The 144,179-nt window shown below is 43.3% G+C and overlaps 1 protein-coding gene across 2 annotated transcripts; it reads right to left on the minus strand.

The window, feature by feature from the left end:
- Nucleotides 1-39,947: 39,947 nt before the first annotated feature.
- On the minus strand, nucleotides 39,948-116,015 carry SDR16C5 (short chain dehydrogenase/reductase family 16C member 5). Of its 2 annotated transcripts, none has more exons than XM_077492724.1 (7): nucleotides 115,881-116,015; nucleotides 101,177-101,526; nucleotides 68,428-68,559; nucleotides 57,930-58,029; nucleotides 48,607-48,751; nucleotides 45,620-45,745; nucleotides 39,948-43,847 (listed from the first exon to the last, which is right to left on the minus strand). In XM_077492724.1, the coding sequence occupies exons 2-7, from the start codon at nucleotides 101,495-101,497 to the stop codon at nucleotides 43,754-43,756; spliced, it is 918 nt and encodes a 305-aa protein (XP_077348850.1). In that variant the 5' UTR covers nucleotides 101,498-101,526; nucleotides 115,881-116,015; the 3' UTR covers nucleotides 39,948-43,753. The 2 variants fall into 2 exon arrangements, with proteins under 2 accessions (XP_077348850.1, XP_077348851.1); XM_077492725.1 differs by lacking the exon at nucleotides 115,881-116,015 and adding an exon at nucleotides 107,312-107,416.
- Nucleotides 116,016-144,179: the final 28,164 nt, after the last annotated feature.

The following is a 144,179-nucleotide window of genomic DNA, read 5'->3' on the forward strand; positions in this document are numbered from 1 at the left end:
GTGAAACACCTTCCTCAGGTGCGAGTAGGTGACAGAGCTTGCAGCGGTATTTGGTTGGGCCTAATGTGGCTCTACAAATGTTGAGGCCAGGACAAGTACAGGCGATAGTAGATTGGGTTGCTGACAGTGCCTCCAGTTCCTTCACATTGTCTCCCACCCAGTCTCCTGCTGAAAGATCAGAGTTGGCACCTGCAGCCGATGTCCATCAGTCTTTCACCTCACCCCCTTTTAAATCATCCAAGCAGTCTGAGCCCCAAATCATACAGCAGTCTCTTCTGCTTTTTGATGACTCTGTTAGCAGGGTTTCCCAGGGCCATCCACCTAGCCATGCCCCAGAAGTGGAAGAGATTGAGTGCACTGATGCCCAACCACTTATGTTTGAAGATGAGTACATGGGAGGACCATTGCAGCATGTCTCAGATGATGATGAAACACGGGTGCCAACTGTCGCTGCTTTCGCAATTGTGCAGACCGACAAGGAGGGCAGGGGTGAAGACTGGGTGGAAGATGATGTGGAGGACGATGAGGTCCTCGACCCCACATGGAATCAACGTCATGCAGGTGACCTGTGTTGTTCGGAGGAAGAGGCGGTGGTCGCACAGAGCCACCAGCACAGCAGAAGAGGTGCAAAAGCAGAGCGTCCGTCCCCTAAACAGTATGCCTGCTACTGCCCAACGCAGCAAGGGACCAAGGACACCAAAGCCAGGTCCAAGGAGTTCCCTAGCGTGACAGTTCTTCAGACAATGTGCTGATGACAATTGGCTGTCCCACAGTACGTGTCCAGCCACCACTACTTTTACGGGCAAGCCATCCCTTCCTTGCACAGCCAAGTGGGGGACAAAATCAGGTGTGCACTGCGCAACGCCATCTGTGGCAAGGTTCACCTAACTACGGATACGTGGACCAATAAGCACGGTCAGGGACATTATATCTCCCTAACAGCACACTGGGTAAATGCAGTGGTGGCTGGGCTTGAGGCGGATAGCAGTTTGGCGCATGTCCTTCCACCACCGAGGATTGCAGGAGCGCTTCAGTTTGCCTCCTGTTGCTAACTCCTCCTACTCCGCTTCCTCATCCTCTACCACCTCCTCATCCGGTCAGCGTAACACCTTCACCACCAACTTCAGCACAGCCAGGGGTAAACGACAGCAGGCAGTTTTAAAACTTTCCTTGTCTGGTGCATTTGGCTATATGTATTGGTTTGGAGTAGTGGCCTTGAAGCCTAATATAGGCTTTAGGATTTGAATAAAGAGCTCGGATTAGGCCCATAAACTTGTTGCTAAAGTCCCAACGTTCAAGGATTGTAGAGATGTATGGCCTGGAGACCTAATCAAAGGCCTTTTGAAGGTCCAGTAATAAAAGCATGCCTGATTGTTTTGGACCTCCTGGCCAGTTTGTCTGGAGGATCGAGACTATGTCTATGGCTCTTCTGATCTGATCAGGGCCCTGTCTGCCTGGGATGAACCCCACTTGATCCTTATGAACATAGTAGTTAATGAAGGAAGCTAGACGTTTTGCAAGGAGTTTGGTAAGGATTTTTAAGTCGTTATTGATGAGGGAGATGGGTCTATAATTACTGACTTCTTCCAGGTTTTTATCCGGTTTCAGTATTACTGCAATGTAGGCTGTGTTTAGGTGAGGATCAAGTGGGGTTCCCTGTGTCTTTGCGTTAAAATGTTTTGTCAAATGTGGAGTCAGGGTGGTGGTAAATGTCTTGTAATAGAGGTTAGGGAGACCATCGGGGCCTGGAGCAGAACCTGATTTGAGGTTCTTAATGACTTTCTGTACCTCTTCTTCTGAGAAGGGGGCCTCCAGCATATTATTTTTTATTTTATGTATTTTATGTTACTTTAAGTTATTTCCCTATCCACATTTATTTGCAGGGCACTTGCCATGCTCTTAACAACATTTTGCTGCCATTTGCAGCCCTGTAGCCCTTTCCATTACTTTTTTAGAGCCATTTTAGTCTTCAAAAGTTCGGGTCCCCATTGACTTCAATGAGGTTCGGGGTCAAGTTCGGGTCAAGTTTGGGTCCCGAACTCAATCTTTTTTGCGAAGTTCGGCTGAACCCATCGAACCCGAACATCCAGGTGTCCGCTAAACTCTAGTGGTAAGTATACCATTTATAGGCGAATGTCTACACTGTAAGTATCTATGATATTTCTACATTTGTTGGTTACCGCATTTATAAATTTTTCAGGGTTTATTTAGCATATCCAGGCCCATGAATGTATGAAATAGTCTGCAGGCTTCAAAAATTGCTGTAAGAGACATTATTATTATGGTACAGTGCTCGCACAGGAAGATTCAATAAGGCATTTTCTGGCGTTATATGTAGTCGGAAGCATGTCGCAAAATTTATGGAAACCATGCAACATTTTCTATGTTAGTACTGACACAAAATCAAGTAGTTCGTATTTGCAACACTTTTACTGTACAACGTTATTGTTGCCACACATGTTTTAAAGAAATTTCGCCATATTGGTGATCAGGAAAGTGGAGGTAAATAAGATCTCTTTCATGTTGGAGTAAATAGTTGATTTTGTTGCATGTGCAATTATTGTGTTGCATCTTTAAAGTGTAAATCCACCCTAACATTAAAATTCCTGCATCTACAGGCATCCACGATCTTACACTAACCTATCTAGCCATGTAAAGAAGAAATCAGTATACGTACCTTTTTTTGAAGACAATCTGATCCAGTCTCCATTGGTGGAAGCTCTGCAGAGGAGAAAGGCGACAACAGCTGTGAAATAAATGGGAAGTGATGTCACCCATAGACTTACTATGGGGCTTTCATTGTCGGATGAGTCCTCTGCACCCGCCCCTACAGTAAAGCCGTGACTGACAGCTCAGCATGGGATCGGGTCGGATCGCCTTTTGATCTCTTATTTACAGGGCTAGATAGGTTAGTACAGGGAGATCAGTCCTTTTCACAAAATCGATGAAACCTTCCTGGCTTTGCCACTATTGCTTCCAGACTGGGGAGAAAAAAAGGTTTGACTCTTACCGCAATGGATGGACTCCAAATCAACGGAGTCGTTAGCGCTGGCAGACAGCCCTCTGCAGGGTTTGTTTGTTTGTAGTCCGTACCCACACACTACTGAGGTACGAATGAATACGTGCAGATCATTCGAAGGTCATGGCCCCAGTCGAAGAGTTCCAGAACTCGCCGAAGGTCCTGCTTTTCCTATTGATCACCATGGGGAAGAGACAAGGTGGTCGACCAATCACTCTGAATTCCTAAGGTTATCTAGAGCTCTCCAATGAATCGTAAAGTACAAAGGTTTTTCAATGCGCAAACCTGCAGTGAAACACAAAACACTCGGGCCTCCCAGCCACGAGCGAAGGGAGGGGGAAACAAAAATGGACTCCGATCGTGAAGGTACCGTTAAACAATCGACAAATTTATTAACTAAAAATAGATACACAGCAGGCCAAAGGTATAACCCAAAAAGGCCGAATTATAACTAATAAAAAAGTATCATAAAAAAACGGTTTAAATTAAAAGTAAATATACACCCGTGCTAGGGAATATTCTAAGCGTGGTGGTATCAGCACAAACAGCCCAACATGTTTCGTAAAAACTTACATCCTCTTGGGGCACAGGTGATATGCTGATCCATCACATTAAATAGCAACACAGCTTAACCAAGCCTCACTTTCATTCGGAAATGGTCGAGGTCGACATTACGGCCGAACCACGACTCCCCTCCATTCAGCTACCATTTTTTCGAAGACCAAGGAAGTGAATCGAATCTCTAACGGGTCGACATTATGACCGAACCACGACTCACTTCCGTTCAGCTACCATTTTTTCGAAGACCAAGGAAGTGAATCGAATCTCTAATAGGTCAGACCAGACCCCGGTCACATCCCGCCGCCATTCGCATGGGGACCGAACGTGATCTGGGTTCAAAACATAACCTCGACACAAATCAAACTCCATTTTTTTGTGGACTGAACCTACATCGGAAACTGTGCGGCTATACACATTCGAATGCCACGCAGTATCCGATCCCCACTCCAAGACCGACCTTCTTAAAAACTAAATTTAAACGGTGGGGAATAATCTATCCTCATTTGATTAATTGAGAGGAAACAAAAATTACCACCCCCTAAAAAGATACGTATTTATGTTAATATCACAGATGTAAATTAAATCCACAAATCAAGAGGGGGGACTCCTAAACAGTTATGTTATAGGGGTACAAAAACAAATTCAATCGTAAAAATAAAAAACCAACAAATAATAATAACTAAAAGAATAACAATAAAATTCAACTAATTTAAAAAAAAAGGGTTATGCAACCAAAATACACTAGGAAATGAACTTTGAGCGTTTCATACACCTCTCATGCATTGTCTATAAAAGCATTAATCTCTATATCTACGTTGAGTCCGAAGGGTTTAAGGCTTTTAATTTTGTATATCCAACTCATTTCGAGTTGTGAGATCGCCCTCTTTTTAGGGCCTCCTCTCCAAGGCAACTGTAATTTATCAATTCCTAAAAGGGAAGTTCCCCGGGGATTACGATCATGTACCTCCAGATAATGTTTTGAGACTGGATGTCCTTTAAACCCCCTTCTGATATTTCCCAGATGTTCTCCTAGTCTCACTTGGAGAGGGCGCAAAGTGCTGCCCACATAGTGGAGCCCGCAGGGACAGGTTAAGAGGTACACTACTCCCTTTGTTGAACAAGTTATAAATGATTTAATGGGGAAAGTCTGTTTAGTGTTTCCTGAACAAAATTCTGTAGTTTTCTTTTTCTTTATATTATTAGTGGAACATACACTACACTTATTACACTTAAAGAACCCTATTAGATTCTGAAAGAACATGGGTTTAATTGTCGGAGGGTTGCACACATTGGGTGCGATTTTATGTCTAATTGATGGTACACCCCTAAATACCACTTGTGGTTTCTCAGGGAGGGACGAGCCCAAAACCTGATCATTTTTGATTATGTGCCAATGTTTTTGTATGATCTTTTTAACTGGAAAATGTTGTTGGGAGAATCTAGTGATGAATGGACATTGAAAATTGTTGTTCATATTATTATTCCTCTCAACCTCCATTTTTTCTTTAAGTAAAAGGTTACGATCAATCTCTCGTACTTCCCTCAGTTTTTCCTCAAAATTTTGTTCATCATAGCCTCTTGCAAGCAATCTCTCCACGAGGACACCAGCCTGCGCATCAAAGTCTCCTTCACGGGAACAGTTGCGTCTCATTCTGATAAACTGGCTCTTCGGAACCGATTGCAACCACGCCTTATGGTGGCAACTGTCCCTTCGGATAAATGCATTACGGTCAGTGTCTTTAAAGAAGGTGGTTGTCAATAGGGTATCACCCTCCCTCCAGATCTTAAGATCTAAAAAGTTAATGGTGTGTTGACTTGCTTCATACTTGAATTCAATCCCTCTATCATTCTTATTAAGCTCCATCATGAATCCCTTCAGGGACTCAAAAGATCCGTTCCACAGGAGGAGGACGTCATCTATATACCTTGCCCAAAGGACCAGTTCTGATCTCCTATCCAAGTAGATGATGTCCTCCTCCCATTTCCCTATAAAGAGGTTTGCCAGGCTGGGGGCAAATTTAGCCCCCATGGCTACTACTCTCTTCTGGAGAAAAAAGCCACCCGCATGCCAGAAAAAATTGTGCGTAGTGGCATATTCTAGAAGTTCCATAATAAAACCCTTCTGTCTATCTGCCAGACCTGAATTTTTATCCAAGAAGTATTTTACTGACCTAAGACCCCAATAGTGTGGGATCACCATATACAAGGATGTCACATCAGCTGTGACCATCCAAAAACCTTCCTGATATTGACAATCCTTAAGGATATTGATAATATGGCGGGTATCCTTAATGTAGGCCAGTAAAAGTTTAACTAATGGTTGTAGGTACCCGTCAATGTACTTTCCTGCTCTTGATGTTAGCGAATCTATCCCGCTGATAATAGGTCTACCTGGCGGATGAACCGGGTCTTTGTGTATCTTAGGCAGGTAGTACATGACGGGTATCCTAGAAGAGACAGGGACTAAGAAGGACTTCTCCTTCTTATTCAAAATTCCTGTCTCAAAACCATGTTTAACAATATCTTCCAATTCCTTTTTAAATTTGAACCTGATCTCCCTGTTCGTTGTTTTTTAGTTGGAACCAGGATTTCTTAATTATAAGGACTTTCTTTTCTTTGATTGAATTTTGTATATGGTGCTTGTTTGATTTCTTTTGTTTTTTTATATATAATTTACACTGAGTTTTATTACTCTTTTCACTTTAGTTTTCACGCATATTTAGTGCAACTTTATGTATAACTTTTTTGATTTGATCCATAATTTGATATTTGATGGTTTATAGTTGCAGCTTTTAGGTTTTGCCCTAAGCGCGATATTTTTGGTTTGTTTATTATTTAGATAGGTTAGTGTTAGAATGTGGGTGTCTATAGATAGGATTTTAGTGTTGAACTTGTACTGTAAGACAATTCTGCAACACAGGTTGTTTTTTAAAGTGTTACTAAACCCAGGCCACTACATTCACTATATCTGGTCTCCCACAGTACAAAGAACATGGAAATGCAATTATTATAGTAAATATAAACTGCTAAATGCCTTTTCTCATCAGCAGTATAGCAGTCTTGTGACTTCTATCAGTGTCTGGTAAAGCTTGTAGGAGGAGTTTTCATTCTACTCAGACTGTCCTATGAGGCTGCAGGACCCCTGACCCTCTGTCTGGACAGTGCTGATTGGCCCTGTGCTGATCACATGCACCCTCCCCCCAAAAAATACTCTCTAGCAATACACCCCAAACTGAGCATGTGTAGAGTGACTCCAAAGGCTCTGTACTAACAGGAGATGGATTGGGGACAGTGGAAGAAAGGGGGGATCAGAAAAGACAGGATCAAACAGCCTTTTTACACAATGTGCAGGATTAACCCCTTAGGTTCCATAGTGAGTATAATAAGCATGCTTTACTGCATATACAGACTGATTTTACTGTTGTGTGTTTAGCAGCACTTTAAGTTACTATGGAATCGATATTTGATATGTTTCTATTCTCTCCAGGATTCTCCAAATAGATTTTTTCGCAGGAGAGATACTTACAATATCCCACTCAGAGTTGAAACAGATTCATATACACTTTACCAACACATATCATGATCTGTCCTAAGTTCCACCATTCTCCGCTCAACCACAGGATAGATTTCTATAGAGTATCTATGACACTCTTCCTGGATTCCATGGCAGTGTATTTTACCATCTCTGTAAAATGTATGACCAAGATGCTGTCTTAGTAGCTTTTATGACCATGGCTCCATCTTGTGGATTATTATAAGTATGACAGCACATCAAAGTTTCATCACTGATCTTTATATTAATGCATTTTGTAAAAAAAAATTTGATGAACAAATAAGTACACAGTGCAGTGCACATTGTGAGTTTTATTTTGCAAGCATAAGCACTCTCCCATCCCATGTGTGACAAGGCAATTCTCTGTGTATATGTAACATGAGAGATCTAGGTTATGAAATGTGGGGTGGAAGTGTATCGTCTCTAACTCTAAGATGATATGTAATTACTAAATTCAGGGGTAAACATTTTTTTAGTGTGAGAGTGAAGAAATAGAGATAGATCTTGGTACCCTGCAGTGCTTGTAGTTATAGCTTCACACCAGTGCATGATTTGCATACAATAGTATAATGCATGCCCTCCACTTAAACCTTAACCTTCCTAGCGGTAATCCCGAGTCTGGCTCGGGTTGGGATTTTAATTACAGGAGCGGTAACCCCGAGCCAGACTCGGGATCGCATCGCTCGATTCAGGGGAGGACACAGGGAGAGTTACTCACCTTGTCCCCTGGATCCAGCGATGTCCGCCGCGCTGTGTGATCGAGCTGTCCTCCGCTCGATTCACAGTGCCGAATGCCGCCGAGCTCCGTTCCCTGCGACGTTACGACGCGCGGGAGCGGAGAACGGCGGCAAATTCAAAAAAGTAAAAACACACAAAACACACACAGCACTGTAATCTTACAGATTACAGTGCTGTATTAAAAAATACACACCCCCTTTTTCCCTAGTGGTCTGTGCAATGCCCTGCATGCACTTTTATATTATAAATACTGTTTTTTCTGCCTGGAATTTGGAGATTGTCCATAGCAACCAAAACATGTCCCTTTTTCAGTTTTTTTTGGATTTGATTACATTATTGAATCATTTTTATTATTCTTTATTATATTATAAACTTTATCATACCCGGGATGTCCGCTAGACTCTGGTTTGAAGAGATTTCAGAGCGTTATTCCTAAGAATTACAGGACTACAAAATAAAAGCCAGATTTCCATGCAAAATAATTGTACCGCTTTCAGCACCTTATTCCAGACTGAATCATACCGCCAGGGAGGTTAATGACTAATGTAACCCTTTCCTCTGTGGCCTACTAAGAAACAGAGTGGCATAATTCCAGTTAGTCATAAACAGTGCTGCACACCTCATACTCTTTCTTCTTACTCCTCAGTTGCTTAAAGTGTTACTTATCCCAGGACCCTGCATTCACTGTGTCTGTTCTCCCACAGTACACAGAACATGGAAAAGCAATTGTTTTAGTAAATATAAACTGCTAAATACCTTTTCTCATCAGCAGTATATAGCAGTCTTGTTACTTCTAGCAGTATCTTGTTAAAGCTTGTAGGATGAGTTTTCATTCTCCCCTTGATTGTCCTATGGGGATGCAGGACCCCTGACCCTCTGTCAGAATAGTGTTGATTGGCCCTGTGTTGATCTAATCACATGCACTCTGCCAAGAAAAAAAAAACTCTCTAGCAATACACACCAAACTGAGCAAAAATCCAAGTTACCTGGAAGTCACTGACTTCTGTATTTTCTTAGTCACTTGGAATAAAAGAGAAGGTCAGACTAAAGTTAAAACACCTGATATGTGTACCTAGTTTCATAGTTTCATAGTTAGTAAGGTTGAATAAAGACACCAGTCCATCCAGTTCAACCTAAATGAGTGTCTACAATTGCCCCTATCCCTGTACATTGAACACTCAAATCGGTCCCTACCCTCAAGGAGCCCACAGTTTGAGCTGTTTGAGGTCAGAGTTTTCAAAAGTGTTAAAATCAATGGATCAACATGACAGCCAGGCAACTTGCATTTTAAGAAGGAGAGGTCAGCATTTTTAGCTTGCGTATACCAACTGGTCTCTTTAATGTGCTTATATCCCCCCAAAGCCCATGGCATTAACTGCTTCTACCAGTTACTGTAGATAAACACCAGTAGAAGTTTCCAGTGAAAATAACATTAACATCCATAGCATTTTTCTTATTCTGTAGGGTTCAATTTTGAGTTGGCCCACCATTTGTAGCTATAACAGCTTCAACTCTTCAGAGAAGGCTGTCCACAAGTATTAGGAGTGTGTCTATGAGAATCTTTGACCATTCTTCAAGAAGTGCATTTGTGAGATCAGGCACTGATGTAGGAGAAGAAAGCCTGGCTTGCAGTCTCCACTCTAATTCATCCCGAAGGTGGTCTATTGGGTTGAGGTCAGGACTCTGTGCAGGCCAGTCAAGTTCCCCCACCCCAAGTCATGTTGGAATAGGAAGGGGCAATCCCCAAAATGTTCCCACAAAGTTTGGAGCATGAAATGTCCAAAATGGCTTGGTATGCTGACGCCATAAGAGTTCTCTTCAGTGGAACTAAGGGGCCAGGCCCAACCCCTGATACATGGATGAGCGAGTTTGGGGTGGAGGAACTTGGCTGTCCTGCACCTCAACCCAATATAACACCTTTAGGATGAATTAGAGTGGAGATTGCAAGCCAGGCTTTCTTGTCCTACATCAGTGCCTGATCTCACAAATGTGCTTCTTGAAGAATGGTCAAAGATTCCCATAGACACACTCCAAATACTTGTGGACAGCCTTCTCGGAACAGTTGGAGCTGTTATAGCTGCAAAGGGTGGGCCAACTCAATATTGAACCCTACAGAATAAGAAAAATGCTATGAAGCCTGCCTTCTGATCCACAGAGGAGCTGAGAGATGGTATTCCAGGAGTCAGAGCCAGTACAAGAATCACATCTTGAAAGCAGCAAGGTACCATGGGATATGTAGTTCTTAGAAATTGAAAGTAAATAGCTAAGGAAATGCTGCAAAGCATGCAGTGAATCCAGGAAGTTGTGGAAAGAGATGGCAAGCAGACAGGCAGCACTCACAACATGAAAGACGATTTTTCAAGTAAGCTTTTATTGGCTTGTCAAATATAACTATTGTTTGTGTTGTTATTACAATGCTGATGTTAGAAAATTAAAGTGTATGCTGTGACCACAGAGCACCTTTAAATATACCCACTGGCATTTTTGCATCTAGAGCTATCTAGGAAATAAGGATTTAAAAAATTTAAGTAGCAGTGCATCTAACTGCGCAAGAAGAATGCCACAATGAAGATTAAATCAGTTTAGTGGGTGTTCGCAGAATCAGCGTTCATGCAAAATGCTCATGTGTACCCAAGCTCAAAAAGTGAAGATTCTATCTCATAGAAAAGTCCCATTACCATAAAAATCTACCTGTTGTCTTGAATTCCTCTAAAAATTGGCAATGCATTTCCTGTGCCTGTAGCCACTGACTTCTAATTCACATTATTTGGAGTGAGATTTGGTGACACCATTACTCTGTTGCTCACTGTTCTCCTTGCTGGAAAGAAAGCTATATTTAAAGGACCTACAGTGCAAAAATATACCTTCCACTGCTTTATTCATTCTGTGGATCTGCCCTTCCACTTCCTTTTTCTGCTACAACTTGACCATTACTCAACCAGTCCTGCTCCTTTACCAAGATGGGCCTCCTCCACACAGAAAACAGTGTAGAACGAAGCATGGGAAGACAGTAACAGGAAAAGATAAGCTGCAGAGATTCTATAGGTTATACTGGTGTCAGGTCATCTGAGGCCAGGTGACAGATGCTCACCGTTGGGGTTAGAAGCGCACCGCTAAGGTTGTGGACCCTTGGTCTCCCAACTCCTGTTCACGGCTGGCTACTGGTGGATAGAGAGGAAGCAGCAGTCCAGGACAACAAGGAGTAGTCAGGAGGACAAGCCAAGGGTAGGGGCAACAAGCAGACAGGGGTAGACAGGAGAGCACACCAAAGGCCGGGGTATGAAGTGGACATGGATAGTCAAGAGAACAAGCCAAGCTCGGTATACAGAATCAGACGAAGAGCACACAGCAAGAACCACACAGGAAGCCTAACACACTAATGTTGAAAAGCTGGCTTGCCATGCTCAGGGTTAAATTCGCTGGGGTGGAGCCATGCTGAGAGAAGATTACTTAATCACAAAGGTGAAAAGCGCAAGGTCTCTAAGCTGAACACAAGTAGAGAGGTAAGCAGATAGGGTATGAAAAATTACTGCAGATTCATGACAACTGGAGAGAGTCTTTTGCTTTTTGCCTGTTTTAAAGTTTTAGTAGGTCACAGCTTAAAAAAAAATCCTCTGCAAGGCAATGTCATCGTATACTAACACATTATGCAAGACTTACCTTAAAATGAAGCCCACCCTCTTCACCCGGTCTTCGTTCTGGGTTCATGGCCTCTGGCTACATGAGTGGCTAAAGCTGCAATGATGTCACTTACACACAGGAGCTCTCCTTTTTTGGCACAAGCTCTGAAGGTCCAGCACGGTACGCAGGCCTTCAGAGTGCAGACGCCAGTGATGTCACCGGTTGCATGCAGTGTGAATATTCACTAAACACTGCACGCTTAGGAAATATTCACTGTACCTACAGGTAGGCTTTATTATAGGTTATAAGTCATAAAAGTGAGTTCACTACCACTTTAACCACTACAGATCCGCGCTATTGCCAAATGACGGCATTAGCGCGGACCTACATTTCCGGGACTACGTCTATTGACGTCGTCCCGGTTACGAGCGGCCAGCGTGCCCCCTGAGGGGCGCGCGCGGCACGCTCTGTGATCGGCGAGTCCGTGAGACTCGCCTGATCACCGACCCCTTATCACGTGATCAGCTGTCAGCCAATGACAGCTGATCATGTGATAGAACGGAGCCGGTAATCGGCTATTATTCCTCCTCGCGCTGACAGCGCGAGGAGAGAAAAAAAAAGCCGATCACCGGCGGCCGTGATCAGGCCATCAATACAAGGGACCACCTGCCACCTGCCTGTGCCCACCTGCCTCCCGCAGTGCCATCCTGAAGTAAAATAAAAGCAAAAGTAAGTGCCCCCCGTCAGTGCCCCCCGTCAGTGCCCATAGTGCCCACAGTGCCACCCACAGTGCCACCCACAGTGCCACCCCACAGTGCCACCCACAGTGCCACCCACAGTGCCACCCAATCTGCCTCAAAGGTGCTGCACCCCAGTGCCGCCCATCAGTGCCCAGCAGTGCCGCCCATCTGTGCCCAGCAGTGCCGCCCATCAGTGCCCAGCAGTGCCACCTATCAGAGCCACCTATCAGTGCCACCTATCAGTGCCCATCAGTCCCATCTATCTGTGGTACCTATCAGTGCCCATCCGTGCCACCCATCCGTGCCACTTATCCGTGCCACCCATCCGTGCCATCTTATCTGTGCCCATCTTTGCCCATCAGTGCCGCCTTATCTGTGCCCATCGGTGCCGCCTTATCTGTGCCTATTAGTGCCGCCTTAACTATGCCTATCAGTGCCCACCGGTGCAGCCTATCAGTGCCCACCAATGCAGCCCATCAGTGCCCACCAATGCAGCCCATCAGTGCCCACCAATGCAGCCTATCAGTGCCGCCTAATCAGCGCACTTCAATGAAGGAGAAAAATGACCCGTTTGCAAAATTTTATAACAAACTATTAAAACATGATTTTTTTTTTTTTTTTTTTTGCATCTTTTTTTGTTTGTTTAGCAAAAAATAAAACTCCGAGCTGTAACTAAATACCACCAAAAGAAAGCTCTATTTGTGGGAAAAAAATGATAAAAATTTCATTTGGGTACAGTGTTGTATGACCGCGTAATTGTCACTCAAAGTGCATCAGCGCTGAAAGCTGAAAATTGGTCTGGGACTGAGGGGGGTTTAAGTGCCCAGTAAGCAAGTGGTTAAACACTGCTTCCACAGTTCAGGTCTTGATGATATACGTATAATTTGGGATTAAAAGTATCATTTGCAGATGACAGCAAGCTATGTAGTGGAAAGATGCCCTTACAGGATGTCTCCAATTTACAAGCCTACCTCAATGCTTGTGTAATTGAGCAACTAGGTGGCTTAATGATGATAAATGTAAAATTATGCACTTGGGGGTTAAGATTATGCAGGGGTCATACATACTACGAGGAGAACAGCTGGGTAGTCAATGGTGAAGAAGGATCTGGGAGTTTTAGTAGATCATAAGCTTAATAGTGGCATGCAATGCCAAGCTGTGGTTTCTAAAGCAAGCAAAATCCTTTCTTGTATTAAAATAGGTATAGACTTTAGAGCGATAAATATAATGTTACCCCTGTAAACATAATTAGTAAGAGCTCATCTAGAATATGCAGTTCAATTTTGGGCACCAGTTCTCAAAAAGAATATTGGGGAACTGGAGAAAGTTCAGAGAAGAGCAACCAAACTGATAAGAGGCATGGAAGAGCTCAGCTATCAGGAAAGGTTAGAGGGACTGCATCTATTCTCTCTTGAGAAGAGGAGATTAAAGGAAATATTATCACCATGCAGAAATACATACAATAAGTAGATCATATAGTAAACTTGGTGTTGAGTTATTCACTTCCAGGTCATTACAGAGGAATCAGATTCAGAATACTTTATTTATCCCAAAGAGAAATTATTAAAGAGGAGTTCTGCCCCCCCACAAAAAAAATGAAAGGTCAGCAGCTACAAGTACTGTAGCTGCTGACTTTTAATATTAGGACACATTCCTGTCCAGGGTTCCCACAATGTCAGCACCCAAAACCAATTTCCGGATCAGCTCTCTGGTGCTGCCACCTCAAGGTAAGGGAAACTGGCAGTGAAGCCTTTCAGCTTCACAGCTAGTTCTCTACTGCGCATGCGCGAAGCACGCTGCACTTTCTAATCGGCCCGGCGGGGGAGCAGCGGGGCTGAACTTCCAAGGGACTGCACCACACTGCTCTCTCTCGGAAGTGGGGAAGGGTATCCGTCAAAAATACTTTTGGGTGGAAATCTGCTTTCAGATACAATTCTACTCAACGAAGAACAAAGAAAAACACAACAACAAGCATAACAAATTACCAATAACAACAAATTAATGTATACAATACCATGAATTGAAATTGAAATAAAAGGACAGAGGACAAGTGGGCACTCTACATCTGGAGGAAAATAGAATAGACTCCCTGAAGAACTAGTTCTTATCAGCTAAGTAAATCGTTTAAACAAAATAACCAGATACAGTGGGGTAAAAAAGTATTTAGTCAGCCACCAATTGTGCAAGTTCTCCCACTTAGAAAGATGAGAGAGGCCTGTAATTGTCATCATAGGTATACCTCAACTATGAGAGACAAAATGTGGAAACAAATCCCGACAATCACATTGTCTGATTTTTGAAAGAATTTACTTGCAAATTATGGTGGAAAATAAGTATTTGGTCAATATCAAAAGTTCATCTCAATACTTTGTTATATATCCTTTGTTGGCAATGACAGAGGTCAAATGTTTTCTGTAAGTCTTCACAAGGTTGCCACACATGGTTGCTGGTATGTTGGCCCATTCCTCCATGTAGATCTCCTCTAGAGCAGTGATGTTTTGGGGCTGTCCCTGGGCAACACGGACTTTCAACTCCCTCCAAAGACCCAGCCATGTTTCATCTTCAATGCCCTTGCTGATGGGAGGAGGTTTACACTCAAAATCTCACAATACATGGCCCCATTCATTCTTTCACGTACACGGATCAGTTGTCCTGTTTCCTTTGCAGAGAAACAGCCCCAAAGCATGATGTTGCCACCCCCATGCTTCACAGTTGGTATGGTGTTCTTTGGTTGCAACTCAGCATTCTCTCTCCTCCAAACATGACGAGTTGTGTTTCTACCAAACAGTTCTACTTTGGTTTCATCTGACCATATCACATTCTCCCAATCCTCTTCTGGATCATCCAAATGGTCTCTAGCAAACCTCAGATGGGCCATGAGACGTGTACTGGCTTAAGCAGGGGGACACGTCTGTCACTGCAGGAGTCCCTGGCAAAGTAGTGTGTTACTGATGGTAGCCTTTGTTACGTTGGTCCCAGCTCTCTGCAGGTCATTCACTAGGTCCCCCCATGTGGTTCTGGGATTTTTACTCACCGTTCTTGTGATCATTTTGACCCCACAGGGTGAGATCTTGCGTGGAGCCCCAGATCGAGGGAGATTATCAGTGGCCTTGTATGTCTTCCCTTTTCTAATTATTGCTCCCACAGTTGATTTCTTCTCACCAAGCTGCTTGCCTATTGCAGATTCAGTCTTCCCAGCCGCAGGTCTACAATTTTATTTCTGGTGTCCTTCGACAGCTCTTTGGTCTTCACCATAGTGGAATTTGGAGTCTGACTATTTAAGGTTGTGGACAGGTGTCTTTTATACTGATAACAAGTTCAAACAGGTGCCATTAATACAGGTAATAAGTGGAGGACAGAGGGGCCTCTTAAAGAAGAAGATACAGGTCTGTAAGAGCCAGAAATCTTGCTTGTTTGTAGGTGACCAAATACTTATATTCCACCATAATTTGCAAATAAATTCTTTAAAAAATCAGACAATGTGATTGTCTGGATTTGTTTCCACATTTTGTCTTTCATAGTTGAGGCATACCTATGATGATAATTACAGGCTCTCAGCTTTTTAAAGCTGTAGTAAACCCGCTAATTTTTTATTTTTTTTTAACACCTGCAAAGCAAAAGGCATACTAGCTCATTTTGAAATACTCACCTTAGAACGAGGCCCCGACATCTGGCCCGATCCACGCCGAGGGAGCTGACATGCTCCCTCAGCGTTTCTTCCGGGTATCGCGGCTCCGGCGCTGTGAGTGGCCGGAGCCGCGATATCGTCACTCCCCCGCATGCGCGCGGGAGATTTCATTCCGGCCGGTCGGCCACTGCCGGATTTTCAGACCGAGAATCCCCTTGTGCGCATGCGCCACTGCAGTCAGCAGCGCATACCGAGGGGAATATCTCCTAAACCGTACAGGTTTAGGAGATATTTTTTTTACCTACAGGTAAGCCTTATTATAGGCTTTCCTGTAGGTAAAAGTTAAAAAAATGAGTATACAACCACTTTAAGTGGGAGAACTTGCACAATTGGTGGCTGACTAAATACTTTTTGCCCCACTGTATATGGCATTCCTCTCTTTTATGATACTTGATGCATGATGGAAGTCTTTTAACATAATGTGGATGGGAAAACCCCTAAGTGCTCACAGTGGCATATACTGTGAAAGCCTCAGACCCCAGGAGGGGGTGAATTTTCCGGTGAGTGTAAGCACATTGGGGGCACGGATAAAGCACACGTTTGCTGTGATCACCTTGGGAAGTGAATAATACCAACGTGACTGCTTCTTCTTTTTCACAGGCACAAGAGCACTTTATGGACTTTGTCATTTATTTATTCATATTTTGTATTTTTTATTTATTTATTTTTTAGACTGACAATTGTAGGATTGATCAATTTAAATACAATATTGTGGAATAACTAGGGGCAGTCTAATATTTATATATTCATTCACAGACCTTCTTAGGGGGTCTGTGGATCACATTGTATTAATCACATTATTTAATTATTAAGTATTATGCGTGTATCGGTGTAGTCCACCTTTTTTCTTATTGATGTTAGCATTTGATGAACACACTTTTATATAGGATACAGTTAATGAACCCTAATATTTCTAATTTTATTTTCATTTTCTTTATCACTACTGTCACGATTTTTATACATTTTTATTTATCACTTTTTTTATATTTATATATTTTTTTTCACTAAAGTTTTCTGAACAGCACCTATTTCTACTTCCCTATCTATGTACTCTACCTAGGTGGAAGTAACAAGTAGAGGCAGCAGTTCCCCTTTACCTAATTAGTATATGGTTTCTTACTTTTAACCTGTCCTCTACTGGTATTTAGTCTTTTGCGCGGAATCATTTTATTTTTACTTTATATTCCAGATGAGGTCTTACGAATGATTTGTACAGGGGCAAAATTATATCTCTTTCTCTGCTGTCCATACCTCTCTTAATACAAGAAAGGACTTTGCTCACTTAGAAAACCACAGCTTGGCATTGCATGCTATTATTGAGCTTATGATCTACCAAACCCCCCAGATCCTTCTCCACTACAGATCCCCCAGTTGTACCCCCCCCCCCCCAGTATGTATGATGCATGCATATTCTTAGCCCCCAAGTGCATAACGTTGCATTTATCAACATTAAACTTCATCTGCCACATAGTCGCCCTGTTAGCCCTTGTACACACGGTCGGAGAATCCGTCGGAATGTGTCCTATCGGACCGTGTTGTCGGATAATCCGACTGTGTGTGTGGTATGCATCGGACTGATTCCGTCCGAATATCCATCAGACCCAATTTTCCAACTTGTTGGAAATATTTCCCGACCAACTGGGCTGGTCGGACATACTCCGATCATGTGTAGAGAATTTTGATCGGACCAAGTGCCACGCATGCTCAGATCAAATTCCTACATCAAAGCTTTTGGCTATTAGCCTGAATGTAGTCCCATCGTAACGAAATTACGTCATCACGTTCTGAAAGATCGGATTTTTCGACAACTTTGTCCGACCGTGTGTATGCAACAGTTTCGGACAAGATCCGACGGACAAAATCCGATGGATTTGGTTGTCGAAATCTCCGACCGTGTGTACAGGGGCTTAGACAGTGCATTGAAGTTGGCTTGTAAATTGGAGGCATCCTGTAAGGACGTTAATCAAAGGCATAGCTTGGTGTCATCTGCAGACTGAAATGGTACTTTTAATCCCAGACCCTATATCATTTATAAAGATATTAAAAAGAAAGGGTCCCAGCACTGAACCTTGGGGTACACCACTCAGAGTAAGAATCATTAACCACTACTACTCGACGACTTACATCTCAGTCGTATGTGGGGAACTGTATCGAACACTTTTGCAAAATCCAAGTATACCACGTCCACAGCCACCCCTCTGTCCAAGGTTTTACTTTACCCTTCGTAAAAAGAATTCAAACTTTTTTTGTTTGAAAACTGTCTTTCATGAATCCATGCTGTGTTTTGCTTAACTGTTTGCTGACCAGCCGCCGTCATTATACTGCAGCAGGTCAGCACGATCCCTTGAACCGTCGTAGCTATACGTTGGCTCGCAGGATCGGGATAGCAGGCACGCACATGCCGCCAGAGGCTCCTGGCTGATGGTCGCGATAAATGCTGGCCATGAGCGATCGCCAGCACGAGGGACAGAACACAGAAGTGTGTGTGTAAACACACAAATCCATGTTCTGCTCTGAGAGGAATGACAGATGGTGTGTTCATATTAGCTAGGAACCACGATCTGTCACTTCCTCTAGTCAGTCTCCTCCCCCTTCATTTAATATCACCTCCCAGGGAACACAATTAAGAGAGCTGCGCTGCCCAGCGCCACCAGAGAGAGTGCCATGCTGCCCAGCACCACCAAAAAGAGTCCACGCTGCCCAGTGCCACCAGAGAGAGCGCCACACTGCCCAGCACCACCAGAGAGAGTGCTACACAACACAGGTTGAGCGAACATCCAGCTGGAGAGATCATTGCTGCTGTTTTGCTGGGTATGGTAAGAGGGCCTGTTGCCCATTATGCATTACTAATCCTAGGGACTGAGGGGGGGTTGACACCATGTTTTACCACACCAGGTGACATCCAATCTCCCCATAGAGGAGAGCGGGTCTCTGACAGGTCCATCTCAGCACATTGAGTCGGATCTGTCATCTGCATGCTCAGTGGGGATCAATGGAGCGATCCCCGCTGAGCTAGTGGAGTCCGTCAAAACAGATCGACCCCGTGCGAAAGAGGCCTTACAGTGTCATCTCATGAGATAATTTACGAGAGCGTGTATAGGGGCGGGGCAGAGTAGGGGTTGGGTGGTGAGTAACTCTTAAGGCCTGGCTAGTGACTCAGGACTTGAAATTTTGAGGCCTGCATTGTACATTCACACCAGTCCCTGCCCCCAAGGAGCTTACAAGTAGGCACTTGGTACCCACTTCTAATGTACAGAGAGGAAGAGGTGAAGCTCTTTGAGGAAGAGGTGAGGCCTAAAGAGGAAGGGGTGTGGTTTACAGATGACTGGGTGGGTCTTAAACAGAAAGGGGTGTAGCCTTGACAGGAATGGGTGGGTCATATTTAATATAGGGGTGCACAAGTTTTTTTTTGCTAAATAAAGTTAAAAAAAAATGTTTTCCTTAGGTTCTTTTATAAAATTTTGAAAATAAGTAATTTTCACTGATTAGTTTGAGCTTCTGCAGCCAGGGGCTGGATTTTTTAAAATAGGAAGCATAATAGAGGGATAATTTGACCTGAAGAAGACAGTTTTTTACTTTCATAATTATTTTTAGAAATCATTTTTTAATGCATGTACCAGGGAATTGTCTTATATCTTGTGATTCTGCAGTATGCTGCACAATATAGAAACTCTTGACTACTAAAGTGCACCTGCAGTTTTTATGAGAATTATATACGGCTGTAAAGGAGTTAGAAAGGAAAGGCGCCTCTACTTTCTAAACCGGTTCATATCTGGTAAGCTCACCTTCTTTCATAAGTGGGTTTGAAGATTTGACATTTTATTATTTCTTTGTTTGTTCAATGTGGACATTACCGCTGGCTGTCCAGTTAGCCATGTGACTCAGGAACTACTGATTTACACCTGGTCATTCATATAGGACAACTTTTCACTGACCAACACTTTGGTGAAGGAGAGGGCAACCTCAATTTTTAAAAAACGTTGATTTAAAATGTGTAACTGGGTGACAAGCATGTTAAAGCGGAGGTCTACCCACCCTACACCCTACAAAAATAAAAGTCAGCAGCTACAAATACGGCAGCTGCTGACTTTTAATATTAGGACACTTACCTGTCCAGGGAGCTCACCATGTCAGCACCTTCGGATCGGCTGTCGGGTGCAGCCGCCACCATTGCCGGCTTCACAGCCGTTTCCCAACTGTGCCTGCACAAAGCGCGCTGTGCTTTCTAATTGGCCTGGCGGCAGAGGAGAGGGTCAAACTTTTGAGATACGGCGCCGTGGCCCCATGGGAAGGTTCCTGTCCCCCCCCCCCCGAAAGGTGCCAAATGTGGCACCGGAGGGGGGGGGGAGAGATGAACAAGCGGAAGTTCCACTTTTGCGTGTAACTCTGTTTTAAGTAGATTAAGACTAAAATTGAGTTCCCCTCTGTTTGTGTTTGTTACCCCAACACTCCATATTTCTGATATGTGCCTGCTGTACCACGTATACTTGTATGAAAAAGTATCCTGTTCTTTGTATTGCTTCCTTTATGTGAAATCCCTGTTGTTCCTGCCAGTCCCTCTGCTTTCTCAATAAAAACTGACCACACGAAGCAGGAGAACACGTTGTGGTCAGTTCTCTAGCTATGCTAGTTTGCTCTCTTCCAATGATCAGACGTGTCATGGGACACCCCTGCTGCACAGCCATTCACTGGGAAGTCAGTGTATCAGAGTACTCCTCTTCCCCCCCCCCCCCCCCCCAGCTCGTGTGCAAATGAGAACAGAGGGAATGTGATCACTTATAAAAAAAGGCATTTTTATCTTTATCTCTTACATATTTTTTTTTTATATCTGTACAAAAATGTTTTAACTTTCATTTCTATTTTAAACTGAAGGGGTTGTTTTACAATGTGATCATTTGCAACCACTTTAATGCAAAGAGCTTGTTTAATTCCCAGAATCAGCTTAGCCAAGAAGCAAGTCTAGGCCTTTTTTCCCTAACCTTCCTAAGGTACCATTGTGAACATCAGCAGTCCACCATCAACCTAAAGTAGTTTTAGCCGATTTAGTAATCATTCATTATCAGAAGGCACATTAGGACTATATTCAGATTATATACTTCAGTAATTGGCCTGCATATGCGCACTGTTCATCTCTGGGTAAAAGGTTATTGTACCTATAATGAAGAATTATGGCAAGACAATTTAAGCAGACAAATGAGCAAAGGCAGACACCAAATCAGTGACACTTTGGAAAACCTGGCACTTATTATATAAGACTCCAAACACTACATCTTTTACACAGGTATTTAAGCAGGAAATGTAAACTGTTTTAAGGAAAATAAGAACTCTTTAATAGCAGCAATTATTCTAAAATGAAAATGTGCACAAGTTCAGTCTGCATCACTTTCACACTTGGATTTTCTCCACATGTGGAACATTTTGTTGTAAGAGTCATTCTCCTCATAGTGTCTTGGGCCATGCTTCAAAGTGTAAGTTTACCAGCAATACATTACGTTTTTTTCTTTTTTTTTCTTGTATGGACATCAAATTGCAGAGTTTATCTTCGGTTGACTAAACATACACATTCCACTGGCTGCTCCATCATTTCCTGTGACTGGGGCTGAAACAAAACCTTTCTGTTCTCCCCACATTGTTCTGATTAACGAGTCTCTTTGATATTGAATAATTCTGAATGTAGAGAGATGTAACAAATAAATATATGGTATTTTCAATAATTGGCTTTATACATTTAATGTTAAAACTCCTTTTATGCTTATCATTAACAGCACCGTTTTAGCTACACATCTGGTTTGGATAAAGCCTACTCTACGTTCTAGGTGGAATTCTGGTCTTTTTCTTGCTAGGTTCCCTAAGTAATTTCCTTGACTCATTCATAAAATCTGAGCCTGTGTGCTGTGTGATTCCTCCAGGATTGACGGGGTACTTAGAAGTAGTGATAGGATATACATGTTTAAACACAATAAACAAGGGATTGAATGGTGCATAGTGCTAGTCAAAAATCCCCCCAGGTACCTTTGAACAATGTTCTGTATGGTTTGGAGCATAAATGTGCTGCTTTGTTTTTTCATTTTGTTTATAACGAGACCCTGTCGCCAGACATTTTTTAACAAAAGTCTTCCTAAAAGTTTATATGTGCATTTATACTTGTTATTTATCTGTAAGCCCTTATACACACGGTCGGAGATTCCGACGAAATGTTTCCTATCAGAACGTTTTGTCGGATATTCCGACTGTGTGTGTGGTCTGCATCGGACTGTTTCCGTCGGAATATCCGACGGGCCAAGTCCGACCGTGTGTATGCAACATCATTTCCGGACCTCTTCCGGAATTAATCAGTCGGAATAACTCTGAATCTCTGACCGTGTGTACGGGGGCTAAAAGTCTCTCTTGCGTAGACATTAAAAATACCTCAGACCGCTGGTGGGAGACATCAGATCTTGTATGTGATGTCCCAAGACCCAGAATCACTCAAGGGACAATATTATCCTCCCCCCCCCGGGAGCTACATAAAATGTTGTTGGGAGGTGAAGGGAGGGGCGAAGTAGCTGAACTAGCTTATTAGATTGTAAGCTCTTCTGAGCAGGGCCCTCTTAATCCTCTTGTATTTTATTGTATTGTAACTGTATAGTCTCCTTTTATATTGTAAAACGCTGCGTAAACTGTTGGCGCTATATAAATCCTGTATAATAATAATAGCATAGAGACCAAAAGGACATTACCAGTAGAGGGGAGGGCTTTGACATGTTTTCCACTAAAGGTTTTGGACCAAAATTATTTGGCCCTTAAAGGGTAGGGAAACATTCCTCCAAAGTTTTCTTACCCTTTTGCCCCCACCCACCTAAGTGGGTCTAGACCTCATCCTCAATATCCATACTTACCTAGATCTTGCCCTGAGCCCTCTGGCAGTTTACATCCCTCTGCTGTTTTGATCTGACATTCTAACTGCATAGCTTGGCATAATAGTCTTCTGTGGGGCTGGTAGATGGATAGAAACCATTATGTTTACTTGCATCACAGAAACAAGATGTACAAGTGCCGGATATCTGAATGCAAAGAATGAAAACCTCCAGACCTTGGAGCGCGATCTAGTATAAGTAAGTATAGTCATTTGGAAGGGGTCGATGGGCTAAACCTACTTAAGGGACAAAACAGTAAAGAAACTTCTAAAGAGTTTCAATCAATGTAGCCTGCAGGCAGACAAGTTTTACTGTGTAAATAACCTTATGTTAAATAATTATTTCTACCTATGATGGAAAAAAATGTGACCAAGAATTATATAGGGAAAACAGTATGTTGGTCTCTATAGGAATGTGTCCAATGTGCCCTGCACTTACATTTACTTTTAGGTATTTAAGATAGAACTCTAAAATACACAAATCAATTCAACACTGTAATCATTAATATGTAATTAAATGTTTTTGTTTTTGGAATGCAAGCAGTGTATATACCTGAATTTTCCCTGTCATCAGTTTGCTGCAAACCATGTACAGCAGAGTTGGCAGAGTTATGCCCCATACACAGGGTCGGACATTCCGACCACAAAATCCATCAGATTTTGGCCTAAACTTATCTTGCATACACAAAGTTGTTGGAATTTCCAATAGTTATGAACGAAGTGACGTCAAACACATACGTCGGGACTATAAACGGGCCAGTAGCCAATAGCTTTCGTCTCTTAGTTTATTCTGAGCATGCGCGGCACTTTGTCCATCCGAATTGTCTACACACGATCGGAATTTACGCCAACGGATTTTGTTGTCGGAAAATTTATATCTTGCTCTCAAACTTTGTGCGTTGGAAAATCAGACGAAAAAGCCAGATGGAGCCCACACACGGTCGGATTTTGCGACAACATGATCCGTTTGCACATTTTCTGTCTGAAAATCCGACCGTGTGTATAGGGCATAAGAAGAGGAAGACAGTCATTTCATGTGATCACAAGAAGGCAGATAGAAAGAGAGAGCAGAGTGACTAGATTAGAACTTTAAGGCTGGTTTCACACTAGTGCGAATTGGATGCGTCTTCACTGCATCCAATTCGCAATAGCAGGAGATTGTGACTGCCTTTTTATGGCGCTGTTCCCATCTGTGGCTCCAGTGCAATTTTGCACTTGGTTGTGTGCGTCTTTTGGTCCATTTCAGGTCTGAATTCAACCTGAAATCAGACCTGAAACGCACCAAATCCCTGCTGTGAGCCGCATATGGCTTAGATGTTAACCCAGCCTTAAAGCCTTATGTTTTAAAGACAGGAGTACATTAGCCTGGTTTTACAGGGGCAGACTCCATAATGCACATCTGCATGCTCAGTAGGGGATCTCTCTGCTGATCCCCACTGAGCAAGTGGATGACGGGAGACATGTTCTCTATGGGGCTGTCAGATGGAAATGGACCACATGTCCATTTTCATCCGACTGTCATCCGATCCGCCGGACAAATGGGGAATGGATCTCCCATCCGTCTGTTTTTGACGGACAGGATCAGATTGGATGCTGGCAGAGGACAAATGTCCGCTGGCATCTGCCGCTCCATAGAGAGCAATGGCAGGTCCCATCAGGTCCACTGAGAAAAACTGACAGGCGGACCTGATTGGACTGCCATGTGAAACTAGCCTTAATGTGCAGGTTTGGGTATTCTTGTTTTGTCTTTAACAACCCTTAGCCCCAAATAATGGGCCTAATTCAATTATTTAACAATAAAAACTCCACGCCACAGGCTTCCACATTTGTGAACTCTACAAATGTGTATACATTCTATGCTGCCAAAAATCTGAATCCACATTACAACAGTTTACCACATATAAAAGTGCAGAAAAAATAATAAATGAACAGCACCAAAAAAATACAACTAATGTCCAATGCATCAGTAAGTCCAAGTCAAATAATAGCTGCTCAAAAAACAAAAGGTAAGGTGCTGGTACCATTAGTGACAGATAAACATGTGACCACTTGCAGGTGATCCAGGTGACCCCACATGGATGTACACTCACGATAGGTGTACCTTCTATTGCTAGGTAGATCTCACTGTGTTTTTTTTTTGGTTGGACCCACTGTGTATCTTGTCACCAACTTGACCATTCAAATGTACCAGGATGTGATTCCTTCCAATGCCATACACCGCCACTCAAAAAACTGTATCAGGGAAAAGGTTAATTGCGCAAAGCAGTCGACTTTATTAAACCATATAAAACCTTACAGTTACACCACACTCCCATGTATAGTTGCCTAAGGATCGGGACCAGGTATATACAGCGTTTATGGTTCAGATGGATGGCACCGTTTAGAGACCAGAAGCTGGCTTGTGCTCCAGGGATGGGTTGTAACCTGGGATGGGCTTCCTGAAGACGTTCAATTACAGATTACAAAAATATATTTAGTACATCTCTGGAATACATGCACATTTCCCGATATTTCATTCCTCTAAACATGCTGAAAGTACAGTGAAATGTTCAGCACTGCATGTACAACTGTGAGCACAGGACCAAACAAAAGCAAACTTTGTTGGTGCCCAAAATATATAATGCACTGTATGGTGCAACAGCAAACCAGTTCACTGTATTTAAATAAAGCAGCACAAACTAACCACCATATGCTTGAAATTTAGAGAAGCACAACTGAAAGTTTTAGCATTGCATCATTTCAGACAAAAGGAATCTGTTTCAGCTGTAGAATTACCCATACTACAGCCAGTATTTGGGGAAATTCCTCATTTCCTACACTATGCCAATTATGCTAAAAGGTTTCTGGTCTGGTTCTATTTTCAGAGAACTGTATGGTAGTAAGAAATGTAAAACAAAAAGTGATATATAAATACTACACAGGTAATGTATTTAAACCATCAAAAGGCTGCAATTTAGATAAACTTCCTAAAGGAGTTTTTTACTTTAACCATTAAGGACCTAGCCTATTTTTTACACTTGGTGTTTACAAGTTAAAATCATTTTTTTGCTAGAAAATTACTTCTAAACATTATATATATATATATATATATATATATATATATATATATATTTTTTTTTTCAGAACCCTATAGAATAAAACGGCAGCCATTGCCATACTTTGTCACACTGTATTTGTGCAGCGGTCTTACAAACACATTTCTTTTTGAAAAAATACACTTTTTTGAATTAAAAGATAAAACTGTTAAGTAAGTCCAATTTTTTTTAAATATTGTGAAGGATAATGTTACGCCGAGTAGATTGATACCCAACATGTCATGCTTCAAAATTGTGGCCGCTCGTGGAATGGCGACAAACTTTTACCCTTAAAAATCTGCATAGGCAACATTTAAAAAATTCTACAGGTTGCATGTTTTGAGTTACAAAGGCGATCTTTTACTAGAATTATTTCTCTTGCTCTAATGATCGTGGCGATACCTCACATGTGTGGTTTGAACACCATTTACATATACAGGCACGACTTACTTATGCGTTTGCTTCTGCACGCAAGCACGGAGGGACGGGGCACTTTAAGGTTTTTTTTTATTATTATTTATTTTACACTTATTACCCCTTTAAAAAAAACACTTTTATTTCTATTACAAGGAATGTAAACATACCTTGTAATAGAACAAAAAGCATTACAGGACCTCTCTAAGCCCTTGTACACACGGTCGGAGATTCCGACGGAATGTGTCCTATCGGACCGTTTTGTCAGATATTCCGACTATGTGTGGTCTCCATCAGACTGTTTCCGTGGGAATATTTGACGAACCAACTTTTCCAACTTGCCGGTAAAATTTTCAGACAAAATGCTCCGATCGGGCATACTCCGATCATGTGTAGCCTACTCCGACGGACAAAGTGCAACGCATGTTCAGATCAAATTCCTAGACCAAAGCTATTGGCTACTAGCCTGAACGTAGTCCCGTCGTAACGAAATAACATCATCACGGTATGTACAATCGGATTTTCCGACAACTTTGTCCGACCGTGTGTATGCAACATTTTCGGACAAATTCCGTCGGACAAAATCCAACGGATTTGGTTGTCAGAATGTCCGACCGTGTGTACAAGGGCTCAGAACTCAGATCTCACATTTACACTTTCAAAAAAAAAATAAAAAATTGCTCCTTTAAGTCCGTTGGGCGGAAGTGACGTGTCAGGTCACCTGAGACCCAGTGACAGATGCACTTCGTAGGAGTCAGAAGTGCACCGCTAAGGTAGTGGACCCTAGGACTGACTGCTGTGGATTGAACCCTGGGAGGTTCAGGAAGTAGGTCTACTGGATCCCTAACACAGATCCCAGTGGGTGCTAGAGCATAGATTCCCCAGGGCACGGAGTCTAAGAGCCAGCAGGTGTTCACCAGAGCTTCCAGTGGTGAGGATGGACTGTGCTGCAGTCCGGCTCCAGGGTCTCTCAGCTCACGCTCACGGTAGACTACAGTGATAGTGCAAGCAGCAGGCTGGAACAACAAGGATAGTAAAGGGATAAGGCAGAGGTCATGGCTACTAGCAGACAGAAACAGAGTACACACCAAAGGTTCAGGGTCACAGGCAAACAGAGATGGTCGGGGACACGCCAAAAGGTCAGGATCACGAGCAGGCAGGAACAGTCAAGAACACGCCAAGGTCAGTAACAGAGACAAACGTAGCGCACAAAGCAAGCAGGAAACAGGAAGCCAAACACACAGTGAATACACAATAAGTGATCAGCACCACTGGCTTGCAGTGCACAGGTTAATATAGGGTTCCCTGATAGGGCCTGGGGTGGAGCCATGCTTAGATGAGAGTTTATAAAAATCACTAGGTGGAAGTGGCAGGCCTCTTAGTCTGAACACATGAGGAGAGGTAAGCAGACAGAGGAAGATTACTGCATAACCATGAAAGTACCCCTCCCCTTACGAGGCCTCTCCCTCCCCCGCCTGGGTCCAGGCTTAAAGGGAAACTCCAGATGAAATCTCCTCAACAGGCAAGGAGCAAAGATCTCAGATGCAGTGATCCAAGACCTCTCCTCAGGGCCAAACCCTTTTCAATGTACGAGGTACTGAAGAATGCCTTTATGGAACCTGGAATCCAAAACTTGACTAACCTTGTATTTTAGACTATCCTCAGAGACCGGAACCAAGGTAGGGAGAGGACGAGAGGACTTATTGAGGACTAAAGGCTTTTAGGAATGGCTAAGGGCATGAGAAGATCATCAGGAGTCTGAGCAGGGTCCCCCAGACCCTTAAAGATGAGCTGGACATCCAGCAAAGGACCATCAGGCTGGGCAGAGGTCAGTGAATCCCTGAGGTCAGGTTGGTTAGAAGGTGACGTGTCACAAGAGTCAAAATGGATACAAACAGAATGCAGAGAGCCCTGAGAAAAAGATTAAAAACCCCTCCTGGCCGAATGAGGCAGTCTATCCAAAGGATGGATTGAGCCTCTTAAACGGGTTTGAACGGACGTAGTAGCAGTAGGGTGAGGCTAGGTTACAGAAGGTCCTGAACAAGAAGCAGGAAGCTCACTGGGCATGGGCTGGACTGGCATAACTGGTGCAGAGGCTGACTGAATAGTATCGCCAGGTGTAGCGACTATTTCAATTGCATTACAGGGCGTAGCGACTGTGGAACTTGTGGACAAGTTAGCCTGGCTGTGGGTGCAAGGGAGTTTAGGGACAGGCAAAGGAAAATGGTTATGCAAACTGGAGTGAATGATCGGCTCAGGTTCATAGGTGGGCTCCTCATCCAGAGTGCCACATCATCTAAAGTGCATCAGTCCGACTATTGCAGGGCACATCCCAGAAATCGAAATATACAGCGGGAAGAGCAGAAGATACTGGGATGGTGGCAACAGGAAGTTTCTCTCTTGGGGAAACCTTGAGTAGGCAGGAAGAGGAACAGTAAGTACCCCAAGCCAGGATCTGTCCAGTAGTCCAGTCAACATGTGGAGAATGGAGCCGTAACCAAGGAAGACCTAATGTGATAGGAGATGAAGCCTTAGGTAAGACAATAAAGGATATCCACTCCTGGTGGAGTGTCCCTATCGACATCTTAATAAGGAGGGTCTGGAAGCAGATAGGGCCCCCTGGAAGAACTGTGCCATCAATCGCTAAGACCACCAATGGCATTGTAAGGGGCAAAAGGGTAAGTCTCATGGAAGATGCGGTTTCCCAATCCATGAAATTGCCAGCGGCTCCGGGAAATCCAGATGTGCCGAGACCAAACGTGAGGAAGCGGCGACATGAAGAAATACAGAAAGGAGAAGATGAGAATGTGAAGGTGATATCTCAGGGTCTAATACGACACCTTCCAGATGTATTAGCCCCGAGCATTTTTCTGGATGAAGAGAACAAGTGTCACGAAAAATTACCTTTGCCCCCACAGTAGAGGCACAGGCCCAGAGTTCTGCGCCTAGCGTGTTCTTCGGAGATAACTCGGTCCGGCCCAACTGCATAGGTTCCTCAGCAGGCAGGGGGTGCTCCTCGGATCAAAAAGAATGGACTGTGATCTCAGGCTGCCTAAAGAACGGGGAATGCTGGTGTAGTTTTTCTAGGGCCCGCTCCTGAAAGCGAATATTGATCTGGTTACACAAGGTGATGACAAGTCCAGATCAGCAGGAAGGGATCTTCCTGCTAATTCATCCTTCACTCTATCAGAGAGGCCATGTAATAAGGTTGCAACTAGGGCCTCATTATTCCAACTCAATTCAGCTGTGAGGATATGGAACTGAAGAGCATACTGTCTCACAGAAGTGGAACTTTGACGGAAGACGTAAAAGAGCGATGAGGAAACACGCTCCGGTTCCTCAAAGATATTCTGAAAAAGTTTCAAGAAATCAGACAAGAAACCACTGGATCATTCAGTTCCCACAAAGGAGAAGCCCAGGCTAATGCCTCGCCAGACAGGAGGGATATAATATAGGCTACCTTTGCCCGATCGGACAGGAAGTTTTGGGGCTGGAGTTCAAAATGAATTGTGCACTGGCTAAGGAACCCCCTGCAGGCCTTGGAGTCCCCAGAGAAGCGGGCCGGAGCTGGCAGTTGTAATGAATGTGTGGCTGCGACTGGTGCGATAGGTGCAGCAGCAGATAGCGGTTGAGGTTGTTGAACCGGGGGTGCTAATGAGGCCTGAACTGTTCAAAACGGAATGCCAAATCCTGAAGGAATCGCATCACCTGGGTCTGATGCGATTCCTCAGTCTCAAGTCTGCGCACTAAGCCCTGCAACGGATCATCTGCGGGTAGCCGCACATCAGCTGGGTCCATGGCTGATCACTGACAGGCTGAATCATGTCTGAAACTGTCAGGTCACCTGAGACCAGGTGAGAGATGCATCTGTAGGAGTCAGAAGTGCACCGCTAAGGTAGTGGACCCTAAGACTGACTGCTGCGGATTGAACCCTGGGAGGTTCAGGACGCAGGTCTACTGGATCACCAATACAGATCCCAGTGGGAGCTAGAGCATAGATTCCCCAGGGCGCGGAGGCTAAGAGCTAGCAGGTGTTCACCAGAGCCTCCAGTGGTGAGGATGGACTGTGCTTGCAGTCTGGCTCCAGGTCGCGGACCCCAGAGTCTCTCAGCTCACGCTCACGGCAGACTACAGGAGAGAGAGGAAGTAGTAGGCTGAAACAACAAGGATAGTAAAGGGATAAGGCAGAGGTCAGGGCGACTAGCAGACAGGAACAAACAGAGTACACGCCAAAGGGTCAGGGTCACAGGCAAACAGGGATGGTCGGGGACACGTCAAATAGTCAGGAGCAGACAGGAACAGTCGAGAACATCAACGCCGGTAACAGAGACAAACGTAGCCCACACAGCAAGCAGGAAACAGGAAGCCGAATACACAATAAGTGATCAGCACCACTGGCTTACAGTGCACAGGTTAATATAGGGTTCCCTGATAGGGCCTGGGGTGGAGCCATGCTTAGAGGAGAGGTTATAAAAACCACCAGGTGGAAGTGGCAGACCTCTTAGTCTGAACACATGAGGAGAGGTAAGCAGACAGATGAAGATTACTGCATAACCATGACATGACGTTTGACATAATTTCTGTCATCCAATGGCATTGTGTCGAGTGGGGGCTATCACTCCCTCACTTGACTTCCTGCCTCTCAGGGGACAGCATCAGATTGTCTTAGTCTCTGCCGAGAGATCCAGTAAGTGACGGAGATGACCGGGATGCAGAGGGAGGGGGGGTGTGCACCTCTCCCACCACCGATAAAAGTGATCTTGCGGTGAAACCGCTATGGAGACCACTTTTATTCTTAAAGTGGACCGCCCGCCATTGAAGAAAATACCTGGGTTATGGCAGCTATCTGCTCCCGTAAAAACGGTATTTAATGTCAAAGTAGTGCCGTAAATCCACGGTGGGCGGTCCGGAAGTGGTTAAAAGGTACAGTCTACATAAAACTGGTATTTCAGTTTTTAGTAGATGATAGACCAATCTTTCTCAACCATGGTTCTGTAGAACCCTATCGTTCTTTGAGTAAGGTAAGGAGAAATTTCTGCCCCCTAAAAATGTAACCACAGACAACAACAATGATCTTTAGCCATTTATTATGGGGGGGGGGGATTCTTCCCAAAGACCACACATCTAAGAAGTATTATTCCCAGTGACCACAACACTAATGAACCCTAAACTATAGATAATGCAAATATTAGCAGGGGTTCCCTGAGACCAGAAAGTTTTTTTTAAGTGTTCCTTCATGTTGGCAAGGTTGAGAAAGGCTGTACTGGAGAGTTAAACCAACTAAAAATGTAATTTTTTCTTGGGGGCTATTTTGGTGAGATATCTTCGCTAGTGTTCCTGGGTCTGTACTCCTGCTGTGGCCAATATGAGGGACTCCCACTATCCCTGTTTGATTTCTTTACAGCTGAACCTTTTCCATCTTCCAGTCTCCTTTACAGCAGAGCTTAGACTTAGAGGGGAGGAGCAGTACCAGGAGTCAGTCAGTTGGGCTGCAGTACTCATTTGCTAAGAAGAGACATGCTGATAGGGGGAGAAAAAAGTGATAGAATACAGAGAAATGGACAATTAACTAATCCTTATGGGTCTTGTACTTAACAGGGGATAGATGGGTAATTGCAGCAGGGTTTCCTGCCCTGCCAGGCAGTGCTGTGTGGCAAAGTTGCGTAAATCACACAACATGATGTACAGAAACAAACCCTTCAGCATTCAAGTACAGTAAGGGCCGGTTCACACAGCGAGGCGAGGCGAGGCGACACGGCTCGCCTCGCCTCGCTCCCGCAAGTCGCCCCCATTCAGTACTATGGAACCGTTCTGAGAGGAGCGACTCGAGTCGCTCCGACTCAGAAAAAAGGTTCCTGTACTACTTCGGGGCGACTTCGGGGGCGACTTGCATTGACTTCTATACAGAAGTCCTCTGCAAGTCGCCGCTGAGCTCCCCGCAGGTCGCGGCGAGGTAAATCGGAGACGCCTCGCCGCGCCTCGCTGTGTGAACCGGCCCTAAAGCTGTAAACCAGTCCTTATATATTTATTGCCTTTGTGTATTTAGCAGTTTACCAAGAGTTCAGCTTTACATTTTATCGTTTGATGAATGTTAAGATGGAAAACACAATGGTAGACCGGAAAAAGGGGTTTTACTGATACCTGAAATATTACTATTGTATGGCTTTTCCTTTTAAACAAAAGCTATTTCTTTTTTTTTTTTCTTTTTTTTGATTTACTCATTGTAAGTGTAGCACCCTCTATATAGGTAGGTACTAGATTAGGATTTTTGGTGAGTGTAGGAAAATTTAGGCAGGCCTGGCTGACAGCTAGGCCTGTTTATTTCAGTTTGGGTGGGTGGACTGGGAGTGGCTCAGAGTCAGCAGCTGGTGACTCACAGGCAGCATCATTGAGACCCTCCCTTTTTCTTCTAGAGAATTCTAGGAGAGGAGGAGAGGTGAGGTGGAGCTGCCTGGAGTGTTCTAAGGAGCCCTGGCCAATCCCCAACTTGGATTGGCGGGGGGCAGGCCTCCTTAACCACTTAAGGACTGAGCCTCTTTTTGAGATTTGTTGTTTACAAGTTAAAAACTGTTTTTTTTTTGTTAGAAAATTACTTAGAATCCCCAAACAGTATACATATTTTTTTTTTTAACACCATAGAGAACAAAATGGCGGTTGTTGCAATACTTTTTGTCACACCGTATTTGCGCAGCGGTCTTACAAGCACACTTTTTTTGGAACAAATAAACTTTTTTGAATTAAAAAATAAGACAACAGTAAAGTTAGCCCAATTTTTATATTGAGTAAATTGATACCCAACATGTCACGCTTCAAAATTGCGCCTGCTTGTGGAATGGCAACAAACCTTTACCGTTAAAAATCTCTATAGGCAACATTTAAAAAATTCTTGTTTTAAGTTATAGAGGGGGTCTAGGACTAGAATTATTGCTCTCGCTCTACCGATCACAGCAATACTTCACATGTGTGGTTTGAACACCGTTTTCATCTGCGGGTGCTACTCACATATGTGTTCGCTTCCGCACACGAGCTTGGCGGGACGGGTCACATTTAAAAAATGTTTTTCTTATTTATTTTACCCTTTATTTTTACACTATAAGCATCCCTTGTAATAAAATAAAGCATGACAGGACCTCTTAAATATGAGATCTGGGGTCAAAAAAGACCTCAGATCTCATATTTACACTAAAATGCAATTAAAAAAAATTTTTAAATTGTCATAAAAAAAAAAAATGGCCCTTTAAGAGCTATGTTTTGATGTTGCTTCCGCCCTGCAATGTTATTGAGACAGGAGGGGGCCATTTTTCCCTCACTCGTCTCCATACCCAGCAGCTAGCTGCTGCCATAACAATGATATTCCTCTTTAAAGTAAGGACGTATATCTCCGTGCAGCGGTCCGGAAGTGGTTACTTCCGGGTCAGCCCAGTTGGAGAGGAGTTTTTGAGTGGAAGAACTGTACATGAAGTGCTAGGCTTCAGGGCCTTTGTGGGAGCCCCCCAATCTGCGGGGGGGGGGGGGGGGGTGGCCTTGGGCCTGTGGCTCAGATGCAGGATGGAGCCCTTCAGGAAAGTGTGAAGGTTCTGGACAGGAGGCGCAAGAGAAGACAGCATGAACTAGTACTGCTTGGCAATTCTTCAGGAGGTTGCAGCCAGGAGGGCTGGTGAGGGAAATGTGCGGGGGGACTGTCAGAGGGACTGGGGAGGCACGCCGAGAGGACTGGGAGCATGCAGTCAAGAGATAGGTGCAAAGTCAGTAGGGAGGACTGCAATGTCATGGGCAGTGGCCTGAGGAGGGCTAACTAGGAGTAGTCGTCCATCAGTAGGACAGCTAGCATTAAAGACTTCATTTCTTACCACACCAAAGGGGCCTGCGGTCCCTGCCTGCAAAAGGCAATTGCTAAAGCCTGGCTGAGCCAGTGCCAGGCCTAAACATGTACAAGCTGCTCCTGGGAGATAAAGAGTTGTGCATGAGGAAGGAAGAGGAGTAGTTTACAAGCAAGGAAAGTGCTGGAGGAGTCTGGAGTAGTAACTTGTACAGAGAAGCGTATAGAGTTGTCCAAATTGATTGATATACAATCCACCAAGTGTAAGAATTTGTCTTATGTAATCTCCCAGAATCCAGTCTACACCTCAGTGCATTTGTGTTGATGCAGGTTTATATTATGCCTGACTTCATGCATTTTTACATAGGCTTACCCTTCAGGGGCAGTTCTCACTATTGCACTGTTTTATGCATTATGCAGCGCATTAATGCAGCTCGTTCATCTGAATAGGCTGCCTACAGGGCCGGATTAAGAGCATCATGTGCTTGGTGCTGAGGATTTTGGTGGGCCTTTTACTGGGCACCCTTCTGCTTTCCAAGAGCCTGTGCTGGCACGCGCCCAAACTCATAACACTAGAGAAGCCTGGTATTTGATTTGCCAAGTTTCTGTAAGGGCATTGGCGTGCACTCTGTGCTGAAAGAGTGCAGCTGCTCAGGCTTAACACTATGGAAGCCCCAGACTGTAAGAGCCCTGCATTGGCATGCCCAAAGCTTCTGTCAGGACTGCTCATGCAGTGCCCATTATCAATCCCACCACCCTTCCCCGGCAGTGCATGTGGAATGCAGGGCCCGTCAGGGGAGATCTCTTCCCATTGACCCATTGCTTTCCATGTCCTTTTTGGATGGCTGGGCCTATATTAAGGTAGGGGCCTGGAGCTGCAGCTCCAATAGCCCCTACATTAATCCAGCCCTGGCTGCCTAGTGCACCAATATGCATATGCACCAGAAAAAGGTGTGATTACCTTTTTGTGGCAACACAATGCAATGCACATCCATTGGCAGTGCATTGGGTTTCCCTTCAACATGAATGGCACCACATCGTACAAAATGCAGGTAACGTGTTTTGCCGTGTGTTGTAATGTAATAGTAAGAACGGTCTTCTTATTTTTAAGCATGTTTTCTATAGCAGGGATGACAGCTAGCCACACATGAACATGATTTGAACTAAAAAGCAAAACAGACAAGTATTGTATACACAGGTCCTTAAAGTAAATATCTGAGAGCATTTCTCCCAATGCTGTAATCCATGCTGGCTGGATTTAATCTTGCAGAGTGATTCATCCGTCTTTACCCACTGGTTTTGTTGATATGGTCTTTGGCCCTTGAGAATGGTGGGATGCATTCCACAAAATGTCAGACAGGCTGCCAATAAACCCGTGTTTTACAGCTTATGCAAGATCATTGCATTGTTCCCTTCATGCCTGGTATATTGCATGAGCAGGCAAGTCCAACTTCCAGGAATTGTATTGTGCTTGGCTTCTATATACAGTATCTCACAAAAATGGGTACACCCCTCACATTTTTGTAAATATTTTATTCTAACTTTTCATGTGACAACACTGAAGAAATGACACTTTGCTACAATATAAAGTAGTTAGTGTACGGCTTGATTAACGGTGTGAATTTGCTGTCCCCTCAAAATAAGTAAAAATGTCCAAATTGGGCCCAAAGTGTCAATATTTTGTGTGGCCACCTTTATTTCCCAGCACTTACTTAACCCTCTTGGGCATGGAGTTCACCAGAGCTTCACAGGTTGCCACTGGAGTCCTCTTACACCCTTCCATGATGACATCACAGAGCTGGTGGATGTTAGAGACCTTGCACTCCTCCACCTTCCGTTTGAGGATGCCCACAGATGCTCAATAGGGTTTAGGTCTGGACACATGCTTGGCCTGTCCATCCCCTTTACCTTCAGCTTCTTTAGCAAGGCAGTTGTCGTCTTGGAAGTGTGTTTGGGATTGCTATGTTGGAATACTGCCCTGCGGCTCAGTCTTTGAAGGGAGGGGATCATGCCTGGCTTCAGTATGTCATAGTACATGTTGGCATTCATGGTTCCCTCAATCAACTGTAGCTCCCTGGTGCCGGCAGCACTCATGCAGCCCCAGACCACGGCACTCCCACCACCATGCTTGACTGTAGCCAAGACACACTTGTCTTTGTACACCTCACCTGGTTGCCGCCACACACGCTTGACACCATGTGCACCAAATAAGTTTATCTTGGTCTCATCAGACCACAGGACATGGTTCCAGTAATCCATGTCCTTAATCTGCTTGTCTTCAGCAAACTGCTTGCTTTCTTGTGCATCATCTTTAGAAGAGGTTTCCTTCTGGGACAACAGCTATGCAGACCAATTTGATGCAGTGTGCAGCGTACGGTCTGATCACAGACAGGCTGACCCCTCCACCCCTTCAACTTATTTGATCGACCATGGCGAGGCCTGTTCTGAGTGCAACCTGTCCTGTTAAACCGCTGTATGGTCTTAGCCAACGTGCTGCAGCTCAGTTTCAGGTTTTTGGCAATCTTCTTGTAGCCTAGGCCATCTTTATATAGAATAACAATTTTTTTTTTCAGATCTTCCGAGAGTTCTTTGCCATTAGGTGCTATGTTGAACTTTCAGTGACCAGTATGAGAGAGTGAGAACGATAACACCAAATTGAATACACCTGCTCCCCATTCACACCCGAGACCTTGTAACACTGACAAGTCAGATGATTCCAGGGGAGGGAAAATGGCTAATTGTGCCCAATTTGGACATTTTTACTTAGGGGTGTGCTCACTTTTGTTGCCAGCGGTTTAGACATTAATGGCTGTGTGAGTTATTTTGAGGGGACAGCAAATTTACACCGTTATACAAGCTGTACTTTACATTGTAGCAAAGTGTCATTTCTTGTGTTGTCACATGAAAAAATATAATAAAATATTTCCAAAAATGTGAGGGGTCTACTCACGTTTGTGAGATACTGTATAATATATTATAAAAATGTATGCAACCAACCACTTTTTTTGCTGCCAGTGCCTCCAATCTCAAGCTTGCCAAACTCATATTTCCGTTGCTGCTCAGTGGCTTATCTTTACATAGACTGAAGGGGTAGCCTATCATGAGTGCTGCTGCTAGACTCATCCACCTTACCAACCTTCCAGTGTCTGCCACCCCTTAACAAAATCATACAAAGTCATTCACAACTCTGCCTTTAGCTACAATACCAACCTTATCCTAAAACCTCACCCAAGCTGTCTTCTCTCCTCCCAAGACCTCTCCTCTTACTCTATAGTCCCCTCATCACCTCCTTCCATTCTTGCCTCTAGGGCTTTTCAGAACATCTGCAAACCCCTAGAACTCCCCAATCTCTCCAGCTTTTGCCTATGCCTGCCTTCGTTTAGGCAATCCCCAAAAACGCATTTCTTCAGGGAAGTGTATTCTGTCTCTATTAAACTGTACTTTTACTCTCTTTCAGCTCATCCCTCAGTTATTACCTTTTGTATCACTTAACTCTTCCTTTTAGATTGTAAGCTCTTGCAACCAGGGCCCCTGAATCCGGTTGTATTTACAATTTAAATTGTAAAGCACTGAGTGCTCTCTTTACTGGAACCTAAGAATACATTTAAAAAAAAAAAAAAAAAAAAAAAAAAGAGTCAGTGGTTACCTCAGCACCAACAAGTTTTCAGAATAGCTTACACCAGCGATCGCCAACCAGTGGTCCACGAGAAAATGTTGATGATCACCAGGGGGTCTGCCGCAAATGAACATGTATACCGCCCAATGTTGTTTCCAGTGGCAGCGTGTATTTATACTCGATGCCTCCTCTCTAGTTCAGTTTTCCTGAGGGAGGCACTGGGAGCAGTGCAGAGAGCAGGAGGCAGGGGGTCAAGTCCTGGGGAAAAAAAAGTGTGGGAACTCCCACCCAAGATCCACTCCCCCACCAAAAAAAAATAAAAAATTGGACAATGGGGCACATGGGCACCTCAGGGCATGGGGCACATCAGGCCACATAGCACATCAGGGCACGGGGCACATGGGAGCACATAGCACATCAGGGTACGGGGCACATCAAGGCACATTATGACACATCATGGGGCACATAGCAAATCAGGGCTCGGGGCACATAGCACATCAGGGCACATTATGGGGCACATAGCCCATCAGGGCATGGGGCACATGGCACATCGGGGCACATTATGGGGCACATAGCACATCAGGGCATGGGGCACATCAGGCCACATGGCACATTATGGGCACATAGTACATCAGGGCACGGGGCACATAGCACATCAGGGCATGGGGCACTTCAGGGCACAGGGCACATGACACATCAGGGTACATTATGGGGCACATATCGCATAAGGGCACGGGTCACATCACACACCAGGGAACATAGCACATCAGGGCATGGGGCACATCAGGGCGCATTATGTGGCACATAGCACATAAGGGCACGGGACACATAAGGGCATGGGGCACATTAGGGCATATGGGGCACATAGTACATCAGGGCATGGGGCACTTCAGGGCACATAAGGGCATATTATGGGGCACATAGCACATCAGGGCACGAGTGACATAGAACATCAGGGCATGGGGCACATTAGGGCACATGACACATCGGGGTACATTATGGCACATTATGGGACACATAGCACATAAGAGCACGGGACACATCACACACCAGGACACATAGCACATAAGGGCACGGGACACATAAGTGCACATCGGGGGAACATCAAGGCACATCACGGGGCACATAGCACATCAGGGCATGGGGCACATCAGGGCTTGGGGCACATCAAGGGGCACATAGTACATCAGGGCACATAGCCCATCAGGGCATGGGGCACATGGCACATCAGGGCACGGGGTACATTATGGAGCACATAGCACATCAGGGCATGGGGCCCATTATGTGGCACATAAGGGCACGGGACACATAAGGGCATGGGGCACATGACACATAGCACATCAGGGCATATTATGGGGCCCATTGTACTTCAGGGCACATTATGGGGCACTTAGCACATCAGGGCATATTATGGGGCACATAGCACATCAGGGCATATTATGAGGCACATAGCACATCAGGGCACGGGGCACATGGCACATCGGGGTACATTATGGGGCACATCAGGGCACATAAGGGCACGGGGCACATAGCACATCAGGGCACATTGCGGCATGGGGCACATAGCACTCAGGGCACGGGGCACATTACAGGGCACATGAGGGGATCTTACTTGCCAGTATGCAGAGTAGCGCAGGAAGCGCCTGTCTGTAGTAAGTTCATTCTCATATCACTCAGCGCTGCTTGCTCCCTGGAGAGCCCTCCTCTCTTCTCATCTATCCCAGATAATGTCATGGAGGAGGGGCCGCCGGGGAGCGAACAGCGATGAGTGACAAGAGAGAGAACCTATGGCAGACAGGCGCTTCCTGCGCTACTCTGCATACATCTCATTCGGCTCGGGCGGCTCTAGTCCTGCAAATGGGAACGGCGTTTCTGCTGTGAAAAAAGTGCAGGAACGCCGTTCCCACATGTTCCCGCAGGACTCGAGCCCTGGCAGGAGGTGAAGAAGGAGGGGACTTCCAATGGCAGCGCTGATCAAAGACTGTGGGAAGAAGCACATGGCTGGAAGGAGGTGAGAGCCAATAAGGAGTCTGTGTAAGGCAGCAGTGTGATACAGAGTTGGGGGGGGGGGGGGATGGGGGTGGAGGCAGAAAGCTGGAGCATTGTGTGTATAAGGCATGTAAAATTCATGTTAGTGGTCCGCAGGATTCAAAATTGTGAGTGCGGCAACCACCGGCTTACACCAAAAAAAAAGCTCAATGCCACTCTGTATATTATAAACATTTATTTTTGAAAATAAAACAATTTTATTAGTGGACAATGACATATCACACTAAATTACACAAAAATGTAATAATTAAGGCTATAATTTTAGTAACACGTTAATCTTTCTTTAAAAAAAAAAAGAAAAAGAGACAAAGGCTTTACAATACTTTAATTTTATTTCTGCAGACATTGCGGTTTACTGGATTTTATCTATTTATAACAGGTGTATATAGTACTGGTAATTCTCTGCCCTCAAGAAGCTTACAATCTAAGGCCCCTATCTTACACATACCAAGACCAATTTAGTCAGGGTCTGATTAACCTACCAGCAAGTCTTTAGAGTGTGGGAGGACCCCTAAACAAGCATGGGTAGAACATGCAAATTCAATGCGCATTGTGTCTTGTCTGGGATTTGAACAAATGACGTGTTCTGCAAAGCAGAAGTGCTAACTGCTAAGCCACTAAGGTTTTAGCCAAAAGAACCTAATTTGAAACAAGGAGGGATGGTGTTTTGCCACCAAATAGATTTCAGTCACCATTTTGTTCTAGTGTAGGTGAAAATGGCAGCTGAAATATAGCTGCTTTGGGCAAAACATTTTTTTTATTTCCAGCACTTTTGTATTTATTATACCCGCAACACTGGCTATTTGCCAAGAACGTTATAAAGTTTAAATGTTTTAATATTTGTAAATGTTGTGTATTACATTAGGTTACAGATAGCTAGGTCAGTTTTACTTAGGAATAACTGTCATGGTGCAATTGTTTGAAACCATCCTGCATAGAATGTTACATTCTACTTGCTGCAAATCCTAAAGGATCTTACAGCAAGGCTGATTCTTGGGGACAAGATATACCACCCATATAGCAGACCTCTGAAGAACATATTCTGTACAGCACTGCAGAGCAATAAATATGTACACAACATGTAGCAGCCAGTCACATTTCAGCTTACAGCAGTGATGTAAAACATGATTACTAATTGCTGAAGAGTCTCCAGTAGTCTTTATTCTGGTTTATTGAGCATGTCCTTTAATGTAATGTAAATGAGGAGTTGTAACATTATGAAAACATGGCAATATTAAATTATATTAAAGGAAATATTAAATATATATGTAAATACACAAAATAATACACTGCTGTGCAGACTAATGCCGCGTACACACGATCGTAATTCTCGTTGGAAAAAGCTCTGATGGTTTTCCCGACGGAATTCGGCTTAAGCTGTCTTGCCTACACATGGTCACATCAAATTCCAATCGTTTACAACGCAGTGACGTACAACATGTACGACGTGACTAGAAAAAGGAAGTTCAATAGCCAGTAGCCAATAGCTTCTGTCTCGTTGAATCTGAGCATGCGTGATTTTTGGCATGTCGGAATTGCATACACACGATTGGAATTACCGATAGAAAGTTTTTCTGTCGGGAAAATTGAGAACATGCTATAAATTTTTGGCTGGTGGAAATTCGGACAGCTAAATTCCGATGGAGCATACACACGGTCGCATTTTCCGATGAAAAGCTCTCATCAGTCTTTTTCTGGCCGGAATTCCGATCATGTGTACGCGGCATTAGAATTGTCTTGCAAAAAGCGATACTATGTAGTAACACATAGGAGATTTTAGTTTTCATCAACTTACAGCAATCAGTAGTCTAGCAATAGATGACTGCACTACACTTTTTTTCCTTGCTATACACAGGCTTAAGCCTCCTACACACAGTACGATTGTTGGAAGTTGATTGTCTGTTGACAGATTGTTGTCCTAAATTCTTACCTTTAGACCATTGTTGTCCAATTTTCCACCAACAAGTGTTGGATGACAGGCTAGTAAATTTTCGGCGGACAACAGCTCCACGTCTGATTTTCGTAACAAACACGCATACTCGGAATCAATGCTCACAAAACACAAAATTAGCAGAAGGGGCCCAAAGGATGGTGCCCAAGAGCTGATATTCCTCATAATACGTCACTACGTTCGTGTTGTCAAACGACAATTTGCGTACCGTTAGTATACAAGACAAGATCCTGGCTCACACCCAATGGATAAAAATCAGACGCTCGGTTGGCCAACAATCATACCGTGTGTGAGAGGCTTTATGCATTAAGTAGATCTTGCACCTTATGTGCCAAGAGCTGAGTTTAGGCCCAAGGCAACTAAAAGGTTGGTCCACCCAATCACAATATGCAAAAAAGGTAGATGAAGGGAGGTTTAATGACTACATGGTTCGATGAGCAAAAAACTCTTAGTTGGGTAAATGCCGGCTGAATCCTATAAGGCAGTGGTCACTAAACCGCGGCCATTTACTTATCCGGCCCTTGGGGCACTATTCCTAGTACTGATACAAGGCACTATTCCTTCTACTGACACTAGTATTCAAGTATAATTCCTTCCACTGACACCCAATGATGGAGCACTATTCCTCCCACTGATCCCAACGATAGGGCATGATTCCTTCCCCTGATACCAACGACAAGGAACTATTCCTTCAATTTACACTAATGACGAAGTACAATTTATAATTTCTTTTTATGCCAAGCCAGAGGCATTGTTTACTTCCACTGATGCTGGGGCATTTTCTAGTCCCACTGGTGTCAGTCCGGCCCTCCTATAGCCTGAAGGACAGTAAACTGGCCCTTCATTCAGAAAGTTTGGAGACCCCAGATCTAAGAGCTTGTCTCTGGCCAATTTCTTGACCCAGGGTTGGGTGCCAGTGAGAGATATAAAAAGTCAGAGGTTGGTTACTTAAATAATCTGGGCAGGCTAACACTTTAAATTACTTTGCAAATGGAAGAATATGTTGAGAGAAACTGAGTAAGGCCTCTTTCACAGCCTGGCTTGGGAGTGAACCCACATGTCTACTGCCACAGCAAGCAGTCTGCTTTGGGGGCAGACACAGTAAAGGAGGTGTGGACAGTGCCAGCAGGGGACCAGGTCCGATCTGTGCAATGGTAAAAAAAAAAAAAAAAATAAAAAAAAAAAGGAACAGTGTGAACTTCTATGGCTGCATTATTTTTATTTTTATTTTTTTTAGAAAGCTGCACTTTTTTTGTCCAGTTAAATCTCAATTGAGTGTTATATATAAAACCACTTTCACTTTGTTTTAGCGGTCATGGTAGAAGTTTTTCAGAAACTCATGTCATTATTACGCTATTTACATTTTAATAAGACAGACATATGTCAATTGGAAAATCATAAAATGTCAAAGTATTAAAAAAAATTTTCGTTTTTTTGCATATGAAAATCTAAAGAATTGTTTATTGGAAAAAATAAACTTTGATAGAGCTGGCCATAGATGGTTTGAATATCGGCTGGTTCAGCAGGGACTGGCCGAAATTTGATCCATGTATGCGCAGGCTTATTCTAGCATGCAACTGTTAGCTGCTACAGCCCCTAGCAATATTCACGCTGTTCTCCCGACACGACAAGGTCAACTCCCAGCGCCCCCCCACTGGGAAAACACAATAGCTCTGCGGGAGGGATTCAGTGTTGATGGGGAAATCAAGGGATTTTCATTCCTGCTACCCGTGGTAACAGGAAAGAAAATCAAATAATCTAAATTGGCCTTAGTTATAAGAGAGTTTAGTCATACATGTAAAGAAATACCTAAAGATTTATTTATTGGAAATAATAGTCTTTGATGGATCAAGTTATAACAGAGTTGGGTCATACATTTAGAGAGTTCGGTCAAACATTGAAATCAAAATCTAAAGACGTGTTTATTGGAAAAACTCTGATAGTTATAAAAGAGTTTGATCATACATTCACTGGTCTCCTTAAACCTGGAAACTGAAGAACTAGAGATATTGAGGTTACTCTTTCTTAACTCGTCCTTTGAAATGATCCATAAAATGAAAAGCTCCAAAGTAGTCACCAAGAACCACTCCCAGCTTTGTAGATATAAGGCTAAACAATAAAATAAAGAATACAAGAATTAGTACACAATACAATGTAAACAAATACAACAATTTCTGGAACATATGCAAAGTGGTACTCCCAAGAGGTTACCAGGCAAATAAATATATAAAACTTGAAGCAGAATGCATACACACTGTTCACATTGTAAAAAATATAGAATGCCCCCATCTAGGAGACTGTAAACAATGTACTGAGAGAAACATTGAATACTATTGATGTCATCCTAAAAATGCTAGTCGACTGTCCCTGGCTTCAAATTTGTGCACAAATGTATTTTTATTAAAAAAAAAAAAAAAAATCTGCTCGGGGTTGTCTTCTTTTACAAACGGTTTTATTATTGTTTAGTCAAATAGAACCAACAATTGGACAGTTACAGTATAAAGTGAACAGGTGCAGGCTGGAAGAACATACACACCAAGGCACAAAAATACTGGATTCAAGCCAATTTGTGGATTTCAGTAACAGACATCAAACTGCATTCCAAGTTATGTATATGCATAAACACTAAAATATTAAAGCCATACAGCATGCTATATTGTCATGAATGAAAGTTAGGCTGGCCATACACGGTTCGAATGCTGAATCGGCCAAGATTTGAACCATTAATGGGCAGGATGAATGTGCCAAGTTGATCAATCAACTTGGGTACAACCAGCCTGCCAGATTCTCTTGGGATTATTGCGAACGGTTGCTATACCCACTAGTGATAATCACGGTCTTCTCCCAGTGGGAATGTTTTTTCCCCGCCCGCATTTGGCTCCCCCTGCCGGGAGAAGACAATAGCTAGGCAGGAGGGATTTCCCTGTCAACACTGTCTGTGTTGAAGGGAGAATCGTGCAAATGACTTTCCTGCAAGCAGTGGTTGCAGAAAAGAAATGCAGAATGTATGGCCTGCCCTACTCATATGAAACCTGGCAAGACCAAGCCAAAGCCTGCTGGCCAAATAATCATATTAGCTAACCAAGAAATAAGATGACAGAGGAAATCGAGAAAGGGAAGGGGGAAACAAGATAAAGAAAACAAAATGGAAGCAAGAAAAAAGGAAGAGAAGTCCCAAGAATCCACAACACAGGACCACTAGATCGACAAAAAAATTATTGTTAAGTATTGCTGAACCAAGATGGCTGTGCATGAACAATCCAGGGTTGCCAAACCTGAATACATTTCTCATGGGCATCTGATAATATGGCTGTCAATTTCTCATTGACCATAATGTCATTCATACAGTTGTTGACAGCTTTGAAGCTAAGAGTTGGTGTTTCCATGCTCTTGTAATAGTCAATTTAGTTACAGTAAAGAGGTGCAAGGCTAACTGTCGTTGCCCTGATGAAGTAGTTAATCGATCAGTTTACAAAGAAGGGCTTCATACGGATTTCTCTTGAGATTGGTGTGAAGCAAAAGTGTGAGGAAAGTGCATAGAGGGGGTTAGTCTTCAATCTGGAGTTGTCCTCCACAGAACCTGAACTTCTTCGCCACATGATGCCCTCAGCCTCTCAGTTTAAATAATGCATATGTTGATGACGCAACGGGGCAGGTTGAGTATATACTGTGAGTGCAGGGCATTGTGACAAAATTGTGGACATCTTTTTAATAAAAACTGCTTATATTCAAACCATCTAATCCTAAAGCAGAACTTTTCTTGCACAAATTTGACACATCCCACTTACCTGCACGATAGCCTCTCCACAGCCTGAGATGTCTAATTATAGAAAAAGAAAACATTTGCACATAAAGACAATGCTTTGCGTTTTCTCACTCACTTTTTAAAACCAAATACGATGTATAGACCACGAGGCATAATGAGGTATACTTGTTCTTTTAGGATGGCATCTACAATAGTCTTACTGGCATACTCTGGCTCTAAAATTGGCAGGAACCGAGGCCATCTGTAAAAAAAAAAAAAAAAAAAAAAGAGAGAAAAGAAAAAACTAGAAGTTATTATGTGATCACTACTTTTCCATGAATACCATAAACGGTTCACTAGGGAGATGCCTCTGCTTACTTGCAGGAGACAAAAGCTCAAGAGTTTAACCACTTGCCGACGGTGCTATAGCCAAAAGACGGTTACAGCACGCTCATCCAGTTCTGGCTAATGTCCTCCCAGAACCCCACCCCCCTGTGCACCCTCTGACGCATTCTGTGATCGATGTGTTCTTTGGACCGATCGAGGTAATTCGCCAATCACATCGGCCCATGTGATCAGCTGTGTCTAATCACAGCTGTTCACATGTAAACAAATGCCCATTTTCAGTACTGTCAGTGTATCGGGAAAGGTGTGTCAATAAGTGACTTTCCAGTGACGAGACATTTACACTGATAATCAGGGCACTGCAACTCCATCAGTGCCCTGATTATCCGTGAAGCTCCATCGGTGCCCTGATTATCCGTGAAGCTCCATCGGTGCCCTGATTATCCGCGCAGCTCCATCGGTGCCCTGATTATCCGCGCAGCTCCATCGGTGCCCTGATTATCCGCGCAGCTCCATCGGTGCCCTGATTATCCGCGCAGCTCCATCGGTGCCCTGATTATCCGCGCAGCTCCATCGGTGCCCTGATTATCCGCGCAGCTCCATCGGTGCCCTGATTATCCGCGCAGCTCCATCGGTGCCCTGATTATCCGCGCAGCTCCATCGGTGCCCTGATTATCCGCGCAGCTCCATCGGTGCCCTGATTATCCGCGCAGCTCCATCGGTGCCCTGATTATCCGCGCAGCTCCATCGGTGCCCTGATTATCCGCGCAGCTCCATCGGTGCCCTGATTATCCGCGCAGCTCCATCGGTGCCCTGATTATCCGCGCAGCTCCATCGCTGCCCTGATTATCCGCGCAGCTCCATCGCTGCCCTGATTATCCGCGCAGCTCCATCGGTGCCCTGATTATCCGCGCAGCTCCATCGTGCCCTGATTATCCGCGCAGCTCCACCGGTGCCCTGATTATCCGCGCAGCTCCATCGGTGCCCTTGATTATCCGTGCAGGTCCATTTGTGCCCTGATTATCCGTGCAGCTCCATTTGTGCCCTGATTATCTGTGCAGCTCCATTTGTGCCCTGATTATCCGTGCAGCTCCATCAGTGCAGCCTCATCAGCGCACATCAGTGAAGAAAAGTTACCATTTTGCAAAATTTTATAACAGAAACAAAGAAAATTAATTTTTTTCTAAAAATGTGTCTTTTTTTTCCTTTGTTCAGCAGAAAAATAAAAAAACCAGCAGTGATTAACCACTTTCAGCCCGGACCATTTCGCTGGCTTGACCAGACCACTTTTTGCGATTTGGCACTGCATCGCTTTAACTTGCGCGGTCGTGCGACATGGCTCCCAAACAAAATTGATGTCCGTTTTTTCCCCACAAATAGAGCTTTCTTTTGGTGGTATTTGATCACCCCTGCGGTTTTTATTTTTTGCGCTATAAACAAAAATAGAGTGACAATTTTGAAAAAAAGCATTATTTTTTCACTTTTTGTTATAATAATTACCCCCCCCCCCCCCCCCAAAAAAAATAATAATAATTTTTTTTATTATATATATATATATATATATATATATATATATATATATATATATATATATATATATATATATATATATATATATATATATATATTTTTTTTTTTTTCTCCTCAGTTTAGGCCGATACGTATTCTTCTACATATTTTTGGTAAAAAAAAAATACGATTATTGATTGGTTTGCACAAAAGTTATAGCGTTTACAAAATAGGGGATAGTTTTATGGCATTTTTATTAATAATTAATTTTTTTACTAGTAATGGCGGCGATCAGCGATTTTTATTGTGACTGTGACATTATGGTGGACGCATCGGACATTTTTGACACATTTGTGGGACCATTGTCATTTATACAGCAATCAGTGCTATACAAATGCAGTGATTCCTGTGTAAATGACACTGGCAGTGAAGGGGTTAACCAGGGGGTGGCAGTGTAGGGGTTAAGTGTTCCTAGGGGGCGTGTTACTAACTGTGGGGGGCTGGGCTTTGTGTTAGTGAACAGTGATCTCTGCTCCAATCACATGGAGCAGAGATCAGCGTCACTTGTTGCTAGGCAGAACAGGGAGATGCTGTTTACAACGGCATCTCCTCGCTCAGCCCCCCCGCGAGACGATCGTGGATATCCCTGCTGCGATCGAGTCCGCGGAACCCGCGACCAGACTCATGGGGGTCCCGACTGGCACGCGGCATATAAAAATGTAAGCACCTTTATGCCAATATGCCTGCCCGTGCCATTCTGCCATCGGCGTCCGCCGGTCGGGAACTGGTGAAATACCACCAAAAAAAATTATACCAAACTTATATGGGCACAGTGTTGTATGAATGACAATTGCGAGGTCAATGTGCAACAGCACTGAAAGCTGAAAATTGGCCTGGCCAAAAAGAGGGATAAAGTGCCCTGTAGGCAGGTGGTTAAAAGGTCAAGGAGCCATCACCTTGAGTTAATGGCAAGATGACAGACAAATAAAATATAAAGTCGCGTTTGCCATACTTCCAGTCATGTCATGCCACTTTGTGATCTCCCCAGGTGTAAAAATCAGCATACACCTCACCAGCAGGATTGCAGAATGGAGATGGTCAGCTAGGTGAGCACCAGCAGTGGCACATTAACTGAACATATATGGACTAGGGAATGAAGCTTTATCAATTGCAGATTGCAACTCTAAATCTGTATAGAAGTTGATGTGTACCAAATTCTAGTCTCTTACAATTAAAAATTCTAATACAATTTTTTTTTTTCTTGCTTACTTTGTTGCACATCCATCAAACATCCCGGTGTTTATAAAATATGGGCAAACAATTGTGGTCTTCACACCAGTTTTGCCCAGAGCCAACATCTCGAGGCCAACTGACTCCGCGAACCCGACGGCTGCAAACTTACTTGCACAATAATCTGCAAAAGAAATACAAAGTAAATCAATGGAATGGGAAGTCTGCGCAGGCTTACCAATTAACCCTTTAATTTACATCAAATCTGCTCTCACACTACAAAAGTTATTTGTAAAGATAAAGCAATTGTAATGATTTCATTCAACTTTGGGGGAGGGGGGAGTTTGAGCACTACGAACCAAAAAAAAAAAACGCCTTTCTCCCTGCATTTTACCAGTCAGTTCCCCTTTATTCAGCTGCCCTCATGTTTCCGGTGGAAACCTTACAGCAAATTCAATAGGAAACGAAAAGAGTGACATTTCCTACGTGATCCCGCTAGAAAGGAAGTATACTAAAGCTAAATGAAAAGTACTTTCAGTTAAACCAAAGAACAACATACCTGTGCACATTACATTATAGTTATACAAATACCTTATTGTTCAATTGCTGTATTGTAATAGTAATTTCCCTTTGGGATTAATAAAGTATCTGAATCTTGCAACAGATCATGCTCTGCACACATTCAAAGAACCAAGAGTCATGTAACAATATAACCATTGTGTTATGATTTGTATCATAGCTTCATTTTCCTCTTTAAAACAGTCCTTTTCTGCTACTTTTTGTTTACATGTAAAAAACTATATTTTTGCTAGAAAAATACTTAGAACCCCCAAACATTATATATTAGAACCCACAAACATTATATATTTTTTAAAGCAAACGCCCCAGAGAATAAAATAACGATAGGTGTTTTTTTTATGTCACACAGTATTTGTGCACCAGTTTTTCAGATGCATTTTATTCGAATTTTAATGCACAAAAAATAAATAAAAAAATGCAATACCCAATTGTTTGGTAAAATATAAAAGATGTTACACCGAGTAAATATATAGCAAGTGTGACCCATGATATGCAAGTGTATAGCTCAGGCTTGATCACTGTGGGGAGTAGTGTGGGTGATGAAGTATTCATTGCAGGAGTGCCAGCAAAGGATGGAGCTCATCCCAGCTCCTATAGTCACTAGAAGGAACAGAGGAAGGATCCCTGGTGCCGCACATCCATAGTGTACTGTGATGGTTATGGGAGAGACAACCTCAGCCTGGGCTCCCGCCAGGCCATGGCCCCAATACGTTTCACCCCGCCCCTCATTTAGTCATGCTCTGAGGGGCAGAGTGAAATGTGTTCTGTTGGGAGCCCATGCTGAGGTTGTCTCTCACATAACTATCACAGGACACCATTAATATGCGGCACCAGGGATCCTTCCTTGCTTCCTTCTAGTAAAAAGATACCAAATATGTCACAATGTAAAATTGTGCACAACAGCGACAAAGTTTGTAACTCTCATAATCCATAGGTGAAAAAATCCTTTATATAATCCTTAAAATCCTTTACAGATTACCATATAGATTTAACCAGGAGGTCTGGTGCTAGAATTACTGCCCTCGATCTGACATGTGTGGTTATACCTCATGTGTGGGGGAATCGCTGTTTGCATGCGTGCAGCACCAACGCATGCATTTGCCTTTGCGCGCAAGTGCTTCAAGTTATTTGTTTTTTCATTATTTAATTTTACACTGTCGCTTTCATTTTTTTTAAATCACTTATTGTAGTAACAAGGTATATACTGTAAATATCCCCTGTGATAGCAATAGGCAGTGACAGGTATTCTTTATAGAGAGATCTGGGGTCTATTAGATCTCTCCTCTGCAATGATTCAATCTTTTATTTTAAACCATTAAGGGTTTGTTTACAACCAGGAAACCAGAAGTGACTAAATGCTCCATCGCTTCTGTTTTTTTTCATAGCCATTCTGGTCTCTGATCAGCTGTATGGTCATCTGGCGGAACACTCGGGTCTCCTCCCGATGCTTGTAAAAGCGGCAAATTAGCTGGCTGAAAAAAACCCCCCAAAAACCAGGATTGCCTGCAGCTGCATCATCCCGGTATAGCCACTTGAAGTACAGCAATATACAGGTACGGATATAGATTATGCCCTGGTCGATGATGTCACACGGGGGTGGGTTCACTTTTTGCCCCCCACGAATTGGCGGCTGGCATTCATCGTGACTGAAAATGGATCTACACCAGGGAGGACTGGTCAAAAACTGTGTGCACATTTTATTACTTTTTAACACTTTTTTGATGAATGAGTAGGGGCAAAATGTACCCCATACCCATTCACACAGGAAGGGGCCAGCATCTGGGGGGGAGCCTTATTAAAAGGGGGCTTCCAGATCCTGATAAGTCACCCTGCACCCCCACAACCACCGGGCCAGAGTTGTGGGGAAGAGGCCCTTGTCCTCATCAACATAGTGATGTTTTTGGCTTTAAACTGGTCAAATATTATAGAAAACATAAGTAGAAAGTTCATGCATAAATATATTGAGGCCAAACCTCCATAGCTTAGAACAGCCCTCACAGAGATATAAGCGTTCATTTCACATTGCCATGTTCCCCGCCGCTCACTGTCAGATACAGCCCCGCCCCCTAGAACCGGGACTTTGATAGATCACACGTCCAATCCCAGGCCAGGTGATCTGTCACTCAAAGTTCCCCGGCCAGGGGCGGGGCTGTTTATGACGTTGAGAGGCGGGAAAACAGCAATTGAAATTAAAGCTAATATCGCCGTGTTCCTTGGCTGCACTCTGAACATCCGGGCTGCTCACCTGTTCCTCTCTTCCCCTGCACAGGTAGGCTGCATGGTGGGCACAAGGTGGATGGTGGACACAGGCTGCATGGTGGGCAAAGGCTGCATGGTGGATGGTGGGCACAGGGTGCATGATGGACACAGGCTGCATTGGTGGGCACAGGCAGCTTGCATTGGTGGGCACGAATAAAGTAGCTGTTAATATTTTTCTTTTTATAACTTAATTCTGCATAAAACATTTAAGTGTCATTAAATGAGATAATTTATGAGGGCGTGTTTAGGGGCAGGGCAACTTGTGGCGAGTAACCCTTGAGGCCTGGCTAGTAGCTCAGGACTTGAAATTTTGAGCCCTGGCTTAGAATATGTCAGACAAGCAATGAGCAATAAAGTCCATGGCTCTGAATTAATCAACTACTGCAGCAAACATAATTATTAAGTTCATACATGCATAAATGAGGTACTCAACCATCAAGGAAGCATTGTGGTGATTCCAATGTGCCACATAGGAGCTGGGAAATCCTGGTATGAAAAAGCCTGACTGGTTTTGCGTGTCACGCCAAATGCTTCAAAGGCATCCCCAATTGGGATTGGCGGTGTCATGTGCCGAGGTCAGCACTGCTCTTGGCTGGACCGTACCGCACACCAGTCGCTGCTTTTAAAGTGAATTAAAAATAAAAAAATACATTGGATTTCAGGGACACTCAAAATGTAACCACTGGAAGGTTTTGTCTCCCTTCATGACCAGGCTATTTTTTGCCATATAGCACTGCACTTTAACTGGTAATTGCACTGTCATACAATGTTGCATCCAAACGAAATGTATCTAATTTGTTTTCACACAAATAGAGCTTTCTTTTGGTGGTATTTGATCACCACTGAGTTTATTTTTTATTATATAAAACAAAAAAAACAAAAAAACAAAAAAAGACCAAAAATATGTGTTTTTCTTTGTTATAAAACATATCCAATTAACAAAATAAAAAATAAATAAAAAGTCTGTGTGAAACTTCTAGGGTCTACAATGTTAGTATATATATTGGAATTTTTTATTTATTTATTTTTTATACTAGTAATGACGGTGATCAGCAACTTATAGTGGGACTGTGATACCGTACACTGTCAATGTACTAATGACACTGGCTGGGAAGGGGTTAACTTCTAGGGGCAAAAAACAGCCACATCTCTGCTCAGAGTACATAGCCCTGTGCTGTTTGTAAACACAGGGCTCTGTACTTTGATTTGCTAAACCGATGAACAGGTCCCAGTCATAAATAAGTGGCCGGGACTTGCTAACCGACTTTTGCTGTAGCAAATTAGAGTATAGATAGGGCAGTGGGTGTGCGCCCCCTACCCAGAAATGCTGGATCACATACATGTACATGACCCGTTGCAGAGTGGCCTCCCTGTTGCCGTATAAGTGCATGGGGCGGTCCGCAAGAGGTTAAAAGTACCCAATAATTCCTGGTTCCTGCAGTAGAACCATAACCTCTATTAAAATATACAAAAAAAAAAAATATAAAACCATAGTAGATGACAGCTTGCAAGCTTAATTCACAAGTTCTGATTCTTGTATTCGATTTTTTTTTTTGAATGTTAGTGATTGAGGATTGTTCCAAATGGCCTATTTGTACCCATTCATGTTATCTTGTCATGTTGTATTATTTTGATGCGTACCATTAAAACGGAGCTCCACCCTAGAGTGGAACTTCCGCTCCACAATTGGCACCTTTCGGGGGGGGTGCAGATACCTGTATAATACAGGTATCTGCACCCACTTCCGGGCATAGATGGCTGCAGATTCTGCGGGTATTTACGCCACTTCCTGCGGGGCCCCCACTGTCTCCTGGGAAACACATGGCTCCCAGAGACAGCAGGGACCATTCTTATTGCGCAATTCACTTCCTGATTCCCATACCGAAGATGGCGGCGGCAGCACCCGAGAGCCGATCGAGAGATCGGCTTCGGGTGCCGAGATCGCGGGCGCGATGGGTGGGTAAGTGTCCTTATTTTAAAAGTCAGCAGCTGCAGTATTTGTAGCTGCTGACTTTTAAAAACAAAAAACATCAGAACTCCCGCTTTAAATAAAGAATAAAAATAAAATAAAAAATAGTAGGACCATTGTGTAGCAAACAGTTTCTAATATATGAGTTGATTAAAACTAAGGGCAAAATCTGGTGCAGCTGTCCATAGAAACCAATCAGCTTCCACTTTTTCTTTTCAAAGATTTATTGAACAAGCTGAAGTTGGAAGCCAATTGGCTACCGTACGCAGCTACACCAGATTTTCACACTCCAGTTTTAGCAAATCAATCCCAAAAGGTTTTTATAAGCAAATTCAGTATTTAAAGAGGAAGTAAACCCTGATGAGTTTACTTCCTCTTTCATTCCTTGCAAAGGTAAAGCATAATGGACCACTATGCATCGCATAGTAGTCCATTACGTGTCACTTACCTGACACAGGAGCCAGCGAAGTCACCGCTGTCCCCTGTAGTCCGGCGCATCCATCTTCTCGGTGGGTCTCGCTGCTCCGCCGCTGTCATTCGGCGAAGCCGCGATGACGTCACTCTTACGCATGCGCACGGGAGCCGCCACTTGCGGCATATTGCAGTTGACCGCGGCGTGCTCAGTGCGCCTGCGCGACGCTGTCTACGGCGCATGCGCCATAGACAGCAGTGCCTGTCTTTCGGCAAATATCTCCTAAACCATGTAGGTTTAGGAGATATTTCTTGGACCTACAGGTAAGCCTTAATCTAGGCTTACCTGTAGGTCAAAGTTGGTTGTAAGGGTTTACAACCACTTTAAATATTTCTCAACCTCCACACTAAAACACAAAAAAAAAAAAAAAAACACAGCTTGCCCAGATCGTTGCTTTAGAAAGCTACTCCCATGAGCAGCAATGTAAATGTTGGTGCCTTGTGGTTTCTATGGCATTGTACATTTTACAAGCTCTTGTAGCAGGGAAGAGGTTGTGAACTTTGTTCTAGTTATGTGGCTTATGTACTTTAGCAGTGTCATCATGCAGAATGATAAGAGGTTAGTCACCAAAATATCAAAGGTCACCTTTTCAGTATTATCAAGTTTTAGAGTAATAGAATTAACCGATAACCTGTCTTAAGCACATACGGAAAGTATTCACAGAGCTTCACTTTTTCCACATTTTGTTACAGCTTTAATATCTTCTCCCTGGCTTTTTCTGGTTACTGGGTCTTCAGCTGCCTTGATTGGCTGGCATGGGATGGCATAGCACAAGATGCCAGAGTTGTACACTCAGCTACACATGGCGTCTCATTGTATAGTGTAAAGAAAATTGCAAAGAGGAAGGCAAGAAGCCTTTATTGCAGTATTGCAGGAGAGACACAGCATGTCTGTTCTATAATAAATATTATATCCTCCTGCTCACAATTTTTGTTTTATGGCCACAGTTCTGCTTTAAAGTCTATCTCTAAGAAAAAAATGAATCACCCTCCTGCCCATTCAGCGTTTTTTTCCTACCATTCTAATTAGGGGTGCAACAGATGAAAAAATTAATGGTTTGGATCATTCCTCGGGCAGAGTCACAGATCGGATAATTTTTCGGATCAGCAAAAAATCCCCCCACTGTAATATCCACATCATCTCCCCCACTGTAATATCCACGTCATGTCCCCCACTGCTGCAATATCCACGTCATGTCCCCCACTGCTGCAATATCCACGTCATGTCCCCCACTGCTGCAATATCCACGTCATCTCCCCCACTGCTGCAATATCCACAATCTCAGAGTCCCCACTGTAATATCCACGTCATCTCCTCCACTGTAATATCCACATCATCTCCCCCACTGTAATGGGCATCTCCCCCATTCACTGTAATATCCACAGACATCTCCTGCACTGCATATCCACAGACATCTCCCCACTGTATACAGTATAGGAAGACTAGTGTTTAGTCTTACCTTACCAGACTAGAAGCCAGTGTAATGACATTCAGTGACCCATCGCAGTTTTCTACAGAAGTGACGTTCCGTCGCCGCCATCTTGCTACACCCCACACTCGTCCACACTAAGGATACACTAAGAAGGGGGAAAGTGGACATGTTGTTACACCCACCGGAGTTTTTAATTTTACACGTATTTATAACAGTAAAGTCAGTTTATATAGTGAAATACAGGACTTAGAACGCTGTCTGACTACTTAGGATGTTGAATTTTAAAAGCGGCGAACTTGTCAGATTAGCAAACCTGTGAGATGAGCAGGGCTGACGCTGCTTTTAAAATTCAAGATCCAAGTAGTCAGACGAAGTTGTAAGTCCTGTATTTCACTATATAAACTGACTTTACTGTTATAAATACGTGTAAAATGCAAAACTCTAGTGAGTGTAACAACATGTCCGCTTTCCCCCTTCTTAGTGTATCCTTACTGTGGACGAGTGTGGGGTCTAGCAAGATGGCACGTCACTTCCGTAGCAAACTGCGATGGGTCGCCGAATATGTCGTTACACCGGCCAGAGGGGTGATGAAGTCAGATTCGAACAGGTTGACCCGTTCGGATCACGGATCGGTGACAATCCGTTGCACCACTAATTCTAATCATCTTATAGTCAACTTAATCTGCAATCCACACACTGTCAGTAATGAAGATATCCTGGCTGGCTTGGGGGGACTCAAAGTTCACCTTTATACACTTTCATAAAGGAATTATGGGGGCGGCTATTGCTAGCAATGAAGAAAGTGCTAGTTGTTTGGCAATGTCTGATTTTAGTGCTTTTAAGTCACAAATCCAGAACAGGCATACTTTAACCCTTTCGTGCTAAAGGGTAAAACTAGTCTAAATACCTAAGCACAACTTTGCAACTTTGACATGTGTTAGTAAAACTGTACATATTATCACAGCTACTTTGTGCATACAGGTGGATCATACCTTGTTTTTTCAGGACAAATTGGACTTTAATTTGGTGGTAAATAGTAATGTATATCTCCTGATTTTTTTCCCCCCATTATCAAAGGAAAACTGACACAAAAAAGCAAAACATTTTTTTTTTTTTAATTTAGCTGTATATTTCTTGGTACTACCATAACCTTCCCAAGAACAAATTCAATTATCCTGCTCCTAACGATCAGAGATACCACATATGTGTAGGTTAGTTGTACCTGTAGGATAGCCAAAAAACAAGTACATATTTTGCTTTAAAAATAAATAAAGTAAAAAATAAAAACACACTGACCTGACACTCATTCTAATTAAAAAGAGGGAGGAAAGGTGGAAGGAGGAAAGAGGAAGGAGGAAAGGAGGAAGGGGAGAATCACTCTCCTATATTCACAGAGAAAGAAAACACAAGGGCGGGCTTCACGATTGATCAGAAGCTATCACAGCGATTAGGTGACCTAGGAGATACGCAAATATGTGACCCCACAGCAAAAAAATCGCATTCTAGCATATTTGTGTTACATCAGCATGGAGAGGTTAAAATTTCAAGTTCTGAGCTACTAGCCAGGCCTTAAGGGTTACTCGCCACCAGTTTCCCCACCCAACCCCTACACCGCCCTGCCCCTAAACACGCCCTCATAAATTATCTCATGAAATGACACTTAAATGTTTTATGCAGAATTAAGTTACATAAATAAATATTAACAACTTTATTATTGCCCATCAGTGCAGACTCGTGAGTGCCCATCAATGCAGCTTGACCAGTACCCACCAATGCAACTCGCCTTTGGTACCAGAAGAGGACCATTAGCCCCAGGGGTCTCCTCAATTCTTATTGGGAGATTCCTCTGACATCTTTGGGTGTGTTGATATTTGACCTACTATCAAGTTATGCGTTCTACAGTGTGTCAAGAAGTATTATGACCTATGGATTTAGCAGGAGATGGATTTTTGGGAAGCCTCCATTCATTCATTTCTGGTGATGATCTGATTTACTGGTGGCAGATGCACTACTTCATGGTACTCTTCAGTGAAGGAGTTCATAAAAAGGACTTTGAGTTAGAAGCGGACAGTTTTTTCGCTCTTATCAAAATGATCCAACAATAAACAATGTAAAATATATATTTCACATGTTGCCCTTATTAGATACAATTCAGATTTCTTTATCAATTCCAAGGGATGTTATTAAAAGTTCAAATGTCTAAAGGATGCTCTGCACTCTTTGAGCAACCAGAATATTCCTTTACATTTCTATGCTAGAAGAAGAATTACAACTATACTCTTCTAGAAAGAAGAAAAGCATCTAAAAAACACAAGATTATTTCACGCCTCCACAAAAAATGTTTTGTGAATTTATACCCTTAGGCCTGGTTCACACCGATACGGCAAACGATTTGGAGCACTTGTTGAATCAGAAGTTGGACCCCATTCAGTGTAATGGAACCGTTCTAATCAGTGTGACTTGAGTTGGTCCAACTTATAAGAAGGATCCTGCACTACTTTTGGTCCGACTTTGGTATGATTTGGATTGACTCCTGTGAAAGAAGTCGCTTGCAAGTCGTGCTAAAGTTGTGCTGGGGTCCAACTTCAAATCAAAGGCAGTGTGAACCCGGGCTTACTGCTGCACTCATATATGCTGACCATTGTTCTCACCTGCAAGTCCATTGACTCCTATCAGTCCAGCAGAGCTGGCAATGCTCACTATATGGCCATGATTGGAGGCCATCATAGCAGGTAGGAAGGCTTTACATGTCTGCAGAAAAACAAACAGTAGGTATTAGTGATAAATGGCATCCACTGAGCTTAAATTATTATCTATATATAGCGGTCTATCTATTCCCCCCACATGTGGCATAACACATCAATGGATTCAATCAGAACGGAACAGATGTGTGTTACAAGATATGGCTCTATTTTGATGCTTTGATATTGAGCATTTCTAAAATATGCCTAAAACAGAATAAAAAAAAAAAAGGAACAACATGAATAATACTAGATTTTAAACAAAGCTCTAAGCTTAGTTAGCTAAGAAACACAATTTACCACTTCCCACCTAGCCTGTCAAATGACGGCTGGGCAGGACCTCTCATTCTGGCCGGTTACCGGTACCGTGTGATCATTGTGACCAATCACAGCAGATCGCATGGCAATTGTAAACAATGAACGACTTTGATTTATGCCATTCATTGTGTACGATTGTGTTGCTGGCTGTGATTAGTCACAGTGATCACATGGTACAAGGCCGATCACAGTCCACCTGTACCATGTGATTAGCTGTGGCCAAACACATCTAAACACAATACACATTGAATGAATCAATATTATTCAGTAAATATTGTTGGGTATACCAGTGAAATTCCCTGGTATAAGCAATCAATGTGTAATAATTAAAAAAAAAAAAAAAAAAATCTTGATCACTTTCCCAGAGTTTTGCAGTGTTACTATGGCAACACTGTATTGCTCTGGTCACACAGTGTTAAAAAGTGTGTGTGTGTGCGTGTGTTTTTTTCCCCCCTGCTGTCTTTGATCACCGCCACACCAGTATGATGCTGTACTGCACTGGTGACAGTATGTAAAAATAAATAAATAATAAAAAAATAAATAAATTACAAAAAAAAAAAAAAAAAAAAAAAATTTTTAAATTTCTTTTCCAAAAAATTGCGACAAAAATTACTACTTTCCAAAAAGGGGTCACTTGGGGGATATTTGTACTGTCCTGGAGTTTTTGGGCCTCATCAGTAAATCAGGATTGATCAATTTTCAGAGATACACACCATAGTTTGTGGACTTTCCTATAGACTAAATAATAAATACTGATTTGGGTTATTTTCACAGAAGAAATGGAGCAGAATACATTTTGGCCTAAATTTATGAAGAAAGATTATTTATTTGCAAAATTTTATAAACAAAAATGAAGAAAAAACACATATGTTTTCAAAATGTTTTCTTTTTTTATTTTGCAAAAAATAACCCAGTGGGGATTAAATACCTCCAAAAGAAAACTTTATTTGTATGAAAAAAAAAAAAATGATAACAATTTAATATGGGTACAGTGTGGGGACAATTGTCAAAGTGCGACAGTGCTAAAAGTCAAAAATTGGGCAGGAAGGAGGTAAAAGTGCCCAGTATCGAAGAGATTAACTAAGGCCCCTTTCACACTGCCACGACTTAAGAGTCACGTGATTTTGCGGACGCAATTTCAGGGAATGTCCGTGTAAACTTGAGGTCTATGGACTTCAACTCGCATCAAAGTCGGATTAAAGTAGTACAGGGACTACTTTGAAGTCGGTGCGACTTGAAGTCATACAGATATGAATGGTTATCATTGGGAATCATGGGGTACGACTTATCATGCGACTGATGTTCAAAGTCGCACAAGTGTGAAAGCGGCCTAAGTTAATAGTAATCTGCTTCCTTCTTTGAAAAAAATAAAAATGCCTGCTTTTTAATGAGACTTTTTCAAGGCAGCACAGAAGCCCCCGTTCTGAACTTTTCATGGTTCAGGGGCGTCATAGGTTTGGCAACGTATACTGGGCTAGAAGACAAACTATTAAATCAGAATAAAACTTCGAACTATCCTGCAAATCTGAATCAGTAACTGTTTACTCGATCATTCCCAATGGCTGTTTCCATGGAACTCAACAGAACACAGCTGAAATGTAATTTTGAAAATCCTGTTGACTGATTTATTTATTTTTGAAAAGAAATGAAAAACATAGACAAGAGACTAGAGAGAAGAAAACATGAAGAATCTGCACAAAGGCAAAACCGACTGGCTAAAACAAGACGATCCAGCTTCATTTCTCTAGGGCCAAACACAGGCCAGGACTTTGATGCAAACATAGCCATTTTCATTTAAGAGCTACATATCATTGTATTGTTTTGAAACAACAACAACAAAAAAAAAAAAAATTGTGAACATGACCACAGACATTAGTGGCGCTCGTATATTAGGAGGCAACCAAACACCAGTAACCATCAAGACAATCTAAAGCCCGTACACACGATCGGAATTTTGGTTGGAAAAATCTCTGATGGTTTTCCTGCTGGAATTCCGACGGGATTTTGCTCAAGCAGTCTTGCATACACACGGTCACACAAAAGTTCTCTGAACTTTCGACCTTCATAAACGCGGTGACATATAACACTACGACAAGCCGAGAAAATGAAGTTCAATGCTTCCGAGCATGCGTCAAATTGTTTCCGATCATGCGTAGTAATTTTGCGCATCGGAATTTGTACAAACGATCGGAAATTTTTACGACCAAAAAATTGGGAACATGCTCTCAATCTTTGGAGCATACACACGGTCGCATTTTCCGACCAAAAGCTCTCATCCGTCTTTTGCTGGCCGAATTTACAATCGTGTGTATGAGGCTTTAGGCCTAATTCACACAGGCTTCAGCTTGTAAAAGAGCAATGTGAACAGCAAGCTTTTCTAAGGCTATTTTCACACTGAGGCGCTTTATAGGCGCAACATGGCTAAAAATGGCGCCTGTAAAGTGCCTCTCCTGTGTCTCCAGTGTGAAAGCCCGAGGGCTTTCACACTGGAGCGGCGCGCTTGCAGGACGGTCAAAAAAGTTCTGCAAGCCGCATCTTTGCAGCGCTATAGGAGCGGTGTATTCACAGCTCCTAAAGCGCCCCTTCGCACTGACAACAATGCGGCAGTACTGCAAACCCACCGGCAAAGCGCTGCTGCAGTGGCTCTTTGCGGGTGGTTTTAACCCTTATTTGCCCACTAGTGGGGGTTAAAACTGCCCCGCAAGCTGCCGAATACTTCAGCTAAAACTACGCTAAAAATAGCGCCGCTTTAACCGCCGGCCCCAGTGTGAAAGTAGCCTTAAACTGTCAGCAAGCTTTTGGTACGCTTCAAGGGGCTTGCGCTAAGCCTTTAACCACTTAAAGACTGGCCCCATAGCAGTTTTACTGCTACAGGGCATCTCTCCTGTTCAGAATCACTTATACATAGGCGATTCTGCACTTCTGCCTGCAGGGGGCACACGTGGACCACTTCTGCTGTGAATAATTATTTCACAACATAAGCCGGTCTGCGGGGATGTGGGGCACAGGATTGTTCTCTGGCACGCACCGATCATTGGTAAAATACACAGTGAACAAGGCAGATCTCCATTTGGACGGGTGGGGAGAGAAGGGATAGATTGTGTTCCTGCAAAGCAGGGAACAAAAATGATCTCTTCCCTTAGTGAAAGCAGCACATACAGTAAACAACTAGGCACACAGGTATCCCCTTTGATCGCCCCTGATGTTTAACCCCTTCCTAGCCAGTATCAGTACAGAGTAGAGCTGCACGATTCTGGCTGAAACGATAATCACATTTTTTTTTGCTTAGAATAAAGATCACAATTCTTGTGGCGTAACATCTTCTTTCACATTATACAAAAAAATTGGGCTAACTTTAATGTTTCTTCTTTTTATTAAAGTGTATGTTTTCCAAAAAAAATGCGATTGAAAGACTGCTGCGCAAATACAGTGCGACATAAAATATTGCAACATCTGCCATTTTATTCTTTAGGGTTTCTAATAAAAAAATATATATAATGTTTGGGGGTTCCAAGTAATTTTCTAGCAAAGGATACTGCAACAACAAATGTCAGAAAAAAGGTTTAGTCTTTAAGTGGTTAACTGACCTCATTTAAAGACGGAAGTTTATTCCTTTGATCTATAGAACTACATGTTACAATGTTCCTCTTAAAGAGGAAGTAAACCCCTTCAAACCACTTTGACCTACAGGTAAGCCTAGATTAAGGCTTACCTGTAGGTCCAAGCAATATCTCCTAAACCTATATGGTTTAGGAGATATTTGCCCGAAAATGGGCACCGCTGTCTACGGCGCATGCGCCGTAGACAGCGGCGCGCAGGCGCACTAAATGCGGCAAGTCCAAGAATGGATTTGCCTAATTTGTCGACTCCCGTGCGCATGCGCGGGAGTGACGTCATCGCGGCTTCGCCGAATGGCAGCGGCGGAGCTGCGAGACGCGACTCCCGTGCGCATGCGTGGGAGTGACGTCATCGCGGCTTCGCCGCTGTCATTGGTCGGAGCTGCGAGACGCCACCAGCAAGATGGATGCGGCGGACTACAGGGATCAGCGGCGACTTCGCTGGCTCCTGTGTCAGGTAAGTGACACATAATGGACTACTATGCGATGTATAGTAGTCCATTATGCTTTACCTTTGCAGGGAAAAAAAGAGGAAGTAAACCCATCAGGGTTTACTTCCTCTTTAATTTCCAATGTTCTGACAAACTTGGCAGGCTGCCTCAATTTTTTACATAGACACGGTAAACGTTGTTTTAAGATCGTGAGGAGAATTGAATTTGCAATCTCAATTCTTTAACCACTTCAATACCGGGCATTTTCAGCCCCTTCCTGCCCAGGCCAATTTTCAGCTTTCAGAGCTGTCACACTTTGAATGATAATTGCACAGTCATGCAACGTTGTACCCAAATAAAATTTTGATTGTTTTTTCCCCACAAATAGAGCTTTCTTTTGGTGGTATTTGATCACCTCTGTGGTTTTTATTTTTTGTACTATGAACAAAAATAAAGCGACAATTTTGAAAAAAAAAAACCCACAATATTTATTACTATAACAAATATCCAATAATAAAAAAAAAATAATAATAATTTTTCCCCTCAGTTTAGGCCGACATGTATTCTACATATTTTTGGTAAAAAAAAAATCCCAATAAGTGTATATTGATTGGTTTGCGCAAAAGTTATAGCACCTACAAAATAGGGGATAGATCTGTCATTTTTATTATTTATGTTTTTTTTTACTACTAATGGCGGCGATCTGTGATTTTTATCATGACTGTGACATTGTGGCGGACAGATCGGACTCTTCTGACACTATTTTGGGACCATTCACATTTATAAAGTGATCAGTGCTATAAAAAATGCAATGATTACTGTATGTGACTGGCAGGGAAGGGGTTAACACTATGGGGCACTGCAGAGGTTAAATGTGTGACCTAGGGAGTGATTCTAACTGTGGGGGGAGGGGACTGATGAGGGGAGACCGATCGGTGTTGCTCTGTACAAGGAACATACGATCTCCCCTTTACACACACAGATCCACGTCCCTGCTCTGTGATGAGTAATCATGGGTGCCCGGCGAGTGCGCACTCTCCACAATGCCGGGAAGCAGAGGACGTCATATGACGCCCACCTGGAGGGAGGAGCGGTTCCTGCCGTCGTCAATTTACAATACGGCGGTAGGGAACTGGTTGGTGATTAATCGTGCAGTTCTAGTACAGTGCATATTTTTAGCACTGATCACTGTATTACTGTTTCTGGTTCCTGCAAAGTATCAAAAGTTCCAGTTAGTGTCCATTTGTCTGTCGCATTATCACAGTCCCACTAGAACTCGCTGATCACCATTACTAGTATAAAAAAAAATTCCATAAATATATACACCACAGTTTGTAGAGGTTATAACTTTTGCACAAACCAATCAATACACGTTTATTGTGATTTTTTTTTTACAAAAAAACATGTAGAATACATATTGGTCAAAATTTATGTAGAAATTTGATTTGTTAAATCTTTTTATTGGATAAGTTTTAGAGCAGAAAGTCAAAAAAATTTTTTTTTGTTCATAGCGCAAAAATTATAAAATGCAGCGGTGATCAAATATCACTAAAAAGCTCTATTTGTGGGGGTAAAAAATGTCACATTTTATTTGGGTGCAGCGTCGCAACTGTCATTTAAAGTAACGCAGTGCCGTATCGCAAAAAATGGCATGGTCATGAAGAGGGATAAACCTTCTGGAGCTGAAGTGTTAAAAGTACCCTTTAGCTCCTGTTTGGAAATCGTATACACAGATCCTAATGGGGGTCAGTGTTGCCAGCCTACCAGATTGAAATTTACTGACACAACACCCAAAATGTACTGGTTCAGCCATGTTTTTACTGGCATTTCCAAAAGATACAGAAAACAACTTTGGTCAAATCTTTGGAATCGCACATTTTTTATAAATGTGGAATGCTTCATGGTGTTGCTCTAAGAACATTGGGCAAGATTTGCACTGGAATCACACATTTTTAATGTGGCTTGCTTCATGGATCAATTTTGGACAGTTTTGTTGCATTTTAAGCCTTGTAGTCTCACTACTGGTGCTGCACAAAAGTATGTATATTTAACGTGATTGTAAAGTCTTTTTTTTCCCTTTCCATTAAAAAAAAAAAAAAAACACGTTAGACTTACCTGCTCTGTGTAGTGGATTTGCACGGAGCAACCCAGACCCTCCTCTTCTCGGGTCCCTGTTTGGTGCTCCTGCCCCCCCCCCTCTTCCTGTTGAGTGCTCCCACAGCAGTCAGCTTGCTATGGGGGGCACCTGAGCCGAGTCACAGCTCTGTGTGTTTAATTAGACACAGAGCCGCAGCCCGGTCCCCCTCTCTACCGATTGGCAACAGTGGGAGACATTGGTGTTGCTGCTGTGTCTCAGCCAATCAGAAGGGAGAGAGTCTCAGGTGGCTGAGATACTCGTGGACATCGCTGGACAGAGAAGGGGCTCAGGTAAGTATTGGGGGGCAGCTGCACGCAGAAGGCTTTTTATCTTAATGCATAGAATGCATTAAGATAAAAAAAAAACCTTCAGAGTTTACAACTCCTTTAAAATTGTATGATTAGAGATAACACGTATTTGTAGTGGTGATATATGTACATTGGAACACTTCATTTATAGCGCTGAATCATATTGCGTTGCATTATTTCTCGATTTTTCTGGTAGATAAACCTGTGTGTTCAGCAGCTGTTATTTAGTTTAATATAATAGAGTATTTCACATTCCCTTTTAGATTTTTTTTTAATACCCATGTGATAATCATTCTGCACAATAGTCAGGAATGCTTGTTGTATATGTGACCAGTTCCAGAGTGCCAAAGAAAATGAAAGTGTAACTAAAGCCAAAAGTGTTTGGATAAAGTTTTAAGGGTCGTCAATGCTGTCAACTTCTTATTTCTATCTCTGTGCCCACTGCCAAGAAATCTTTGTCCTAATAACCATGGTCACCTTGTGTCTACACAGGGCAGAAAGTAAAAGGAAGTCTCCTCAACAGGATGGTGACCGGAAAAAAAAAATGAATAGCACTGATGCAAGTGTTAACCCTTCCTTATGCTTTCCAAAACTAAAAAAAAAAAAAAAAAAAAAAAAACGAAACTAAAAAGTTGGGTTTAGATATGGTATACAAGTACACTTTCCCCTGGGCTTCAAGGCGTTTATATTAGAGCTTCTTAGAAGGCCACCTGACTGTCACTGATAGCAGTGTTAGCTGTAGATATACACTAATCCTTATCACTCTATGCAGGCTGTTGTCAAATGAGTCCCAAAAAGAAAAATAGTAACATCAGCTCCACAAAAGGCATGAGACCAGATATCTCACTGCCTGAGATGCAAAGATTAAACAACTAACTTGGTAGGTCATTCACAGAGCAAGTTTCTTTCTTGAAATTGTCCCCACCAGGAGAAGACCGTGATTATTGCTAGTGGCTGCTATTATTGCTAGCAATATTCGCATGTAAAATCCACAGGCTGGTTGTACCCAAGATGATCCTTCGATCAGCTTGGTAGATTCAGCCTGCTCATACACGGTTTGAATCATGAAGATTCAAACAGTCTATTGCCGCGTACACACGGTCGGAGAATCCGTCGGAATGTGTCCTATCGGACCGTGTTGTCGGTTAATCCGACTGTGTGTGCATGCAAATTTGCAAATAAATTGCGCAAAGGCATATGCGCAGAAATACATACAAAAAAAACTCTGAAAAAGTAGATGCTCAAACAGGAGTATCGTGTGCAAGAGGCTTAGGAAAAAAACATGGAGTTGAAGGCACATCACTAAACATAGTTATGAGATGATGGCCATTGCTTACCCTCTTGTTCTGGACTGATGTCATAACGTTGCCCAGTTTAACGTCGACCCCTATCTTGGTAAAGAGCCGATGGCACGGCTGTTTACCCTTGTGATCGGCTTTGTGACACGGCTGTTTACCCTTGTGAAAACCTTTAGGCCGCGTACACACGTGTGGATTGTCTGCCCAACTGAACCGTGTTTCAGCGGACAATCCGCTCGTGTGTGGGCTTCAGCGGACTTTTTCAGCGGACAATCTGACGTACTTAGTCTTTCGGAATTTCCGTAATTTTGTCCGTCCAAACTTGGTTTCAGCGGACAGTCCGCTCGTGTGTAGGCAAGTTGGACGGACTAAGTATGGTGCATGCTCAGAAAGGATTTACACGGCCGAAGGCTGCATTGCAGTGTATTGGACGTCGTTTTTCTAGTCCCGTCGTACGTGCTGTACACGTCATCACGCAAGCTTTCAGCGGACTGTCTGTTCATCGTGTGTGGTCAAGTCCGTTCATTCAAAAGTTGAACGGACTGTCTGTCGGATTGTCTGACGAACTTAGTTGGGCAGACAATCCGCCCGTGTGTACGCGGCCTTAGACTAAAAATTTAAAACCCAGTGATGATTATATACCAAAGCTCTATTTATGGGGAAAATTTATAAAAAATGCATTTGGGTACAGTGTTCCACTCTACGTGCTATATATCTTGGGAAGAAATTACTTCACTCCAGTGATGTTTTGTACTGCCCCGTCAATTCTCTCCTGTTACTGCCAACAAGAACCAATTATTCCCAATAGTATTGTGCTTAGAGGATTCATTGACTCTGATATACCTTCTCCCATGCTCACCCAGGGTCTTTATCCTTGATGCCCTCCCCCTGAGGCTGTTGCTGGCTAGGTTTGGATCTCAGGTATCTAATCCTAGGTTCTCCTGAAGAAGCGGGCAACCGTGAAATATGTTGAGAGTCTGATGGCCTACAAATGAACCCACCACTGGAGTAATATCCTTGGCAATGGTGACTCCTATGGTAGGGGTAGGGGTGTAGGAACCATCCAGAGGAAATTGTCTATACATTTTTTGTCCTGATGGACTGTTTTTATACATTGTATTTGTATACAAATTAAATTAAATTTTAGATTTTAACAAATTTTGTAATGCCCTTTGACATTACCGAGAAAATCCTGCTGCCCTACTCTATGCAATTTCTTCATATTATTAAGGATGTGGGTAATTATATTTTAAATATCATTATACGGCGGCACTTTGAAGAGGAATATCATAAATAAATATCCTAAATAGCTAGCTGCCATAGCCCCAGTATCCTCTTCTTCAGTGGGCGGTCCGCTTTAAAAGTGGTCTCAGCGGTGAATTCGCCACAAGATCACTTTTATCGGGGGCGGGATCCCTTCCCGTCAAGCTCCAGTGCCCGCCACCACTTACCAGAGCCTCCTGCGATTGCTTCCTCTCCCCTCTGTGGTATGGAGCCAAGTGAGGGGAAGATGGCCACCCAACTCCATACCATTGCAGGACGGAAGCAACGTCAAAACGTCACTTCTGGCCATAGCTCTTAAAAAGGGACATTTTTTTTTTTTTTAAATTTACAATTTTTATTGCATTTTAGTGTAAATATGAGATCTGAGGTCTTTGTGACCCCAGATCTCATATTTAAGAGTTCCTGTCATGCTTTTTTTCTATTACAAGGGATGTTTACATTCCTTGTAATAGGAATAAAAGTGACAGTTTTTTTTTTTGTTTTTTAAGGAGAACAGTGTAAAAAATAAATAAAATTAAAAAATAAAGCGTAAAATAAATAAGAATTTTTTTTTTTACCACGCCCCATCCTGCTGAGCTTGCGTGCAGAAGTGAACGTATACGTGAGTAGCGCCTGCATTTGAAAACGGAGTTCAAACCACACATGTGAGATATCACCGCGATCGTTAGAGCAAGAACAATAATTTTAGCACTAGACCTCCTCAAATCATGCAACCTGTAGAATTTTTTAAACACGTATATATGGAGATTTTTAAGGATAAAAGTTTATCGCCATTCCACGTGCTGAACAACTGCCATTTTATTCTCTAGGGTGTTACAAAAGAAAATAGATATAATTTTTGGGGATAAGTAATTTTTCTAGCAAAAAAAATAATTATTTTAACTTCTAAACAAGTTTGAAAAATAGTCCCAGTCTTAAAGTGGTTAAAACTTTCTTCTAAACAAATATTTCCAATATTTTGTATACAAAAAGGTCAGAAAAGTGGTCTTGTAGGTCGAGTAAAAAACAGAATTACCCAGAAATGTGCCATTGTGTTCACTTGCATGGTCTTCTCTACGAGAGCATCAGGTGAGTCGATGAATTTCTTTCCAGTCACTATGCCAGCATTGTTAATTAAGATACTAACATCTCCAACCTCTTTCTTCACCTAAAGAATGGAAGAAAAATCTAGTTGAAAAAAAGTAAAGCAGGTACGTGCATCACAAAAAAGACCAAAATAATACCTATACATGTTATCTACAGATTGAGGTTATCAATATTACGGTGCCCATAGACTACATTCTGATCACAGTAAGACATCACTCAGTGCATCATTAAACAAATCAATTGTTAAAACACAAAATGCATCAGAACTTGCTTTAGGAAAATCACCATTTACTGTGTCCTCGTGCCATTCACACAACTGTATACAGTGCCATGAAAAAGTATTCATACCCCATTACATTTTTCACTTTACAATCAAGTAAATGTGTTTTATTGGGATTTCATGTGATAGACCAGCACAAAGTGGTACATGATTGTGAAGTGGAAGGAAAACTATCATTGGTTTTCAAATTTTTTTTACAAATAAATAATCGGAAAGTGTGGTGTGCATTTGTATTCAGCCCCCGAGTCAATATTTTGTAGAACCACCTTTCGGTGCAATTACAGCTGCAATTCTTTTTTGGGGATGTCTCTACTAGCTTTGCGCATCTAGAGATTGACCTTTTTGCCCATTCTTCTTTGCAAAATAGCTCAAGCTCTGTCAAATTGGATGGAGAGTGTCTGAACAGCAATTTTCAAGTCTTGCCACAGATTCTCAGTGGGATTTAGGTCTGTATTTTGACTGGGCCATTCTAACACATGAATATGCTTTGATCTTAACCATTTCATTGTAGCTCTGGCTCTGTGTTTAGAGTCATTGTCTTGCTGTAAGTTGGACCTCCGCCCCAGTCTCAAGTCTTTTGCAGACTCTAACAGGTTTTCTGCCAAGATTGCCCTGTATTTGGCTCCATCCATATTCGCATCAACTCTTACCAGCTTCCCTGTCCCTGCTGAAGAAAAGTATCCCCACAACATGATGGTTTCCATCACCATGTTGCTTTTAGGCCAAAAAGTTAAATTTTGGTCTCATCTGACCAAAGCACCTTCTTCCACATGTTTGCTGTGTCCCCCACATGGCTTCCCGCAAGCTGCAAATGGGACTTCTTATGGCTTTCTTCTTGCCACTCTTCCATAAAGACCAGATCTGTGGAGTGCACAACTAATAGTTGACCTGAGCTGTGAATCTCTGCAGCTCCTCCAGAGTTACCATGGGCCTCTTGGCTGCTCTCTGATTAATGCTCTCCTTGCCAGGCCTGCTAGTTTAGGTGGACGGTCATGTCTTGGTAGGTTTGCCATCGTGCCTTACTCTTTCCATTTTCAGATGATGGATTGAACAGTGCTCCGCGAGATGTTCAAAGCTTAGGATATTTTTTATATAACCTAACCCTGCTTTAAACTTCTCTACAACTTGTCTGGTGTGTTCCTTGGCCTTTATAAAGCTGTTTGTTCACTACGGCTGCCTAACAAACCTCTGAGGGCTTCACACAACAGCTGTATTTATACTGAAATTAAATTACACATGAGAGGACTCTATTTACTAATTAGGCAATTGGTTCCACTAGATTTTAGTTAGGGCTATCAAAGTAAAGGGGGCTGAATACTAATGCATGCCACACTTTTCACATATTTATTTGCAAAATATTTTGAAACCCATTTTTCATTTTCCTTCCACTTCACAATTATATATCACTTTGTGTTGGTCTATCGCATAAAATCCCAATAAAATACATTTACATTTTTGGTTTTAACATGACAAAAAGTGGAAAATGTTAAGGGGTATGAATACTTATTCAAGGAAATGTAGTTGTGGGAAAAGTAGATATAAAATGATCAGCTATTGGTTTAGCAGTATAAAAATATGTGTAATAGTCCTCTGCACTACTACTAGTAAATAAAATAAATTAAAAATAAGGTGGAAATACAGCAATACGCAATAGTGTTCACAACTACACAAATAAAATTAAAATTTTTGGTGATCTCGCGCATAGCCTACAAACTTCCATATATGAAATCAATCAACAAAGAATGTTAAATTAAATAAATAATTAAAAGCCAGCAGCTACACATACTGCAGTTGCTGGCTTTTAACAATAGGACACTTACCTGTCCTGGAGTCCAGAGATGTCGGCACCACAGCTGAAGTTTCCATCAGCTGTTGGGTGCTGCCACCGCCATTGCTGGTAAGGGTACCCGCAGTGTACCTTACGGCTTCACGTCAGGAACCCTACTGCGCATGTGCGAGGCCACGCTCCTCTTCTACTGGCCTGGCGACAGGGAGAGAGGGAGGGAGCCCCGCGGTGATGTCACGGGACACGGCCCAGACTCCCGGGAGTGGGAACAGGATACCTGTCAAAGACAGGTGAGACAAATGTGGGGAAGTTCCACTTTTGGGTGGAACTCTGCTTTAATACAATAAATGTGAAATAAATTGCATACGATGTTCATCCAAACAGTAGTGACACAATTAAATATGTGCAGTGAAGTCCATAAGTGAATATAGTCCAATTGTAGCAGATCAAGGTAGTGAAGATGGAGCATCAATAAAACTTGGTAATTTATCCAATAAGTGGAACTGCTGACACCACACCACTGTGCTCACAGAACTCTCACCTCATAGGCATAAGTCGTATGCCTTGGAACATAATCCAATAGAAAACACCACATTCCACTTCCAGGATCCAGGATTAGAGGTCGACCGATATGGGTTTTTCTCTGGCCGATGCCGATATTTAGAAATCATGGCGGCCGATAGCCGATATATGATGCCGATTTTTTTGGGCCGATATGTTAGGCCGATTTTATTTTATTTATTTATTTTTAATCCCCCTTGATCTAACACACCTTTCCCACTGGGGCATTTTTCAGGCGCTTTTGGGCTAAAAATAGCGCCTGTAAAGTGCCTGCAAAACGGCTCCCCTGCAGTCTGTGTGAAAGACAGAGTGCTTTCACACTGAGGCGATGCGCTGGCAGGATCTTAAAAAAAAAAAAAAGTCCTGCAAGCAGCACGTTTGGAGTGGTGTATACCGCTCCTCCACCACTCCTGCCCATTGATATGAATGGGCACCACTGCCGAAGCGCATGCAATGCGATTTGGCAGCAGTGCTTCATGGGCGCATTTAACCTCTTCCTTGGCCGCTAGCTGGGTTATATGTGCCCCACTAGCAGCCAAATAGCACCGCTAAAATGATGGTAAAGAGCCGCTAAAACTTGCGTTTTACCATCAACGTCTGCCCGCTCCAGTGTGAAAGCAGCCTTCATAAGTGATACAGAAAATTTCTTACACTTAAAGCGGAGGTCCACCCTAAAATGGACCTTCCGCTCATCGGAACCCTCCCCCCCCTCCGGCGCCACAATTGGCACCTTTCAGGGGGGAGGGGGGTGCAGTTACCTGGATAATCCAGGTAACGGCACCCACTTCCAGGCTAGCTCTCTGCGGAAAGGGGTGTACATTACGCCCCTTTCCGCAAGTGCCCGCCCCCTTCCGCAAGTGCCCCGCTGCCTGCTGGGAAACACACAGATCCCAGAGGCAGCGGGGACCGTCCTCATTGCGCAGCGCGGCTCGCGCATGCGCAGTAGGGAACCGGGAAATTAAGCCGAAAGACTCCATTTCCTGATTCCCATACCCAAGATGGCGGCGGCGGCAGCACTCGAGTGTCGATCTAGAGATCGGCTTCAGGTGCCGACATCGCGGGCGCGCTGGACAGGTAAGTGTCATTATTTTAAAAGTCAGCAAATGCAGTATTTGTAGCTGCTGGCTTTTAAAAAAAAAAAAAAAAAAAAAAACGCGGAGTCCCGGCGGACTCCCGCTTTAAACATTTATTAAACAAAACAAACCTCCAATCAGTTTACTTGTATGTATGATCTAGATTAAAAAAAAAAAAAAAAAACTATATATTAAATAAAAACAGGTAGTCAAAACTTTTGGACAAAAAAAAAAAAAAATGGGCTAACTTTACTGTTTTTATTTTATTTTTATTTTTTAAATGGTGTATTTTTTTTCCCAAAAAAATGCATTTGAAAGACCTCTGTGCAAATGCTGTGTGACATAAAATATTGCAACAACCGCTATTTTATTCCCTAGGATCTCTGCTAAAAAAATATATATAATTTTTGGGGGGTCTAAGTGATTTTCTGGCAGAAAATACAGGATTTTTACTTGTAAGCAACAAGTGTCAGAAAAGATTTAGTCTTTAAATGGTTAAACTGAGAACTTCTACACAGAGATGACTTCATTCATTCAGAAGTGTAAACATTGTTTCATTTAGTTCTTTTCTTGGCAGCCTGCCCAGAGTGGAGGAAAGTGTTGCTATGACGACTCAGGCAACTCACACTGACTTCTTACAGAAGTCATTTCAAAGTCCCGCTGTAGAATCGGCTTTTTATTAACACAATCGGCCGATGCCGATTATTTAAAAAACGGCAAATATCGGCCGATATATCGGTCGACCTCTATCCAGGATCAACAATAGACTTTTTTGTATCAGAAAATTCCACCCCACATATATGATGTTCTTTTAAAGTGGTGTTGCACAGAAAAAAAATCATTAAAATTACTGGAAAGAATAAAACATTTGGAATTTTAACTCGCTTCTAAATGCCTGTTGCTAGGGGGTCCCTCGTAGTCTGCCTCCTTCAGTGCCTGGGCTGGTGACATCACTTCCCCTCGGTGCAGGAAGGGCTCAACTCCGCCGCCTCCCTCCTGTCAGTCATCTGGGACATGTGACAGGTCCCAGATGACTGCGCAGGCCAATCACGGCCGCTCGTACATGCAGCGCCGCTCGCGCATGCAGCCGGGTGCCCACAGTTTCAATGCCGCCACCGCCGAGCGGGGCTTCGATCCTCCCGCATCGCTGGACCCTGGAAAAGGTAAGTGTCCGATTATTAAAAGTCAGCAGCTGCAGTATTTGTAGCTGCTGACTTTTCATTTTTTTTATTTTATGGAAACTCCTCTTTAATGGTCTGTTGTTCCTGCTCATAATATGGTTGACAATAATAAGAATTAGGTTCAGTATAGTTTCTAATAGGGTCAAGCCTATTACGTGTAGGTATGGGACTTCTTTCATGTCTTCCATGTTGATTATGGTAATACGGTGGTCCTCTATTATCCTTATATATTCCTTCATTGAAGGGTCTCTTATTATAGGGTCTCTCATTATAGCCTCCATTAGAATACGTTTTTTTTTTTCCTTTTTTTTTATGAATTTCTGGGAGTGTGCTGCCAATTGTTATGGTTGTCCCATTGTTCATGATTTTGATGTTTTTATGTGGTCCGCTATTAGATACTTACTCTATTTCAGGGAGTATGTCTGCGTATTTGGAAATATATGGCAAAATAGCTCCATTATTACACCTCAATTATATTTTTTATATTGCAAAACGATTTTTTAAAGTATTTATCTTACAATCAATTATTAAAATTTTAGTTTTTTAGCCTCTTAAATTTAATAATAAATTGTGCTAAGTTGTTGGATATAAATGGGGTTAATGGCTGCTTCTATGTTGATCCGCAATAAGAAGCCTTTTTATTGTTCAATATGTTATTTATAAGTATTATATAAATCATAGGGAAAATGCCTGCCGTCTCACTGTCTCCATCTATGGCCATGAGCTTCATCAAATTGACATCAAATTCACTTCCTGTCCGCACGATATAAATAGAATTACACAATAGCCAATCCGGTCCCCTGAGGAAGTCACGTGACGTGACAAAGCGCGTAGGACATGGCCGGAGTATACCACGGACCGGAAGTGACGTGCGAGGTGGCGTAAACGCAGAATGTTTTCCTTTCTTTGGCGCATTTACTCCTGTTCTCATGTAAGTAGATATTTTTTATCTCAATAAACTCCTTTTTAATGGTAATACACTATCGGAGGTTTACTTACCTTACACGTGGAGCAGATCATCGTATATGTGGGGTGGAATTTTCTGATACAAAAAAGCATGTTGTTGATCTTGGATGTGGAATGTGTCCTTTCTATTGGATTATGTTCCAAGGCATATGACTTATGCCTATGAGGTGCGAGTTCTGTGAGCACAGTGGCGTGGTGTCAGCGGTTTTACTTATTAGATAAATTACCAAGTTTTATTGATGCTCCACCTTCACTACTTTGAGCAATTGGACTATCTTCACTTATGAACTTCACTGCGCATATTTAATTGTGTCACTACTATTTGGATGAACATCGTATGCAATTTGATTCACATTATTGTATTAATTTAACATTCTTTGTTGATTGATTTCATATATGGAAGTTTGTAGTATATGCGCAAGATCACTATACATTTTAATTCTACTCATTGGTTTAGCAGGCCATAGTCCTGGAGGGAGGGGGCATACAAGGACACAGGACACCCATACGAATTTCAAAGCAGGCATACACAGATAACAAATTCTTTCAGCCATTTGGTTTAGAAGACCCGCCCATCGGTCTTTTGGCAACCATCCCAGCTTTAAATATTGAGGCAAACATTTTTACAGGTTATAGTTGACAATATAAAGTGCTGACATTCTTTCTTTAAAGATAAAGATGGGTTCAATATCCTTTAGATTACACTTTCATGACATTGTTACCCCTTTTCTTCTTTTATTCCTCAATAACAGTGTAAGCAGGTCTGTGCAGTTTCTTTATTAATTTCCTGTATCCAGTGGTGGCTGGTGAAGTTTTAGGATGGGGGGGGGGGGGGGGGGCAAGACCACACACCTCAGATTTGGCCCCTCCCACTTCTCACAAGCCACACCCCTTATCGAATCAACATCATATACAAGGCTGCACATTATACACTGGGCTCTGCACATCATATACCAGGCTGCACATTATACACAGGGCTCTACTAAAGCAGACAAATCATTTCTGCAACCTGTAAATCGCACATATTTGCATTCTGCAACCTGTAAATGACACATATCTGCAACCTGTAAATCGCACATATCTACAACCTGTCAATCACACATATCTGCATTCTGCAACCTGTAAATTGCCCATATCTGCATTCTGCAACCTGTAAATTGCTCATATCTGCATTCTGCAACATGTAAATCGCACATATCTGCAACATGTAAATCGCACATATCTACAACCAGTAAATCGCACATATCTGCATTCTGCAACCTGTAATGTAGGAGGATTTGTTTCATCTCTGTATCACCTGAGGCCAGTCACTTCACTGGGTATATGTAAAGGTTTGCAACCACTTTAATGTAGAAAAATGTAAAATAATGCACACAGGAGCCTAAAATTTGATTGCAAGTTACTCACTAGAGGGAGAACCTTTGGGGAAATCAAGGATGGAAAAGGATCCAGGGGTTCTAGATCACAGGTTAGCAATGGCATGCTATGCCATGCTGCAGCAAGCAAGGCTGGCAGACTATTTGCGTGCATTAAAAATGGTATTTACTCAAGAGATAAAACTATAATTCTACAAAACTCTGGTTTGGCCACATCTGGAGTATGTTGTCCAGTTCTGGTCACCAGAGCTTGGGAAGGTTTTGCTTGAGAACTGGAGAGACTCTAGAAAAGGGCAGCAAAGCTAATAAAGCGACAGGAGGACTTCAGTTACGAGAAAGGAATACAAACATTACATTTATTCTCGCTGAAGAAGAGATACACAAGAGGGGATATGATTGCAATATATAAATATTTAAATGGTAACCCTAGCACTGGAAGTAAACTAATTTGACCTAAAGTCTCTAAAGAAAATACGTAGCCACACAATGAAGTTGTATGAGAAGCAATTCAATCTTAAACTTCAGGAGAATTGGGGGCGTGACCGGAAGTGCTAGGCGGTGGACGCTTTCTGAGGGAGCTCCGAGTATCCCGAGCTCCATCCATCGCCATCCTCCCTCTTCCAGCACTGTCTGGTGATCAAACCTACAGCAATCTAATCCCTGGAGTGCCCTGCAGCGATTGGTGACATTATTTGGCGCACTTACCCCTCCACTCGGCCGCGGGACAGCCGATACCGGGAGCTCGTGGCGGCCATCTTGGCGCTCCGGAGGCCTGCCGAATCTTCAAGTTTTTCGCTGCATCCAGCGGTAGGGGACGACCATCCACCCTCCAAACCTTCTGATCTTCCCTCCCTGAGTGCTCCGGTGGCTCGTTCGGGCCTCGGGGGTGAGCGGGGAGGCCGTGGCTGGGTCCGGCCTAGTGCGGCCTAGTAAAGCCTGTAGATCCCCGGACTTTCCTACGGCGGACGCCCGCGGAGAGCATCGCTCTCGGACCGCTACCCCACTACCCGCTACTTTTGACTGCAGGGCCCCCCCCTGGACAGCATATACCTCCCAATCCCCCCACACTGCATCTTTAGTCTGGCCTGACCCTGGACCGGGTCTGTGCTGACTGAGGTCAGCCATCTTGCTACACCCAAAGGCCTAATAGTATTCTTTCCACACGCTGCTGGTGTGGTGGGGAGGGGAGTCTCCTGCTTTCTACTAGCTCTGCCCCCAGAGGGCGCATGCACGGCAGCTCCGAAGATGGTCGCATAGATCTGGAGAACCGTCCCGCCCTGGCGGATCCGGACTGATGACGGTGCCCAAAGAACCAACGCTCACTCCACAACTTGTCCGCTGAGTAGTAAATATACCAGGGATCTCCCCAATGTATTCCGGGGCTGTCAGGAGAAACCTCGAGCCGACTTATGAAACGACCCGTTCTTCCAATACAGAGGTGAAATTGGCGACCGGACCTCACCGTTCGGACGCGGCTTACATGACCGAGGCACAACTGGCGGTTTCTTCCTCATCTGCTCTGCAACGACGGCCAAGCACCGATTGTCCTGAAATGGCTTCCCCAGCCTCCACAGTATCTCTTCTGGAGCAATCATTCCCAGACATGGATTTCCCACCCTTGGGAGCTAACCTCCCTCAGCCCCAACTTCTAACTCAGCCTGGAGACTCGGGCCTACTGCAGTCGATCAATGTGACTGAACTCTTTGCTAAATTTGCAGAACTCCTGGACAGGGGCCTACAAAACACGGCTACCAAAATCACAAGTGACATCAAAGCAGACCTCCAGAACATCGGATCTCGCATTGAAACTATTGAATCCAACCTGGATGCGACGATTTCCAGAACAAATCAAAACTCTGCTTGCTTACAAGTATTACAAGAACAACTGGAAATTGCCAACGCCAAAATAGATGACCTTGAAAATAGAAATAGGAGGTGCAACTTTAGGGTCAGGGGACTCCCTGAATCCTACAAGGACATTCCTGCGACAATACAGGCTTTCATTAAAGATCTACTCCCTGACGTCCCACAACACCACCTAGAGCTTGATAGGGCTCACAGGGCCCTCAGGCCCCCCAGGGATGATGGCCTGCCTCGAGATATTGTAGTAAAGCCTCATCACTATACAGTGAAAGAAGCAGTCATGAAGAAATCCAGATCCATGTCCAAAATCGTCTTTCAGGGTCACCAAATTCAAGTCTTTGCTGATATATCTCCCTCCACCATTCAAAAGAGACGCACCTTGAAACCGCTACTTCAAATCCTTATGAATAAGGACATCAAATATTGGTGGCTCTTTCCATTTCAATTGAAGATGTTATTCAATGGCAAACCCTACACCTTTAGTTCTCTTCCAGAAGGGGAACAGCTTTTCTTACGACTCGGCCTCATCTCTCACGACCCAATCACTATGCAACAGGAGCCCTCTCCTCACTCAGCTAAAAGGCAACTTCCCTCCAGTCCATCCAGTCCACTGAACTCGATGTGGAAACCCGCAAGACACAAGAAATCGAAGGACAACGTCCCTCCTTGACTCGCTATGATCTACCTACAGTACAAGTTTTGGGACTTTGGGGGGATATTAATCCCCTCTCGGGGACCTTGAGCAGGGACTTTGCCTAGCTTATACCTCACCATGGGGGTGGGAACAACACTCAAGGTCTCCATCTGTGTTGGGGGGAACTAGCTAACCCTTTTGTACCAATTTTCTGTTGCCACACTCAAATATTTTACTTCTCCTGATTTGTATTACTTTATTCTCTCCTGGTCCTTGGGGAGATTTAAACGATTTCTAATGTTAGCGTTGGTTCTGGGGCCCTTTTTATTGACAGTTATGTATTGTTTAAATGTTTAGATGGTCCTTCTTGCTAGGGCGGTGCTCATGCACCCTTTCCTGCCTAGTGAACTCGGTATTGACCCTTCACTGGTCAGGATTACTCCCTATCTTCATCCCCTTTGGGATTGAGATTGGGGAGGTATCTGAATTTTTATTTGCAGGCGGTATTCTTTCCGCCCGCATCGGGGGTCATGTTTGTCCCCCTTCTTACCTTCTCTGCTCCTCTCTATCTCCTTTTCTTGCTCATTCTCTGCTCTTTCTTTCCCCTAGAGGTCATCTGGAGAAGGAGGACACGATCTTCATCCATGCTCGTTGAGTCACTCACCGGTCTGCTTTTATCCTGGTCTATAAATCTTCTATGGGTAAGTGCCTTTGTGTATCGGGGTATTCCCACTCCTCTGCTCGATGGCGGTAACTGATCCAGACAAAATTCCCCTTAAGCTTATTACTCATAATGCCCAAGGCCTAAATTCCCCGGCCAAACGTAGGAAAATGTTTCAACATTTTCACTCCCAAAAAGTTGATGTAGCACTCCTACAAGAAACCCATTTCCCTAAACGCTTTCATCCTACTTTTATCCATTCCAAATTCTCTAATTTTTCACTGGCCAATGCAGACGATAAAACAAAGGGGGTGGGTATTTTTATTTCTAACAGATGTACGTTCTCTCTCAAGTCAGAACTTAAAGATCCAGAAGGCAGATTTATCCTAGTGATTGGAGAGCTGGATGGTCATCTCTACTCATTCATCTCATACTACGCCCCCAACAGAGGCCAATATGCCTTCTTTAAGAATCTTCTAGACACTGTGTCACCTTTATTGGAGGGGACTGTAGTTTTTGGGGGTGACTCGAATACGGCCTTTGATGCGGGCATGGACAAGGCACGTCCTCCGGGTAAACGCCTTGTTCGACCCACTAAACAAAGTCTGCGTATAGCCAAACTAATCTCCCAACATGGGCTGATTGATATCTGGAGGGAAATGAATCCATCCCTGAGGGATTATACCCATTTCTCCAGTCCCCACCAATCTTTCTCGAGAATAGATCACATATGGGTTACCTCCCATACCATACCCTTAACAAATAGAGCTTTCATTAAAGACGTAGTCTGGTCGGACCACTCTATGGTGGTGATAGTCTTTCGCCGCCCTGGAGTGGCTAGACCCAGTAGGAGATGGCGCCTCAATGAATCTATTTTGAGCGATCCGGGCAGAAAGGCGGAGATTGAAACCAAAATTAAAGCTTATTTTCAAGTCAACGACACCCCGGAGGTTGGACCCTCATGCCTTTGGGCTGCTCATAAGGCGGTTCTCAGGGGACACCTTATTCAAATTGCTTCTCAAATTAACAAAGCACAAAAATCTGATATTGTCAGATTGGAGCAGGAATTTGCGGCCCTATCTAAAAGGCACAAGGCTCGCCCCTCCGAGGTTCCCATCTCGGACCTGGATGCAGCTCGTACTTCTTTGAACCTAGCACTCACTACTAGAGCTGAAAAATGGATCCGCTGGAATCAATCCCGTTTTTACTGCCAGGGAGATCGGATAGGTACACTTTTAGCTCGTCGACTTTCTCCAAAAATCAAACACACTGCTCTCCCTAAAATCAAAATAAAGGGTGGTACCCTCTCCCAAAATCCGCAACGCATAATGGAACAATTCCATTCTTTCTACCAATCCCTCTATAGTAATAAAGATTGTCCAAGGCAAGCGCAGGTCGATAGGTTCCTCGACACGGTACAAAACCCAATTTTGAAATCTTCCCATCGTCAAATCTTAGATGACCCTATCTCACAGGAGGAAGTCTGTGCTGTGATCAAAAAATTAAAACCCCACTCTGCTCCTGGCCCAGATGGTTTCTCTATACCTTACTACAAATCCTTTTCCACCACTCTAGCCCCATACCTTGCTCGTTTTTTCAATGAGCTCCGGAGAGGGGGTACCTTAGAAGCTTCTTCAAATATGGCATATGTAACGGTTATTCCTAAACCTGACAAAGACCCTAGTGCTGTCTCCAACTACAGACCAATTTCCCTCATAAACAATGATCTAAAGATTCTGACTAAGATCCTTGCAGACCGCTTGGCCTCTTTCATTAGTCTGTATATCCATAAGGACCAGGTAGGCTTTATCCCAGGCCGAGAGGGTTCTGACCAGACGCGCAGAGCCATTGACCTGATTTCTATCCTAAACTCCAACTGGGACAAAGGAGCTCCCCGACAAGGCTGTTTGCTTTCCTTGGACCTACAAAAAGCATTTGATTCTATTAACTGGTCGTTCATCTTCTCCACTTTACAGCGTTGGGGCTTTGGTGAGCACTTTCTCAATGTTCTGAGGGCTCTCTACTCAACCCCTTCGGCCCAGGTCCGTCTGCAGGGATTTTACTCTGAGTCTTTCCCTATCTTACGGGGGACGAGACAAGGCTGTCCTCTATCCCCTCTTATCTTCGCTATAGCGATTGAATCTCTGGCGATTTCTATTAGAAACGACCCCAATATCAAAGGTATTTCCTGCGGCTCCCAAACTCACAAATGCGCACTGTTTGCGGATGACATCCTACTTTTTGTATCCTCTCCCCTCACAACGCTCCCTAACTTATGCCGCCTATTGGATGACTTTGGCTTGGTATCTGGCCTCAAGGTTAACTACAGCAAATCTCAAGCACTCAACATTAATCTTGCAGACTCACTCATCTCTAGGCTTCGAGATAGCTTTAAACTCTCATGGACCAACTCATATATTACATATTTGGGAATAAAACTAACACCAAGGATAGACCTCCTCTACCAAGCTAATTACCTGCCGTTGTACAAAACATTAGAGAAAGATCTCCTAAAGTGGTCGGGTCTTCCCATGACTTGGCTAGGAAGGATCAATGCCATCAAAATGACATTACTCCCGCGTATCCTTTACTATTTTAGAACCCTCCCGATACCAATAAATAAAAACCACCTTGGGCTCTTCCAAGCCAAGGTCATCAAATTTATTTGGGGGAAAGGTGGACGCAGACTGGCTAAGTCGGTCCTATATCGATCAAGGACGGAGGGGGGAATGGGACTGCCAAACTTGCTTTGGTATTTCCAAGCAGCTCAACTTTCTCAACTCTCCAGAATCTACTCCCGATGGGAACACCCTGACTGGATACACATTGAGAGATTGGCAGTCCCGCTTCATACCCTCGATTTCCTTCTATGGAACCCCAAAAAATCTAGACCCCCAATCATGTCGCCGACGCTATCCCATTCATTCACTTTGTGGGACTCCATCAAAGGCAATGCACACCTAATTTCTTCTTTAGAACCCCTGAAGCACTTATTTCACAACCCAGACTTCCACCCAGGCCTAGACATCAAAGCGTTCCGGTGGTGGCTAGATAAAGGGCTATACAGAATAGGTCACTTTTTCCGACCTTTAGGCCCCCTAACGAAGGCCTATTGTGTCAGTAAACTGGACATGCCCAGATCTGAATTCTTCAGATTTACACAGATATCTGCATTTCTTCACAAAAAATATAGATCCTTCACAGACGTTCCACAAATTACCCCTTATGAACAATGGTGTGGGCAGGGCATCGAGCAGAGGGGTGGGATCTCACTGGTTTACAGGGCACTCTCAGGTAAACAGTCCAAAACCTCTTACATGTTGGCCTGGGAAGATGACTTAGCCCAATCTTGGGACCTGGAGACTTGGCAAAGGAATTTTTCCTACTCATACAAGGGTATCATGAATACCGGTCTCATAGAAGCGAGCATTAAAGTACTTACCAGGTGGTACTTAGTACCCACGAAACTTGCTCACATCTTCCCGTCCACATCTCCTCTATGTTTCAGGGGCTGTGACCTTAGAGGTGATATGCTTCATGTTTGGTGGTCCTGCCCTAGAGTGCGTCATTTCTGGCGTAAATTTTTTTCCTGGATAAGCACTATTGCCTCACAGACTATCGTACCATCCCCCCTCATTGCACTTCTCAACTTCCCAGTCTCGGGAACGCCCAGGATTACTCAACGCCTCATCCACTTTATTTTACTAGGTGCCAAACTCACCCTGGCAAAAGCCTGGAAAACGCCTACTGTTTCACCCAGAGCAGCAAAGAAAAAAATTTCCTGGATCATGAACCAAGAAAAAATGGCCGGTGTAATCCTGGATCGTTCTGAGAAATTCTATCACACTTGGGAACCTTGGGCATCTTTTGTTGGGATCACCCTTCCACATTGAAATAGCTGTTCTACTGGCTGTGGCTCACTTCTCCAGATGACCTTCTACACTGCCCTCTACCTCCTTTTATACTCTTCTACGCTACTTGTCCTTCTCCTTTACCCTTATTCTACCTTTCCTGCTCTTATTTTCTTTGTCTATTCTTTTTTCCTCCTATACTCCCTTTTCCCCTTTCTGTAGGGGATGCTCCCTTTGATTGCAAATATTTGTTGTGATTAGTTAACATTTCTCTTATTGGATTTCCTAGTCTATACACTGCAAGGAAATTTTTCTTTCGTTCTATTATGTTCTTTTGCTCTCCCTCCCAGAAAATGAGTATATATCGCGTGTGCCTTATTCAGTTGCATAATTCAAAGCTCTCACTTGTGCTATTTAGTTTACAGAACCAATGTAGTTTGTTGGCCAGTCCCTTTCGCTGGGGGGTGGGGGGGGGGCCCTGGGGAGGTGCCCAGTCGCAGTGTGATCCCATTTGGGGCGGCAGGGCGATCTTCCCTGGGCCCGCCTCGGCCTCTGGTGGAAGGTGCTATGGAGGGATCTCCGGGTCCCCGTGACTTCGGGTGGGGCCTCGTTGATCCTTTATTATCGAGCGTATCTTTGCCATCACGCGCTCTCATTCTCGGGTTGGTCCGGGTTTATTCTCTTATCTCCTTTATTGCAACCTTGGTCTGGGGGAGGGGTATGTTTCTCTTATTTGTTTTCTTCTTATATGCTTTACCAGTATGATCCATATGTCTTTTAGGGGGCGTCTTGCCCTACTATCACTTATTATTGACATGTTTTGTAATCTGTTATTTCACTTAATAACAATAAAAATCTATTGAAACAGAAACTTCAGGAGAATTATTTTTACAGAGTTTTATTGGTGTGGCACCTCCTTTCACAGTTAGTGTAGATTAATTCAAAAAATCCGTAGATGTGTTTCTTAGTTTACACAATGTACAGAGATATTGAAAATGCTAGCGACATACATTCAGTATCTCATAAAACTGAGTACAAGCCTCACATTTTTGTAAATATTTTGTGATATCTTTTCATGTGACAACACTGAAGAAATGACACTTTGCTACAATGTAAAGTAGTGAGTGTACAGCTTGTATAACAGTACAAAATCGGAGACAAAAAAAGTGAATACACCCCAAAGTGAAAAATTTCCAAATTGGGCCCAATTGGCTCACTCTCTCATACTAGTCACTGGTAGTTCAACATGGCACCTCATGGCAAATAACTTTCTGAGGATCTGAAAAAAAGAATTGTTGCTCTACATAAAGATGGCCTAAGTTATATTGCTAGATTGCCAATACCCTGAAACTGAGCTGCAGCGCAGTGGCCAAGACCATACAGTGGTTTAACAGGACAGTTTCCACTCAGAACAGGCCTCGCCATGGTCAGCCAAAGAAGTTGAGTGCACATGCTCAGCGTCATATCCAGAGGTTGTCTTTGGGAAATAGAAGTATGAGTGCTGCCAGCATTGCTGCAGAGGTTGAAGGGGTTCAGTCTGTCAGTGCTCAGACAATATGCAGCACACTGCATCAAATTGGTCTGCATGCTGTTATCCCAGAATGAAGCCTCTTCTAAAGACGATGCACAAGAAAGCCTGTAAACAGTTTTCTGAAGACAAGCAAACTAAGGACATGGATTACTGGAACCATGTCCTGTGGTCTGATGAGACCAAGATAAACTTATTTGGTTCAGAGGTTGTCAAGCGTGTGTGGTGGCAACCAGGTGAGGAGTACAAAGACAAGTGTGTCTTGCCTACAGTCAAGCATGGTGGTGGGAGTGTCATGGTCTGGGGCTGCATAAGTGCTGTTGGCACTGGTGAGCTACAGTTCATTGAGGGAATCATGAATGTCAACATGTTATGTGAAACACTGAAGCAGAGAATGATCCCCTCCCTGTGGAGACTGGGCCGCAGGGAAGTATTCCAACATAACGACCCAAAACACACCTCTAAGACGACCATTGCCTTGCTAAAGAAGCAGAGGGTAAAGGTGATGGACAAGCCAAGCATGTCTCCAGATCTAAACCCTATTGAACACCCTCAAAACGGAAGGTGGAGGAGCGCAAGGTCTCTAACATCCACCAGCTCCGTAATGTCATCATGAAGTAGTGGAAGAGGACTCCAGTGGCAACCTGTGAAGCTCTGGTGAACTCCATGCCCAAGAGGGTTAAAGCAGTCCTGGAAAATAATTGTGGCCACACAAAATATTGACACTTTGGGCCCAATTTGGACATTTTCACTTAGGGGTGTACCAACTTTTGTTGCCAGTAGTTTAGACATTAAAGGCTGTGTGTTGAGTTATTTTGAGGGGACAGGAAATTTACACTGTTATACAAGCTGTATACTCACTACTTTACATTGTAGCAGAGTGTAATTTCTTCAGTGCTGTCACATGAAAAGATAGAATATCTTATTATACAACAATAATAATATAAATATTTACAAAAATGTGAGGGTGTACTCACTTTTGTGAGATACTGTACACACATACATACACACTCACTCTCAGGTTGAACTTGGACTGGTTTCTTTATTCAACCTCATCAACTAGGGGTTGATTTACTAAAACTGGAGACTGCAAAATCTAGTTCCACTCTTCACAGAAACCAATCAGTTTCCAGTATTTTTTTTTGTCAAAGCTCAATTGAACAAGCTTAAGTTAGAAACTACCATGCACAGCTGTAGCACATTTTACACTCTCCAGTTTCAGTAAATCAACCTTATGCAACTATGTAAAAAAAAAAAAAATGGGTCCCTAGTGAGCAATTTATTATTCTCTTTACTATTTCATTTACTTACCATGTGTAGACAAAAATAAATGCTGGCATTTTGTTTCATATGACAGGCTGATGTTCAATATTCATGTTAGGCCCCATTCACACCCGAGCATAGCATTTTCAGGCAGAAAATCGGGGGCGTTTATCACCATTTTGCAGTGGTTTTTTTACCGCAATTTTGTGCAGGGCAAAAGGTCACCAATGTAAAAAGAAGAAAGACGCCCAAATCTGCCCGATCCGAGTGACAAAAAGGGGTACAGAACTTGTTTGAACTTCAGGCGTTCGGCTTCAGGTGACTTGGAGTGGAGATGTGAACCATCTCCATTGAGAATAATAGATTTTTTCCCCTCCAGCGTTTTGTAGCTTCAGGCTTCAAGCTACAAAATGCTAAGATGTGAATGGGGCCTTAAAGTGGTTCTGCACCTAAAAAAAATATTAAAAGCCATCAGCTACTAATATTGCAGCTGCTGACTTAATAAAATCACACTTACCTGTCCCAGGGTCCAGCGATGGTGGCAGATGACGAGCGATCGCTCGTCTCGTTGCTGCCCCCGCCACCATCCTCTGTCAGGGAATCGGGAAGTGAAGCCTGGCGGCTTCACTGCCCGGTTCCCTACTGCGCATGCACGAGTCGCGCTGCGCTTCTCTTCAGATCCCCTGCTGTGTCCTGGGAACTGTGTGTTTCCCAGAACACAACGGGGGGCGGGGCATCTGCGGGGGTCTGACCGGAAGTGGGTGCAGATACCTGGATTATCCAGGTATCTTCACCCCCCTCCCCCCTGAAAGGTGCCGATTGTGGCACCGGAGGGGGGGAGGGATCAGATTAGCGGAACTTCCCCTTTAGGGTGAAGAACCGCTTTAAGGTGTAAAAGTCATGCGACAGCCAACAAGTGATACCATAATTCCATCCAAACTCAAAAAATCATAAAACTGCAAGATGTGCCATAAATGTGTATTAAAAAAAATAAAAATATATATAAAATAAATATGTATGTATGTATATATACACACACACACACACTAATATTATATATATATATATATATATATATATATAAAAAAAACACACACACATACACTGTATATAAATAATCGGATATATCGAATAAACTGGAGCTGACATAGCTAGCCTCCTTCTGAAAATCTGACTTATCTGGCTGTTATACTTACCTTCTGGTTTCAATACTCTGTTTTAGTGACCTTGACCAAGCATACTTTCTCCAGGACTAACTCAAATTTTTATAGAGAAACAGCATTACAGCCAGGCAACTAGCATTTTACAACACAAGCAGCCTTCTTGCTGCTTCCATTTCAGATTTGCTTTAAGCAAAATAGGCAGCAGTTTCTCTAAAGTTGCACAACAGTAAGAAGGGAAACTAGACCTCTGTATAACCGGCCAGCAGATGATGATGCAAGGAACAATTGGCCAACATGTCACACCCTGTCCTTAATATTGGAGGTCTCACAATAAATGAAACCCACAAAAGAGCAGAATTTGACTTCAGCTCTGAATGTTAAATGAACCATTAAACAATTTTCCCATTTCAGGTCTTAGGATTTTTTTTTCCAATTACATAGCTTTACGCAGATCCGTCTTTCTAGGAATCTGTGAGTAGTGCAGTCAACAACATCAAAAGAAAAAAAAAAAAAAAAAAAAAAGGCTGAGCCAAATCTATTCTGCTTGCCAAACGTTCTGTATTTCTCAGTACAGCCCTGCCTGAATAGCCGTGCCAGGGATCTAAATTGGGTTCTTGTCTGAAAATTACACATGTAACAAAACTGCAGTTATGTAAGACACTGCTGGAAAATTCCAATTAAGTCCAAACCTAGGATAGTGCAAAGGATATTTTTGTAAGCGGGGCCGGGATATTGGCAAGGAAGAAAGGGCCACTGCCCGAGACCTGATTTTCCTCATTTCGGCAATTCATGTATTTTATTTCTCTACTTCTGTACTGCACCTCCTTGCCCAGGTACTAAACTGACTGGGGGAACAGAATGCAAAAGGGCCAAGATTGGATGAGCAGAGAGGTTTTAGGACACATGCAGGTAAAGCTTCATGTACACGGGATGTTTCTCAAACCACGTTTAAAAACGCTTGTTTAGCAGCGTTTACAAGCCGCATTTAGCAACGTTTGTGTTCAGGAGCATTTACTAAAGATAACCTCAGGAGACCCTCCTAAATGAATAGAAAACACTAAAAACAAGTGTTTATTAATAATTTCAGTAATTCTGTGAGAGAACAGTGTGAGTAGCAGCTGAGAAAGCAGCGTGCTTGTAGATAGCTGTTATTTTTTGGTTGGTTTGTTAATCTGGATCCCATGATGAGCATGTTTGAGGAAATGCTCCTGATGCTGCTTTTGCTGAGGCTCCAAAGATGTAGAAAATTGTGTGAGAGGACCAGAGTTCATTGCTACTGGACACATCCATTGATGGCTCCACGCATGTCCACAGGATACTTTTCTAATATGTATGTTCAGCTCAGTAATTACCCTGCAAATTATTTTAATTTTGCACACATGTCAATTGCCACCTTTGACATTCTCTTGGAAAAGTTTAGACCCCCATCTAGTTCGCATGGACACCAACATGAGGAAAAGTGTGCCACATCTGTTGGTGACTCTCAGGTATGTGTATATATTTATCAATCCCCCTACAGCTATCTCCATATATTTCTCTCTCTCTATAATCCTTTTTTCTCCTATATATATATATATATATAAATAAATCCATCCATCAAGTAATGCAAGTCGTGTATTGCTCAGCATAATTGGCTGATGAGGAGAATATCACATGGTATATCAAGCTTTCATAAAGTGATAATTGAGTTTTTGGTGTGTTTTTAGCATTTTCCAGGCTCAAAAGTAATAAATAAAATGTTTCCCCTTTAAAAACGCTACTAGACAAAAACTTGCCTAAACGCCTTTAGGCGCATTTAGCGTTTGAAATGCCTCCAAACAAAGCTTCTGAACGCATTTTTTTTTTTGAGTTCCAAAAAAAAACACCTCTAAACACAACTGCCTAGAAACGACTATAAATGAACCTGTGTACATGTACTGATAAAGGATAACAGATGAGAGTTCAGGAGCAGTTGAAAAAAAAATTCCCAACTTCTCCTAAACGTCCGTTTACCAGCAGCAGTGCACATGAGGCCTTAAAGAGGAAGTAAACCCTGATGGGTTTTACTTCCTCTTTGTTTCCCTGCAAAGGTAAAGCATAATGGGCTACTATGCATCTCATAGTAGCCCATTATGTGACACTTACCTGCAGGTAAGCCCACAATGTCCCAGTCTTCTTCGCTAGTAGCGAGCGTCCATTCTTCACCCCTCTTCCTTCCGGGGGCCACGAACTCCGGTTCTGTGACTGGCTGGAATTGCGTGACGTCACTCCCACGCATGCGCACGATAGCCGCCTTTAATGGCATGAACCGAGCTAGAAACAGCACAGCCTGCCCTTTCTAACTCTGGCGCATTCGCAGAAGAAATCGCAGTATGGCAATTTGAAAATATCTCCTAGACCGTGCAGGTCTGGGAGATATTTCAAGCATCTACAGGTAAGCCTTAATCTAGGCAACCCTGTAGGTTAAAGTGGTTGTAAAGGGTTTACAACCACTTTAATCATCATCTATGTGACTTCTAAAACTAAGAATAAAAAAAAGATTGTTTACTGTCGGGATAGGATGGTGTCAGATTTACACTCTTATTTACAGATGTGCAATGTCAAATTTCCAGTTGGACAATGTGCAGATAATGTGGTATCAAATTTTAAAGCTGAACCCTGGAAAAAAATAGACTCTCCCTTGCGGTTGGGCTAGGCCTGCATTGCAAGGGCTAACTGCTCCTCTTTGACTAGTCACTCCTGGACCAGCATCGTACCCATATGACGCTGTACTTCAAGTAGTTATGCCAGGATGATGCTTGCAGCTGCAGGCATCGTTTTGGTACAGTTTTCTTTCTAGAGCCGGTGTTCTGACGAGAAAGATCCCCCCAGTACAGTTAGTGGCTAATTAGTTACTGTACTGCTTTTACAAACAGTGGGAGGGAACATCCCTTCCCACTCCCCAAACGTTGTTTTCTGGGGCTCTCCCACCCCACCAGGAAACCCGAGTGACCAGCCGGCACTTCCCGCTGGCTGATCGGAGAGCTGAACAAAGCCTGGATTGGCTTTGATGGGCTCTTGGCTATAGTAACCCGGAAGCAATGACCTGATATTACTTCTGGTTTAGTGTGATCAAATGCTTTTAACGGCAGGAGGGATTGGGGGTCTCACAGACAGCAGATCTCTCCATAAAAAAGAGTACCTGTCACATGCCTATTGCTGCCCCAAGAATGTTTACATTCCCTGTGACAGCAAAAAAACTGATGGGAAAAAAAAAAGTAGTAGCAAAGTGCCCATGTCTCCCCTTGCTCACACGCAATGGCGAACGCACATGCTGGTCCTGCGCACAGGCAAACAGTGATCATCCCGCACATGTGAGGTATCACCACGAACGCCAGATCATGGGCAGTAATTATAGACCTCCTCTCTAAATCTAACGTGGTAACTTGTAAATGCTTTTAAAGCGTTGCCTACGAATAGTAACGTTTATGTAATTTATCAACGTTGCATGGGCGTGCGCAATTTTAAAGTGTGACGTGTTCATTCATTTACTCTGCGTTAAAATTATCTTTTATTTTTACAAAAAAAAAAGGGGGGGGGGGGAATGCATTGTGTTTTTTTGCTTTATTAAAAAAAAAAAACAATAGACTTTTTCCCAAAAAATTGCATTTGAAAAACCACTGCGCAAATAACGAGCAACAAAAAATTGCAAAACCCACATGCTGAGGGAAACTCTACTGCCAAAGCATAGGGCACTGTCTGTCTGGGAAAAGGATCAGGCGAATAAAAATGCTTTTCCTTTACTGTAGATCGGGGGTCCCCAACCCCCCAACCCGGTGCCAGGCCAGACTGCACTGTGAGGTGGCAGGAGAGCAGAGATGACATCTCTCACCGCCTGCATTACCACTGTTCTGCCCCCACAGCAGACCCGCTACACTGTTGTGAGGTGAGGTGGATGAGCAGAGAGGAGATCATCTCTCACTGTCTACCCTGCATCACTACTGTTCTCCCTCACTCGGAAACCACCACTCCAGGCCTGCCTCTGTGTTTTGTGGACTAATGTGCATGCCTGTGCTGCCACCAATGCAGTGACAATCCGCATCTGGTGGCAGGCGAGGGGGCAAGTGACAACCTGCATCTGGTGGCAGGCGACAGTGGCAAGTGACAATTGGCATCTGCTGGCAGGCGGGGGGGCAAGTGACAATCCGCATCTGGTGGCAGGCGACGTGGCCTGCCCTTGTGTTCTGTGGACTAATGCTCATGCCTGTGCTACCGCCAATGCAGTGACAATCCGCATCTGGTGGCAGGCGAGGGGGCAAGTGACACGCTGCATCTGAAGGCAGGCGACGTGACAAGTGACACGCTGCATCTGGTGGCAGATTCTGCATTATGGCAAGTTGAACTATTTAATTTTATATTACAATGTAATAATAAATATAATGTGCGTCAATCAGCCTGATACCATGGTGTCGTGATGACTGAAGTACTAACACCAGCGATTTCCCAATCAAATTGGCAGCAAAAAAACAAACAAAAAAAACGCATCCCTCTTGGGCTTTGGCACCATTTTCTTCCACAACGATGGTCCCCGATGCCAGAAAGGTTGTGGACCACTGTCATAGACAGAAACGAGCAGCTAACCCCTGCAGTGCAGCCGCAGCCCCAATGCAAGGGAGAACTTTTAGTTTTACCCAGAGTTGGGCTGCCTCAGTCACATCGGAGCCGAGGCCCATAAACTGTGGATGGGCCGTTTGTTTATGGGGTTTGAGATATCAGATACTGCGTGCAGGCAGCCCATGTAAGTGTATTGGAATGCACGTATGTGCTTACCCATGTGCCTGTCAAAATAGTTCAAGTGGCTGTGTGCCTGCAGCCGTTACATTCCTATAAATGATAAGATGGATAACCGCGCCAACCCTAAATTAATATCTGTGACAATAAACACTATGTGCCTCCATCAGTGGCTTAATTAAGCATTAGAATAAACGCATGAAATAAACTCATGAAGACTAGTGATTCATAATATATATGCATATGAATTATAACCACAGGGAAAAATTATGTAAATAAAGCATTAGAAAGTCCAAGTGCTGCTCTTTTCACAAGTGCTCAAGATTCAAATCCATGTTCCACCAATTCGTGATTCACCACCACCTTCCAAAGTTTGCACTGGTTTAGTTGTTCCTTTTGTAGAGATATGCCAAGGGTTTCACAACAATATCAATATGAACTTTAATGGCATCCCAGTCTTAGTCCATAGGGTTCAATACTGAGTAGGCCCACCCACTGCAACTATAACAGCTTCAACTCTTCTGGGAAGGCTGTCCACAAGGTTTAGGAGTGTGTCTATGGGAATAATTGACCATCCTTCCAGAATGGTCAAATATGCACACATAGTTCCTTAGGAATGCACAACAAAAAAATATATATATTTTTAATATTCATAGATGTGGCCTCAGGAAATAGGTCATCCAAGATCAAAGTGAGGCAGTGCCTTCTGTGGCAGATTCACAACATCACGTAGAGTCTTAGAAGGTGGTGACACATTGTACGTGGAGTGTGCAGGTCTTTTTTTTATTCTCGCTCTCTTTGTATCTCCCTGTCTCCTGCTCTATCATTCCCTTCTCTCTCTCTCTCAATCAATCTTTGCCTATCTCTCTCTCCTCACTTTCCATCGCTCTCCTTTTTCTATTTCTCTCTGTCTCAGTCTATCTTTCCCCATCTCTCGCTCATCTTTCCATCTATCAATGTGCATTATGTCGATACTAATCAGTTTTTTTTCTCCACTTGGATACTGCAGCAGAAAACCAAATCACACCAGGAAGCAGAGGAGACACCCTGAAGACCAGCACCATGACATGGACGCAGCTGCCAACAGCAGTAAAATAAACCATCCTCTACGGGCTCAGAAATCCTACAATTTATTTGGGAGAAGAAAACCAAATGGTAAAGTGCAAGTGCCATTTTCCTCAACAGTTGCAATGGATGGCTATCGTTCTGCTACTTTCCATGCCTACCCACCCTACCCCGAACATAACCAGCAACCTCATTCTCCCTACCACACTCTATCCTATCCAGCTACTGCCAACCACAACCTTCCAGTGTATCAGCATTTCTCTGATGTTCAATTATGGCATATGATTTCTGGATGTGAAATGCTTCGTTTTCAGATTAACCCAATCTTACATGGTCACATGAATGTTCACCATGCTCAGAGCTAAAAGGGACCTTGAGGGAATAATTGTTAAAACAAAAAATATATTGCAGAAACACAAACAACCCAAAACAATGATTTGGATTTACTTGTCAAATAATACCTGAAATGAGACAATACTGATAACATGAATATGGCATCAGACATTTGAACATCCAATCTCCTGAAGGGCAAGCAGAGAAGGGTAAATAAAACTACTCTGTGTTTACAAGACCTTCAGAAACCATCAAGTTTCTGTCTAATGTTTATCCAGCTGACTAAGCCAGGCCATAGATGATGCAATATTTTTTCCTGCAACAAAATGGTGGACTTGGGTATCATCAACCTGCCTAAACATGGATGGAATCTCGGTGGGTTCAGCAGGGAGATTCAAATCATCTATGGTCGGTTTAAGAAGCAACAGTTCTGTATACTCACTTTGTTGACAGAGGCCCCTATTGTTCTCCTTGAGAAGGACACAATGAAAACCATTAACCAAAAGTTAACAATCCAGAATCTTTTTATAAATTGTCTTGGAGTCAAAAGAAAAAATGAATCGGGTGCATTTCATTATTCTATCAAGTAAAACATCTGATACTTTTGGGACACTTTGGGAAAAGACTATAAAAAGATTACCTCACTTTTTCAAATTCATGCATCTACAAGGCATGGTATTACCCATATCTATATCTTAGCCATGTATGCTGAGGTGTTTCATTGTGGAATATAATTTTTAGGTTTCTAGGTCATATACGGTAATTAATCCTATTGCTAGATTGTTGGAGACTTAAAGTGGTTGTAAACACTTACAACACACTTTGACCTACAGGTAAGCCTAGATTAAGGCTTACCTGTAGGTCCAATAAATATCTCCTAAACCTACAGGGTTTAGGAGATATTAGCCAAAAGACAGGGACCGCTGTCTATGGCGCATGGCGCGCAGGCGCACTGAGCACAGCAACCGTCAACGGCGATATGCCATGCGTGGCGGCTCCCTTGCGCATGCGCGGGAGTGACGTCATCGCGGCTTCGCCGAATGACAGCGGCGGAGCAGCGAGATCCACCGAGAAGATGGGTGCGCCGGACTACAGGGGACAGCGGTGACATTGCTGGCTCCTGTGTCAGGTAAGTGACACATAATGGACTACTATATGATGCATAGTAGTCCATTATGCTTTACCTTTGCAGGGAATGAAAGAGGAAGTAAACTCATCAGGGTTTACCTCCTCTTTAAAAGAGAAGTTTGGAGGGAGGGCGTGTCCTGAGCATGGCCAAGTGAACAGCACACTTGTGGGTCTCCCAAGCACCCGAGCCTTTGTAAAGTATTTTACATCAGCTAATCTCCAAATCCTATTACAGGGGAGATACCCAAACAACTACAAAGACAGGCGATAGGACACCTCCGAACCAGCGATACACCATTTTTTCTTCCAGGCCCCGTACTCACCAGCGGCTGCCGCTTCCAATATGACGCTGACATGCTCTCCCCATAGATTGTGGTCCCTGGGCTATCCATCTCCTGAGCCATGCACTGAAGGATAGTACTTCCAACACAGCAGCTCCCTCTCTTGTGCGGCATGTGCAGCCAAGACCCGCCTTGCTACAATAGTGCCAGACACCCTCCCTGTTGATTTGCGAGAGCTGCTAAAATATATACAGACCAAGGGAGACTTCAATGCCCTGTCTGACCACGTGAAAAAGAATTTTCAGGATGACATAGCTTCTTTGCAACAAACAACTACCATACTGATGGAATGCATGGACTCTATAAAAGCTACCATGTCAGATACCACACAGAAAATCCAGTCAATGGACTCTCAAATTGCCTCAGCCCTTTCACAGCTGGCTAAGATGTAACTCCATCTGGAAGATGCTGAAGACCCCAGCCTAAAAAACAACACAAGAATACAGGGACTGCCAGAGGCAACCGCGGTTGCTGACCTCCGTGTTGCAGTACTTGGCATTTTCAGCCATCCATTAGATGTCGTCCTACCTGAAGGCATTGAAATGAATAGAGTCTACAGCTGCACAATTAATCGTTAAAAGATCACCATCTCGATTTAACCCCCCTGACAATATGTATTGCAGAGTTTCCTTATCTCTTTCATGTAACAAGTATAGAGAGTTCTCTGCTCACTCTGGCAGTCTGCCAAGTTTTTAACAACATTGCAACTCTTTGATCAAAGGGATAACACTTCTGTGTGTAAATGCAGGAAGTTTTACTTGGAAAATTACTTGGAACCCCCCAACATTATATATTATATTTTTAGCAGAGACCTAGGGAATGAAATGGCGATTGTTGCAATATTTTATGTCACACTGTATTTGCACAATGGTCTTTCAAATGCAATTTTTTGGGAAAAATACACTTCACTGAAAAAATAAAATAAAAAAACCCACACACACGAAACAGTAAAGTTAGCCCAATTTTTTTGTTTAATGTGAAAGATGAGGTTAAGACATGAGAATCGTGAGAGAATTGTGATCTATCTTCTAAGCAAAAAAATCATGACTCTCATTTTAACTGGAATCGTGTAGCTCTAATAGAGTCCATAGGACACTAGAACCTAGACCTGCTGACCCTAAAAGGCCCAGAGATGTCTTGGTTCACGTTCATTTTTACACCGAAAAGGAAGAACTGCTACAGAAAACCTGGGTGCAGCAAATCATTGATGGCACCTCCCGGCAACTGCTAAGATATGTCGAAGAGACATTCTGAGACCTCTCCTTGATAAACTGTGGGTCACTGGAGCAATGTACCGGTGGATACAACCCCTTCCATTTTACAGTGAAGAAAGGTACTGAGACCTTCCAAATCCACTCTGTGACCCTGTCATGTGTCCCTGCCATGCATGATAGCCTGGGGATCCCTCAGATCCCAGTCATTGACTGGTTCTGTACTACAAGATGCGGATCCTCCTCATCCACAAAGACAAAGGGGAAGCAGGCCAATGCTCTGCTTGCAGAACAGTCTATTGCCTCTGTTAGTGACGTCTGAAGCAACAGCCATAAGGACAAACTTCTACTGGCGATTCCAATCAAGTACTGAACTGTATAGCCTGCCCAGCTTTCCTTCTATGTTCTGATCCCTAATGCGCCCAAGGGCAGAGAGCTGCCTACAGCAGGAATTATCCTCTAGGCAACGCTTCGGGTCATTTTGAATATGGATCACCAGGTATTTAAATCGTTACTCATTTGAGGGGAACCAGTAAATTTGCCGGAGGAGGCACATCAGTCAAGGAGAACAGGAGCCATTTGTCCCAGTTCACCCAGATACCCAAGAAGAAGCCAAAGCAGTCAATAATAGCGAGAGCCGTCCTCAACAACTGCTGAGCATCTCGGAGATACAAAAACGTATCGAAAGTATAATAATACATTATCTGGCACCAAGCCAACAGTAGCAGATCCTTTTAGTTTTGTAAATTGCAAAGGATAGGGCCTCCATGGATCTGAATTTTTTCCCCAACACATCCCACAGATGCTCGATTGGATTACAGCAAGTTGATACTACCTTGATGGAATTCCCTACATCCAACTGCATTGTGGACGTGGGAATACGCCACTTTGAAGAGCAAACTAAAAAAGCACACTTGACTATGCTATGGGCATGCCACAGCCAAAATGGTTATATTTTTATATCTATTTCCACCGTAGGGACCTCATCAGCAACAATAACAAAGGGCAGGCTTGGGCCTGTGGTTCCAAGCAGTCATACACAAACATCTTTCATGCAGTCTTCACCCCATTGCGTGTTCTCTGAATATTTTTGAATCACCAGCACGCCTATAGGCCCCAACGTAATTTCAAATAAAATGAAATTTTTTGTCCTCTAGACTAAGAAGTATGATTGAAAAATATTTTTTAGAATTATAATATTTTAATTCCAAGTTCACAGACACTTTCACATGAATGTGCGTGCTATCCAGGCACGCACTTCATCAGGCACCTTTTCCCAAAGCGCCTCAGTTGGTTATCATAGGACAATGTCATGCAGTTCCTTCCACATTACACAACACTTGGACTATCTTGGCCACTGTTGAAAAGAAACTTTGTCCAGTCACCAAGAATCTGTACACTGAACATGTTTATTATTTGATTTTAGGAATATAGAACAGTGTTTCACAACCCTTTTTCTGTCAAGGCACCCTTTAAAATTATGGACAGTCCTGAGGCACTGAAATCTAAAATGTAAAAAAAAAACTAAACTATTAGTTTTTGCATAATGCAGCAACATTCACACACATGGGACACAGCAGCAGCTAAAAACCCACCACTCTCAAAGCAGGGGGAAGCAAAATGCAAAGAAAAGGCGCCAAATTGCTGATTTTAATAGTTTACACAACAGCATTCTGTGAACTAAACTGCATTGTACGTGTAAATGCGCGTACAAATGTGCATGCGAATACACGCAACATAAACAACTGGAATTACGTTCAAAAATGCTAAATTTAAAACATCAGTACCGTGTGCAAGTACCCTAAATAAAAGCTGATCATTGTAAGCACCCCATCAGTGGTAGAGGCTTTGTCTCAACACTAACTACAGTAGTTTCAGGAGAGTTTGTTTTGTTGAAAAACAGACTTACTGGCAATATCACCAGATGAAAATAAAGGAAATAAAAGAGAAAAACAAATACAACCATCACACCTAAGACTCTGGTAAACTGTAATATAATAAATGTTTCATTATGGGATTAATACTGTTTTAATAAACATTTATAGCAAGTGTGTATACTGCCCTGGTTCACACTGATGCGATTTGGAATGTGATTTGACATGCCAAAATCGGCGGCAATGGCACCGTCCGCATCGGTGCGGTGCTGCATCGATTCGCGAAAGTAGTTTCTGTACTACTTTTGGCGATTTCAGGGTGCGATATCCATTGACATCTGTGCATAAACCCGCACAGACGTCTCTGAAATCACCCCCCCCCCCCCCCCGAAGTCGGGGACTGACGTGCAGAAATGAGCTCGCACAATTTCATTCCTGCAGTGTGAACCTGGGCTTAATGTTAATCCCTATAGTGGCAACCCTTGCTGCTCTTCCCACTTCCCTATGCAATGTACACAGTGCAAATAAACAACCAAACAAAAGGTGAGCGCTAGGTGCGAATATAACCCTTAGGCTTCATTCACACCTGGTCGTAGCAACTTACTGGCGGTTTTTTAAACGTTTTTACAATCGTTTGTAAAGCGTATTACAAGCGTTTACAGCTTCAGCCCAGGTTCACACTGGTGCAGGTTAGAAAGTGTGCGAGTTCAGCTGAACTCGCATGATTTCAAACTGCCAATGCAGTCCGACTTAAGGAAGAGTGATTTGACAAGCATATATGCGGGTTCATGCACAGGTGTCTATTCAAATCGCCTCCGAAGTCGTCAAATGTAGGGTAGGAACTACTTTTGGGAATCGGTGCGGCGCTGCAAAGTCCACGCCGCACCCTTTTCGGAGTTTGATGGTGCCATTGCCGGCGATAGCTGCCGATTTGGCACGCGAGTTATCATGTCAACTCGCATGCCAATTTGGTTCAATGTGAAAATAGGCTCCGTTTATCCAATAGAAAGCACTAGGGGGAGGAAAGGAAGAGGAAATTAGGGGTGGAGAGCTGCTGTTCGAGCAGAAAAGGAACGACACTCAAGTCAGGCTTTTTATATTGAGGTCTATGCGGCTAAAAACGCTTGTAATCTGCCAAAAAGAGGTTAGTGTACTTTGAGTGGCAGGCATTTTGCTTCAGGTGACGGAACGCTCAGATGTAATCAGCGGCCATTGAAATCAATGGGATTTGTTATGTTGAGAATTTTAGAGCTACAAGCTTCAAGCAGAAAATTGCTCAGGTAAACGAGACCTTACATAAATATAATAAAATTTCCATAATTAAAGTGAAACCTTCACAATATATTATTATATAGGATTTATACAGCGCCAACAGTTTGTGCAGCCCTTTACAACATGAGTATTAAAAAAACTCCCTGTAAATCACCCCTATAAAAGTGTACAATAATCAAATTAAAAAGTGAGACTGATAATTAGATAAATAAAGTGCATAAGCTGTGAAAAGTCCATGTGTAAAGTTTCCTTCTACTGTGCTCTACACACTCCATACAAAAAAGACAGACTGTCTCCACTTAGCGTTCCTCCGTGTGTGCACACCCGACCCCCTATTCGGTTAGGACTCACCAGGGCCCAGGGTGAAGTGGGTCTACCAACGCTTGTTGGGAGTTTCATACATAGGTAGTGATGAGACCAATTTTCTACTATTTTCCTCTACGGATCCTCAGATGTAGGAGTAAACCACAAAAAGCAGGATCATAGTGCAACCCATTTATTAAATTTCATGCCTACAAAAAAGTGTAAACTTCCCACTCACATGTAATTGTGTCCAAGCCACCACTAGCAGGAGCCAACAGTGTGCTCTCTCTCTCTGTCACCATCCATCCCACCAATAAGGTGGCAGTTTTGGCGTACATTCCACTGCCTGAACCTTGTTAACCAAACATGAAGTCAGATGTACCGTGTCCCCACCTCAACGCGTTTCGCCACGTCATCAGGAAGCGGGGGCTGCAGTGCAGACAATCTGAGGCAATGTGTTTCTGCCCTCAGGGTCTATTAACATATACCCAATCAGAGTTTTTAAAACAAAACCCAAACCTTACAATGCTGGAGCCCGCCCATCTTAACAATACATTGCTAAACCCAGTCATTCCATATTAGGGAAGCATATGATACAAATTAGATAATATATGAATTACAATTCATCCTATATACAATGTTAGTATAAAATAAACTTTGACATACATGTATATCTCATAATATATATAAAGGGATTTAATCAGTTTTAAAAATTATATGAATTAAAAAAAAATTTAAATATGCACCGTCACCATCTAGTGGTGAATATTCCTAAAACGCACTGCCATTAATATACATCAGGCATACAGCGTCATCTAGTGGTATTTTATAATAACTGCACCCATATTTATCTTCTTCCAAGAAACCCCATGCTATATTAGTGTATATATAAAATATAAGGTTAAGTAATAATTTGCAATAAAACAATTTGCATCCAGTTCAACATTGAGGCCTTGGGGGGGCTAGGGTCTCCAATTCAAAAATCCCCCTTGTTTCATTCCTAGAAACGAAATGAGGTTAAATCCCCTCCAATGCCCTTCTATCCCATAAAATTTTAATCCCCACCGATTTTTCTGGTGTGCTATTCTAAAGGGATTGGAGTCACTATGCTGTCTAAAACCCTTTTTTATATTATTTATATGTTCTCCAATTCATATTTAAGTTTGTGTGTAGTCCGTCCTACATAATGATACCCACATTCTAACACATACACTATATTACCAAAAGTATTGGGATGCCTGCCATTACATGCACATGAACTTTAATGGCATCCCAGTCTTAGTCCCTAGGGTTCAATATTGAGGTGGCCCACTCTTTGCCGTTTGGACAGCTTCAACTCTTCTAAAAAGGCTTTCCACAAGGTCTAGGAGTGTGTCTATGGAAATTTTTGACCATTCTTTCAGAAGGGCCTTTGTGAGGTCAGGCACTGATGTTGGAGAGAAAGCCTGGCTAGCAGTCGCTACTCCAATTCATTCCAAAGGTGTTCTATAGGGTTGAGGGCAGGCCAGTCAAGATCCTCCACCGCAAACGTACTCATCCATGTCTTTATGGACCTTGCTTTGTGCACTGGTCCAAATCATTTGGTGGAGGGGGGATTATGGTGTGGGGTTGTTTTTCAGGGGTTGGTCTTGGCTCCTTAGTTTCATGGAAGAGAACTCTTAAGGTGTCAGCATACCAAGATATTTTGGACAATTTCACGCTCCCAACTTTGTGGGAACAGTTTGGAGATGGCCCCTTCCTGTTCGAACATGACTGTGCACCAGTGCACAAACAGGGCCCATAAAGACATGGATGAGCGGGGTTTGGGGTGGAGGAACTTAACTGGCCTGCACAGTCCTGACTTTAACCCGATAAAACACCTTTGGGTTGAATTAGAGCGCAGACTGCAAGCCAGGTCTTCTCGTCCAAGGGTAAAACATTCCCATAGACACACTCCTAAACCTTCCCCGAAGATGTTATAGCTGCAAAGAATGGGCCAACTCAATATTGAACCCTACGGACTAAGACTGGGATGCCATTAAAGTTCATGTGCGTGTGAATGGCAGGTGTCACAATACTTTTGACAATATAGTGTCGATTATATGTGTGGAGTTGCAGGTAATAAGTTTCCTTATCTCGTATTCTCTTCCCGTCTGGTTAGATTTTAATTTGTATCTCCCTTTAATAAAGGGGCACATATTTTAATATACTTGATAAACAACGATAAAAACACGTACCTGATCTGCCACTCTGTAAATGTCTTCCCTTTTGCTACAGTCACATGTATATGTATGTACACGAACTGCTCCATTCTTCTTGGCTAGTCTGCTAGTTTCTTTATTGCCCTCCTCGTTGATGTCCCATAAAATAAGTGTTGCTCCAAGGCGTGCAAACTCCAGAGCTATAAGCCGTCCTATTCCGCTTCCTGCCCCAGTGATGAGTACAAGTTCACCAGCAACATTTTTTCTTCGAGATGGGATAATCCAAAGAATAATAGATTCAAAGAGCAAATAGATAGTGAGAAACAAAACTTTGAGAGTCTCCAGGAAAAAATTCATGGTTGCAAGTCTTCCTTTGTGTCAGTAACCTGGAAATGGAAAAAATAAAACAAAAAACATCATTAGCTGTAGGAAAGGGAGTACATGCACTGTAGTAATTTCACATACTTCAGGGGGACAAGTATTTTAAGGAAGGGAGAAATAGTGCTTTCATTTTCAATTGCTAGCTTAAAGCTGAAGCACTGGACAGGTCACCTTGAGATTTTTTAACACACTAAAATATCTCAACTGATGGCTGGAGGGACACACCATCGTTCTAGGGTAGACCTAAAGGGTTCGATACTAATGCAAGTGTTGTATGTGGGGCTTGACCATTCATGACCACCCAAAGGGCCAGTGTCAAGCTTTTGCTCATGTCACATCTGATTTCTCCCCATATAAGTTAATGGGAATACAAAGGTATATTTGCTTATTTCAGTGATTCTCAACCAGGGTTCCGTGGAACCTTAGGGTTCCTCCAGAGGTTGCTAGGGGTTCCTTCAGCATTGGGCAATTTTTGCCTCTCAGATAAGTTCCCACTGACACCATTGATCTTTTTAATAATCTGTAAGGAGGTTATTCTTCCCAATGACCACAAGTGTAAGAACCATTCTTCCCACTGACCATCACACTAATGTATCATGAGTTGTAGAGTTCTAATTTTTAGCAGGGGTTCCTCAAGACCGGAGAACTATTTCAAGGGTTCCTCTGTGTTGAAAAGGTTGAGAAAGGCTGGCTTATTTGCTTGAGGCATATTTATGCAACCTAGTAGGAGGTCAAATGCAGGTAAGAAGGGCATCAACCACAAGTCAAATTCACCTGCCAATGAATTCTGAATGATCCGAGACATGTTTAATATGGCTCCCAAATGCAAGCCTTAAGCCTCGTACACACGATCGGATTGTTGGCAAAGAGCCAGACTTTTGTCCGAAGGGCAAGTGCCTGGATTTTGTCTTCCATACTAAGGGCACACAATTGTCGGCCAACAAACACGACACACTACGTGGCATATCAGCTTTTGAGCGCTATCGTGTTTGGTGAGCATTGTTTCCGAGCATGCGTGTTTGTACTTTGGACTTGTGTGACGGACTTGTGTACACACGATACGAAAATCTGACAAAAAAGACCGTTGGCTGCCAATATGCACTAGCCTGCTAACCAACATTTGTTGGCCGAAAGTTGGACAACAATTGTCTGATAGGGGGTACTAACGGTCAGATTTTAGGCAGTCTGTCATCACACAATTCCCTGCCGAAAATCCAGTCGTGTGTACGAGCCTTAAAGCTAGCTGAATTTGCTAACTGACACAAGCTTTAGCCTGGGTTCACACTATAGCGATGCGGGAATCAGCACAAAACCAGTGCCAGTTCCCGCATTGCATCTCTCCCGCTTGCAGTTCACAATGTCCTCTGCGAACCACTGAGGATGTCAATACAATGTTAATGAACCCCCCCCAGATTGGTTCACAGTGTGAAATATGGATTTGGACTGGAATCAGATTGCAAAGTGTCACTAAACCCCCATCATAAAAAACGATCAATAAATGCTGTATTAGATGCTGTTCATGCTCACTAACTATGAGATTTGTTTTTTGTATTCTGCAAAAAAACTGTTTGATCCTGCTGTTCTCTTTCTTCCCAAATTCCCAAATCAGCTAGGGATTTTGCAGAGCAGTGTTGGCAACACTGCACATGCTCAGTTTTCAGTGAGTTTCTATGCTGAGCATTCCCCCCATCACATCTGAGCAGCAGCCCACAACAGCCCACAACAGCCCACTCCCTCCCTCCTCCATGCCCACTAACTAGCTAAACACAATGGGGGTGGGATATTATATGTAGATTGATGGAGGCCTCTGGAATTTTTTGAAATTACATTACCTGCTGAAACTATTTTGGGAGTTCCACAACCTTACCGCTCTAACAGTGAAAAATATCACGCAGTTTAAGGTTGAAACGCTTCGCAATCAACTTCAAGTGGCCACGTGTCTTTTTTGAGTGACCTGAAACTGAGTAGTTTGCTCCCCATGCTATATTCACCAGTAAGATATTTGTATATCACCATCAGATCTCCTCTTAAGTGTCTCTCCTCCAGAGAAAAGAAGTTTAATGGGTGTAAACGTTCCTTATAAGTGACGGTTCGAACAGGGGCAAGCCAAATTACAGCGTGACTTTGCAAGGCGATTTGGAGGTGACTTAGAGCAACTTAAAGTTGTCCCTAGGGCAGGCGACTTTGACTGTGGCCAATCACAGAAAAATCAGCTCTGTGGGAGGGAGAGGGTTGCCTGGGTAAACGTGGGGAATACCTGGGTAAATTAATTTATTTTTTCTGTAAAGTCGCTTCAATATAGCTGGAGATCCGACTTGGAGGCGACTTTCATTGAAATCTATGGGTACAAGTAATACAGGAACCTTTTCTGAAGTTGGAGCGACTTCAGTAGTGTACATTAAGATAGCTCTCATTCACTTCTATGGCATTTCTTATGTCCAATGACTTGGGGCGACTTGAGGACTTATAAGTCGTATCCCAAGTCACTGTAGTGTGAACCGACACTTACAGATCCTCCAGCACCCTTCTCTGGACTCTCTCCAGTTTCAGCACATCCCTTCTGAGGACTGGAGACCAGAATTGGACAGCATACTCAAGGTGTGGCTGAGTTTTGTACAGTGGTAGAATTATAGTTTTATCCATTGAGTAAAACCGCTTTTAATGCTTGCTAATATTATACTGTCCTTGATAAGCCTGTCTTCCTGTAGAGTTGCTATATCCTATAGTGAAGTTACTGTCCTGCTTAGCTTTATATCATCAGCAAACACTGAGTTATACCAATCTCTATATCGTTTAGAACAAGTTAAACAGGATTGATCCCAAGACAGAGCCCTGGGGTACCCCCACTTAAAACTGCTGACTATTCAGAAGATACACTATTTATCACCACCCTCTGGACATGTCCAGCTTCCTATCGAGGTACATACACTATTGTTAATGCCAACACACCTGTGGATTAAGTGTTTATGTGGGACAGCATCAAATGCTTTGGAATAGGCTAGATACACTATATTCACTGGCCTTCATTTATCCAGATTACAGTTCACTTACACATAAAAAAAAAAAAAAAATAATATTAATATAAACACATTCTAAGCCCGTGGTGTGTGAACCACCAAAAACTCCACCCGGTGCAAAAAAAAAAAAAAAAAAATTCACACATAAATGCGAAACACAAAAATGTGCACAGGGTGTACACATAGTCCTCCAAAGGAGGAGGACCTTAAGCCTGATCCCCCGGGGTGTTAGGCTCCAGACAGGGACCGGGGTACTTCACATGGGCCATCTGGCTGAAACCAGATGGACCCCATTCTCTGGAAGGTCAGATCCACCCAAGTACTAGGTGGGGCTCCCCCGAAGGGAGACCCCATGGGAGAGGGCAAACCAAGCCAGAAGGCCATGTCCACCCCTTCCCAAACGTTCAGCGCAGGCCAGAGGATCTACACCCTACCAGAAAAAAATGTGAAAAAGTGTACGTTAACAAAAAAGGAGAAGGTGACAACACACACACACACACACACACACACACACACACACACACACACACACACACACACTTCCACATAGAATGTTAATAGGTTTGTCCAGCAAGAATGATCTTTCATAAAGCCATGCTGGTTACTATCAGGTTAGATATGTCCCCTGGCTGTACCGTCCAGGAGATGGTGGATTTGAAACCGAAAGTGACAAAATCTTATTGCTTCCAGTTTCACCGTTTACATGTAAGATCGAGGCAGGAATTTGCCTCTGTCTCATATCGCCCTCTCCCTGAAGCCAGCAGTTGTTCATACTAAGTTATTATGGAGCAACAGTCCCCAAGAAGCCCAAATTTCATCACAGGTTCCGAAAGCAAATTTAGCAACAGTTGGTGTCCAAGTGCATACATTTACCATTGGAAAGAGACTGTACCAATTTAACCTACAAGGGAGCCGTGCCAAGAAAAAGCCTTTGCTGTCCCTTAAGAAAATTATAGCAACACTACAGTTTGCCATTAAACATACAGACAATTGTCAAGTCTTCTGGAATATGCTATGGACTGTAGAAACAAAGACAGAGTTGTTTGGCCACAGTAGTAGTGTTGTGTTTGGCGCAAACTGAAGACAGTATTGAAGAACCACCTCATACCAGCTGTAAAGCATGGTGGTAGAAATGGTTGCTTTGCTAGCTTATAGTTAGAGTCAACTGAATTCTGCATCACATTAAAAATTGTGCTTGATGAGTATATACGAGGCCATCTTTCCAAAAGTTGAACTGAAAATGGATCTTTTAAAATGGTAGTGATTTGAAACACATCAATCTACCAAGGAATAGCTCAAAAAGAAGGAATCAAGGGATATGGACTGGCCTGATTTTAAACCAGTTCAAATGCTGTGAGGAGATCTGAAGTGGACAGTTCATGCAAAGAAACCCACAAACATCTTGCAACTTAAAGGGGTGTTCAAGCGGGGTAATTATTATTATTTTTTTTTAAAGTCAGCAGCTAAAAAAATAAAAATAAAAAAGTAGCTGCTGACTTTAAATAAGGACACTTACCTTTCCAGGGTCCCTGGCGCCGCCATCCTCACTAAGGGAAACAGGCAGTGGAGCCTTGCGGCTTCACTGCCCGTTTCCGACTGCGCATGTGCGCAGCGCTTTGTGAATGGGACGCGCTGTGTTAGGAAACACACAGTTCCCAGAATACAGCATGCCCCATTACCCAGAAGACAATGCGAGGAGGAGAGAAGACCGAAGATCACCGCAGAGTAGGAAGAGGCAGATTAGGAAGACTGCCTAGCAACAGGGGTTTCTGGTAAGGTAAAAAAATAAAAAAATTTCACATTTTTATTTTTAATTTTTTTACGAATATTAATGCTGTTTTTTTTTTGTTTGTTTTTTAGGGTGGCCCTCCACTTTAAAACAATTTACACGAATATTCAAAAAATGTCACAGAGCTGATTCCAAAGAATAGTGGGCACCGGGCGGGCAATACCAGCTTCTGAGGCCATAAGTGTACATACTTTTCTACAGTACATTTATTCATATTTTTGTTAAATAAATGGTTGTAAATGCACAAAAAAAAGGAATAAATAAAACCTTCCTTGTTTGCAGTTCAATCTTGTTGAAAAATTAGATTAAAACCACACACTAACAATACCTTACCAATTGAAAGCAAATCAATATGTGCTAAACATATATAGTAAGTATACACTGCAAGTACTTTTTTTTTACTTTATGGTAAAGTATTAGTGAGACACTGACTTGGTGTAAGTTATTGTAGGAGGCTTTGGGTTTAGTTACATGGAATGCAGTTTGCACAAGTGTTTGCAAATGTATGTAACTGATCACTATAGTTTGGACACCGATTGTCTCTGCTTGATTGGGAGGCTTCAATACCAGGGCATGTAATAAATTGTACATATGCAATCTGAAACGTCATAAAACATGGCCAAATCTGTAAACTAAAATTGTTCAGTCTGAATACTGAATTTCCAGATTCTGCAGTAAATAATTAAAGCAAAGTGCACCTGTGGATGCAGTTAACACAAAACTGAATTGTCCATTCTGCCATTGAATATTACAGGGACTGTGGATTTTGCTAAGGAAGAAAATACTTTTTTCCCCCATACTGGTCAGCCATTGGTAGAATACAAGTTTTTCCTTGTAAGGTAGCTACAGAGTTAAACAATTCAAATAATGCCAACAAAAATATCATCAGTGCCCCCTAAATTCATACATTTGTTAATGCTGGAAAGCACAGATCATCTCCCACCAATGAAAAGTTATTTAGAAGCGATCGGCATTCAGAGTTACCTTGTCTCTGTATGCTTCACAAGGGTGCATGGAATAGGGCTCCTTGCAACTGGAGAAGGCACGCTTCTATGAATAAAAGCCTCAAAGCTGGTTTTAGATACTGAAATCCAGACACAAGGGTAAACATTTCTATCTAAACAAAGTTTCTTCACTCTCATGAACTAAGGTCAAGGAACCAAGATAACACGCTCACTATATCAAAGTCTGTAAGATAAGCAAAAAAATCTTAGTGAAAATATTCATTACTTCTAAATGGGTACTTTATCTCTACCACAAATAGTAAAAAGCTTACACATAGGGATCAATCTGGTTGGCATTACTCCTTAAGCCGCGTACACACGGGCGGACTGTATGGCCAACTTAGTCCATCAGACAATCCGACGGACAGTCCGTCCTACTTTCGAATGAACGGACTTGACCACACACGGATGATCAAACAGTCCGTCGAAAGCTTGTGCGATGACGTGTACAGCACGTACGACGGGACTAGAAATAGGAAGTCCAATACACAGCAATGCAACCTTTCGCCGTGTAAATCCTTTCTGAGCATGCGCCATACTTAGTCCGTCGAACTAGCCTACTCACGAGCGGATTGTCCGCTGAAACCAAAGTATGACGGACAGTATTACGGAAATTCCGAAATACTTAGTCCGCCAGACTGCACGCTGAAAAAGTCCGCTGAAGCCCACACTTGAGCGGACTGTCCGCTGAAATGTGTTTCGACGGACTAAGTTGGCCAGACAGTCCGCCCGTGTGTACGCGGCTTTAGCTGTGGGTGGCCCCACCTGCAACATTTGTTCTCATTAGAGACGAACCAAAATTATCCGCCGTAAATTGGGTTATTGCCATTTTCGGGGTAGAGCAAAAAAGTGCAGCTAATGGCACCGCAAATGCACGCGATTTTGACGCGCTTATGGTACATTTTCTAAGGTCATGCGACTCAAAAAATATATCAAAAATGTAACACGGGTGTGTTATTGCTGCATTTTCAATGCGTTTCAACGGGGAGGTGTGTTTTTGGTGAAGTTTTTTTTAACTGACCAAAAATGCAGCCAGCAAGATTTTTAACATCACAACAGAAGTGCAACATTTTTCTTGAGCTAAAAAGTGCCAATAATGACCAACAAATTCATATTCATTTCAATTCATGATATTAATGAAAAAATTGAATATAATACAATTATATATAAAAATATATAATTTTTTTAAAAACAAATTTTTCAGTTTTGGCCATGCGCATCCTGAATTTTCGGTTTCGGTGCACCTCTAGCGGCTAGCCACGATGATGGCCACATCAGACCTATACGACGTGTTGCATGAAGATCCAGTGCAATACACTGTGCTGGTAAGGCCCCTTTCACACAGAGGTGGTTTTCAGGCGCTACAGCGCTAAAAATAGCGCCTGTGTAGCGCCTGAAAAAAAAACGGCCCCTTTCACTCCAGTGTGAAAGCCGGAGGGCTTTCACACTGGAGTGGTGCTACTGGCAGGACGGTGAAAAAAGTCCTGCTAGCCACATCTTTGGAGCGGTGTATTCACTGCTACAACCCATTGAAATCAATGGGGCAGCGCAGCTATACCACCAGCAAAGCGCAGTTTTAACCCTTTTTCGGCCATTAGCGGGGGTTAAAACTGCTCCGCTAGCGGCCGCATACTGCCGGTAAATCGCCGCTAAAAATCGCTTTACCGCCGACGGCCGCACCACCCCAGTGTGAAAGGGGCCTAACAGAAGTGCTTGTAAAAGGAAACAAATACATGTGTCACAATGTGGCACTCTTGTGAAAGCATATTACATACACGTGGACAAGTCTAAAGGCCAGATGAAGTCACACAAATAGATATGCAGTCAGAAAGATGCACTAAACGCCCATTTTCATATTCTTAACTGTTACAGTATTTACACAGTCTCTAAATATGACTGGATTGTCTAATAAGTGGTCTCGCTAATTATTAAAGCAGTTTCTGGAGCCATTCCTTACATTAACCACTTCAGTCCCGGAGCATTTGGTTGGCCAAAGACCAGAGCACTTTTTGCGATTCGGCACTGCGTCACTTTAACTGACAATTGCGCGGTCGTGCCATGTGGCTCCTAAACAAAATTGATGTCTTTTTTTCCCCCATAAATAGAGCTTTCTTTTGGTGGCATTTGCGCTATAAACAAAAAAAGAGTGACAATTTTGAAAAAAAAGGTCATTTTTTGCTATAATAAATATCCCCAAAAAATATATAAAAAAAAACATTTTTTTCCTCAGTTTAGGCCGATACGTATTCTTCTACATATTTTTGGTAAAAAAAAAAAAAAAAAAAAAAAAAAAAAAAAATCACAATATGTGTTTATTGATTGGTTTACGCAAAAAGTTAGAGTCTACAAAATCTAAGATAGTTTTATGGCATTTTTATAAATTTTTTTTTTTTTTTTTTTTTACTAGTAATGGCGGCGATCAGCGATTTTTATGCGACATTATGGCAGACACATCGAACACTTTAGGCGCTATTTTGGGAGCCTTCAATCAGTGCGTGTATTGATTACTGTGTAACCACTTGGTGGTGCTGCAAGGGTTAAGTGTGTCCTAGGGAGTGATGCTAACTGTGGGGGGGAGGGGCTGCGTGTGACATGACACTGATCACCGCTCCCGATTACAGGGAGTTGTGATCAGTGACAGTGTCCCTAGGCAGAACGGGGAGATGCTTGTTTACATAAGCATTTCCCCGTTCTTCCTCTCCGTGAGACGATTGCGGGTATCCCCCCAGACATTGAGTCCGTGGGACCCACGGTCGGACTCTCATGGAGCTTGTGACAGGCACGGATGTGTGCGCCCGCTAGCCAAGCCTCGCAAGATCACGTGCAAAAACGTGATTTCGCGCAACGGAGCCAACTTGCCACAGTAAAACTGCGGCGGCTGATCCGCAAAGGTTCCTCCTGGTTGTCAGCGAGGGTTCCAACAACCGGAAGTGTCAGCAGTGAACGATCCAGCTCTCTTTCCAGGTACTCGCCGCTACCCAGTACATGGACAGGACACACTCTCCGGACATCCGGCAGTACATGCCTATATGCCTGATACTTGTGTACATTTGTGAGTACCGTGTTCTCAGTCTTCATTAGTTTTATTTATTTTTTATTTATTGTACTTAAGAATGGCGCCTCTGTTTAATTTCCCACGATGCTCCACTACACTGCAGAGTGCATGATAGTTCCAAACTTCCAAAACATCTGGGGTGCCAAGGTTCACTGGCCTAGACAATGCAGCACAAAAATACTATAAAAGTTAAATTACGCGCAACTATTAGCCCTTGTACACACGGTCGGACATTCCAACGGAAACTGTCCGACGTGTGATGACTCCATCTGACTTTTTCCAGTCGGAATGTCTGACCAACAAAGTTTGAGAGCTGGATATAAAATTTTCCGCAACATGCATGTCCTCCGTAGCAAAAAGCTGACCCCCCCGGTCTAGCGTCAGATTGACTATCCAAGTCTGAGTCCTCTCCCTCTTCACCAGAGGACTGACCTGAGACCTCCACATCTTCCTCATCCGAATAGGGGCTCGGACCCCGAGACCCTTCCGTGCATCCCGTGGAGGCCCCATCCTGATACAGGAAACTTTCACTAGCAGAAAAGACCCTATCCCTGGGCCTATCCCGTGCCTCAACAGAGGCTTTGAATAACTGAAGGGTAACCAACATCTCCGCCTGCAGCGCCCGACATTGTTTCATAGTCGAGCAGACTCCTTCCCTGCTAGTTTATAAATGCATCTATAGCAAAATGACTTAGTGTGATCTAGCGGAAGTTTCTCATTACAATTGCCACATCATTTAGATTTAGCTGTGGCTTTTCTAGATCTAGTGGCTGACCCCTGAGCAGGACCCTCCGTCTCTAAAAAGGAAAGGAAATACTGCACGTCAGCTCACTACCCCCCCCCCCCCCCCTTTAAAAAAAAAAAAAAAAAAAAAAAAAAAAAAAAAAGGGGGGCTGCAGGGGAAAGGGAAAGATAATAATGGACCACCCCAAAATATCAGTCCCCCCCCTTCGGCCGAGTTACTCACCCATTGTAGGGATCTCACTAACCACCTTTGGTCCATCCTCCTCCATGGCTCCCAGCATCACCCGGCCACGCCGTCCACTTCCAGACATGCACAGACCGGCCGAGGGATGCTGCACACACACCGCGGCATACTCTAGCCCATCCACCGAGCTGGCAACAGCCTTACACAGCTGCCCCGCAGCAGAGAGCTGTAAAAAGCCATCAGGCGGGCAAGACCTCTCCAGGACCATCAGCCACCGTCAGGTAGGAGAGGGGAGAGCAGGCTAACAGGTCCCTGAGGCTGTGGGGACCTTCACCGTGCCCAAGCCATCAGGTTCTCTAGCTGCCCTGCCTCCCTGGGAAAAAAAAATATAAGCATGAACACCCCCCCCCCTGGAATGAGTGAGGCTCCCTCAGTTTGTACAGTCCCCACTGACTGCTAAACTGAGGGAGACCTCCGTCCCAGACCTAAGTCTTTTTCAGAAAGGAAAAATGTTTCGCTGCCATCCGGTGGGAAACACAATCAATAACTGAGGGACAGAGGGAAGGGAGGGGCTTTTTAAACTCTGTTGTTTATTGTGTTTCCTGTCAAGTGGGACTCGTCATCTCGGGTGTGCCGCCCTGGAAGATGACTGGAGAAAAAAAACCTTCTGAATTTACAATCACTTCAAGGCCTTCTCCTGGCTCCTGTTTGTGAAACAGAGCTTTTCATGGTAATAAAAACGGGCACGCCATTTTTTTATTGCTCAGATTCAGAACACTTTTTTTTTTGATTGTTCTATAGAACGCTGCGCACTGCTGAGTAACACAACCATGAGTAAAGAGCCGTAAAATAAAAACAGGAAATTGTACGTTTGTGTGCAGTCATTAAAACTTTAACACTGGCAACTAGAAGAGGATGAAGAAGAATTTTATGCATGCTTATTTGCCTTTATGCAACATTTTACTCGAGGTGTTTTTGCCAACAAGAGTATGAACATCAGTAAATTATTACGTCAAGAGACATTAAAGAGGAGCTCCCCTCTCCTTACTTTTAATATATGGACACTTACCAGTCCAGGGATTGCACGGTGTCTTCACCCGAGCTGTTTTTACAACCAGCTCTCGGGTGCTGCTGCCACCATCTCAGGTAAGTGAAACTGGTAGTGAAGCCGGTTACCTACTGAGTGTGCACAAAGTGTGCTGTGCTTTGTGAATGGCCTGGCGGCATGGAAAGGGGGGGTGAACTTCTGGATGAGTTTGCTGCGGCAAGTCAGCCGGAAGTGGGAGCAGGTACCTGTCAAAACTAACCCCCATGAAAGGTGCCAAATGTGGCAGTGGAGGGAGCAAATAAGCAGTTTCCCTTTTGGGTGGAGCTACACTTTAACCACTCTATAGCAGTTTTGCTGCTACAGGGCGGGGACTGTGTGCAGGATCGTGTGTGTATATATATATATATATATATATATATATATATATATATATATATATATATATATATATATATATATATATATATATATATGTGATCCTGCACTTTTGCCTGCAGGGGGGGGCACCCGCTGGAGGCGAGCCTCTACTGCTGCGACTATACACAGCAGAAGCCGATCAGCTGGTGCTGAGACTCAGAATGAAGCTCTGCCTATGTAAACAAGGAAGAGCTCCATTCTGACAGGGGGGGGGTGAATTTGGTGTTCCTGCAAAGTAGGGAATAAAATCCATGTTTTCCTCTAGTAAAAGCAGTACCCATCCCAAAGTTTGTAGACGCTATAATGTTGGCATAAAGCAATCAATATACACTAATTTGGGAAACCGCAGAGGTGATCAAATACCACCAAAAGAAAGCTCTATTTGTGTGTGTGTGTGTGGGGGGGGGGGGGGGGGGAGGACAAATATTATGTGGGTACAGTGTTGCATGACCGTGCAATTGTCCGCTAAAGTAACGCACTGCTGTATTTCACAAAATGGTTTGGTCATGAAGGGGGTAAGTCTTCCGAAGCTCCAAGTGATTAAAGTAGGGGTTGGACGGAGGTGCTAGGATGGGTCTGGGGTAGGTCTGACCCACATCCTGGAGAACTATGGGTACATGGAAAATGTTCCTCGAGGGACTTTAAAGGGAACAGACAACTACTAAGTATAATAATGCGTAGTAACGTATTTATTTATTTAAGAAGAAAAAGTATTTAGGTGAAAGCCTACATGTATGTGCAGGGACAACAAATGTGCAATAGGGATGCACCGAAATTTCAGCCGCCGAAACATATCGGCCGAAAATGCCCTTTTCGGCAATTTGCCGAAAGGAAAAAACGGCCGATAATTGAGCTGAAAATGGGGCGGGGCCTAGGGCGGAACTCCGCCCCCCGGTGCCTCCCATGATGGGGGTGAATAGCGCAGGACTGATGCAGCCAGCGATGCCCCTCTGCAGTGAAGAGAGCCGTCTGGTTGACTAGAGCGCCGGGAACATCACAGCTTTAATTTCAATAGCTGTGTGTTCCCCGTCGCGCGCCGTCACACACAGCCCCTCCCCCTTGTCCGGGGATATTTGATAGACAGATCACCTGTCCAGATTGGACGGGTGATCTGTCTATCAAAGTGCCTGGACAAGGGGGAGGGGCTGTGTGTGACGGCGCGCGACGGGGAACACACAGCTATTGAAATTAAAGCTGTGATGTTCCCGGCGCTCTATTCAACCAGACGGCTCTCTTCACTGCAGAGGGGCATCGCTGGCTGCATCACAGGGGGCAACACTGGCTGCATCACAGGGGGCAACACTGGCTGCATCACAGGGGGCAACACTGGCTGCATCACAGGGGGCAACACTGGCTGCATTTATCCCTTTTATCAGGTCGCCAGTCTCTGACCACCTCCTGTACCAGGTCGCCAGTCTCTGGCCACCTCCTGTACCGTGTCGCCAGTCTCTGGCCACCTCCTGTACCGTGTCGCCAGTCTCTGGCCACCTCCTGTACCGTGTCGCCAGTCTCTGGCCACCTCCTGTACCGTGTCGCCAGTCTCTGGCCACCTCCTGTACCATGTCTCTGACCACCTCCTGTACCATGTCCCCAGCCTCTGACCACCTCCTGTACCACGTCCCCAGCCTCTGACCACCTCCTGTACCACGTCCCCAGCCTCTGACCACCTCCTGTACCACGTCCCCAGCCTCTGACCACCTCCTGTACCACGTCCCCAGCCTCTGACCACCTCCTGTACCACGTCCCCAGCCTCTGACCACCTCCTGTACCACGTCCCCAGCCTCTGACCACCTCCTGTACCACGTCCCCAGCCTCTGACCACCTCCTGTACCACGTCCCCAGCCTCTGACCACCTCCTGTACCACGTCCCCAGCCTCTGACCACCTCCTGTACCACGTCCCCAGCCTCTGACCACCTCCTGTACCACGTCCCCAGCCTCTGACCACCTCCTGTACCACGTCCCCAGCCTCTGACCACCTCCTGTACCACGTCCCCAGCCTCTGACCACCTCCTGTACCACATCCCCAGCCTCTGACCACCTCCTGTACCATGTCCCCAGTCTCTGACCACCTCCTGTATAAAAATATTTTTTGAAAACAGTCATTTTTGGTGTCGGTGCTGTTTCGGTATCGGTTTTTGGCCTAGTGTATTTTTCATTTTCGGTATCGGTTTTCGGCACCAAAAAACCCATTCGGTGCATCCCTAATGTGCAATATAAAAAGTATACAGGATACAAACAATAGGAGCATAAATCACAGATACAACTATAGCAATGCTGACGCGTTTCGCGTGTTGACTCTTCTTCAGGGAATGAGGATCTATCTATCTATTAAAAAAAAAAAAAGTAGTTTTGCCTTTAGTTCTACTTTAATTTAACCAATCATGGACATCACACAATCATACATACACCAAACATTCTGCATAAGCGAATGGATGGCTAACACAGTACAGGATTCTACTACTACTGCCTATCAATCAATAAATTGTCTATGATACACAGTGCTTTATCAACGTTGGGGTTTTGTGAACACAAAGCAGTGTTGTGACAGCAGAGAGGGGAAAGTGGAGCAGTAAATATCTACACAATACGGATCTCGGCATACAAGGGTGACGATACGGATCTCGGCATACAAGGGTGACGATACGGATCTCGGTATATAAAAGATTCTATCAGGTGTCATCTCTGGACACCTATCAGCTCTGCTGGGCTCCTCTCCAGCTTTGTACAGGCAGCACAGTCAGCCCCCCTCCTGATCAGACACATGACGATTATCAGTGCTGTATATTGTGGATGTCATTGATTAGCTCAGTGATGCTTGCAATGTAAATCTCCCACAAATCGTTGTGTATATGACAAGCACAGGGATCATGGACTGTTCCCTTTAATCCAAGACACATTAATTACACAGATTGAGGCTGATTTAATGCAGATAAGGCACCAAGTGAGTTTAATTACTACCTTGATCAGGCAGAGAACCTGTGTAATTAACGTGCGTCCTGGATTAAAGGGATGATGTAGCAACCCTAAGCTCAGATCATGATCAGAAGAGTCAGCAGCCAAATAAATAGGGAGGTATGACAAGATGTATCTTCTAACATACCTGGGAATTACGCAATCACAGCACAACCATGGAGCTACTCGCCTGCAGACACGAACAGGAATACAGTAAAAATGCGAATTGTGCAATGAAAACGACTTCCCAGCACTGCGCATGCCCCATACTCACTTCCTTATAGTAAGCTGCACGAATGACATCCAGGGGGCGTGGTCATGGCGGTACCACGCCTGCTATTGGAAGAGACACGTGCGTTTATCACATTAGAGAGGGACTGGCAGTGTGAGAGGCGGGGCTTACCTTGTTAGGGAAGTAGCGCCATACGAAATACGGCAGGAGAGGAGGGGCCAGTAGTCTGGGAGATGAGGGCTTGTACGTATATGGAAAGCGGGGGGCGGGAGCGCGGGAATGTTAACTGTAAAAGCCGAATTACGTCGATATAAAGGGGCGGAGTTGTGAAAGCAGTAGTCACAGTGATATGGTGAAACAATGGGAGGGACTTCGCCTGCTGTAGCAGATGTGGGCGTTCTCGTAATATGGGTGTGGTCGTAACGGGCGTGTTCTATAGTGACAGCTGTCATTAGGGGGTATAGGTGATGGAAAACACGCTGACTCCTCCTCAGACTGATTTATTTACCACACGAGAAAGTCATCCATTGTCATGGCATGGACACAGCTACAGGGTGTCCTGACATAGGGGTTTACACCCTAATGTCAAAATGTGGCACTGGGCACGTTTTTAAAGCACACGGAATGCCAATCAAAGCCCCTGTCACTAAATAAAATGGTTACCTTAAAGTTCTGTTTGAGAGAATATCACCAGCACACTATGGATCTCCAGAGTGGATCCGAAACTTTATTCAGCAATCATATTGTGACAGAACAAGCATTGTTTCTGAGCCTCACAGGACCCCTTCATCAGGCATGTGACTATGAATTCACATGCCTAATAAAGGGGCCCTACTAGCTTCCAAAACATTGCTTCTGCTGTAACGATGTCATCGCTGAATAAAGTTTTGTATAGTAGTGTGCTGGTGACGTTCTCTCATTCTGACCATCTATGGTTCCAGCTGGTGGTCTCTGCAGCACCCACTTACCTATACAACCATCTCTACAGGCACATGTGTGTTGGGAATAGTGCATTGGAATCTTACAGTCCTGTTCACATGTTGGGTTTGCTTTGCTTCAGAAATGACACTCACCGCCCACTTTATTAGGTACACCATGCTAGTATTGGGTTGAACCCCCCCTTTTGCCTTCAGAACTGCCTCAATTCTTCATGGCATAGATTCAAAAAGGTGTTGGAAACCATTCGTCAGAGATTTTGGTCCATAATGACATGATAGCATCACACAGTTGCTGCAGATTTGTCGGCTGCACATCCATGATGTGAATCTCCCATTCCACCACATCTCAAAGGCTGGGCCGGACTTACCATTGGGCTTGACTGGGCTCAAGCCCATGGGCCCCCGCGGGCCCCGTCCAGATACAGAGCCAAGTGTACTCGGCTCTACTCCGCTCACAGTCACGCCCAGTCCCGCCCTATAATAGACATAACACAGGAAGTGGGCGTGACTGTGAGCCGAGCCGAGTACACTCGGCTACTCTCGCCTCCGCTCAGGACTGCAATGACAGGCTGTTGGCGGAAAATCCAACCGTGTGTATGCTTCATCGGACGATTGTTGTTGGATTTTAACATGGACAACAATCTGCTGACGGATTTTCCGAGCGTGTGTACACAAGTCCATCGGACAAAAGTCCAAAGTACAAACACGCATGCTCGGTAGCAAGGACGAGCCAAAAGCAGTCGGTCTTGTAAATTAGCGTTCGTAATGGAGAATTATCATTAGTGATGTGGCAAATGATGAAATCTCCAAATGCAGCGCACAATTCTCTTCTTCTTTAACGGGATAATAATGAAGCTGCTTTGCTGGTGATACTGATGGAGTTATTACAAAGAATTTTTCAAAGACTTTTTTTTTCTAGTGATATCAAGAACAATATTATTATGCTTATTATTATTTATTTATTTTGGTGCAAGTTAACACAACACCATTATCCCGTAGTTTTTAAGATCAAAGATACAACTATGTTGGTGTCCCTTGTAACTGCCTACTCCCAAATAGGGATGAGCTCAGGCATGTTCGCATGCTCCACGTGCAGAGCCCGCCAGGAAGTCGGCGCATCGCTAATCACAGGCAGTGAGACATTTCCCGATCTCTGCAGCCACGCATCGGGACAATGTCTCACTGCCTGTGATTAGCGCAGCGCTGCGCTGACTTCCTGGCGGGCTCTGCACGCGGAGCATGCGAACACGCCTGAGCTCATCCTTACTCCCAAACTGTCATTTGAAGTAAAACACATAGCCAAGTATTATTCTCCACAATTTTTTTATTGTGTATTAAAAAAAGAAAACAAATAAAATTAGACATGATATCTGCCAATAGAACTTAACCAAAAAATGCATTCTATGCACCCAAAAATATAGAAAATATACCAAATCAAATCATTATTCAACCAACAAATAAAATTAAAGCCTCATGCATGTGTCCTGCTTCCTAATATAGGGAGGGGGTCAACAATGCCAAGAGTTGGTGAAAGCAGGGGTCCGTCATCCGGAGATAATTCCGAAAAACATCTGGATTATTCTCCTGGAGCTCCCGCAGCAAAGGCATATGACATGATTGGTCACGATTAATAAAGCAACCAATTTTTGGTCCAAGAAATCCTCCTCCTCCCGTTCCAGGACTGGTCTTGGGTCAATAACTCCAAGGCCAATAATAAATAACACGTTATCTCCTCCGATTCAACTAACATGGCTGGTTGATGAACGTCCGTTCAGGAACGAAATGAAAAGCGTGAAATAAAAATCATGTATCAACACTCACCAAACTTCTGCTAACACAAAATTAGCAGAAGGAACCCAAAGGGTGGCGCTAAAGAGCTGAAAAACAACGTAGTACGTGCTTGTTGGCCGACAATTCCTTGCCGTTTGTATGCAAGACAAAATCCAGACACACGCCTTCGGACAAAAGTCAGAGGTTTTGTCTGCGGAAAATCCCATTGTGTGTACGAGGCTTAACTATAGGGGGAGTGTTACACTAGAGGAAAACAGAGATCGTGTTTCAGCTTAGCTGAAACAGAAGATCTCTCTTTTCCCCACTGACAGAACAACAGTGTGCCTTGTTTACATTGGCACACCGCTGCTCCGTGACTTCTGTGAATTATTGCGGGGACGTGATAGCCATCGCTGATTGGCTCCTACTGTGTCCAATCACAACGGGAGCGGCGTTTTGACAGCACGGCAAGTACAAAATCACGTACGGGTACATGATTTTGTGCAGCCGGGTTGCCCTGCCACAGTATATGTACAGTGGGTGGTCCGGGAAGCGGTTAAACGATGCTCAGTTGGTACAAAGTGTGCCAAGAAAATATCCCCCAAGGCAGGATGGATCCATGCTTTTATGTCGTTTAACCACTTGCCTACTGCTGTATTATAAAATGACGGTGGCAGGAACCCTCCCCCCTCTGGGCGGACGGCATATAATGTCTTTGTCTTCCCGGCATTGTGGAGAGCGCGCCCCGCCAGCGGCGCATGCTCGCCGCATCACCGAGGACCCTGTGCGCATGCGGGCGGCCGCAATGTCCGCTGGGTACCCGCGATTACTCATCCCTGAGCAGGGATGTGGATCTGCGTGTGTGTGTAAACACACAGATCTATGTCCTGTCAGGGGAGAGTAGAACTGATCATATGTTCGTTGTATATAGGAACACCGATCGGGCTCCTCCCCTCATCAGTCCCCTCCCTCCACAGTTAGAATCACTCCCTAGGACACACATTTAACATCTTTAGTGCCCCCTAGTGTTAACCCCTTCCCTGCCAGTGACATTTATACAGTAATCAATGCATTTTTATAGCACTGATCCCTTTATAAATGTCAATTGTCCCAAAATAGTGTCAAAAATGTCTGATCTTCTGCTGCAATGTCACGGTCATGATAAAAATCGCAGATCGCTGCCGCCATTAGTAGTAAAAAAAAAGTTAATAAAAATTACATAAATCTATCCCCCATTTTGTAGATGCTATAACTTTTGGCAAACCAATCAATATACAATTATTGTGATTTTTTTTACCAAAAGTATGTAGAAGAATACATGTAGGCCTAAACGGAGAAAAGAATGGGATATTTATTATAGCAAAAAGTAATAAATATTGTGTTTTTCAAAATTGTCGGTCTTTTTTTGTTTATGGCGCAAAAAATTAAAAAAAACGCAGAGGTGATCAAATACCACCAAAATAAAGCTCCATTTGTGGGAAAAAAAATTATCAAAATTTAATTTAGGTGCAATTGTCATTCAAAGTGTGACAGCTCTGAAAGATGAAAATTGGCCTGGGCTGGAAAGGGGTGAAGTGCCCTTTATTGAAGTGGTTATGCCAAATTCTGACCCGACTCTGAATGTCGCAGCTGAAATCGAGACTCTGACCAGGCAACATTTTTCCAATCTTCTATTGTCCAATTTTGGTGAGCCTGTGCGAATTGTAGCCCCAGTTTCCTGTTCTTAGCTGACAGGAGTGGCACTCGGTGTGGTCTTCTGCTGCTGCAGCCCATCTGCTTCAAGGTTTGATGTGTTGTGTGTTGAGAGATGGTATGCTGCATATCTTGGTTGTAACGAGTGGTTATTTGAGTTACTGTTGCCTTTCTATCATCTCAAACCAGTCTGCCCATTCTCCTCTGACATCAATAAGGCATTTCCGCGCACACAACTGCCGCTCACTGGATATTTTCTCTTTTTCGTACCATTCTCTGTAAACCCTAGAGATGGTTGTGCGTGAAAATCCCAGTAGATCAGCAGTTTTTTAAATACTCAGACCAGCCCGTCTCGCACCAACAGCCATGCCATGTTCAAAGTTACTTAAATCCCCTTTCTTCCCCATTCTGATGCTCGGTTTGACCTTCAGCAAGTCGTGTTCACCATGTCTAGATGCCTAATTGCACTGAGTTGCTGCCAGGTGATTGGCTGATTAGCAATTTGTGTTACCTAGTTTTGACAAGTACCCAGCTCCCACTTCCGCCCGTGCCGCCTAGGTGACTCCTCCTCCTCCCTCCTTCTCCAAACTACTGCAACACGTCACTGTTCCCTGAAGATTGCTCGGCCATTCAGGATGCGCAGTGGCACTCTCGCATGGGCAGTTTGCACTTGGCTGTGAAGCAGTAAGCCATCACAACCGGGTGCCCACACCAGTGATGCTGACACAGAGGAGAGGAGGGGGAGAGAACAGAGCAACGCTGGATCGTGGGACAGGTGAGTGTGTAGCTGCTGACTTTTAATAAATAAAAAACGACTGGTATGCCCCTTTAAAACTCCCAAAATATTTTTTTTGAAAGCAGACACCCTAGAGCAGTGATGAACTACATTTCCCATGATGCTCCACTACACTGCAGAGTGCATGAGCATCATGGGAAATGTAATAAAGGATGTGATGCGCTGATTTCCAACCATACAATGATCGCGATAGGCCACAGGTATGCGATTATCAAATAAAGTGCAACTGTGCATAAATTAATCAAGTGATGCTTCTGTGCATATATAACAGTAATAACTAGTGCATAAAACCATAAGGTGACTCTATGTGCAAACAAACGCAGATTTGTCATATAGACCAAAATACATATATGAAGTGTGTAGACTTAATTACAAAATGTATATAGTGAAGCAAAGTCTACACACTTCATATATACATTTTGTAATTAAGTCTACACACTTCATATATGTATTTTGGTCTATATGACAAATCTGCGTTTGTTTGCACATAGAGTCACCTTATGGTTTTATGCACTAGTTATTACTGTTATATATGCACAGAAGCATCACTTGATTAATTTATGCACAGTTGCACTTTATTTGATAATCGCATACCTGTGGCCTATCGCGATCATTGTATGGTTGGAAATCAGCGCATCACATCCTTTATTTCAATTTCTTAGTGGTGAGAGACAACTCATTTAGTGATTGCAGCTTTTTTCCATTAGTTACTTTTCTATTTCCCATAGAGCGCAGAAGTTTCCAAATATACATCATGGGAAATGTAGTTCCAAAACATCTGGGGTGCCAAGGTTCGCCATCACTGCCCTAGAGAATAAAATGTTAATTTGTTATGTTAAATGACAATAGCGCACTTTATGAATGTTGTTTATGAAAGGCAACATTTCAGAAAAAAAAATACATTAAAGTTAATTTCTGGACACATAAATGCAATTTATTACCTAATTTTTGGGGTAAAATATAAAAGATGAGGTTGTGCCGAGTAAATAAATACCCATGTAGCACTAACCCCCGAAGGAGCTGCTGGTTATTTTTGGGCTTACTATTACCTTCTTTTCTCCTTGTTGTACGTCTAGGGGATGTCCCGTGGTAAATAGCCCAGTAACTAGAGACCGACGACAGATCCACTTGAATGGATTTTAAACGGTCTTTCAACTTGGGATCAGAGGGTTGGGAAGGAAGTTCAGGTACTCTTATGTCAAAGTCCAAAAAAGTTGAACTTGCTTACTCAGGAACAAAGTCTTTGTCACAGACATTGTTGCAGAACACATAGGAAAATAAGCTTTAGAACACTTGTAGGATACCTGGATTTTTCAGCCTGCTTGGCGATATCCACAAGGCAGGATTGTCTCGGTTACTTCAGCCCTTCCAGGCTCTTGTTAAGAAAACCAACCCGTACGTGGTGTTCTTCTAAAGAGTCCTCCCCTGGAATGCTCGAAGTGCTCTGGTTCTCTCCGGAAACTGAGATGGCACCCAACCACCTCAGAATCCTTCTTTAGTTTCCTTGTCTCGGGCTAGCCAGCCCCGAGACATTAACGTCGGATGGATCCGCACTCCAGACCATAGCCTTCCTGGGGGCTGGTCAGGAGGACCAGGACCATGTAATCAGCACTTCATACTGGACCGGAACCCCGAACCACATGACTTTCGCATCTTAAATACCCTCTCCCAGAGGGCACAGCGAGAGGACCACTCCCACTGACCTGGCTCTGAAAGAGAGTAACTTAAGCACCTCACCAGACCCTAGTTCCACGCCTGCCACAAGAGATAGTGCCCCCTGTGGCCAGGCTGAACATCTCACAGTCCAGTCAGACTGATGCAGAGGTCCAATTTAGACAAATAAAACCCAAACCAAACTGCATAGCGCTACACCCATGTCAAACCTTAAAAGCCCCTACAGGTCATCAGTTTAGAGTTACGAAAGAGCACTGGTGCTAAAATGATTGCTCTCACTTTGGCATGTGCACTGATATACAATACAATAATGTGTGATATAATATGTCTAGGACAATCGCCAGTTTCATACGTAGGTGACCCAATGCACACATTTTTTGTAGGAGTGTGGGGGGGGGGGGGGGGGCTCTAAAAAATTAGTTTTTTTTATATGTCTCCTTTGTAATAGCATATAGGTGACAGGTTATTTTTATGGACACACACACAGGGTCTCTAATAGACCCTGAATGTCTTCACTTTGATCCACTGCAGCTAATGGAACACAGACTATGTTCCAACAGCTGCTTTCCCAGCAGTGATCCCAGAGAATGACAGCTTGGGTCCAGGAAGTGATGTCATACAAGTCACTTCTTGGTCTGTGTACAGGAGGGAGACTGAGCTGACAGAGGACCACTGAGCCACCCTTTCCAGCGACACCCGCCATGACTACACCGAACCCAATGAACATGGCGGGCAGCAACACATCGCGGTGCTGGTGGAAGGGATAGGTGGCTTCACAGCCATTTTTATCATTTCCACAGGGAGGCCAACAGTCAGCTTTACTACAGTACAAACACTCCCAGACGCTATAGTGGACGGGAGTATGTAAATAAAAAATAATAAAACACACCGCACGCACCATGCCAATTTTCAGCTTTCAGCACTGTTGCACTGTGAATGACAATTGAGCGGTCATGCAACACTGTACCGAAACAACAATTTTGAAAAAAAAGTAATATTTTTTACTTTTTTACTATAATATATATCCCCAAAAAATATTTTCCTCAGTTTAGGCCGATACGTATTCTTCTACAAATTTTTTGTAAAAAAAAATCGCAATTAGCGATTATTGATTGGTTTGCGCAAAAGTTATAGCGTTTACAAAATAGGGGATAGTTTTATAGCATTTTTAGTAATATTTTTTTTTACTAGTAATGGTGGCGATCAGCGATTTTTATTGTGACTGCTACATTATGGTGGACACATCGGACATTTTTGACAGTGCTATTTAAATGCACTGATTCCTGTATAAATTACACTGTCAGTGAAGGGGCGAGGAGGGATTATGTGTGATGGTATGTGTTTTTATTTTATTTTAGGGGGCGTGGCCTGGCATGTGACGCCACCGATTTTCTTTCCCTATAACAGGGAACAGACGATCGGTGACAGCCACAGTAGGAAGCACGGGGAGAGGTTTGTTTACACAGACCTCTCCTCGTTATTCAGCTCTGTGACCTGATCTTGGGACACCAGGGGCGATCGGGTCTGCTGGTCCCGCGGCCACGGTCATGGAGCTCAGGACCGGGTCAGGAGCGTGCCGCCGGCGGCATGCTCCTGGCCCACAGCTGGGCACTTTAAGAGCAATGTAGCAGTGCGTGCTTGTGCCCAGCCGTGCCATTCTGCCGATGTATATGTGCAGGAGGCAGTCCTTAAGCAGTTAATCACCACTGGGTTTTTTATTTTTTGCTAAACAAAAAAATAAAGACCAAAATTTTGAGAAAAAGAACTTTGTTTGGATACAACGTTGCATGACCGTGCAATTGTCATTCAAAGTGTGACATCGTTGAGAGCTGCAAATTAGTCTGGGCAGGGAGGGGGTGAAAGTACCCAGTAAGCGAGTGGTTAAACCTGTGTTTCTCAACTCCAGTCCTCAAGGCGCCCCAACAGGTCATGTTTTCAGGCTTTCCATTGTTTTGCACAGGTGATCAGTTTCACTGCCTTATGCCATGTACACACGACCGGACTTTTTGACAGCAAAGGTCCGATGGAACGAATTCATCGGATAATTCAATCATGTGTGGGCTCCATTGGACCTTTGCTGTCCAAAAATCTGACGGACTTTAGAAATAGAACAAGAGCCCGAGGGCTTTCACACTGACCGCATCTTTGCAACGCTATAGGAGCGGGGTATTCACTGCTCCTAAAGCGCCCCTTCCCATTGAAAACAATGGGGCAGCGCTGCAAACCCATCGGCAAAGCGCCGCTGCAGCCAATCAGAGCCTTCAAAACCGCCCCGCTAGCGGCCGAATAGCTCCGCTAAAATAACGTTGTGAAAGTAGCCTAAGGATGGGCGAACTGTTTGGCCCGAGCATGAGTTTGGGCCGAACATTGGCTGTTCGGAAGTTGTCTGAACAACCAAATTAAAAGGTCGTTCGACCGTTTGTTTGGCCTGCCAAACAACGGCAATGCACTGCGCTGCCACACAGTGCATTGAAAACTTCAATTGGCTGGAGCAATGAAAGCTTCTCCCAATCAGGGCACAGAGCACTGTCAGAGCCATGATCGGATGCTGTCATGATGACTGTATCTAATAATGGTTCATTGTTCTTAATCCCACCCCACACTATAAAAGTAGTCTTTCTATAATGACCATTTTTGTAGTGGGATGGTGGCGTGGAGAGAGATAGAACAGGGCTCTGTTCAGTGCTATTAGACAGTTAGTGTGCTATTCTGATTCCATTTTCAGTGTAGAATATCAGTTCAGAATATCAGTTTAGTGTGCATCTAGGGATAGTTCAGTGTGAGTGTAGTGTGACCATTTATTTTTATATTAATGTAGGGATATTTCAGTGAGTGTAGTGTGACCATTAATCTTTACATTAGTGTCAATGTAGGGATAGTTCAGTCATTGTGAGTGTAGTGCGACTACCATTCATCTTTACTTTCCTTTTTACTGTGCGTTACTGCAAGTTTAACGCCATCTAGTTCTGTTTGTTACTGCAAGTTTAACACCATATAGTTCTGTGCGTTACTGCAAGTTTAACATCATATAGTTCTGTGCGTTACTGCAAGCTTAATGCTGTATATTTCATTGCGTTACTGCAAGTTTAACGCCATATAGTTATGTGCATTATTGCAAGTTTTATGCCGTATATTTCATTGCGTTACTACAAGATTAACGGCAAATAGTTCTGTGTGTTACTGCAAGTTTGATGCCACATAGTTCTGTGCGTTACTGCAAGTTTAACATCATATAGTTCTGTGCGTTACTGCAAGCTTAATGCTGTATATTTCATTGCGTTACTGCAAGTTTAACGCCATATAGTTATGTGCATTATTGCAAGTTTAAGGCTGTATATTTCATTGTGTTACTACAAGGTTAACGGCACATAGTTCTGTGTGTTACTGCAAGTTTGATGCCACATAGTTCTGTGCGTTACTGCAAGTTTAACACTGTATATTTCATTGCATTGCTGCAGGATTAACGCCACATAGTTCTATGTGTTACTGCAAGTTTGACGCCATACAGTTCTATGCGTTACTGCCAGTTTAACGCTGTATATTTCATTGCGTTACTGCAAGTTTAACCCTGTATATTTCATTGCATTACTGCAAGTTTAGCGCCATATATTTCATTACGTTACTGCAAGTTTAACGCCAGATAGCCCTGTGCATTACTGCCAGTTTAACGCTGTATATTTCATTGCGTTACTGCAAGTTTAACCCTGTATATTTCATTGCATTACTGCAAGCTTAACGCCATATAGTGCTGTGTGTTACTGCAAGTTTAACACCATTTATTTCATTATGTTACTGCAAGTTTAACGCCAGATAGTTCTGTGCGTTACTACATGTTTAACGCTCTATATTGCATTGCATTACTGCAAATTTAACGCCATATAGTTCTGTGCGTTACTGCAAGTTTAACGCTATATAGCTCTGTGCGTTACTACCAGTTTAACGCCGTATTATTCATTGTGTTACTGCAAGTTTAACGTCATATATTTCATTGCATTACTTCACGTTTAACGCCATATAGTTCTGGGCGTACTGCATGTTTAACACTGTATATTTCGTTGCGTTACTGCAAGTTGTACGCCTTATATTTTATTGCGTTACTGCAAGTTTAAACGCCATATAGTACCATGCTTTACTGCAAGTAATGCCGTATAGTTCTGTGCAGTACTGCAATATTATAGTGTATCCATGGAGTGTGTCGTGAATACTCAAATTAAAGTGCACCAAACACCAATTTTCCAATGATTAAAGTGCATCCACATACACATTTACACATCTTTATTTCTATCAGAAGGTGGAAAGAAAGCAATTCTATCACTCGAAATGCAAACAAAGACACCTAGTGGCGCTAAACAAAATCCACACTGTTGATTAGCAGTGTGCTATAATAACTAAAAAATACCCAACATGAAAAAAAAAAAAAAAATGTGCATAAAAAATAATCAACAATACAATCAATATTGATGAAATAGCAACAAAAAATACAATCAAACAAAAAAAATTTACAGTCAAAAAAAATATATATTATATAAATCACACAAATAGTGATACTGTGAGTAAGTGACAAAGGTGAAAAAATTAAAAATGACCACAAGAACAAATGGTGCTCTAATACAAATGTGTAATTCCAAAGTGAGTTCGATTAATCTTCAATCAAGAAAAATTGATGGAAAGCAGTAATCCTAATGGTGGCAATAGTTCAAAAAATGATTAATTCAAATAAACATTCTGTAGCCAAGTGTCCATCAAGTGAAAAGCCTCCACCGCACCCTTGGTGCTCGTGCCCCCCTTGTATAAAAAACTCACCAAAGGTATTGCCCAGCACTCTCGTGTCAGGCAACCGCGCTTATAGTGTATACAACTGATGATTATTTTCTCCAAACCACTTCTTATGAGAACTTCGCAAGCAGAGGATAGTCACTTATTATCTCAGAATTACCTCAAGGAGACAAAAGAAACTTCCCATAGTGCAATAATGTAAAGCTAGTTTAATAAAACGTCAAATTTTAAAATCACACTCACATGGGTCCAATAAAAAACAGGCACTTCAAATAGACAATCCACTGGTCAATTCAAAGGTTCTCCCCTCATAAGCATTGGTGAGTATACTGGAAGCAGGCTAGGTAGTGTCACATAGCACCGTCTCTATACAAGGTATCTGTGTGGTACCTGACAGCAGATATCTCAAATTGAAAACAGCGCCAAATGGTGATATTCCGTCCTTCAATCAGTATGTTCTCCTCAAGAAGAGGAGAACATACTGATTGAAGGACGGAATATCACCATTTGGCGCTGTTTTCAATTTGAGATATCTGCTGTCAGGTACCACACAGATACCTTGTATAGAGACGGTGCTATGTGACACTACCTAGCCTGCTTCCAGTATACTCACCAATGCTTATGAGGGGAGAACCTTTGAATTGACCAGTGGATTGTCTATTTGAAGTGCCTGTTTTTTATTGGACCCATGTGAGTGTGATTTTAAAATTTGACGTTTTATTAAACTAGCTTTACATTATTGCACTATGGGAAGTTTCTTTTGTCTCCTTGAGGTAATTCTGAGATAATAAGTGACTATCCTCTGCTTGCGAAGTTCTCATAAGAAGTGGCTTGGAGAAAATAATCATCAGTTGTATACACTATAAGCGCGGTTGCCTGACACGAGAGTGCTGGGCAATACCTTTGGTGAGTTTTTTATACAAGGGGGGCACGAGCACCAAGGGTGCGGTGGAGGCTTTTCACTTGATGGACACTTGGCTACAGAATGTTTATTTGAATTAATCATTTTTTGAACTATTGCCACCATTAGGATTACTGCTTTCCATCAATTTTTCTTGATTGAAGATTAATCGAACTCACTTTGGAACTACACATTTGTATTAGAGCACCATTTGTTCTTGTGGTCATTTTTTATTTTTTCACCTTTGTCACTTACTCACAGTATCACTATTTGTGTGATTTATATAATATATTTTTTTTTTGACTGTAAATTTTTTTTATTTGATTGTATTTTTTGTTGCTATTTCATCAATATTGATTGTATTGTTGATTATTTTTTATGCACATTTTTTTTTTTTCATGTTGGGTATTTTTTAGTTATTATAGCACACTGCTAATCAACAGTGTGGATTTTGTTTAGCGCCACTAGGTGTCTTTGTTTGCATTTCGAGTGATAGAATTGCTTTCTTTCCACCTTCTGATAGATATATTTAATTTTTTAAGTGGCAGCTGGAGGGAGGGGGTGTGTGAGCGCTGTGATGATACACTAATTGGGAGGTCATTGAGAGTGTATCTTAAGTTGTTTACACATCTTTATTACATTTTGTTATTAAGCACCCCCCACTCCCCCAATCATGTCTGGCAGGACAGCATGGAGAAGCAGACATTCCCATGGCACTGTAAGGTGGTCAGCTGCGTATGTGACCACAGGAAAAGGTGGACATGGCCAGTCCTCAGGCAGGGCATCATTTCATCTGTTTAGTGATGTTGCCCATGCTATCCAGCCACAAGATGCAGAGGAGGTGGTGGACTGGCTTACTAAACCGTCCTTATCCTCCTCATCCTCCGCCACCCAAGCAGAGGCTAGTTTGCAGTCCCCTGCAGTTGCCAGAGTGGCAAAACCTGCCTCCTTGTCCACAGCTATTCCTGCCATAGCCCCAGCATCAGGCATGGTGGAGTCAGCAGAGTTATTTGAACACAGCATCAGCCACTTGCTCCTTGACGATGCACAGCCATTACATCAGGGTCTACATCAGAGTCTGCAGTGTTCCCCTTTACATCAGAGTTCCCGCTTACATCAGGGTCTGCAGCATTGCCCTTTACATCAGAGTTCCCTCTTACATCAGCATTTTCCTCTACATCAGGGTCTGTAGAGTTCCCCCTTGCCCTGTATGTGGAAATCTTGCAGATTCTGATGTAAAAGGGAACACTGAAGATACTGATTTAATGGGGAATACAGACGCAAACCCTGATTTGTGTGTGGGGGGGGGGACTCTGGTGACTGTAAGGGTTAATCCTGTGTCTAGGGTGGTCCCTTCAACCTCTCAGACCTTAGATCCAATGTATTGTATAAATTCAGATATATCTGGAATCAATTCTCAAAGGACAAATAAAACCACACACACACCATGGCGTCCTTCGAGAACTAATTGTATTGAGTTGTTACAAAGCAATTGATATAGTATATTTTACGTCATACAGAATAAGACATGCGCAGTAGACATCAAGACGATTACAGCTGGTCAAGACAAAAACGCTATTGTTCTTTGTTCTAAGCTAGCTGAATTAATATAAGAAAAGATACATAATTCCTTCTGTAGCTAAAAGATGCTGAGAAACAGTGTGAAGGTTATAGATAAGTGTGTGAGAACACACGAGTTAGAAGAATCTCATGTTGAGACAGTTATCTGAGAAGTTAAAGGGGTGTTCAAACTGTACATATTGTGAAATGGAAGTTTGTGAATATTAAGATGGCTGACAGAAACAAGATGGATGCTTAACATAACCTTTCAACCCCCTCTTAAGTCATGGAATGACTTCTACAGATCCGCAGCCTCCTGAAATCTACGGTTCTTGCTATGTTTGTTATATTCTTTTACATAAAGCTGCAGATATTGTGTATATGCGTGAGAAGGTTGGTCTGGTGTAGTACACTTGCTAATACAAAGTAGAATAAGCTTGAAAATCAGGTAGCCTATCAATCCTAACAATAGTACTATGATAATCATAATCACTATGTCCTTTAACCATGAAAACATTCCACCTAAACCCAAACTAGAAAAGGGGTTCCATCCATAATTACCTATGTCCCTTGCTTGTTTCATTAATTCATTTAACTGTGTTCGGTGTTGATTAATAACATCATAGTAGTCTGGGATTTCCAGGCTGGTATTGTGAAACCATGTACAACATTCATAATCTTGGGTCATTTCGCATAAACCTGTCAGAGCTGCACTCATGCTTTCAATAGCCAATTCGTGTAACTCTAGTTGTCTTCTAATTGCTTTGAGCTCGACATTGAGTAGTCCTATATCTTGGGAGTTTTTTTCCATAACATCATTTATTAAACTAGTGTAGTTATTTAATTTGTCCATCATGGTTATGCCCCATCCTGTCCAGGATGGAAACCATGTCCATGACTTATCTGAAGTAGAAAACATAGGTGGGGCTTCTCTCTTGTATTTATAAGTTAACCTATGTACTGGACTTGAAGTAACTTGTATGTGATGTTCCTGATTCTGGCCTAGGGCTGACATGACTGGTATCAACTGTGCTAAATAACACCATCCTTTCACTCCTGCGGGGATCCATGGGTAACAAATTTTAGCACAGCATACATATGTATTGTTTCCCAATGAAAAACTTCTTAGAGAACTACGTTGGGGCTCAGTTCCAGCCTCAAATGCAGCACTAACAAGTTTACTCACAAGTATCCCAGAGGTTGTGTTCCTGTATGTAGTAAGTTCACTAATGGTGTTGTTAAGGGATTGATTTTTGTAACTACACATATGACCTATGATAATGTTACTGGTGTGGAAGGGAATACCCTTTGAAATGTTAAATACAGACTTGGAACACATACCTATTCCGTTGGATGTATTGCCTAACTGAACACACCACTCAGGTTCATGTGTCTTTCCTAAAGTGTAAAACATAATACTCTGATTGCGGTACCCTTCCGAGACATTCTTAATACTTAAGACTAGAGTATTTTCCAATAATGACTTGAGGTTCAGAGGGACAGCTAAGAGTGGGATTTTAGCAGTTTCTGGGTGCAACTTACTACAAATCCAGCATTTTTCATATCCTGACTTTCTAGCATAAGCATATTTAAATTTTAACAGTAACATTTTTCCAGAAAAACTTGTTTCATTAGATCAATTCATTAGAGACATCTCTTTTACTGCGATTTCTGAGGTGAAAGTCAGTATGGTTGGTGTGTATTTCGCTTTTACCACATATGAGTTTCAAGGCACCTAAGTCTTCAGGATGAAAGATACAGTTAGTTATTATCCACACTGGGACAAAGATCAGAAGTAGAAACATCACCAGAAGGCAAAAGGCCTTCCCAGAAGTCTGTGGTGAAATGAGTGACATCACTGTCCTTTATGTCTGTGCTTGTCTTTTGAGGACTTAAAACACCTGCTTCACCTCTTTTCAGCCTTTCTTGAATTCCTGGGCTTAGATCAACCTTCTTTACTCTGCTGGCATGGATCCAAGTAGGACTTTCCTCTGTAAGGATGGCGGTCCTGGTGACGGCTACCACTTTGGTCACTGGTCCGAATGGAACCTCTTGTGGCTTTCGACCTTTCTGAAGCCTCTGGACCACAACTTGATCACCGACCTGGAACGGGTGGGTTGGTACCTGTGAAGAAGAAGGAGATGTGCGAGCAACTCTTCTTTCGACAATATCAAGAGTTTCAATCAGTTTTTTTACATATTCCTCCTGTATTTGTTCCAAATCACCTTTCTCTACCATCAAGGGATGATTAGCCCACGGTGTGGGGAATGGCCTACCCATGAGTACCTCAAAGGGGGAATAACCCGTCACACTGTGAGGGGTCATTCTGATTTCAGCTAATACAGCTGGGAGAACTTTTTTCCACTTGCCAAAATTCCCACCCGTAGCTTTCCTTATCCTGTCTTTAATTGTTCTATTCATTCTTTCTACAATTCCTGAACTCTGTGGATGGTAGGGGAGGTGAAATTTCCAGTCTATTTTTAGTACTTTTACAAGATCTTGGCAGATTTTAGCTGTGAAAGCTGGGCCATTGTCTGAATTTATTTGCAATGGACACCCCCATCTAGGAATAATTTCCTGTGTGAGGATCTTCACTACAGTTTGTGCGTTTTCATTGTTGGTGACAAAAATTTCGGGCCAGCGTGACATTATGTCCACGATAACCAAAAGATATTGTTGTTTCTTTCCTTCTTTGGGCATATGTGTAAAGTCTATCTGTAAATGGGTAAACGGTGTTGTTGGGTATTCAAGATGTTCATGCTTTGATTTCTTTGGGTTTGTTGGATTGTTCCTAATGCAAGTGACACATCTCCTTACAAAAGCTTTGACTAGATTAGGTAATCCTGCAATGAAAAAATCTGCATCTAGAAGTTCACATGTGGCATGCCATCCCTTGTGACCCAGTCCATGGTATTGTGCAATGAACAGGGGGGCGCTAGCAACAGGAATACACGGCTTCCCCTCTTTGCAGATTAATCCTGTTTTAGGATCCTTTTGTACCATCCCATCACAGTTCCATTGCGCAATATCATCAGGGGTGGCAAAAGCCTGCAGTTCTGTGAGCCAATGTGTCTCTTTCAGGGAACATGGCTGAGGTGTTAGCATGGGCATTTGAATGTTTGCCTTTTGTGTAGATGCAGCTTCTTTAGCTATTCTGTCAGCTAGTGCATTACCTTTGGCTATATCAGTCATTTGGCCTGTATGTGCCTTACAGTGCATGATAGCTAGTTTTGAAGGCAACTGAATTGCATCTAGTAATGCTGTGACTAGGTCAGAGTGTGAGATGCTCTTTCCATCTGCTGCCACATATCCTCTGCGAAGCCATATTACACCATGGTCCCAAACCACACCATGAGCATACCTGGAATCAGTGTAAATGTTTACCTCTTTTCCTGCAAACAGCTGGCATGCACGGGTTAATGCTATCAATTCAGCAGCTTGTGCAGACTGATAGGGTATTGGATTGGCCTCGAGGACAGTATCCGGCAGTTGGACAACAGCATATCCTGCATGATAGACATTATCACTTGGTCTGCTGCAAGAGCCATCAACAAAAACTGTTTGTGCAGTAGGAATTGGTACTGAAAGCATATCTGCTCTAGGTGAAGTGTCCTGATGTATTGATTGTATACAGTCATGAGGTGGTGGTAAGTCATCCTGTTCTCCTTTAAGACCTAATAAGGCATTCAAAATTGGAGCTGGGCCAGAGTTTATGTTTGAACTTTTTATTTTCAGGTTTGGATTGGACAGGAGGATGACTTCATACCCACTCAATCTTTGTGCTGACATATGCTGAGTATGTAAAGTTTTGAGGAGTGTGGTAACGCTGTGTGAGGTGTATAAAGTAGTGTTATGGCCCAAGGTAAATGGTGCTGCCAACTCTGCAACCATAGAACAAGAAGCCAACGCTTCAAGCTTCAACGAGACAAGCAGGCATGCCTTGCACCTGTACTGGAACCACCTTTGAGAAAAAAGCTACAGGGCGCAGTCTCCCACCATGTTCCTGGGCCAGTACTCCTGCCATGGTTCTGCAATTTTCCCTAGCAAACAAGTGAAACATTTTGCTAAAATCAGGGAGGCCGAGGCTCGGGCTGGTAACCATTGCACATTTCAACATGGCAAAAGCATTTAACATTTCATCAGACCATTTTATAATGTCAGACATTTCAGAGAGGGTTGCTTGTCTCAATATATTGTCATAGAAAGAACAGTCAGGTATCCATTGGCGGCAGTAACCAATCATTCCAAGAAAGGTTAGCAGGTCTTTCTTGGTAAGTGGGCGGGGCAGACCCACTATAGCAACAATTCTTTTGTGACTGACTTTCCTAACTCCCGGAGACAGCACAAACCCTAGGTACTCAACCTCCTGTTTACACCATTGTAATTTTTTCTTAGACACTTTGTGACCACACGTATGTAACCATTTCAATAAGGATAGGCTATCAGCTCGGCAGTCCTCCTCTGAAGAACTACAAATCAAAAGATCATCAACATATTGCAACAGTACAGAACCATGAGGGGCAGTCCAAGGCCTGAGGGTGGCTTGGAGTACTATAGAATAGACCACAGGTGAGTCTATATATCCCTGGGGCATTCTACACCAGGTAAACTGGCGATTGTGTTGGTCAATCGACACAGTAAAAGCAAAGAGTGGCCTTGTCTCCTTGTCTACAAGGACAGAGAAAAAAGCATTCTTTAAATCAATCACAGTAAAACATTTGGCTGTTGCAGGAATGGAGGACAGTAGAGATGGAACATCAGGTACAATGGGTGCTATTGGGACTATGAGGTCATTTATGGCCCTCAAGTCCTGTACAAATCTGAAGGAGCCATCCGGCTTCTTTACAGGGTTAACAGGTGTGTTGTATGGAGAAATAATTTCCTCCAGGATTCCATCCTGCAGAAACTTTTTCACCATTGGCACTATGCCATCCATCTTTTCTTTAGAGAGTGGATACTGTTTGTGATAGATAGGAAATGCACCTTCTTTGAGAGTGGCCTTGTATGGTGTGCATGAAACAAGTCCTACATCCAGATCTGATGTAGACCAGACCTGGGGGTCTATATCCTCGAAATCTTCTTCACTATTTTCTTGTGACAGCATCAATGAACCTGGTTTGCATGCTACTATAGTGATTTTATCTGAGGAAATGTCTAGACCTCCTTCTGAGTTGGTTCTAATTGTGATTCCTAGTGGCCCAAACAAGTCTCTTCCCAACAAATTTACAGGACACCTTGGTATTATCCTGAAAGAATGTGTGCATATGGTGTACCCTTCATCATCTTCTATTGGTAGGGGTGGAGTCCTATATGTTTTTGTCAGTATCCCATTAATTCCCAAAGAGGGTTCCGCTGGTTCCCATTTGCCTCTGAAATGATCTTCACAAATAGTACTCCTAGTGGCCCCGCTATCAACGAGATAGGGGAGGAGTCTCCCATTTATTGAAATAGCAACCATTGGACTGTCAGTGAAATCATCTGAGACAAAAGGAAAAGCTGGGACACTACCCTCCGGGCCCCATCATTGTTGTTGATTTCCCCATTTGATTGGAAATGTTGGACCTTGTTGGATGGATGCCTGTGGTTGTTGTGTCTGGTTAGGGACAGAGCTGGAATCGGGAGTCTGAGTAGCGGTGGGGTGAGGACACTGACTCACCCAGTGATCCTCAGCACCGCAATTGAAACATCCATTGTTTCTAGAGCGACTCATCCCTCTTCCATTTCTGCCTTTAAATCTGCCTCTAAAATTTCCTCTGCCTCTAAAGTTCCCCTTCGTATGGTATTTGAGATTACTCAGGAAAGTCTGGATCAATAATGGATCCAAAATTGTCAGAATACCCAAACCGGCTTTCTGTCCATCCTGCCATATGATCCATCCAAGGGTTAACTAGATATTGCTCCGTACATTTAATTTTCCTATGAAAACAAAACAATTTACTTGCTTGACTGCCACCTAGCGGTGCAGACAATCAGACAACGGTGTGAATCAGACAATTAGACAATACCTCAACTTAGATTCCTTTACCAAAAAGAAATCAGTACTGTCCGTGATACTTTTTTTATACTAATACAGCTACAATCACTTCAAGACTGTAACAGAATAAATTTGGAACAAGTTCAAGAGTATTTCAGACATACAATAAACGCACAATCTTGCTCATGGAGCTGCTGTTTTGTTTCAGACAAATTTAAACCACAGATGAATTTAACTTGCAATGTAGATTAATCTGTTTACCTTTCACAAAATAACTTTACCCAAATTGTAACTTTATAACCTCCAGGAATACTACTCACCAAGTATGCCTTTTGGTTCTGGAAACAAAATAGCAGTTCACATATACACACTCAGCGCAATATCATTCAGCGTGATACTTTTAAAGCAAAAGCAGTTATACAATCATACACAAAGTTTACACAATACATTGATCATCAGTCACCAGTTCTGTCCCGAACAGAACTAAAACTCTAGAGTACTCTGTAAATTTTTCTAGGTCCCCAAAACCTATTCTTCTAAGATCGCCAAGATCTTTTCTTTTAAGGTCACCAAAACCTTTACAAGTGTCCCCAAAACACTATATGACCTCCAAGGTCATGACCGGTCAACTTATGTATACTTATGAGAGGTTCTATAACCCAACAGCAATCTCTGTGGGATGGAAGCCAAGTCACACACCTGACACCTGGACTCCGGCAAGTCAATTTCACTCAATAAGAATAGAATTCACTTACCGAGCCGTTAAAAGTAGCAGCTTTCCACGTCCATTAAGGGTAAATAAACATCCATCCCGAGACGAGCTCCCAGTTCTGTAAGGGTTAATCCTGTGTCTAGGGTGGTCCCTTCAACCTCTCAGACCTTAGATCCAATGTATTGTATAAATTCAGATATATCTGGAATCAATTCTCAAAGGACAAATAAAACCACACACACACCATGGCGTCCTTCGAGAACTAATTGTATTGAGTTGTTACAAAGCAATTGATATAGTATATTTTACGTCATACAGAATAAGACATGCGCAGTAGACATCAAGACGATTACAGCTGGTCAAGACAAAAACGCTATTGTTCTTTGTTCTAAGCTAGCTGAATTAATATAAGAAAAGATACATAATTCCTTCTGTAGCTAAAAGATGCTGAGAAACAGTGTGAAGGTTATAGATAAGTGTGTGAGAACACACGAGTTAGAAGAATCTCATGTTGAGACAGTTATCTGAGAAGTTAAAGGGGTGTTCAAACTGTACATATTGTGAAATGGAAGTTTGTGAATATTAAGATGGCTGACAGAAACAAGATGGATGCTTAACATAACCTTTCAACCCCCTCTTAAGTCATGGAATGACTTCTACAGATCCGCAGCCTCCTGAAATCTACGGTTCTTGCTACGTTTGTTATATTCTTTTACATAAAGCTGCAGATATTGTGTATATGCGTGAGAAGGTTGGTCTGGTGTAGTACACTTGCTAATACAAAGTAGAATAAGCTTGAAAATCAGGTAGCCTATCAATCCTAACAATAGTACTATGATAATCATAATCACTATGTCCTTTAACCATGAAAACATTCCACCTAAACCCAAACTAGAAAAGGGGTTCCATCCATAATTACCTATGTCCCTTGCTTGTTTCATTAATTCATTTAACTGTGTTCGGTGTTGATTAATAACATCATAGTAGTCTGGGATTTCCAGGCTGGTATTGTGAAACCATGTACAACATTCATAATCTTGGGTCATTTCGCATAAACCTGTCAGAGCTGCACTCATGCTTTCAATAGCCAATTCGTGTAACTCTAGTTGTCTTCTAATTGCTTTGAGCTCGACATTGAGTAGTCCTATATCTTGGGAGTTTTTTTCCATAACATCATTTATTAAACTAGTGTTCAAACTGTACATATTGTGAAATGGAAGTTTGTGAATATTAAGATGGCTGACAGAAACAAGATGGATGCTTAACATAACCTTTCAGTGACCACAGACCACCTTCTGCAGAGTGAATTCCCCAATGTAAGGGGGGGTTACTGGGATATAAGGGGGAACTTTTATGTCAGTGTTGCCTGGCCGACTTTGTGCAGCCTGACTGGAGCTGCCACTGACCTTCCTCCTCTGTAAGACCAGTTAGACCAGTATCCTCCTCTGCTTCGTGATCCTCCACCTGGACTCATCCCTTGTTCCAATGCTCCCGCTCATGCCACTGAAGGCTCAGTCAGACCAAAGTCCATGCCCTCCTCTGCTTCTTGATTATCAATTTTGGATTCCAGTCCTCCCAGTCCCGGTGCTCCTGCTCCCAGCTTCCTCTTCTACAATTCGTAAATGCCACCAAACAGCGCCATGATGTCACCGCACAGTATGCTGTTGAATGCAGAGCACCTTGCCACAAACATCTTTGCGGCCTGGCCATTCATTGACACCTGCATTGTAGTAAATTTAGCAATTTCTGCTGTTAGAAGTGGAGACTTGACTGTACTTTACCTACTCTGAGTTCTGCAGCTGCATCCACAGATTGGTGGATGGCACGCCAGCATCAACGGAGTGACGTCATCACACCAAGAAGTGATATCTGAATGTCCCTGCATCGCTCTGTTACAGACACAGTGACAGGGTGAGGAGACAAAACTGAAAGTGACTGCTGGACAAATCTATCTGTTGTTAACTACAAGATTAATCATCTACAGAAGGTAGGGTTACCACCTGTCCAGGATTCAACCGGACAGTTTGGGTTTGGAATCATGTGTCTGGGTTTCAGGCAGTCTGGAACCCGGACACATTATTTAGACTGGGCTATGGCTTCCCAGCAGGTTTGCTGCATGCAGTTGTCTAAGCTGAGAGTGTCTGCTACATTCTTTCACACTGCCTAAAGTCAGCACTAACAATCCCCCCCCCCCCAAACACACACACAGACGGGAGAGGAGAGAGGGCTCGATCTGCACCTCTTACCCCCACCTCTACCCCTCTGTGTCTGCCCACACTCCAATCCCCGGCACTGTGCCTCAGATAAGAAAAGCTGGGGCTGGAAATTTGAAGTTCAGCAGCCTCAGATACATCTGGATGAGAGGTGCTGACTGTCAAGGGGTGAGTGAGCTTACCATCCATCCCTGTTTGTGACTGAAGTCTCCCCCCTTCTCTCTCCTGCCTCTGAGTGATTTTACTAAGGTAAATCAGGGTTCTCATGTCACCCCTTACATCAGAGTTCCCCTTTACACCAGAGGCCACAATGTTTCCCCTTACACCTCTCTGTACATTAGAGTCCTCAGTGTTCCCCCTTGAATCATGGTTCCTAGAGCATCCCTTACTACCCAGAGTTCTCCCTTACATCAGAGTCTGCAGAGTCCCCCCTTACAGTGAAAGGGAACTCTACGAGTTCAGATGTAAAAGGGGCACTCTGTGGACTCTGATGTAAAAGGGGACTCTTGTTATTAACTTAATATGATTAGAAATGTAATTTTTATAGTAAAATATATGTAAAAAAATTGCTGTGCGCTGCTAAAGTGTTCGGGTTTGACCTGAAGAAAAGGTGGCAACCCAAACAGAAGGACTGGTTGTCAGCTATCAGTATCAACAGAAGAAGGTAGAGCTGTATATTAACCCTTTGGTTCACTACAGTGACAGTGACTATATTACTCAGTTATATACTAATCTGTTCCCTTCCCATTTATGATACATTTATTTGATGTGCCATAAGGGCTATCAAGATATTAATGAGAAAAACTTTGGAAACATTACATGCATGAGAAGAAGACTGGTTTATAGGAACTACAGTATCTCATCCATTAATGATTAATATGCTAGCTCTAGCTATATGATCCAATAGATTAATGCTGTATATCAGCCACTAATTCCATCTCTCACTATTCTGAATGCACACTGATAACCACCACCAGCCCTAGCATATATCACAATGTATTAGTGATCATTACTTCACATCTTTCAGTTTTACCATCTATCATCACACATGAAATTACTTTCCTTAAATGACTGTTGATCATACTGGATTCAAATCAATAAGCAGCTATAAGCATCACCGTATTCTATCATTAGCATCAACAGGGACTGTACTCAGTACTTATCCAGTCATTCATAGCGCCTGTCTTGAAGTTTGTGATCATACTGGGATTCCACTATTGCATTTGAATTATACTGTGTCATTTCACAGCTTTATTTAGGAATCAGCTAGTTACCCTCTCAGACACAAGTTTCTAAATCATTCCCACTGTTTGATGATTGACATCTTCTTCATACAGGATCACTACCTGGATTGGTTTTAATTTTTGTATGTATGTGTGGCTTATGTTATGCAATCATTTGGAAGGTATTGGTTCATATATTCGGATTAATTCCGTACCATTTTTAATCAATTCTCAATAAATTTTGAACAGACTACGCTGCTTGGTCATCTTTTTGACTAGTTTTGTAGTTTGTACTGCAACTGCGTTTTTTCTTTTGTTCTTGCCCTCTCTGTACCCCTGTCTTTCCAGAACTTTCTGGAAACATAGTCAGCAGGAGAGGGCAGAGTCTGAGCTGGTCCTAGATACAGCTTCAGCCAGTCCCTGGTCGAGAAGAATGGCCAGCAGTGGGCTGACAGGTGTATATAAGGCTGAGAGCAGAGAAAAGCAGGGTCCTTTGCCAGCAGGAGAATGACCCAACCTTGAAATGATGTCAAAACTTCCAAGGCTCAGGAGGAGCCTTAAGAAGTCCTGGATAATTCTTGCTCAGTGAGGAACTATAGGTTCACACCTAAAGTCGCAGGAACATTCAAAGCAACACCCAGAGGGGAACTTCCTGGGAGAATTAATGGCAGAGTCAAGCTAAAGCTGTGAGGAGGTCTTCAAACTGAGTGAGTAGGCCTTAAAAAATTCTCAGGAGAGAGACTGTTGCCTTTACACCCCTTCTTGTTAGAAGGATCGTTCCAGACTTGCTGCCAGGGTTGTGCCTAATGCCCTGTACACGCGACCAGACTTTCCAGCAGACTAAGTCTGATGGACTGCCCGCCGGAGTTCCGTCGGAGTTCCAATGGACTTTCCGAACAAATGGACTTGTCCACACATGACCAGACTTTCCAGCAGACTAGGTCCACCGGTCTTCCAAATGAAGGGACTTGCCCACACACGGAGCAAAGTCCGTTCATTTTGAACGTGAAGAGTTACGACGGGACTAGAAAAGGAAGTAAATCTCACCACTTTTATCGGCGAGATTGACACCTTGCGAGCCCCGTCACATGGTATGGATTTTAAAGGGAAGCCCTACGCCGAAAAAACGACGTGGGCCCCCCCCCAAAATTGATACCAGACCCTTATCCGAGGGGTGGGGATGAGCGGGCCGAACCGTTCCAGGCCGCATGCCCTCAACATGGGGAGTGGGTGCTTTGGGGAAGGGGGGGCGCTCTGCGGGCCCCCCACCCAAAAGCATCTTGTCCCCATGTTGATGAGGACAAGGGCTTCTTCCCGACAACCCTGGCCGTTTTTGTTTGGGTCGTTGTCGGGGTCTGCGGGCGGGGGGCTTATTGGAATCCGGGAGTCCCCTTTAACAAGAGGGCTCTCAGATCCCGGCCCCCCACCCTATGTGAATAAGTATGGGGTACCCCCTTACCCATTCACCTGGGGGAAAGAAAGTCAATAAAAAACAAACAAACACACTAGACAGGTTTTTATAGTAGTTTATTAGGCAGCTCTGGGGGTCTTCTTCCGACTTCAGGGGTCTCTTCCGACTTCCGGCCTTTTCTCCCGCTCTCCGGTTCTTCTGCCGGGCTCCTCCGCTATCTTCTTTCAGCGCTTTTACTAGTGGAGGAGCCCGGAAGAAGAACTGGAGAGCGGGAGAAGAGGCCGGAAAGCGTGGAGAAGATGGAAGAGACCCCCGAAGTCGGAAGAAGATCCCCGGAGCTGTCTAATAAACTACTTTAAAAACATGTGTAGTGTGTTTTTTATTGACTTTCTTTCCCCCAGGCCTGGTATGGTTCAGGAGGGGGGGCGCTCAGATAAGGGTCTGGTATCGATTTTGGGGAGACGCCCACGCCGTTTTTTCCACGTAGGGGCTTCCCCTTAAAATCCATTCCAGACCGAAGGGCCTGGTATGCACTTGGAGGGGCATTCCCTCTCGCGCTCGCTGTGATAGGAAAATGTGTTTTTCCTATTGCAGCGAGTGCGAGATGCACAGTACCCTGCAGCCGAGAACCAGGATCATGCTGGAAACATTCTCGCGGGCAGGTGCTGTAGCTGCCCTTGCGTCATATCTGATCCGTCGGATCAGCATACAGACGAACGGGTTTGCTGCTAGGAACGGAGTCAGGAGGAGTTCCGGCAGAAAAATATAAAACATGTTCTATTTCTAAAGTCAGTCGGATTTTTGGCATGCAAAGGTCCGATGGAGCCCACACACGATCAGAAGGTCCAACGGATTCGTTCCGACTGAACTTTGCTGTCAAAAAGTCCACTTATGTGTACTTGGCATTAGAGAAGAGAAAGCCCCTGTGCTATAACTGTGTGCTACTTTTTTGTGGAGGGAAACTCTGCTTTACTTACTTAGCTGCTTCAAGATAGTATCCTCGTTCAAGTTGTTTGGTTCTAGGTATCGCAAAGCTTTTCACAATCCCTATCCCAATTCTACAAAACAACAAAAACAACAAAAAGGCACTATCTGCCTGATTAAAAAACACTGGTAATAGCTTTTTGTAGCAGCGTTTCAGAAGCGTTTAAGAGCATTTAGGAGTGTTAGCATTTTATTAAAGTGGTTGTAAACCCTTTACAACCACTTTTTACTACAGGCAAGCCTATAATTAGGCTTACCTGTAGCTACCCTGGATATTTCCTAAACCTGCATGGTTTAGGAGATATCCCTGTATTTGCATGTGCCGACGCCATCGGCACATGCGCACTTAAGCAAACTGAAGCAATGGCATGTACATGCTGTTGCTCCAGTTAGACTGTGCCATTACCAGCGGCTCCCGCGTGCATGCGCGGGAGTGACGGTATCGCGGTTCCGGCCATTCGCAGCACCAGAGCCATGATACCCGCAAGTAAACCCCTGGAGCGATGTCGGCCGCTGGAGCAGTGAACGAGGACCGCTGTAGGGGCCTCGATCTCAGGTAAGTAATTCATAATGAGCTAGTATGCTATGCATACTAGCTCATTATACCTTTGTCTTGCAGGTTTTTTTTCTTTTTTTTTAGGGTTTACAACCACTTTAAGGAGTGTTTAGCTATGTTTAGGAGCGTTTCTACTGAAAAATTATCCAAGAAACAATACAAAAACCAAAAAAAAAATGTCTGCTCCTAGACGCTGAAGCTCAAAAAATGCTAATAGTTTAAAGAAGTGTGCATAGACACATAGGATAACACTATTTAGCTTCTAGGAGCAGGGAAAAATGCTAGTGTGCATGCAGCCTGAGTGAGAATCGTCAGACCAATCCCATCTGTCCGCTACAGTCATAAAATTTATTTTTATGTGTGATGGAACTGCTTGGGCACCCCGCTTAGGTGCTGCCTTCTGATATGTAGGCCGCACTATACGGGCACGTCATAAAAGTTTTGGAGAGCATCGCAACTTGGTAGAAAAGGGCATCGACAAACACAGTGTACCAAGACATTTTAAGGAATATCATGAGCAAATTTCTTCAGGATTACGCGTCTGGGTGTTAGAATCTATCCCACACACTCTCCCAACCACTGAATGGTATAAGCGATTGGGCGAAAGAGAGAATTACTGGCTTTGCAAATTAGACACACTATCGCTAGGAGGCCTTAACGAGCGTATCAAAATCAATATTCTTCTGTGATTCTAACACATGCTGTCTTGGATTATAAAACTTTGAGAATAAAACTTTGAGATAGTATGTATACGTGTATGTTTACAGCCTATGCATTCACGTATTTTTCACCCCCATTGATCTCTTGTGGCCGTGTGCACGGGTATACACATATACATACATGCCTGTGCATAGCTCTTTATTTAACCACTTGCTTACTGGGCACTTAAACCCCCCTCCTTCCCAGACCAATTTTCAGCTTTCCGCGCTGATGCAGTTTGAATGACAATTGCGCAGCCATACAACACTGTACCCAAATGAAATTTTTATAATTTTTTTCCCACAAATATAGCTTTCTTTTGGTGGTATTTAATTA

Source organism: Lithobates pipiens, unplaced genomic scaffold (genome assembly GCF_037356315.1).
Source record: "Lithobates pipiens isolate NorthernLeopardFrog02 unplaced genomic scaffold, aLitPip1_a1.2 Scaffold_19, whole genome shotgun sequence".
Lineage (NCBI taxonomy): Eukaryota > Metazoa > Chordata > Amphibia > Anura > Ranidae > Lithobates > Lithobates pipiens.

What these genes read in the sequence shown, in the direction of transcription:
- SDR16C5 (XM_077492724.1), bottom strand. Translation starts at nt 101,497, where the DNA reads ATGAATTTTTTCCTGGAGACTCTCAAAGTTTTGTTTCTCACTATCTAT. An exon ending in TTTACAGAGTGGCAGATCAG is followed by an intron (nt 68,560 to 101,176) that starts GTACGTGTTTTT and finishes TCCATTCTTTAG; the next exon opens with GTGAAGAAAGAGGTTGGAGA. An exon ending in ACACAATGGCACATTTCTGG is followed by an intron (nt 58,030 to 68,427) that starts GTAATTCTGTTT and finishes GTTTTTCTGCAG; the next exon opens with ACATGTAAAGCCTTCCTACC.